Below are 144,179 nucleotides of genomic sequence, written 5' to 3'. Positions count from 1 at the left end.
ATTTATTTTAAAAATCAAGTCTTATCATGTCAATAGTATTGAAGATGTATCATCTACTCTGACTTGCAGGTAAAAATATAATCTATTTTTTTTCCTTTCCATGCAGCTCCGTTGGTATCCAAATATGAAAGACTTGTCTCCCTTTAGATGCTAAAAATATCTCAGATCATCTGTGAATAGTAATGAAATAGTTTATAAATAGTAATAAAATTGTAGTAAATAAGAAACTTATTTAATAATTGTTTGCTGAAAATAGCCAATAGATTATCCAAGAAACCAATGGGAAATAGACTGGAGACTTGTGCATAGCAAAAGTACACATACAATACAGTGAACGTTAGGGTAAGAAGTTTTTGATGGACTCCAATTTGGTCAAAAGAATCTGCTATATTCTTTGCTTAAAGAGTTGGATTCCTCTTAGATAAATCAAATAATTCAATTACCCAAATCCAAATCAATCTATCACTTTTATTAATTTGTATAAAAGTCGGCCAACCTTCTAGGTGATCCCCCCTACCAACTTTGACAGCATAGGGAGGAGCCATCTTGCTTGATAAATTATTTGAGGAAGAGTGATTTCCATTGAAGAAACCAAACTATCTTGTGAGTGTTAAATCATGCATAATACATACATATTCATCCCCTACTTGATTGAGTATAATATTTATTATTTTCTTTGGGAGTCTGTTGAGATTTCTTTTATTGTTGTTATTGTAAGAAAGAAATTTGTATAAATGATTAACCGATAAATATTATATCGTGTTAGCGCGTAAATAAATCTGCCTAAATTATTTTTTATCTATGCATCAATTCAATCCGAAATTCATCTATGTATCAATTCATCTTACTGCTTTCATTTTTTGTTTTCTTATTATTAATTGAAAAAATAAAGTTTGTCTCTCAGATTTTTGTCTGTAGAGGTTGAGTCATCTCCTTCTATGAAGGGCGATGCTAGGTTGTCTCTTAGATATTTATCTGTAAAGAGTATCAGTAATAGTGAAAATCAGACCAATCGCAAAAGGAATTAGTGTATTAGTAGAGTTTCAAATACATTATTTTGGTTTATGATGTCATATTTGATATGAGAATATCTTAGAATATATCTATTCATGGATGTAACTTTCTTGATGAATGAATGATGATAGTTTCTCTTAAAAAAAATTTTCAATCCGAAATTCGAACATCGACCATCAACATGATGAACATTCTCATTTATCAGTTGAAAATTCCAACAATATACATTAAGAATAAAGAATTATTTTAGTGATTTTAGAAATAGAGTTTAAAGAAGTAAAAAATAAAATAAAACAAATAGAAAAGATATATAAGAGCATTAACATTGGTCTGTACATATGTATATGCAAAATCACCTCTTTAAGAGCATTGACAATAGATTGTTAAGTCTAAAATTTGACTAGAATATTAACTTTTAGCTATAGTATTAAATTTTGACTAGTGAGTCCATATTGGACTAGCTATCTTAAAGTGAAAATAATAATATAATATTATATATTTTAATATTATTTTACAAATTTTTTTTTTATATTTTGCAAATACACTTTATATATTAATTAATAATTTATATTTTACTTAAAATTATTATTTCCTCAACCTATTTCTTATGCAATGTGCCTAAAATTACAAGTGTAATCAAAAGGAAATCAAAAGATAAAAGGAATCGAGACAAAACTATATTCTCATTCATGAAAAAGAATAAAAAATACAAATGCAGACCTACTAAAATTCAGACCATTGGATACCATCTCTACATCATAGTCTTGTAGTTTTGCATAATGTAGTGTATTAAGCACAATGTGCGGTTGGAAAGTTTTGCAACAAACATCATGATCGGTATATCCAAGCACAAAAACATCGTAACGGTCAGTTAGAATGAATATGCACTAAGAATGAGAAAGACTAGATAGAGGCAGAAGCTGCAAATTGGAAACAACCAAAATATCCCAACTACACGGTTATCCAAACTGGAAATGTTCTCTACAATAAAAAGACAAGTCAAGCAACTACATGCAGTAGCCATCACTTTCATCAGCATCCTAATACCTAAAGCAATATATGAGTTCCAAACAGTCACCAAGGTGCCCAAACAATAACTAAAGCTGTCATAACATAAGAAATGCACTTGAAAATCTTTCCATAGTTCCCATTACATTAGCATCCAATGAAACTTATAGTTCAATAAACCAAGTATGGCACAAACTATCTAAATCATGATTTTCAATCTAGCAAGTCTTCAGAAATGAACAGGGAAAATACCATAGCAGGCATTACACTGTAAGTAGCAGAAATTGTAGTGCTGACAAGGAAAAACAAAACAGCATTGTACAGAGAGATATATAGATGACCATATAAATTGCTTTTTGATTTGTATAGATGAACATATTAATTAAGGATCAATAAATAATATATGACTCTAACGGCTTCCTAGACAAGTCAATCTCCAGCCAATTGAACCCAGTGAGATAATTGGGTGACAATAACCAAAATACCCAAATCTCAAATCAGATTCCAGCACAAAAATACCCAAATCTTAAATCAGTTACACGGAAATACCCCAATCGCGATTTTCAAATTCAGTTTGTAGAGAAAATGTACAACATTTTGGACAAGGATTCACGGGCAAGGCAACCTTGTGACAGAGTTCGGGACGCGCAAACCCTAAACACAAATTCAATCACTTGATGAAATGAGAGAAAATAGAAAGAGAAGAGGGAGAGGAAATCTAAGCAGAGAAGTGGGAGAGAGGAGCGAGGAAGATAAATTACCTTTTGGGCTGGAAGACGACGGCTACACGACGGAGAGAAGACATCTTGCGGTTGAAGAAGACGCAGGTCTCTTTGTTGCTCGCGGTTGAAGAAGACGAAGGTTACGGAGTGGGTGTTTCGGAATGAAGAAATGAAAACGAGGGAAATAGATGAAGAAAGAGAAAATAACTTGGAAAAGTAGATGAAATAATTTTAATATTGGTTTAGACCATGAACAGTAACTCGCTATGTTTGGAGAGGAGTAGAACTTTACTATAGCTGAAGTCTTTAACTTTGAACTCTTAGCTAGTCCAATGTAGATGTTTATTTTTACATATAGCTAAATTATAGACTTGTATTGACATTTGGCTAGGCCATTGCTAATGCTCTTACATAACTACTTTGTCATTCAAGCAAAATTCTCACATTGATTTATGCATATTTGAGACAAAATAATAATAAAATATTATTATTTTATTATTATTAATTTTTTGCTAAAATCAATTTTTTATATATATTTTACAATTAGCATCCATTAATAATACAAATGTAATAATAAAAAATATAATTTTTTTTATATATTATATTAAAAATATAATAATGAAAAAAAATATAATATATTATAATAATAAAATGAATGTGTATGTGAATGTTTGTTGTGTTGTTAAAGGAGAGAGAAAAAGAAAGGATTGTGAGAGAGAGTGTGAGGAGAGAGAAATAATGATTAAAATATATTTTGAAGAGTGAATAGTAATTATCTAAATTCATATAAGCACTGTTCATAACTAGTTAAATATTTGGATATGCACAAGTCAATGTAGAGGATTTTAAGATCATATTATACAAATATGACTTTGTATATAAATATGCATAGATCAATATAAGTGCTCTAAGAGGTTTGCTAGATACAAACAATTTGACGCATTATTTCTTGCTAGGTACAAATGATTTGACGTACTATTTATATGACGTAGATTATATACTCTCCACGTCAACTTAATAATAAAAGAATAATATTTTTTTATTAATTATTATAAATATAATTGGCCCACTGACGAAGTTCCAATGAACCTTTGCTTTCGGCCGACCCTTCAAAAAAGGGTAGCTGTCAAAATCAAATACCAAGTTGCACAAAAACGTGGGCCGGCCGAAACAATGTCTCAAACGTACGAAACAGTGACTCGGGAATCCTAAACTGTCATTTACTTATTTAGAGTAATGCTGTATATAAATTTTAAATAGATAAATTTTATATAAATTTAAAAAAAAATATTTATTAATAAAAAATAATATTTTTTATACTTTTTTAAACTGGAGTCTATTTTTTTATAAATCATTTCTTTTATTTACTTTTGGGTTGTAATCTTTGATGTGATTTAACTGCAGATTTGTTTGTATTTAATATTTTTCTGAAGATTTCTGAAATATTTTTATAGATTTTTAGATATGTTTTTACTGAATTAAAAAAAAATGGTTGGGTCCATTGAAGTGAAGCCTCGAGAGATTTTTTTTTTTTAATTTTAATTTTTATGTTTTTTAAATCACATAGACTCGTGCAAATGGGTAGTTGAGAATTATTTTTTTAGAGATAGAAGATTTGTTTTATTATGTAAAACATGTTTGGATTGGAGGTAAAAATAAAAAAGCTTAAAAAAAGCTGATTTTTTTTCTTTAGCTTTTATTTTTCAAAACAAAAAATACATTACTATACCACTACTGACATAATATTATTTAATAATTATTTTGTAATTTTTCTATCTTAATAATGATTGATGGAAAGGTTATTAAATCTTACAAAGTCAATAGAGTGGGATAATTTTAAAATAGTAATATAACTTCTTCCATTTTTCATAATAATAATAATAATATTGGCAGCTCCACTGGTAACAACTCCTATTTTTCCTTTCTTGTATTTTATTTTTATACCATTTTCACCTTCAAGGATTTTTATTTTAAATTAAGAAGCTTACACATTTAATTCACTAAAATATTATTAAAGATGGTTGTATTTGTGCACCAAAAATTTTCATTATTGTATTGGAAAATCCAATTTTCAAAAATTCTATGTACAGTTACTTTTGCGTACTCTTTATGCATTATACTGATATGATTGGCTGCGTCACTTTTTTTTAATATAAAATAAATATTGAGTTCCGTATGCAAGGAGTACAAAAAAATTACTATATATAGTAGAATTGAAATCATTTTTATTATGTTTAAATCTTCAAAACCACCAATCTAGTTCTTTTTTTGTTGGAATCCCATTTCAATCCCAAATTTAACCAAATGAGCTATTTTCTAGGTAGCATTAAATGTTTCCAACTGCAGAAAGGAAAAACAACACCACAGAATTGACCATCAATTTAAAAGTTGACAAGTCATGGTATTAAAAAGGGGTTAGTTCTTAAATTAGGGTTTTGTATTTGGCCATGAGAGGGTGGAGGTGGAATCTTTCCTCTAAGATGGTGGTTGTAATCTATCTATCAAGGTGAAAAGCTCATCCACATCTTTGGTGGACCTTCACCTTTTATTTGATGGATTGAGGTGTTGCTCGATGGATCGGATCGTGGGAGAGGTCTTCCCTCTAAGGACCTCTCCCGTCTGCCATCTCGCACCTCACATGTATGGAGAGATGGATTTGTTTTTCTTTATGTCCCATGTGACCAATATCTTGCTTGTGTCAATGTTTAGAGATGTTAAATTTGGCTCATCTCAATTTCAAGAGAAATTGATAATATCTGTTTAGCATAAACTTTAGGTATTTTAATCATTTCAGAAAACTCATATGAGCAAATGGACAAAAAATGAATTTGATAAAATTAAAAAAAGTGGAGAATATTTGTGATGTATTTTAAAATCTAGAGAGTTTTTTTTCTTAGTTTTTTTTTTTTACCAATTACTATAATTTTATGGATAAATTTGGTAAATAATAGAAAATAGCAAAATTATTTTTCATTTTAGATGTTATCGTTTTTAATAAATTTTTTTTTATAATAAAGCTTATTGATATGAAACATTTTAAATAATTTTCGTATATTAAGTGTTTAAATAAGCAGCTATTTCAGATTTAAAATCTTAATTATTATTATAATTAAAGATAATAAAATTTAATTTAATAAATTAGATAAGCCGTCGGATAGAAACAAAGGGTGGCTGCAAGCCATGCAATTTGACAATATAGTAGTATTTGGGGTCCTAGCTGGAAAATTCACCTCTCCTCCATCATCACCATCATCATTTTCAATATCTCCTTTTGAGTTTCATGCATTAATGTCTGAATTTGCTTCTCTCAGTTCCACAAGAAACTCCTCTCTCTCTCTCTCTCTCTCTCTCTCTCTCTCTACCCCCCAAAAAGACATCTGGAAGGAGAAAAGGAGCCAAAATTGTGAAGAAAAATCATGTCTTCCCCAAGCAAACGCCGAGAGATGGACTTGATGAAACTGTTATTCCTCTAACTGTTTTTAGGGTCATCTTGAATCTTTTCTCGGTTCATTTTTTTATAGTCAATTTTTATATTTGTGTTTTTTTTAGGATGATGGGCGACTACAAGGTAGAGATGATCAATGATGGCATGCAAGAGTTCTATGTTGATTTCAATGGACCCAGTGAGAGTAAATCTTCAATACTCATATCTTGGTTTTAATTCTTATTTCTGGTGCTGCTGCATGAGTTTTGAGCTTTACAAGATGGTTTCAACTTTCTTATTTCATAAGTTCTAGATTGAAACTCCCGTAATGGTAGAAAGATACATGTTATGAACTTTCCCAACTTAGATTTTGAAATTGCTTTTTAGTTCTCGGACTCCCTTCCTTTATAGAAAGCTGAGTAGTGAGTAATATTTTGATTTCTATATTGTGTATACTGTGGCCTTTTGGTTGAAATATAGAACCGTTTTGGCCCTGTAAAGATTACCCACAGAATTCTTTATAACATCTGTAGATTTGTTGTTTGCTTCTTGTTCTCAACGGCTTCAGAAGTTTTATTGCTAGACTGGAAATGGAGCTTTACAGTTTTGAGCACAGGAGTTTTTCCTGCATTCATGTGATGGATTCTGACAGGTCCTTATCATGGAGGTGTGTGGAGGATAAGAGTTGAGTTACCAGATGCTTATCCATATAAATCTCCCTCCATAGGCTTCGTTAATAAGATCTTCCACCCAAACGTTGATGAGATGTGAGTATAAATGTTAAAACATGTATTTTGTTTTCTTTATTGGTAGTTTATCACATTCGTTAATTTTAAGAGGAATCTTGTACAAGTCTGACCATCTTGTCTGATATTAATTTCAGGTCAGGTTCAGTTTGTTTAGATGTTATTAATCAAAGCTGGAGCCCCATGTTTGGTAATAAAAGTTGGGCCTTTTCGTTAAAATCAAAGTATCTCTCGCTCTCACTAGTTCAGGAGGTTGTAGCTAATGGTCTTTGGCATCCACGTTTTGCAGATCTTGTAAATGTGTTTGAAGTATTCCTACCACAACTTCTGCTGTACCCCAATCCATCAGACCCTTTGAATGGAGAGGCTGCAGCTTTGATGATGCATGACCGAGCTGCTTATGAACAAAGAGTTAAAGGTATAGATCTTTTTCACTAGTATTTGATGTCATGTATATAATAATACTAGAGCTGCAGTAGTTTGAGGCACGTGTTTTTTCAATCATTATTTTATTTCAAGAGCATAGGACATATGTTGCTTGCGGATTATCACTGGTCTTACTCCTTGACATTACTGTCAAGTATTTTGGGAACTTCACATTGTCTGATACCTGAGAAGGCGGCTTACATCAGTGCTTCTTTGGTGCCTGCCTATTTTGCCATTTTTGTCACAATTGCCAATGTGTTGCCTTGCATCATAGACGTCATCTGTTGTATGCACCACTTCCACCACTGTGGTTGTGTGGAGTGCCACTGCCTTGTATTCGTTACAACCATGTTGGAACCATACTTTTCTTACCATTTTTATTGCCATTCCACTCTGTTTCCACAAGCTCTGCAACCACTACCATGAATGCCACCCCCACTTCACTGCACTATCCTTGCTTTTTCCCCTCAATAAAAGTATTATCTCCGTGTAAGTATTTATCAACATGCTTTTACTCTTGCTTGAGGTAAGCAGTACAGAGAAAATTATTTTCCTGACTGGCAAAAACAATTCTAAGAGAAAAGTAAAAGGCATGTTTGGTACCATGAAAGCAAATGCCTTTCCTAAGCTATGAAAGCAAAAATCATTTTGGGTATTACACAAATGCCTTTCCTAAACTATGAAAGCATGAATCAAAGGTGGCATTGATGTTGTGGAAAAGGTGGTGCTGGTGGTATATGTGCGGCTGCTTTCAGTGTTGATGATGGTTGAAGTAGTGATATAAGTGACTGTTGATCTGGTGGAAGTGGTGATGTCCTTGGCAATAAAAAAGTGATGAGATAGTAATGGTATTTTAGAATTACATAATTCTTGCCTTCCAAAGCAGTATACTTGTTCAAAACTTTTGTGGAAGTCCAAAATGCAGTTTGTGCTTTAATATTAATAAGTTACTTGATATATTGAGATATATTGAGAATGCATGACTAAACCTGTCTTTATTGCATTCGTCATATTATATTGCTTTCTGAAGCAAGAATAGTATTTTCAAGGTTTAATGCATGAAATGCATCAGTGGCGGAGTTGTAGATCTTAATTCAGGTGCATTGTAAATGGATTGTTCCAAGCAATCCAACTGTGAGTGAGTTGGATTTCGATTAGGCTTGTGGTACCCAATTCCAGTGCCTCTTTCTAAACATGAATTGATTGGTGAGTTTTGGATTGTGCCACCTTGTTGATTCGGTTCAGTTCTGATTTTAACTAATTAAGGGCTTTGACTCTATGTATTGCCAGATTTAATTAAGGGCTCTTTGTATACATTGTTTGTTTTCAAATTTTTGAAAGTAAGAGTTGAGATTGAGGTTTACAAAGGAATTAGGTGGCTGACTTTAGCTATGCAAACAAAAGAAACCTGTCTGTATTATCCATGATCAAATTCTTTAGTATTTTCTGGATGCAGCATCACATTTTATTGGTTGGCCATTATGTGTACTAGAGCAGGTTGGTTGGAAATTCACAACTGCAAATTTCAATATGAATGCCCCATTTCTCTGTTCAAGTCAGAGCTTTACCTCCTGATTTTTGTTTTAGATCCAAAATGTTAGGTAAAACATGCTATTAGTGTGTTTGATGAGATTTCTTCCATTAGTCTAGGGAAGAATTGTATATTTTTCATTAAGGCCGCATTGAATGGATTGCCAGTGAAACTGGAAATGATGATTTTGAAATTCTGAGTCTAAATTTTTAGATGGCTCCCAGAAGTTGAATGGATTCAAATTCTCGAGCTGGCTGGCCCTGCAGCTTCTCTTACTTTTAGCTTAGGGATCATGCCAGGTCTCTCTTGCAAGCCTATATCTGGTGACTCCTAGTGAGAGTTATTCACAGTAATTATTCATGGTAAATCCATAGCTGCTCTTCTTGAATTTTGAAATTGCCCCCCCATTGAGAGAGAGAGAGAGAGAGAGAGAGAGCATTTTTCATCTGTGCTGAAGATTTTAAGGCAGCAACTAGTTAATGGAAGCAGGTTGTCCTATAGCCTGCCGCTTAGAAAGATGTGAAGCAATACAATAGCAATCCAGACGTTGTCCTCTTTAAGTTTTGATGGGAGATGTTATCCTTTTTACTGACCAAAAGCTTTGAGAACTTTCTGGCTGTTATTTACTGCTTCAGTCACTTTTATATTTGATGGACGCTTTTTCTTTGACTAGTACAGAGGCATTTGGATACCACACAAAACAATTCCATATAGTTCGTTTATTACGTGTAAGCAGGCATCCAGCAGCTAGATATTTGATTTACTGTTATTTTTGGCAGAGTACTCCATTGTACATGGCATGGCATTGAATTTATTTTCAACCTATATTTGGTTTAAAAAACTCTCCAGATGACAAGACATGTAGCTTTCCTTTGCATTTCAATACCATATATTTATTCACAGATATGACTTCATGTTGATTGTATTCTCTCACCATTCAGAATACCGCGAGAAGTATGCGAAACCGGAAGACATTGGAGCTGCCCCGGAAGAAAAATCTAGCGATGAGGAGCTGAGTGAAGATGAATCTGATTCCAGTGATGAGCAAGTGGCAGGAAAAGCAGATCCATAGGTGTCGGTGGGCTGTCCTTTAAACTCTCTCTCTAGTTGTTGTACATGTTTTAGCTTTGTTAAATTTAACCGCAACTCCAAAGAATATAGACTTTGTTTATTGATTACAGCCTCCATTGTTTATAGCCCTTCTTTCCTTTGGCAGAACAGATTGATCATTCTATGCTTTCATTTGAATATATCATTCCTTAAACTTTTGAAAGCGGCATGATTTGTTCTTCGTTTGATGTCATTTACTTCACTTCAGCACTTTTTTACTTTTGACGCCACGCGTGTACAAATTAAAGAATAAATAACATGTTTGTCTCTTAAGAAAATAACAAAAGCTAACTTTTTACATAATAAAAAACTACAAACTTTTTCTTTTATAAGGTAAGGAGTGGAGGCCGATTTGTATAAACTCGACTCCAATAAATATTTAGGTTGGATTTGGATAGACAGTTTAGATAAGATGAAATGAGATGTTTTGAATAGTAATTGAATAGAATATTGTTAAAATATATTTTTTAGTATTATTTTTATTTTAAAATTTAAAAAAATTGAATTGTTTACTATATTTTTGTATAAAAATTTAAAAAAGTTATAATGATGAGATGAGATAAAATTCTTTTTACCCTCATTTATCAATGAAACTCCCCCACTCGGGACTGCAAATAAAATTTTTCTTTTTGCACTCATGCTGAACTCATAATTACAGAGTTTGTTGGGGTCATCCTTTTATTCTCAATTTAAGATGTCATCAGCTTTGATTTAAGTGGATCTCATTATATATACTCTTTTTGCACTTATTTAGCACGTTGGTGAGCTTCAGACACCTTGACGGCATATGCATTTGCACCTTTGTACCCTCAACAAGATAGTGCAAAAATGTGTAGTCATTTTCAACGACTATCAGGATGTCAAATCCAGTGCTTCGCTTACTTTTTCGGTCCATATCCGATACAACTAATCTCGAAAGCTGGTTTCCCACTCCCACTCCCCAAAAGCAGCTAAATCACCTCAAAAAAAAAAGTTTGCCCGTTCAACTCTCTTCCAACGGCTGTAGAGAATGGAAGCTAGGCAAGAGCTCATATGAAAGATGCATGATGAGCCTGAAAATTAGTATGAAGCAAGTCACTTTACAAGGATTTCAGCCATAATACCTGGAAGGATGGGGCAGATACAAAAACAACTATTTGATTCTGAACCATGGTAAGAGCCTGTAAAAATACAATGGAGGAACAAAGACTATACTATTATTAACAGTATGGTCAATTGCTCAAGTACAGGCAGAGAAGGGCCTCTACTAAGTCAGCACCTTAACTACCTAGGAATAAATTTCTCCATTACCTCATACACTCCGAGTCATATATGGCTTGGCCTTCTTTTCCCAGAATCTGTCCTCAACCTCTTCACAGGATTTGCCCAACCAACAGACCCACCATCACCATTTGCCGGTTGAGCAGGACCAGGTTGGTTGGCCCATCCTTGCGAATGCGTAGTTTGTTGGGTCTGTCTTGTGTCCTTGGGTACCGACCCTGGACCTGGACTTCTTATACCACGACCTATGCTAGGGGGTGAAACAGGGCCAACTGATCCAGTCCTAGGCTTCACCACTGATTTCTCCCTGTCTTTTCTCTTCTTCTTGCAGATGACCAGCTCTCCTGGATGAGTTAGAAGTGGAGGATCATCCTGCTGGCATTGCTCCCGACTACCACCAATACCACTCCCAAGCCTTGATTCCTTCTGAGGGATATGACCTCTGATTCTTGCATCTTCCCCACTGGAAGTGAGTCCACGTTGCAGTAGCTTCTGTGGAGGGCCTGGGTCAGGTTCCACCTCATTTATCAACTTGTGTCTCTTGCTTGGACCAACAGCCGCTTGTCTTGGGGAAGGAGAAGAAGTGGTAGAAAATGAGCCCGAAAAAGAGAGTGCATTTCTGGCTTCTCGAAAATCTGTGTCTGGAAATACATTCTTCAAGATATCGAAAAAGAGATCATGCACTTTCCTTGCTTCAGATCTCACCTGGGCAACATAGTTACACACTGAGATTACAAATTCTCTTTTTTCTTTTTTTTTAAGCAAAAAGATCATGAATTCATTCATCAAATTGGGTGATTAGAATTATCCCTAGTCCTAAAAAAGACGTAACAAAATTCAAAGCAATGCAAGGGGAAGGTTTTAGAATTCCAGAAGCAGTAGCATTTCTAAAACATACGCATCAGAGAATCAGGAAAAATTCCAACGGATGTTTGGCAGCAACTTCAAGAAACCTCTGCTTGGAACCTTCCTAAGTGAACTTTTTGTGTAGCTAATCCACATTAAATTATCATATTTCAGATATTCAATTTATTTGATGCACTAATTGGTTGCAAACATACAGCCCAAAATAAATATGAGAACTTGATCCAGAAATGGGTTTTCATAGTTCGTCCTTCTCTCTCTTTCATTTTTTTTTTTTTCTCTTGATAAGAAAATTTGTCCTTTTCTTGACCTGAAAGTGAAGGAATCAAGATTACAGGAGAAGGATCGTATACACAAGACTCCTAATTTATTTTTGTTTCCTCAAAAATTGTTGGCAAGAAAAAAGCACGTAATGATATTTCATCTAAGATTTTGGCGTCCACAAAATCAGTAGTCCACTCACATACCAAAATTTCCTGACACTTGCTAATAAATCCAAATCATGAGTCAGGGAAGAAAAGAAGTACCTCTGCCGTTAACATGATTTGAGGGTCACTGGATATGGCAGTAATTTATTGCTATCAAATACAGTCACTCTTAATCCAGTGAAGTACCAAGTATTGAACTCAACAATAACTACAGTATACATGTGAGCTTCTGTGAATTTTCGAAACAAACACAAATTCTGGATTTGCAGCTTAACTGACGTGAACACACCAAGGCTGGCATTCTTTCTCCCTCATCAATAGTTCTCGCTTTGTTTTTTTTAACAAAAAACTACAGGGTTCACTCTCTCTGCTCTTTCAAGAAAATGATTTGTTGAATAGCAATCAACTATGCGACCACATTGCTTAGCACCTATCTCTTTTCTTTTTCCTTGCGATAAAATGTTTTGATATGAATTGAATGAGTTTGGACTTGACTAAGACCTCACATATCATGCATGGTTCTTGCAAGTAACATAAGAATCAAAGCATTTGTTCACATATATAGCTTTTTTGTTTCCTTCAACACACATATAAATTAAGCGATATGGACTATAGTAGACGCTTAAAAGAGCTTAAAAACTACTGAACCAGGCTTCCATATAGTCACTTTCAATTACTTTAAAAAAAAAATCGTTTGACTAAGCATTTCCCATCCATACTAACAAGGAGGATGTGATGCAATGCACTAAGTAGCTATATTCTAGATGAGTAATCATACCTCATATGAGAACCCATAAAAATGCATTGCACTTTTCAACATGAACTGGACATCAAACACAAGCTCCATCACTCCATTATACTCTAATCTGTCAATACGCTGAACGATCTTTCGTAAATCCAAATTATTATTTCCTGGTCCACCTATGTACCCAGAGTTTTCAATCCTCTTCCACAAATCTGTAAGCAGAGGTATAATTTGAGGACCTTCCTTACCAATTTTCCTTTGGAGCTTGCTAATTACACTCTTGCACTGCACAGAAAAAATTTAGTTGAGTTCGTTTTGTTGCTTAGCCAGAATTATACAACGAAAAGAGAAAATAAAATAAGTAAATTCAACACAGAGCATTGTAAAAGGGAAATTAGACTAAATGGATTTCCAACTTATACGCTAACTCTCATCATATTTATATGAGAATTGATGCTTCCAAAAGTAACATATGGTAAAAGTGCTTATAAAAAATCCCGAGTAATTATCCAAAACCAAATCCTGAGAGAAGAATATGTTGACCAAGCCAGTTTTCTAAGCATGATGCCAGTCAAAACAAGCATAATATAGTCAGAAGCACAGAAGATCAAATTGTCAATGCATATCATTCTATATGCGCAAATTCTAGGTATTTTACCTTAATGGCAAGACATACTACTACCAATATTACACAACAACACAGAGAGAGATGCTGGTAGCATGAATCTAACATTAGCAAGGGTCATAACAGTTGCTCTTAGAGATTCAAATCTTCGATTTTCCTCCTCCATGGTTGGATTAAACCAACCTCTATACTTATTTCTCTATGGGCTGATGGCAAGATTCTAACGTTAACAATGATTGTGACAGTTTATTCTTGATATGTTTGCGTCTTTGATTTTATTTGTCCATGGTTGATCTAAACCAACATCTACAATTAGTTTTCAATGTGTCTGAGTTTATGTTTCGGATAGAGCGAGAGAAAGGAGCAGATACAGAAGAAAAAATAACATATAAAAGCAATCACGTAGAGCCAAAAAAACAAAAGAAAAAAAAAACTTTGACATAGAATGGCTGCTAGAAGAAACCTACTATGCAGATAAAAAGGAACAAAACTAAAGACAGCAGGAAAATTAATAGTTAAAAAAAAAAAAAAAAGGATGCCGAGTTCTAAATGATCAAATGTGATTTCCAATTCTCAGCACTTCATAAATAACATAAACAGACAACTTACCCAGAAGTAGATGTTGAGGAAAAACTAGTACTAATAGACACCATTCATCACATCAAGCTTTAAAAACACCACAGATGTAAGATCAATTCAACAGTCATACCCTTCTCTGGATGTTTTCAGGCATCTTAGAGACAAAAGTTGTCGTCCCACTTGAATTCATAGCTTTAGCATCCCAACTCTCTCTTGACAGTTCAGCATTATCTTCTCCAGAAGCAGACATGCAATTTAATCTGCTAGATTTTGGTGAAGCACGCAATTTTGACGTATTAGCTATTCTCCTTGGTGCCAAATGTCGCCTGTTTTTGGAGGACGAATCATTTTGATCATGCTTAGAAGCATTGGACTCTCCATAAGGTTTTGTTTCAGGGTCAGTTCTTAACAAAGCCTGATACTTAATGTCCACTTGGAATGGCAATAGAGATGAATCTCCACACTGGAAAGATTGTGTTTCATTTCCAGACTTCTCCTCTGGCCTTTCAACTGGATGGCGGGGACGAACTCGAAGACTGCGTTTTCGTTTTATTTTGGGTTGCAAAACCTGTTCTTCTTCGCCATCATCACGGTCATGAATCCAACTTCCAGATTGTTGGTGTTCCATGTGAGAATCTCCAGATACTGCAATTTCCCCTTCCTCTAGTTCATCTGGCTGGAAAATATTTAAGATAATAGAGATGAGCAGATAGAAAAATAATAATCATCATGAAAACAAATAATGTATCAACACACAAGAAAATACACGTACCAGCCTTCTGGAGAGAGAACCTGGCCTAGCATCTAAAGCCGACAGGGAACCGAACTTCTGAGAAGAAACAGAAGGCGATACCATTTGTGTCAATCTTTGAGTGTCAGAGGATGATCCAGACGAACCTGCTTCTTCCCGCAAATGATTATTTTTTGTGCTTTCTGAAGCCCGAGGATACTCAAACTCCCCATCACAAACTGGACCCTCCTCTTCCAATTGGTCTTTATTGACTGGCGGTGCCCCAACAGCACCACTAAATTCATCCTCTTCAAACTCTCCAATTTCTCCCTCTTCTTCATGTATAGAGGATTCATTTCTCTCTTCAGAACTTGCTTCAGAGTATTCCCCATTTTCATCATCTAATTCTTTGTAATTAGGATGCTTTCTTCCTTTGGGCCGTCCCCTTTTCCTTTCAGTTTTTGGAGATGAATCAGAACCCATTTCACTAGATTCCATGCCAATATTACCAGCCAATATAGTGTTCTTTGATGGTCTTTTTGAAAGAGTTGCAACAGTGGCATTTACTTCTCTAGTATTCACTCGAAGCCACTTGGGTACCTGGTCATACCTCGTCATCTCTTCAGCCCAATTCAGTTCCTCATCCATTTGATCAAACAACTCAACTTCCTCTTTGCTCCTAGCAATCATGCGATTGACCTCCTGCAGGGAGGGTACATCATGGACAGTTTCTTGATACCTCTCCTCATCATGCAATAATGTCTCTAAAGTCAGGCGTCTCTCTTCGTGTGTCGTTCTCTGGTCAAAACGCCCAGCATTGATAACCTCATCAGCCATATCAATTTTATATTGTTGAATGTTGTTCCTTATCAAGCCCTCAATAGAACCCATATATCGATCCTTACCAGCAAGGTCATCATCCATATCAACCGAACCTCCACTTCTTAGCTCGTCTTCTTTCTGATGGCTAGAGATTTTATCAACAACAGCTTCCATATAAATGACTTTGACTTCTCTAGTCTGTCCAATACGATGGGCCCTAGCAACTGCCTGTTCTTCATTCTTAGGGTTTGGATCAGGATCATATATTATAACTGTATCAGCAGATTGAAGATTAAGACCTCTACCAGCAGCACGAATACTAAGCAAGAAAATGAAGCAGTCTGAATCATGGCTATTAAAGTCCACAATAGCCGATTCACGATCTTCTAAACTAGTTGTTCCGTCAATTCGCCTGTATAGAAGCCGCCGCCATTGCAAGTATTCCTCCAATATATCAAGAAGTTTTGTCATGGTACTAAAGAGCAGTACTCGATGCCCAGTTCTCTGAAGTTTAATAAGAATCCTGTCCATGATCCATAATTTCCCACATGATCTTACAAGAAAATCCTTTGACAAGTCATTGAAACATGGATAATTCAACAAAGGATGATTGCAGGCTTTCCGAAGTTCCATACATCTGTTATTTAGAGTTCTATATACTTTAGCCTGGTAAATTGGATTCCTTTGAACCCTCAGCTTTTCATCTTCAGGATCAACTCGAAGAGTACCAGTGGATTTGATCCAATCATAAATGGCACTCTGAATAGCTGACATCCTACATCTTAAAACTATGGAAACCTGCAATCCGGAAGTGTTGTCAGAAATCAGGCCAAAAAAAAAAAAGATATCGCCAACAAGGACCAACACAATCATACCTTGGGTGGAAGTGAGCCTTCCACATCTTCAACACGACGCCTGAGCATAAAGGGCTCTAGAATTTGATGAAGTCGGTGGATGATGATGACCTTTTTTTCAGTCTCTAGCCAGTCATCCTCGGCATTCGGTGTAGGACCTTCCTTTTGAAAGAATTTTGAGAACCAGTCTTGAAATACTTTCCGATTATCAAAGACTTCCGGAAGAAGTAGATTTAGAAGTGACCACAGTTCCTTCAAGTCATTCTGCAAAAGAAAGACCATCCTACATGATTAAAGAAAGACTATGAGGTTTCACTTATCCACATGATGATGGGAAAGTAAGCCGGATTTAACTTTAATATCGTACATGATTAAATTCTTTTTGAAACAGAACAGTGTTAAACATATTTTTTTTTTTTTTTTTTTTAATAAGAGATAAATTTTATTAATATGAATGAAATAGGCATGGCCTATGTACACAGGAAGTATACAAAAGAGCACCTAGATACATTCTAAGAGCGATGACCTAAAGACGAGAAATCATAAATATTATCCCCGTCTAATACAATAGCAGAAAACCAAAACAATTAAGTATGTAGAAAAAAATTCTTCAGCTCCGCCATTGTGCGTTCCTTGTCTTCAAAACAGTGTGCATTCCTTTCTATCCAAATACACCACATAATACACAATGGAATAATCTTCCAAGCTACTGCCACTTGATGACAGCGGGGCAATTTCCTCCAACAACCCATCAAATCCACCACCCTCATAGGCATTACTCAAGCAACACCAACCCTTCGAAAGATCTCATCCCACAACACCCTTGTTACGTCACAATGTAGTAAGAGATGATCCACCGATTCTCCATTCTTTTTACACATGTAGCATCAATCAATCACTACATATCCTCTCTTCCTCAAGTTGTCTGTGGTCAAGATCTTCCCAAGAGTTGCATTCTAAACAATAAAAATCAACTTTAGAGAGCACACGAGACCTCCAAATGTTCTTCCAAGGAAATGGAGTATGATCTTGTGTTGTCAAAAGGTTATAATACACCTTAATTGTACATTTTTTCTTGTGATCCTTAGACCTCCATTTCAAGCTATCATGCTGTGCCATAGTAGTCCCCAAGGAATGTAATAGGCTGAAAAAGTCTGAAACCATAGATAATTCTCAGTCATGAAAATCCTAATTAAACAGAATATTCCACTAATGCGAACCATGAGAAAATAACTGCACATCTGCCACCGAAGCCTCCCTATTAGCTGCAATACGATATAAAGCCAGAAAAACCCTTTCCAATGCATGATCTCCACACCACACGTCCAGGCAAAAACTGATTCGATTGCCCTCACCAACTACAAAGCGAATATGATTTTCAAAGCATGTCCACCCCTTCCTTATAAATTTCCATAAACCCACTCCATATCCCCCTCACTTTGTTGGAACACCATCCACCCCAAGCAACACCATATCTAGCATCTATAGTTTCCTTCCACAATGATCCCCCTTCCAAGTGATATCTCCAAAGCCATTTGCCCAATAGCGCTTTATAAAAGGTTCTCAAGTTGCACGCTCCCAACCCCTCAGTCACAATAGGGGCACATACTGTCTTTCAACTAACCAGATGGAATTTCTTCTCCTCCCCTATGCCTCCCCATAAGAACGCCCTAAAAAGTTTCTCAATCCTATTCACCACCCTAGCAAGCATACGAAAAAGAGATAAGAAATAAGTGGGGAGGTTAGTGAGGGTGCTCTTGGTAAGAGTGAGATGACCCCCTTTTGATAAATACACCATTTTCCATCCAGCCAACATTTTCTCTATCTTCTCCACCACCCCATCCCATATAGCTCTACTCTTGAAAGTTGCTCCTAACGGAAGGCCTAGATATTTCATTGGGAAAGAAGACTCCCTGCAATCTAGAAGACTTGCTAAACTAAGGATATTAGGGACCTCACCCATCGGAACCATCTCAAACTTGCCAAGGTTCACCTTGACCCTTGACACTGCTTCAAAACAAAGTAACAATGCTTGTAGAGTTTGGACCTGGCTACTATCCGCTTCACAAAATACCAGAGTGTCATCTGCAAAAAGGTGTAAGATGATAATTGGGCCACCAGAGCCATTTCCCACCTAAAAACCAGATAAAAAACCCCCACCAACAGTAGCCTGCACCATCCTACTCAACGCCTCCATAACAATAATAAATAGAAGAGGAGATAACGGATCTCCCTACAGCAAGCCCCTCGAGTTATAAAAAAAACTAGCAGAAGTGCCGTTAACTAGAACTGAGAATCAGGCTGTTGAAATACAATAACACATCCATGAAATCCACCTACCCCCAAAGCCACACCTCTTAAGCAGGTAGAAGAGGAATTCCCAATTCACATGACCATAAGCCTTCTCCATGTCAAGCTTGCAAAGAATACCTGGACTTCACTCCCACAATCTAAAATCTGAGCTCTCATTTGCAATGAGCACCGAATCAAGAATATGTCTCCCACGAATAAAAGCATTCTGAGGCTTGGAAATAATATTTTCCAACACTGGACTAAGCCAGTTAGCAAGAACCTTTGAAATAATCTTGTAAACACTACTAACCAAACTTATTGGACGAAAGTCCTCAATAATCGAAGCTCCGTGTTTCTTGGGAATGAGAGCAATGAATGTCGCGTTAAGGGATTTTTCAAACTTCTGAAAAGTGTAAAATTCACTGAACACCTGCAAGACATCACCTTTCACAACATCCCAACAAGTTTGGAAGAAACCCATTGAGAAACCATCCGGACCCGGCGCTTTATCCTTAGTCATACCAGAGATGACCTTGAAAATCTCTCTTTCATCGAAAGGTCTCTCCAAGACACTCACACTTAGCAGATCAATTGCCTCAAAGGATAAGGCATCAAGCTTCAGCCTCCAAGTTGCCGATTCGGTGAGAAGAGTCTCATAATAATGTACAATATGATTTTCGAGTTCGGGAGGATAGGATAACATCTGAGTACCTGAATGAAGCGACTCAATAACATTGTTACGCCGATGTGAATTAGTCACTTTGTGAAAGAACTTCGTACACCTATCACTCTCTTTCAACCAAAGAGTCATGAATTCTTAGCATCATAATGTCTCCTCTAGCAACAAAACCCTATCCAAATCTGCCACAATTGTACCCTTCCTCAATAACATCCTCCAAGGCATCTCCCAATAGTTCCTTACCCTCTAGCTCCTACAATTCCTCCAACAATGTAGACTTCTGATTGTCAATGTGACCAAAAACTTCTAAGTTCCACTTCTTCAAATCTTGTTTTAGAGCCTTCAGCTTACCTGCAAGAATGAAACTTGGAGTGCCACTAAACTGATACGATGCCCACCAAGCACGCACCATCTCTACAAACCCATTCACTGTTAGCCACATGTTCTCAAACTTGAAGTACCGGCGACCCCTGTGAATGCCCCACAATCTAAGAGAATGGGAAAATGATTTGAACTGACTTGAGCTAACCTTTTTCTGACTTGCTTCTAGATAGTGGGCTTCCCATGAAGGAGAGACAAGGAATCTATCCAATTTAGACCAAGCCCGACCGTTTGACCATGTGTACTCGCCCCCCACCAAGTGAAGGTCCATAAGATCCAGATCAAAGATGAACTCAGAGAATTCCTCTATGGCCATAGTATTCCAATGATGCCCTGATCGTTCACTAGGAAAGCGAGTAGTGTTGAAATCACCTCCCATACACCACGACACATCCCATAAGGAGTATATACCCACCAACTCCTCCCACAACTTTCGCCTATCCATGTCTATGTTAGGACCATAGGACCCTACAAATGCCCATTCCCATCCATCACTCACATTTTGTAATAAAGTCGAAACCGAGAACTCTCCAACACACTCCTCCACTCTTTTATCCCACATTAGTAACACTCCACCTGAGACTCCCAAAGAGGCCAAATAGGACCAACCACACACGAGCATCCCCATAGACTACGCACAATTCTTCTATCAATGAAATGCAACTTTGTTTCTTGAAGACATACCACATCACCCTTTCACATCCTCAATAATGATTTGATACAGAAACGTTTATTGCTATCATTGAGTCCTCGTATGTTCCATGATAAAATCTTAGGCTTCATAAAAACTTAGATTGTCCCTCCTTTCAACTTAATCATTGAAATGATTGACTTCTCCTTCAATCATTTCAATTAACACGTGTAACATGTTAATTGTTACACATGTTAAGGAAGGGAGTAGCAGAATGGAACAAGTTAAATGATTAAGTTCCTTGTCCTGCTTTGTGGCTGATTTCGAACAGCTAGCTTCAATAACCACGAGAAAGGCCATAAATTGTTCTTCGTAACCTCCAAAAGAGACCCAAATAATAGCTTGTAGCTCCTCTACCTTCTTAAAAATCCAATTTGATGAGCAACTCCCATAATTAGAACTAGGGGGGTGCACACAGAGGAGTAAGAGCTGCCCCCTCCTCACCAACACAGTCATTGGGAAGCAGAACCAATTCCGAGCCACCCACAAAATCTGGTTCACCACTTGATGCCATATTTTCAAAAGAAATACCATCCCCAGATTTATTCCCATAAAAAACACCCATCTCCAATGGTGGAGAGCCTAACGGAGGCCCCAGAAATGATAGCCCACATTCCGGCGAGGTAGGCTGCACCAGCACAGCATCTGGCCCTTCGACCACCACGCATGACTCAGTCTGCCCACTCTCCAACACCATCCCAAGTGATGCCGATGGGAAATCAACCCTCCAGGTCTCCACCACTACCGTCTCCTCCACCATCTCTCCATCCTCCAGCTCCTCCTATAGGAGTGACTCTACCGGCTCACTAGGATGGTCGATGGAGATCGACGATTTTTTTTTGTGCCAGTGAGGATGCCGACGAAGTACTTATTGACGCCACAAGAGCCTTTCTAAGCACCTTGGCCGAAATATTGGCAGATGCCCAATAAATTGCCCTCCACGCCTTCTTTGGGCCTGCGGTCTGGCCCATCCCAGGGCACTTCACTAAATTACCCGAAGAACAAGGCCTACCCATTCTATCATTATGGCTCGTTACACGACCCAAGCCAGTCTTCATCTCTGCCTTGCCCTTAACGCAGCGTTTCAGACAACTTATTTCCTCTAACAAGGCTCCAACTTTTTCCTCCATACCAACTAGCATCCTTAAGAAAGTTTCCTCATTTGAACCCAACAGCCCACTGCCATCTCCCCCATGCCTCTGCACGACCTCTGAAATGGGCACGCTAGCACCATGGCACTCAAGGCTCGAGGCAATACCTTCTTCACTTGGAGCACCTCACTGTACGACCTTGAACCTCCTACCGTCAACGATGGAGCACCACCATCTCCTTTGACGTCTTCGAGTAACCTGCCTGGGCATCAAGAGCTACTCTGTTTCTAATGCTCGAAACAGAGGAGGAATGGAGTTCCATCAATGTATCTCCGAAGTTCCTCCACCCCTCTCCCTCTCTCCCTTCTGGCACCACTATCAAACATCTCCTCCTATCATGCCCAAACTCCGAGAGGGTGATAAAACTACCATTGTGGTTATGTCCCTTCCGCACCATTAACACAGTGTCTCCTTTTCTATGAGTTCTCAGAAACTCATAGGAGCCCAGTGACACTGCACATTCCCTCACCATAGAGCCCAGCCAACCCAGGGCTTCATGATCTAAGGAAATGTAATTCACTACACGGCGACTACTCTTTATGATTCTCCACCACCTTCCATTCTCCTTTCTGAACTCGAATAACTTATGGTCAATAAAAACCTCGCTGCACAGCCCCATCTAAGCCAACCCACACGATAACCCAAGCTGCAGTGATACACTAATCTCTACACGGAGAAAAAGCCATTAGCGAATCACCACCAACAGCAAGAAAAACCAATGAAATAGAAAATGTATGGAGAGAAAAATATTTTAGGAGAGAGAAAATGTACATCAGTTGGTCTACTAATCAATTAACTTGTTAAACATAATTTTTTTCCCAATAGTACTCTAGACTTTCTTCCTCCATGCTACAAGTTTCAAAAAGCAACAACTAAATAATAATGGCATTAATAATATAGAAATAATTTCACAACTACCCAAGAACTAAGATTCAGTTTAAATATACTCAGGAAATCTTCGTTAATGATTCAGCTTCGGTTGAGCAAGCCAAATCCATTCAGCCCATAGCGGATTGCCACCCACACAAATGAGTAGAAGTTGAGTAATGAATGTGCATGCACATTAGATAGCATGATATTTTAGGGAAAAAAGAACAACATATATTAAAACTCACAACCTGATCAAGGCTGCAAACCCCCAACACTGTTAGGGTCAGTCAACGTCATCTAAGCATGCATATAGACTACTTTTCCTTTTGCTTTGATAAACTACGGTTGCAGTTTTATTTAGAAAGTCCCATAGCTGTAAGGCTTAACACAAAGAAAATGGCAGATACTTCCACTAGTTGAGTAGAAGGTGACGACCCTAATGAATCGACTATGAAGGTAGCTGTTAGCTACATCAGTGCTCAAATTCCTTCATCATTATTGCCCTGGCTTCAGTAAGACAAGACGGCAATAGTTGTCCAAGTATGTACAAGATTCATGAGGGCAGATGCCTGGGGTGAGACGACGCTGAGTTGATCCATTTGTTTCCTGAATTCATACTTAAGATGTGCAAGGAATCGAGACAGAGCGGTGACCCCTATCATCTTGAGCCCCCTTCACAGCTACGCCTATACTCGACACTGGCTCCATACGGTATAAATAGGTTGGGAGAAATCTCGAAAATGTTTTGTGTGAGCACATTCTGCTTTTCACATTCTTTTTCGTTGATCTCCTTACCCATACCGGAGGTGAAGTAGAAAGGCAGAACAGCCCTCATAGTAGGAGTGGGGGGTTCTATAGGAACAATACACTACTATAACGAGTTCCCTCTAATACCTTCAATCAACAGCTAATATAAACAACACCAACATTGTTTGATTCCAAATTCAAAGCATGCCTATTGTACCCTCTTCAAATTCTACTAATTCACCTTTTTTGTGTAACAAATACACACCTAGATTTAAGCACATCAAACGTCCGTCATCATTAATTAAAAAGCTATCGTAAGTTCGTAGCACACCTGTAGTGGTGTCCCAGTCAGTAGCAGGCGCCTCTGGCAGCGATATCTATCAAGATCACGTGCTAAAACTGATTCCCTATCCTTCATCCGTTGTGCTTCATCAATTATAATATACTTCCAATCAATTTTTGAAAGTTTCGAACGATCATACATGATGAACTCATAAGTCGTCACCAGGACATTAAATTTCAGAGCAGCAACCTCCTATGAAAAAAGCAGCAAAACAGAAAGTTAAGCAATTTGTGAGAAATTCCAAGACAAAGTAAATAAGCAAATGCAACTTTCTTACTTGAGAAAATAATTTTGACCGTTGATCCTTCCCACCAACATAAAAAATGCACGACACAGATGGGAGCCAATTATGTAACTCGCTCTGCAAGTGAACTCAGTTAGCATAATTAGATATCAGCAGAAAGGGTGTGTCATTAACATGGAACATAACACAAACTAACCTTCCAATTTACCAGAACAGCATTTGGAACTATTATAAGATGTGGGCCATAGTTTCCTTTGAACTCCATCAAGTAAGCTATTAATGCCATTACCTAGATATAGAAGAATATGATTAAAATTGGACGATGGCATATTTAAATCATATAGGGTATAAAATACAGGCCCCTAATTCTGAACCTGAGGACTTGCTCGCAACTAGAAACTATATTAATGCTCTTTTCTATTTCAGGGAGTAAGAATCAAGCTTTAAACTTAACAAAAATATACCTGTACAGTCTTCCCAAGACCCATCTCATCTGCCAAGATTCCATTTAATTTATTGTTATACAGCGATAGCATCCATTGCAACCCAACCTGCAGAATCATACACAGAATAGCTTAAAAAACTGACTTGCTACATCACAACAGAGTACCAAAGAAAACCACAAACTCTTTTTACAAGTAAAAGCCCTAAAACATGGCAACTTACAAGTTGATAGTCTCTCAAGGTTCCTGCCCGTAACATTGAGGGTTGCCTTCCAACCCTTTCATTCACAGCATGTGCAAGATTATAATACCTGGTTACAATCATGAGGGCCGATTAAATACAGGAGCCTCGTTAATCTAAAGAACACACTAATAATATAACAAGTTTTCTATTGTCAAACTAAGAAATATGAGGAACAAAAAACTGCATAGTTACAATCTAGATGGACAGACAGCACAAAATTTCTCTCCAATGGAGTCAACCATCCCATCAGAACTTTAGAATATGAAGCATAACATTAAACAAAAAAGATATACTGACGTGCTGACAGATGAACTATCCTTCGGTGCATTCATTTCCATGAACCGATTTCTTATCATTACTTCCTCCCCTGCACAAGCTGCCGCAGCCCTAACTTCCTCTTCAGAGAGACCCTTTTGTCAGGAAAAAGATGAGTAACCAAGTCAGAAAATGGAAACCACCCAACACGCAGAGCCAATGAATCAAAAAGAAATATTTCTTGTTCACAAAAAAGTGTGAGAATTCTAAAAGATGTTAAATAGAAAAACCATAAATATACCAATAAAAAGAATGACTAGGCGAAGAGAGACAGAGGAAGAAGAATAACAACAACAACAAAACAACAAAGCATGCCTGTATTCGCGCAGCAACTGCAGCAGCATTTGCAGCCTCCTCCACTTCCTGTTGATTTTTGGCAGCAGTTATTTTACTTCCCAGTTTATGTAGATATTCTTCTGTCTGAGTCAAGAACGATGAGAGAACAACATATCTCTCTGCAGCCTCACCTGGGATGCTTGTCTGCTGCTCCAGCAACATCTCCCTATACCTTTCAACATCATTATTCTTCAGTGCCTCCATCCTCTTATTCCTATCATCGTCCTTTCTTTTTGAAAACTCCCTTAACATTCTTTCATGATATTTGCCAACCCCCCTATTCCGTGCAGTCCGTGCATCACGGATGGCCCAATGAGTCTCAAGAAGCTTCTTACGCCACTGGAATATGGATTTCAGTTGCTTCTCTCTCATAGCTTTCTGGGAGGCCTGTACTTGTCTGGTCAGCTCCATACGCTGGCGCTCACACAGTCTAACAAACTTCCTATATGGCCTGTCAGGCATTGCCATTATCTCCATTTGCTGTTGATCAATTTCATCCCTTAACCGAGCCTGTAGATCTAAAAGTCGAAGCTTTTTCTCTTCAATTTGCAACCTCAAGACAAGATCTGGCCTAATCCTTTTCCTCTCTAAGTTCACTGCCAGTAAACCACCAATCTTTCTTAAATTTTCAGACCTTTTCTTTGTAAGCACTTCCATGCCTTCATCACCAAGAAGATCTTTGACATCATATGCTAATGTTAGATGATTATTGCTGTTAACCATCATTGCCGACCCAAATGAGTCATGTTTCCTAGTGAAAAAGGGGAAATCAAATAGGGGCCCATGATACTTTCTGTTGGAGCTAATGTCTTTCTGCTGAGGGGCAGTGCTTGCTTGTGCAGGTTTGTTAGCTTGCTCTGCATCTACAGCTCCCTGGGGTGCAATAGACTTTCCCCTATCCGCTGGAAAATCACTTCTAATAGGGGGCCTATGAGTACCTCCTTCAACATCTGGGTCTGACTTTACAGAAAATACAGTGGATTGCTGCTGCTCATCTTTCCCGGCAGATGCCACTGGTGAAGTATCCTTCATTAAAACAGGCACACCTTGCATATGAGCTGTGGTGATGGTTGCTTTATCATCTGCCCCAAAGGCTTCCTCTGTTGGGAAACTTTGCCCATTAATTGATGTGACAGCATGTTTATCCTTCTCATTGGACTCTATATGCCTCGGATGGTCAGCGACAATATTCCCAGCAGATTTTTCCTGAATATTTCCTCCCGCAGGAGGAAATTGCTGTGGCAGCTGCAGCTCGAGGGGTGGTGGAGCAATAGCCCGAAGAAGTTCTTGAGGGAGACCAGGGTCTCCTTTCTGTAAAGCAACAGGAAAGAGGTAACACCATCCACTCAGCAATAGTAATGGAGATCAAAGAGCACTCGGGAAAAGAGATTCAGCGAGATAGATAAACACAAGCAAAGAGAAAGAGAGAGATGTCTGACCTTCAGACGCCTAAATGCTAGTATTTGTGCTTTAAGAACATGCAATTGATGTTTGGTGAACCCAGAACGCTGTTGAGGCATCTGACTACTTGATCCACCATGTGGAAGGATGTTGCTGCCAGAGCCCCCATCATTAGTAGGAACTGCAGCTTGTGGAGAAGATCGACTTGACTGCCTGAGATACTGCATCTGCTGAGTTTCTGGGCCACCCATTGGATTTTTTGCACTCAGAGAATGATCAACACCCTGGCTCATGTTTGGGGATGACTGTGGAGGATGCATGGAAGGCATTCCCTTACCAATCACAGCAGGCTGTCTAGAAGGCAATTGATTCTCTCTGCCATGAGTGGAGAACTGCTGCAATGAAGCATTGTTAGAATGGTTAACTATGCCAGCATTTGAAGTTGAACCAAAAGGGCTGGGAGAAACAGTCTGCCTTGCTTTTGCAGGGCCTGACTGTCCGGATATATCACTTGACGAATTAGCATGGGGAGAACTCTCGTTAGCGACTGGTGGAGAGGTAACTTGCTGCTTTGACGCTGGAACAGATGATGACTGTGCATCCATATTACTTTCATTTGCTTTTTGCTGTGGAACAATTCTAGATTGCATTATTGGAATGAGCTGCGCCATCAAGTTAGCATTTGCAGGCAGGGAGAGATCAATATTGCGCTCAAGTGCCCATGAATGCATTGCCTGCAACTGGGCAGACATTGTGAGCTGGTTGTTTGCAGAGTTTTGGACATTCTGCTGAGTCTGTGGTGCTTGTGAAGGCCTTCCCATATTTCCGGGTATTAATTGTCCAATGCCTGTCGCCTGGGTTGGAGGCTTTGGCTCGGTCCTCTGCTCAGAGGCTGATTGCTGTCCTTGATCCATCTGCTTTTCACCACGACCAAAATGGTCAGATGAGTTTTTCAATGATGATGCCTGAGCCTGAGTAGGCACCTGCATGGAAATGAGATCCTGCATTTTAAGATTTCCCATTCGCATTTCCTGATCCTTCCCAGATGGAGGGCTCAACATTCCCATTTTAGCATGCTGCTGTGATTGCATGGCCAAAGCTGACTTTTGTTGAGCAGCCTGCAAAGCATATTGAATATAAGCTTGATGGACCGGATTTAGCGCTTGTTGCTCAACAGCTTGACTCCTATGCAGGCCCTCATGGGAGGAACCATGTTGTTGAGCCAATTCAATGAATTTCCTGGACTGTTGAGGCAATTGCATAGAGCCAGGAGATGAACTGAAATTGTTCCCTCCCATAACTCCTTGGAGACTAGATTGATATGCTAGAAGGGCTTCGTTCCCTTCAGGTTTTCTATGAAACTGTTGTTGTAATAACTGCATGAACAATAAATGATGGACAGTCAATATGGTTATCATTACATATGAATCCTCCATTTATTAAGGAATGAGCTCAAACTAAATAAGCGGAAAACTATCTGTAGCTTTCATTTGCATAGTATTGATTACAAACCAATACTATGTAACAATATAGAAGATGCAAATATTGGCAACTTGAAAATTAACACATTCCAAAGCACCATAAGCTAATCATGGTTCAACATAAGCTAATTGTGTCTTTAATTTATCGCTCTTAGAATGTATTTAGGTGTTTTTCTGTATACTTCATGTGTACACGGGCTATGCCTACTTCATTCATACCAATAATATTTATCTCTTACTTATCAAAAAAAAAAAAAAAATAATCAAGAAAGAAGAACCAGAGAAAAGCACAAAATGGATACAAGATTTTATTAGCAAATGTACCGTTATGGAAGTTGTGCAACATACATATTAACATGGAAGCAAGTAATTCAAATAACTGCCACTGTCCATGAATAAAAAGAATCTCCACCCACGAATAATATTGCATAATCAACAGAACTTAAGCAGTAAATATAAGGATTCCGGTAATCCACAGGCAGTTAGCAGAAAGAAATTGAGAGACACCTTGGATGTTCGCTAATTATGTAAAGAATATAACAAGGAAAATCCTAAGAAATGTTTTCCAAAAAACTGTAACAAATGACTAGAACCATGAGATCATGTTGATCCTGATATCAGAAACAGTGCAGGTAAGCCAGCAGTACGACTAGAAATCATTGTATGGAAAGTGTAATATTGCATCCCATTACATCATATTAAATTTTCTTTCCTAACATCATTATTAGCAAGCTACGATATTTTACCGATGGCGCCATCTTTTCTGGCGTTTATCAAGTTCTAAACTTAATGGACATGATCCCCTCTAATCAAAACACTAAGGTCCAAGACCGTGAGTGACAGATGTCAAAAACAAAATTCAAAACCAGACTCCTTGACAAGGGCCTGTTCACCCCGGAATTAGTCGGGACTTTGTTCTCAAACACCCAATGACAATAAAAAAAAAACCCACATTGTTATTATTTGGCCCTCTTGGGGCGAGTTGATGAAGTACATGCCCAGTGACAGTTAAACAGCTCACAGTTCAATGCAACCATCAGTTCCCATTTTTCTTGCAAATTAAGACATGCCTACTTTGTCCCCTTGAATACCTAAGACTTGATTAATAAAAAATTCAAGTTAGCAACAAACCAATAAGCCATGTGCTCTATGGTAACTACACACATCACAAGGTGTATTAATTACAAAATCTCTTCCTATGCATTCGCCAAAACACTTTCAAAACCCACGTTATAACTTATAACGTAACAATCGAACCACTTAATGACACAATCATTCCCACCCATTTGCCAAAAAACTCCAAATTCCAAAAACCGCATCCCAATTCGACCAATGTTCCACAAATTCAGCTCCTACCCATTTGAAAGAACACACCCAAATCCAAGGCCCACATCCCAATTCCATCCGTTTGCAATTATAATCCAATTCCCAATCACGCATACAATTCAACCAAATTTTGAGAAATAAATAAATAAATTGCACCCAAAAACTCTCACCTGCCTAGACCCTATTTGCTGCTGCTGCTGCTGCTGCTGCTGCTGCTGTTGCATGGAATCGAACCCCAAGTGCGACGTGGGCGCGGCTGAAGATGAAGAGGATGGCGACGCAGCTGAAGTTGATGCCGCCCGCCCTGCCAGACCCACCCGGCTGGGGCCAGCGCCACCTCCTCCACTGGATTGCATGCAAAAATCAACCCAAATGCACCAAAAATAGAACTTTCTTTTATTAAAAATAAAAACTGAAAAAAAAATACCAGCAAAACCCCGAATCCCTCCAAATTTTTAACAAAAACCCATTTAAGCCCTCCAATCCCAACGTTCAAAAATACCACCTCCCCCCCACCTCTCTTACTTTATCTCTGTAAAATTCACTGCACCAATTCTCTCACTCACTCACTCACTGACTGTCTCTCTGTAAAAATTCCGGATTTTCGAGAGGCAGTGGAAGATGGATCTCCGTGACGGAGATGACCGCAAACTCAACGGAAACGCTAATTCCGAAGGATTTTTGCACGCGATCCTGGATTTTTTTTTTTCAGTCAAACCCTAATGGATTTTTTTTTTTTTTTTTTTTTTTTGTCTTTATTTTGTTTGTGGGGGTTAAAATTTTCCTTTTCACCTGTGCGTCGGGTTGGTAATGCATTGCATTGCATTGCAGGAGGAGACTATATTATGTCTCTACGGTTAGGAATTTACAGTAAAGCGGTAGTGCATGAAATTCACCCTTGGAATTCTGATAATTTCGGGCCTGCCACTCAACTTGAAATTTCTGCATGCACGTACAATCTCTTCCGTACCCATTTTAAGGAAGTATTTGATCGATTTAAATGTTAGGTCAGATTATAAAAAAAAATGGTTTATAAATTTGACATTCTTTAGATCAAATTGTATATTTTTTTTCAAAATATTTTATAATTTTGACATATTTAGGTCAAATTGTATATTTTTTTCTAATATAGTAAATCCAATAAATCATATCAAGCAGTGTTATTTTATATTTTTGTAACTCTCACTTAATATTTCCTTATATAAAAGGTATTGAGTCATTGTTTTTTTTTTTTTTTTCTTTTAATTTGTAGGAAAATTAGGAAAAGAAAGGGACATGCATTTTTCCATTGTTTTTCAAATTCATTAAGAACTGTTGGGGGATAAAATTTGTAACAAAATTTAGAAAAATGATATTCGCAGTCATAGAATTTGCAAGTGCATTTAAAAAAAACGTAAATAAACTGATATTTATATGAAAAAATTAATTTTTTAATACTAAACTTCTCTTTTTCAAAATGGGTATGTGACGCTTGCACAATTTATGATTATATCTAAGATTATTAAGTGAAAAAATACTCATTCTAATAATCTAAATTTGGTGGACAAAATAGCCAAATGTAGCAAACAGATGAGCAACCATCTTACGAGATCTCGCAATACCACCATGACGCACCAAATCTCAAGCAATCCAGACAATTTGCATCGTTAAAGCAGGTGCTCACCATCAACGCTGAGCACAAGTGTCTATCACATCATCTAGACAGGTGTCTGCCATGTCACCTATCCCATAGTCAATAAATTGAGATGAGATAAAATGAAATGGTTTGTAAATAATAAGATTATTAGTTAAAATTAAATGAGATCACCTTTATATCCAAACGGGCTCAAGGGTATAAATAAGTTGAATAATAATGGGTATTTAAGTTTATTCTTTATTTAAGTTTTAGTGGACATATTAGGAAATATAGGGCTCCTCGCAAGGTTCGTACACGGAAGGTGAATCTCTCTCTCTCGCATATAAGGCTCTAAAAAGTTTAATAATGGGTATTTAAGTTTTATTCATTTTATCTTTATCTATAGAATTATTATATTTTATGTTCACGAGTAACTCACTTATTGCCTTAAAAAAAAACGAGTTTAAACTTGTTCATAAACTGCTTAATTTTGACAAAATAGATTATTTATATCATATCTTAAAACTTTATCTATGCATTTTTATAAATATCTATATATAGTTTCTATATATTAATGATTATTTCCATAAGAATTCATACAGCATGTATGGTATTATGAAGTTGATTCCTTATTATTTATTTAAATGCACAAGAAATTCTCATTATACAGCTAAAAAAGAATAGTATAAAAAAATAAATACAAAGTTTTTTGAATTTATGCAAACTTATACAAATTGAACTCAAGTTTTGCCAAATTTATCGGAACAGTTTATCGAGTAATCTTATTTATTTACGATATAATTCTACTCATTATCTTGACACCACACACCATACATAAATTTTTATCTTGTTATCTTTCTTTTCTCTTAGCCAGTATAAGGTTTAATAATGATGAGAAGAATAATTCAATTAATTTAATATAAATAAATAAAAAAATATTTTCGGCCCCACTAGCTCTCTCTCTCTCTCTCTCTCTCTCTCTCTCTCTCTCTCTCTCTCTCTCTCTCTCTCTCTCTCTCTCCGCGCTAGAATATTTATGAGTTTATCCTTCTTCTAATTATTCCATTTATACACATTTTTAGCTTTAATATTAAATTAGATCATCTAGACACCATTATGATATTCAATTATTCCACGTATTGATTTCCCTCTATAATTATATATTCATTGTCGTCGTTCGTCATGTTCACCATCCAACTCTACGTACGTTACATTGAGATGTTTAGATGATCTAATTACATACATACATACATACATACATATATTTAAGATATGTTATAGAGTAATACTAGATATAGTTTTAGAGCCAACAAGTTTTACACATTTTTTTTAAATAGGATCTACTATTAAAAAATAATTTTTTCATATGAATGTCATATTTATTCACTTTTTTAGAAGGAATGCACGAGATTAATTACACGCTATAAAAGTGCAGATATCATTCTTTTTATGTTATACTCATCATAATTGTTTCCTACAACTCAGGATATATCATATCTTTCAAGCATTCAACCATTGTTTTCTTTCTCTTGGGGACGTATTCGTAATGGAGCAGAGCATTTGATTACATACGATGTAGATTTCAGGGATGCTAAGACAGACAATATTTGCATATTAATAGCCGCTGACTGCTCAAAAAACGCAAGGAAAGGATATCAAGGTCCTGATCATATATTTTTGATATTATCAACCACAAAAAAACCCAATACTAATTTCCTTTTTTTTCGTTTTCTTTTCCCTCGCTTTCTCATTGACCAAACATAGTACAAGATTTACGTAGTACAAGAGATGCAGCCAATATTGAAAAGCGCAGTTTCATCACTTGACATTAGGCTATGTCTGGAACATGGAAGCAGTTGAACTCATCTAAGTTGAGTTCAAATTTAAGCCTAGCCCAACATCTATATACATAACTCTCAAATAACTAAACATCATTCAACTCAAGACTTCTTTACATCTGTGACTCATAACGTTTTTCAATTTAACACCTCTTTACATTCGGAACCCACAACTTTTTTCAACTTTCTATAAATACATATAAACTTATCTTAACATTCAAATATATCTAAACTTATACGAAGTGAGTTCACTATCTCAATTCATTACTATTCATAAAAAAGCTCAACTTAGCTCAACATCCCAACGCAATCTAAAAGATGAAAGGTGTGGGTTTAGAATTAGAAGGAAGAAAAACTTATATCCTTACTTATTTGATTTCATCTCTTGTCACTGTTCTAAGCTTGGCTGCTTGTTTATTACTAGGATTAGAAGTTTGGTTCTTTAGTGCTTGCATACCAAACAACGGCGAAAAAATTTACAAAAAGAGGTAGTAAATTGTTTGTTCGTACTTGTGTTTTTCAGAAATTTAGAATCCTTGGAAGTATTCTAAGTTGGAGATTTAGGGTTTCTCAAATTACACAACTCCGTTATTAATTGCTTGTTAAATTTCTCAAATGTTACATAGCCAATTACACCATCTGTCTTGATACAACACAAACTACTAGCAAGTATGTTGAAGAGCTAAAGAGCTGTTCAAGGTGCTGAGAAAGCTAAACAACTCATCAAGCAAGCAAATAAAAATAAAAACAGAAAAAAAGACATTTCTGCATGTAATTCCACTGCTGTTTATTTGAGCAAAACCCTTCACGACCCTTTAGTCAACTGCAACGGGTTGCATGTTTTCAGCCTCTTTCCTCAGTTCTTGAAACAGGACAGATGACAAGTATCGCTCTCCGAAACTTGGATGAACGGTCTGAAATTCAAGCAAACAACTCTTTCTGAGCAACAATAATTGAGACAAATTCCTTAGACAAGAGCATAAGCACTGTAGATACTCTTAATTAGCAACACCGTCATTCAATTAGAAGCAACATGTTCATATTAAAAAATTGTATTGTTTAGACCAATGAATCATGGAACAAAATTACTTCTGAAACTGTCGTATGCAAAACAAATTGGAACCAATGGAAGTGGTTGAGGGTATGCATAACTTCATTCATTCCAAAGAGAATTAGAGGTAAGTTCTTATTACCACAATAAGTTTGCCTTCGTTCTCTGGCATTCTAGCAAGTCTGAGTGCTGCAACTGTATTGGCTCCTGATGATATTCCTACCTGCATTTACCAATAACCAGGATGGTCCAAATAACAAAGATAAGGATTCCTCATGTCTTCATATTGTGTCCAGCTGAGAGTGCTAATGAATTGTTGGGGTAATCTACTTAAATGATGTTAATTGGAGCATAGAACAAGTTTCAGTTGATATAATTTGAGCGACGCACAAAAGCGTCAAGATAATACATCAGATAGAGTCGAGTACGAGTAATTACCATAAGTCCCTCCTTCAGAGCTAATTCTCTGGCCATGTTAACTGCATCTTCGCTACTAACCTAGCAGATATTTCAACATGACAGTCAAGTGAATCAAAATTATATAAGCAACCGTACTACAGTCTTCTTTGATAATTTTATTTTTCTCGGGGAAATCCATAGTCATCAAACAGCCCATCAGTGACGCTTACCTCAAGAACTTTTTCCATCACATCCATGTCCAAAATATCTGGTTTGAATCCAACTCCATTGCCAGTAATATGATGAGGACCTGATTCAAATTCTCAATTGACATCCTTGGAGTGCAACTTATCGAAACAAGGTGAGCGGATCTACCAAAGGCATACATAACCTTTGAAAGTTATGAAGCCTTACTCCCCATAAAAATCAGTGGAAGGAACTAAATATAACGAATTTTCCTAACTTTATTCTCCTTAACTTTCAGTTATTGGGTGGGTGTGTGTGTGAGAGAGAGAGAGAGACAGAGATGTAATAGCAGCAACTTTACCTGGTTTACCGCCATTCAAAACGTTACTTTCAGAAGGCTCCACTCCATATATCTAACATAAAGGAAACAACCAAAACATCAAGAAATAAATGAAACAGTATCATATATGTCAATGTGAGCAAAGGATGAATTACTACCTTAACATTAGGATTTTGCGATTTAAGGTACTGTCCGACTCCAGAGACAGTGCCTCCACTACCAATTCCCATGACAAAAATGTCAACTTGTCCACTTGTATCCTCCCATATCTCAGGACCTGTAGTTTCAAAATGCACCTGTTTTCCATTTTGAGTCCATTACGAAAGGGATGATGAATAACAGATCTCATTTTGACATGATTATAAACAATACAAAATTTAAATTAAGTCGCATGAGAAAATTTTATGCTACATGCTCCACAGACTTCTTAAGTTCTACGGGAAAAAGGGAGATATGGATTTAGGTACCTGGGTGTTGGCAGGATTTGAAAATTGTTGGAGCATGAAAGCATTTGGTATAGAGTCTAAAAGTTGGTATGCCTTCTTAACCGTTCCCCCCATTCCCTTGGTGGGATCAGTGAGAATTAAATCAGCTCCAAATGCTCTCATTGTCACCCTCCTCTCCAAGCTTGTGTAAGAGGGCATGGTTAGAACCATTTTGTATCCTTTCATGGCTGCTATAAATGCCATACTGATTCCCATATTTCCTGATGTGGGCTCTATCAAAGTTGTCTGACATAACAGTATACTGAAATTAGCAACCCAAAGCTATAGTTCTACTAGGGAAAAAAATAGTTTAACAAGCCAAATATTCAGCTGACCTTCCCAGGAGTAATTAGGTTTTTCTTTTCTGCATCTGCAAACATGGCAAGTGCTGGCCTGGTGACAGAAACAAACAATTATATTACAATTTTATATTGGAACTGTGGTAAATATATGTACTACATTATGATAACAGGACAAAGCTACGTGGGGGAAATAAGATACCTGTCTTTGATGCTAGCAGTGGGTTGCATCATTTCTTGCTTGACAGCAATATAAGCTCCACATCCTTCAGTGACTTTGTTAAGATATACAAGAGGAGTTCTCCCAATGAGCTGAAGTTCATAAAAAAGATTACATAAATAAGTTTCATTCTATTAATTAAGGCATGCATAACTTACCGGTTAGGAATCAAGAATGAAACTGTAACAATTATTTTTTTTTTCTAATCAAGTTTACTCAAATCCATCCCTATACTTGCAGCTACAACACATTTTTTATAACTTTTGTTTTGAATAAACACCAATTTGCTAATTCTGTTTACAAAAGAGACAATCAATATCCAAACCATTAGGCTGAATAAAAGTTTCAGCTTTCAACCCTGTTTACATTTACTTTTATGCAGGGGATTAGAAGGTAACATGGTAGATGAAACTTGGAAATATCTATTTTGTTCATCACCCAAAAGAAAATCTATTTTGGTCATGCTAAACAAATAATTTTTTATAAAAAAAATTGAAATTCAGTGAGAGAAAATGAGTTAATCAATAGAAAAACAACATCACTCACAAGTAAAATTTGTGAGCATGCTACTTAAAAAAAAAAAAAAAAAAAATATGGGCATGTTTCTCGCATAAGTATGTTTATGATTGAGCATGTGCATCAAAACTGAATTTTCATTGTAAGGGAAAATAAAAATAAGTGAAAAATGATAGTATACTTTTCCATATTGGTTCTGAACCAAATTCAAAATACCTATATATAGAACCTGGTTCAGAACTTTAACCATAAGTTTGATATGCCATTTCTCTGAGATGTTGGTGAGTTTTGCACTGCTTTATTTTCTCTTTTTTCACTTTCAACTTTTCTTTGTTTTGTGTGTGTGTGTGTGTGTGTGGGGGGGGGGGGGGGGGGGGGGGGGGGGGGGGGGGGGGTGATTAATAAACTTGAAACCACTTAAATTAGAAAACCTCTTGAATTACAGAGATTTTCAGTTATTTTCTTCAGCTATTGATATTGGAAAAACTTAACTCAGAAAGATGATTACTAGTATTGAATAGAATGAAGTCTAAAAGCTACTAGCATTGGAAAATGATAATCAAGATTGCTAGAATGTTTAGCCTAGGCTGAGTTCTGGACATCAAAAGCTACACCTTCCATAACTAGCCTAGCCTCTTTAATGGACTTCTGACTTCTGCACTTTACGTGTTGAGATGAACCCTTCAAGGCTTCAACTCAGCCTTAAAAACAACATGTAAGTTGCAGAACTCATTGATGAAATCCTGGATAGAAATGTTATAGTGAAGTAAAATTATAAAAAAGATATAAAACTAAGAAAATAATAAAACAAATATTATTAAGATGTCTATTTCATTGGACCACTCTTATATCATCGCTATATTGTCTATATTCAAGACCTTTCTGCTTTCCTTAACCATATATTTTTTTGATGGTAAAGGAACCCACTTGACGTGAACGATCATTCCAGCATTTCAATGACTCGAGGAGCCCAAAACTTCCCCGCCACAATTTTCTTCTAATTTTCATGATGATAAAGTGCATTTAAATTATCATCAACCAATCTCTCTTTTCTTCTGGGTTTTTTTTTTTTTGGGGAAGAGAATTTTCTTGGACCTCATAGTAATTTATCAGTCATGAATAGATTCTATTGCTATTGAATCTTTCGTGCAAGTTTTTCAATCCTAGTTTCCGTGACCGTGTGGGCTGGTTTGGTGACTGGAAGTTCATATCATCGAAGTCTTTATCGCCAGCCAGAGGGTATCAACCTCTTATCACCCTCCAGATTCCAGAATACATGTTTGGTTTCACTTTTCTTTTCAAAAATTTAAAAGAATTTTCAACTCCATTCTAAACTTGTTAATCTAATAATTTTCCTATGATTTCATTAAAAAAAATGTAAAATAATAATAATAATAATAATAATAATAATAATAATAACTTTCACAAAATCCAATAAAAAGCTCTATCTCAATTTTTAATAAAATATATTCTGAAAAATCAAATCTTTCAGCAACCAAGCATGCCCGTTTCCGTGGCAGATATTCCGGCCATTTTTGTCAGAGAACGTTGTTTGTGATAACGTTATATGTCCTGTTACGAAAACATAAAAAAATACAAGACACACAAATATTTGTGCAAGCCAATTTACTCAAAAATTTAAGTCCTGTCTAAATAAAATTGCCAGAAAGTGAGTGCATAGCAGTCAACCCTCGTTTGAAACCAGAAATTCTGGTCCAGAATTACCAGAAAAGAAAAAACTCACTGGTAACAGAAGGAAAGCACATTACGGGAGACTCAAGACTGTGATTATATCAAGAAGAAGAGGGAAAAGAAAGAGAGAGAGAGAGAGAATATTCAGTTCAAGAACTTAAAACCACAACTAAACTTAAGCTCACTTCTACAACTACAGGCTACATATCATTTGAAGACAAAATCATATATATATATAGAGAGAGAGAGAGAGAGAGAGAGATTACTTGAGAAACTTCTCTTTTGATATTGGTGCCAGGAATATCTTTGGGCAGATCTCTGATTCTTTGAGCAAAGGAAGAAGAAGAAGAATCAAAGACGGTTTGGGTCGAGAACTTCCTGTTAATAACAGGGTAATTGCATTTAATAAGGGATCTTTTCTTGAAGAAGCTTCTTAAACCAGCCATTAATGGATGAAAGAGAGGTTTTTCAGAGGCACAGTTGGAAGAGAAAAGCCACCTTTAGAAGATGGGCAAAGTAGTATGAGAGTGAAGGGTATGGGAAATGGGATAGCTACTTTATAAAGATTACTGATTTGCTTTTGGAAGGACCAAATGCACGAATCTGGAGGAGCACAGAGTTGGTGAGACTATTGCATATGGTCCCTCTGCATATACATCTTTGATGCCAACTTTACTTTTCTTTTTCAAGATTTGAACTAAGAAAATTACTGAAAAATATAGTATTTTAAATTATGGAAAGCTAAAATAACTGCTCTTTTGTAGTCTAAACGACATTATATTGGGTTACATTTTTTTTCAAGATTTAATTAGTGTTCATTTTCATCTTTGATTTTTAAATTGGGCAAAAATGATCTTTTCTCTTTGTTTATAGTGTGCAATCTCATATGCCTGTCACATCAACGTTAAATGAGTAAAATAATCAACTTATAATCTTTTTAAACCAAGAATAATGATGTAAAATTAAAATCTATTTTTAATGTGTTAGCATAATTTGTTAGTAAAATGGTGACTTATCATCAATAATTACTTAGTTTTATGATTAAAAGTTACCAAAAATTAAAAAAGAAAAAAGAAAAAGACATTTACGTCCATTCAATAAAAATAAGAAAAAGACATTTACGATGTATATATATGGCAATAATTTCTTTTCTTTAGTTTTATTTTGTTTTCTTCAAAGCTGAAAAAAGATAGATTTACAGCTTTCTGACAACTTTCGAGAAACATGCGCGGCACAAGCAGATTAACAGGTCGAAATCATTTAGAAAAAAGTGGTGGTTTTGCAAAAATTACCGCGTGTGGTTCTCACGTGCTGCCCACATCTGCGCATGGTTCTCACGCGCCACCCCTTCCAGCAGCTCTTCTCGACACACGCCCAAGAGCACAGGACTCGCCACTACTAGACCTTTCAGATATGACTTTTGTGGCTAAAAAGAGACAAGTGTGTTGTCCTTAAGGGGCCATTATATGTTCTAAAGTCTACTAGAGTTGATCCAAACTATAATCTATCTTTTTCGCATCTATCTTACTGCTTTTCTTATTGCTAATTAAAATAAAATAAAAAAGAGTTCGTCTCTCGAACGTTTATATGTAGCGGTTGAGTCCTCTCTTTTTATGAATGGTGAGGTTGAGTCTCTGTTTATGCAGAAAATGTTGTCTCTTGGATGTTTGTCTATCGAGAGTATTAGTAATAGTAAAGACCAGATCAACCACAAAAAGAAATAATATATTAGTGGATCTCCAAATGTATTATTTTGATTTATGATGTCATGTTTGATATGAAAACATCTTAAAATATATCCAATCATAAATATATATTTTATGATGAATGAATCATGACTGAGAAATAAGATGAGTATGGCTATTTTATTGGTGATGAAATTTACTATATATATATATATATATATATATTTAACCCGCTTATCTTTGAAAAAAAAAAAGGGGGCCAAATCTTCTCATTTGCTAATGACCTCAACGTGAGGGGTCGTCCACGTTAATTTCATTGTTTTTAGCAAGTGGCTAGTGCATTGCATGTAGCCATTGGCGGCAAGAATGATAAGAGCCAAAAGCTACTATTATTATTATTATTTTTATTATTTGTTTAATGGTAATTTCCACTTGCATGGTGTTTTTGTCTCGAAAGGGATGCACACTCGAAAGGATATGAAAAAGGGCAAGGCAAACCAATTAAGACCATGATGACACGTGGCGTAACCTCAATAGATGTATTTTGTTTTAACTTTGACTCTTTGAAATTTTAAGTACTAATATGTTGACCACCAACCAGGAAAACATAAAAGGCAGCCTAAGGTAAATGAATGGAGTGGCAGTAAAATGCTCTTTGGTTTAATCATTGACTATGTAGTTTGTTATTCTCACTTGTATGACTGCACGTAACATTTTTCTATATTCAATTTGTATGGTATATATGATACTCACGTTAAAAATTTATATGGATAAATATAGAAAAAAAGGATAAATATAGTACTCACATAAAAAATTTATTTTTTTAAAGATAGGCCCATTTATTTTTTAATAGAATGCGTAACGCTTGTATATTATATGACTATATCTAACATTACTCATTAATATAATTAAAAACTAATAAATATACGGTTGATGCCTTTTCCGATTCGATGGCCAATAGTCAGTTGGATGACTCATAAATGGTGGCATAGATAGAGAGATATACACAACGACTTAATAAAATAAGAAAAATATTACTATATCACCCTAGTTATATTGCTAACTTTGCCTCACTCACGTGGTGCCACATGGTTTATTAAATAAAAAATTAAAAATACAAACTTAAAATGGATAGAATGAACTTAAGGCTTCAATTTTTTTTTTTTTTTTGTATTTTCAAATGTCATTTTATTTTAAATATAATTTTTTAAAAATCATGTGACACCACATGTAGTACCACCTCAATGGAGGCAAAAATTAAAATAGTAGCAATACTCATAAAATAAATAAATGGTATAAAATAGAAAAAACACCGAGATTTGGCATTGGAGTCCACATTCACAAATTGAAAGATGAAACCCATGACTAAAAAATGATTTAATACACTGTCTCAGCTGTCAATGACCTTCTGGACGATGGCACTACTCTTAAAAAGCTGGAAAAATTGGGAAAGAAAGAAGTATCAAACCAAACTCATTTTGGTCTCTAATTTATCTTTTGAGCAATGCTACACCGACGGGGTAGTCCTGGTCCCTATAAGACATTTTTTTTTTTTTTTTTGATTCATTTTTTTTTTATATTTTTAATTTTTTTTTAAAAAAATAAATTCACAATATCATTATAAATACTTCCTTAATAAATAAATAAATAATTATAAAAACCCAACTCTCAGTAAGAGATGATACAATTGTTAAGGTGGCTCTTTCATGGTGACGAGAATGACCGAAAGGAATGGCTCCAGCCACGGTCAAGGACAGTGAAGTTCTTGCCATTGGCTCCCAAACAACAGAGAAGGACAAGCTCAGTCTCTCTCCTATAAAAGTCACAGAAATTGAAACAAAATAATGTTCTCGTTCGGAAAATTTCAAAAAATAAAAATAAAAAATAAAAAAACAGCCTTAAATATTGCTTGTCCCATGGCATAAAAACAAAGGGTAATGCTAGAGATGCCGTTGGGATCCCCTTGGAGCTTCCGCTCTTTTTTTTTTTTACTTAGTGATTAAAAAGTATTATTTAATAATATTGTAAATTTTTTTAAAAAAAAATATTTAAAAGTATTAAAACATCATTTTTTGTTTTTTTTTACATCATTTTTTTAAATTTTAATTTTTTTAAAAAAATTCACAATATTGTTAAACAATACTTCTTAATCATTAAGTGAAAAAAAAAAAAAAAGGAGAGCGGAAGGACCAGCGGGACTTTTTTTTTTTTTTTTTTTTTTGTATTTTAAAAAAAAAAGTGAGATTCCTATAATTTTTTCCAAAACAGAATGTATTTACTTATTTTTACAGTTTATTAAGCAATGGGAACATGAATGGCTATTACCGCGACCGTCTATCGAGATTGACGTTTTATCCCTTTTTTCAACATGATTTTTTTTTTTTGGAGATATTTTTCAACATGAATTGGACGTATACACACACATATAGGACAAGTACTTTTCAGCTCTCTCATCCCAATCTTATTGAATTAATGTGTTAAATATGCATGCACTCCATATATATTTCTTAAAATACAAACATTATTATATAGACTCTTTTTATATATAATTACCAAATTTCAATTTATAATAGGGAATTAAGATCATGCCCTCAATTTTCCAATATCTAGATCAGTACTCGTACGTACGTAAGAGTGTTATAATATTGTATGGATTTATAGAGTTTAATTGGCTCTACAAAATCATATATTATATCTTGAACGTGCCAATCGAAATGACTCATGGAGCTAAATACCTGCTAGTTTGGGGACAAAACTATAAAAAAATATTTTTGAGGGGGTAAAACTTAATTTTTAGAGTGATGATCTACTTTGTAAAACAACCTACAAATTTTGCCTTAACTTCGTTCTGCCCTGGGGTACTGTAGTATCGGTCAGGAGAAGTGCTACAGCGCAGCCACTGTAACTGTGCACATAATGTACACACTACGTGACTGCTTCTGGTCCTTACATTTTTTTTCCAGTCTCTTTCCCGTTCCTCACTCACTCTCTCTCTCTCCTCTCGCCCGATTCGCCACCATGCCCGATTCTTCCTTCAACCCAGCCCAGGGCTGCCTAGCCTCACTGCCACCACCGCCGACTCTTCCTCAAGCTGACGACCAAGTCAGCCACCACCGATTTTCCCCACCACCGATTTTGTTAAGAGTTATTTTATTATCAAGTCGATGTGTAGATCATATGATTATTCACATCATAATTTAAATGGTAATATTTGATTTGTAATATTTTAATTTTTAAATTTATTTTTTAAATTAAGTTATACCATATATGTAAGTACTTTATTAAGTGTATTATATATATATTCACAAAGACTTATAAATAGAAATTTTCTTTTGTTAATAGATGGACCAGCTCTATTTTTTAGAATAAATATTTTCTCATATATTTAGTTGAGTTACAATCTCTAGTCCTGACAATACTTTTGGCGCACTGCGGTGATCTTCTTTTCCGTTGAACAAATTATATTTTTTTCGTTCTCCAGATGTGGTTTGGCGGGAAAAAATGACGGTGTCCCATATAATAATGTTTTCGGCCATACTTCAGCCAAGTCGACTCAATATGCAGATTGCACAAAGGACATATGGATTTTCCTTTAGTTTACCACTCATAAAGGTTTTTATACGTTGGAAAGTCATTGATTGTTCACAGCAAAGCAATATATAGATTGAATGTCTGAGAAGTCGATGCGTCATATGTAGGTACTCCACTTTCCCAAAGATCAAGCAATTCATCAAGCAATGGCTACAAGAAAATATCAATTTCATTTCCTGGTGATTTTGGACCAGGAATAATGACTGACGTCATGAAGAATTGCTCTTTCGCGCATAGCCACAAAAGCAAGTTATACGACACGAAGATCACTGGTCATATACTATAAGATTTAACCATATTATTAAAGGGGTTGAGGTCATCACTTACTAGACCTAGCCTAATATTGCAGGCATCATCAACAAACCAACTATGATATTTATTAAATATTTTCCAGACCTCACAATCAGCAAGATGCCTCATATTATTCTTATCATTCACTTGTTTTCAGAATAATTTTCTCATATATACGAAATAAGAAGTCTTTTTCACTGGTAGAGTGATACATGCATATAAGAAAATAGGGTTAAATATTTATTCAATTCCTACGTACGTACGTCCGGATAGTTTCCAAATCATTGGCTAGGTTTCTAAAACTATCATTTTACTCTCCCACAACTTCTATCTAAAATTAAAAAATTAAATTACAAAAAGAACTGTCTACATCTTATTTGTCATGTGACGTCCAAGAAATTAGAATTTCTCTCTCAGCCCATTTAAATTTAGAGAAATCCAATCAGAAATTATAAAATAATTAAGAAATACATATTCAAACCCACCAATTGAACTAGCATTCAATTTTCAATCAACCAGTACCTGAATTGTCAATTTTGGCAATCGCCCCTCAAACATCAAAATGTTATCACATGGCCCCCTCATGAATAAATTAATAATTTGACATAAATACCATGATGAAAAAAAAAATCAAAAGATTGGAAAAATTCATAAAAAAAATTAAAAAGTGATTTTGAAAATTTTCTGATAAATAAATTATTTTAAAAAATAATCTTGATAAAAATAATTTCTTATTTAAAAACCATTTATTTTGAACATGATACTCCTCTCTGCATTAGGAAGTGTATGTTTTCTTCTTCTTTTTTTAATTTTATTTTTGTTAATTATTAAGGAAATAAAATGATAATCACATTCTTTGGAAACTTAGGGAGGAATCTTCAAGTCAGCTAATATTCATAGTTAATTTTATTATTTAAATAAAAATATAGAAAATGATATTGGCATAACTATTTTACAACTTTTACACCAATGTTTTAATAAAATATTATTATTATATATATATATATTTATTTGAATTCTTTTAGAAGTTGAAGGGCGGTTGCCTTGGCAATCAGCACGAGCTGAAATTAATGGATCTATGAAAATAGTGGAGAATTGATCTCTCACTTGGAAGAGAAAAACAGATTCGAAAATTATGGTCCTCTTGACCAAAAAGATTGGAAATTACTCATGAAAGAGTACTGAAATTGGTGAATGGAAAGATGCATGCATGGGATATTGATCTCCATGCAAAAGTATCGATGGCAAAGTTAATATATACGTACGTACTCATGAATATAATGAGTACCATGAATATTCTTGTGGAGAGCATGCATGAATATCCTACCTATTAAGTTTAACCTGTGCAAAAAATGAATATTAGATGACTCCAACTGTCCTATGTGTTTAATGAAGCCAGAAAGCATTGAACATATACTCTAGGAGTGTGCTTTAGCTAATGATGTATTGAGTCAGTGCTCTAGAAAAATCCGGAAAAGCCAGTGGTCCTATATGAATATCGGGGAATTAATGCAGGACATGTTCACAAAACTTAACAAGGAGGAAATGCAAGAATTAATATCAACACTTTGGACTCTATGGTGGAGAAGGAACCAGCTAGATTTCAAAAACATTCTCATTGATCCAAACTCAGTGTTACATAGAGTGAGATAGTTGCAGATTGACATCTCTCAATCAGATTCAAGAGGTGCAAACCAAAACTCTTCAAATGACACCAGAAGTACCATGTGGGAATGTCCACATCAAGGTTTTTGCAAAATCAATTGGGATGTGCCAATTGATAAGAAACATTGTGAAATAGGTATAGGTGTGGCAGTAAGAGATGAAGAATGAAACTTTTTGGCTACCTTGAGAAAGAAACAAACTTTACTTCATGACCCACTTCTAGCAGAGGCCATAGTAGCACTTAGAGCTGCCATCTTTGGACTGGAATTGGGCATGAGCAAGGCAATTATGGAAGGAGATTATCATACAGTGGTAAAAGAGGTCCTACAGGTGAGGCAAAATAGAAGTTACTTTGGAATGATCATTTCAGACATCAAAGAAACAATGGCTAAATACAGAGATTGCAAAATTTGTTACACACGTCGTGAAGGCAATTTTGTTGCACATAACTTAGGAAAGACAACTTTACATATAACAGATAGTTTAGTTGATATGGAGGAAACTTCAAACTGTTTCAGCTATTGTACCAATACAAGTCATCAATGAATGAACTTGTTTTCTCCAAAAAAAAGAAAGAACGAATATAATGATGAGAACATAGTGGCAGCATATGTGCATGCATGTCCCTTTTACAAGTCAGCTCTTCATGAGACTGGAACACATTTTCCTGGATTGCCACTTTTCTCGATCATATCCTTTGGAGAGAAGTCATGCATATCTATCTATTAATTATATCAAAGTCAAGTTTAGAGTTGCCGACTAGGCATTTGGTCTGCATTTTTGGGCTTCACATGCTTAAAAAACAACTTGTTAAGCCTATAAAAAGACAAGCACCGATTCAAAAGTTTCAATTTTCACACTATCTTGGCTCATATAAGTTGGGAGATTAACCATGTAAATAGGAATGCAAATCAAGTGGTTCACCAATTAGCACAACAAGCACTTCACCACAGTTGTGAGATTATTGAGATTGATCTCATCAACCCATGTATAATAGCTCAAGTCCTGGCTGAATGCCATAGACAAGGTTCTTGACCTAATGCAATGGTTGTGGGCCATGTTAATGTAACGGATGTAGACCAAAGTAATGTAATGGTTGTAGACCGTAACAATGTAATGGTTGTAGGCCATAGTAATGTTTGATGTAATAAAGGTTTGAAGTTTAAAAAAAAAAAAAGTTTCAATTTTCAAAGACTGCGCTTCGAACATTGTGCTTCAAACACTGCTTTGCTAGTTTCAAAGAATGACTACATTATGAAAGATGTCGTCAAATACGTAACTGATTCGATAAGAAACTTGTTTATTTGTAACCATTTATTTCTAGAGTGATTATTTCCTATCAAAATGAGTCTATTTTTGTTACAAATAATCGTTATCGTCGCAAATAATCCATCATAAATGCTTATTTTTCTTGTAGTGATATATGCATGATGTCTATAAGGATTACACAAGTGATTTGGTAAAAATCTTCACTAATATTTTGCATTACAATACGTCTTTATATAATACAAGACCACAACTATTTTAAGGAAAACACAACCATAAACAGTACTACAGCTATTGAAGGAATATACAGCCAGAAAACAGAGTAGCTATACAAATATATTGATAGAGAGAAATACGGATGAGCGTTATTTATGTGAATTCCTTTATACGACCCCTCAAAATGGACGTTCCATCAGCAACGTTAATTTTGCCACGTAACAAGTTGAAGCGAGACCGAGCAAGAGGCTTTGTTAGTAGATCAGCAAGCTGGTCATCTTTGTGAACATGAGTAACACGCAATTTACCACAACGAACAAAGTCACGGACAAAGTGGAGATCGATGGCAATGTGTTTCATCTTGGAATGCAAAACGGGATTAAGACTGAGCTGGGTTGCACCAACATTATCATAGAGGAGGAGTGGTGGTTCACGTATCTAGAGACCAAGTTCATCAAGAAGAGACTGAATCCAAGCTATGTCTGAAGCTGCAGTGGCTAGTGCTCGATACTTAGCTTCCGTAGAGAGCGAGCCACCACCTTTTGCTTCCGAGTGCACCAGCTGATAGGATTGTTGCCCAGAAAAATTATATAAGCCGTAGTAGACTTTCGATCATCAAGATCCCCACCCAGTCAGCATCTGAGAAGCCCCTAAGCACTGGATTTGTTTGACGACGCAGTAAGAGACCAAAGTGAATGGTTTGTTTGACATAACATAAAAGCCGTTTAACATGTTGCTAGTGCGTTACGGTCGGTTTGTGCATGAACTGAGCAAGACGATTGAATGCGAAACCGAGGTCTGGGCGAGTAAGCGAGAGGTATTGAAGACAACCAGGGTTGAATTGTTTCCATCCATGTGTTTGAGGTAGTGTTCATGACCAATTAACAGATCATGCAATTCTGCAAAAGACAAGGCAGTTTCTCTCGTGCGAATAGGGGCTACCATATCTCAAAACTCAAAACCAAGTCCATTAAGCACATATAACGTCAAATCATCATCCGAAACTGGTGCATCAATCAAAGAGAGTTCATCAGCAATTACCTTAACTGCATGAAGGAACTCAGACACCATGCTGGAACCTCGTGGAATGAGGGTGAGATCTTCCTTCAACTACATGATTCATGCCCGTGATTTGCTAGCAAACAAGTGAGCGAGATGCTGCGAGGCATCACAACTTGTAGTGGTCATAGCAATAAAGGGCATAACTGCTTCAGAAATGGATGCAAAGATAGCATTCAATAGTAGTTGGTCCTGTCGGCACTAGTGTGCATAGAGTGCCATGGCAGAGACAAAAGAATCTACAGCAGGTGGAGGAGGACACCGAAGGGTACCATCCAAATATTTCATCAGATCATATCCAATGAGAATAGTGAGGAAAGTTGCACACCAGGAAGGATAATTTAAGGATGTGAGTTTGTAGGGCAATTGGCTGTAAGTGTTGATAGTAACAAGAGGTAGAGTAGACACGGAGTTGGAGCCATTGAGCACCGAAGAATTATCATTGGACAACATGGAGTTGGAGGATGTTTCTATTCTCGTGGGAGAAGAACCTTCTGATACCATATAAGGATTACACAAGTGATTTGGTAAAAATCTTTACTAATATTTTGCATTACAATACTTCTTTATATAATACAAGACCACAGCTATTTAAGGAAAATACAACCATAAACAACACTACAGCTATTGAAGGAATATACAGCAAGAAAACAGAGTAGCTATACAAAAATATTGATAGAGAGAATCACGGATGAGCGTGATTTATGTGAATTCCTTTATAATGTCGAGGTGTCGACCAAATACAACTTCTTGCTGATCTCTAGCAACCTTTCTCTGAAGAGGTGCACACACTGAAAATTATCATAACTCAGGAATGGCTCAACCGTTTTCTTCTTCATACTCTCTTACCATTTTGGACAAAGCGACTTGTCTAAGTTACACCGTTTGCTTTTCTATAGTGATTAATGGGTGTGAGAGAGCGGAAACTAAAGTGATCGGTAAGTTTTACAAATAGGACAAGTCGGACTATCATTAGTAAAAACAGGTGACTAATTTGTACGAATTCATTACCAATAAGAACTCCATATATTAGCTTCTTTTTTTATTAACACTGATTATTAAAGAACTCAGAGCTTCTGCACAGATAATGTTATGATAGGGTGATAACCGATCACCTTATCAAAGACCATGAGTAGGGACAATTGTTTCTGTTGGAGTACCATTGACCAATATTGAGTATGAGACAGAACATACATATTTCATAATAAGTTGAACCATTTTTTTGCAAAATCTATTTCCCACATAACAACTCCCAAGAAAACTCATTCCACTTGTGACTCGATCATAAGCTTTACTCATATCTAACTTTAACATCATGTATCCATCTCTACCTCTTAATACAAAGTTTATTGTGTGTAATGTTTCATACGCAACAAGTATGTTATCAGTTATTAACCCATCAGGTATAAATGCACTTTGAGTTGGAGATATGATTTTGGAAAGAAGTGCCGCTTAAGTCGATTAGCTAAAACTTTTGCCACAATTTTATATAAACATTACACAAGTTTATTAGGCGGAAATATGTTACCTTTTATGCCTCTAAGGACTTTAGGAATAAGAGTAATGAAGGTTGAATGATAGAGTTTAGACTTCGATATGTATTCAGACATTCCAAGACAGTTCCAACAAGTATGTTATCAGTTATTAACCCATCAGGTATAAATGCACTTTGAGTTGAAAATATGATTTTGGAAAGAAGTGCCGCTTAAGTCGATTAGCTAAAACTTTTGCCACAATCTTATATAAACATTACACAAGTTTATTAGGCGGAAATATGTTACCTTTTATGCCCCTAAGGACTTTAGGAATAAGAGTAATGAAGGTTGAATGATAGAGTTTAGACTTCTATATGTATTCAGACATTCCAAGACAATTGCACAAATTTCATCACCAACCAAATCCCAATTTTCTTGATAAAAATAAGCAGCTACACCATTATTTGGATCAGAGGATTTCAATGGACCAATGCCAAAGAGAGCAGACTTTATTTCTTGAGTAGAGAAAGGAGACAACAGCTAGAGACGAATTTGCACCCTCCCCCACCCCCCCCCCCCCCCCCCCTCCTCCCAAAAAAAAAATTGACATTTTTATCAATTTTATCTAAATTTATGTTCAAAAAAAAAAAAAGGAGTATAAGATGTGAAATTTTTTTAATTCTAAATATGTTTTATTCTCCATAAATCATATATATATGCTCATTGACGCATCATGTAAATCCAAATTTTTTTAATTTGATTTATTATGTTGTATGTACGTTTAAAATAGTTTTGAATATCATAATATAACTTTTCATGGGTCATTTTCTATATCTTTTATTTTGAAAACTTAAGTTGAACAATATGTATAAGCCAAAAAATTTAAATAATAAACATTGTTAAGAAAAGGTTTCGAAATAAAAATAAATTGAACGAATTTTTTCAATTTTTAATATTGTTAAGATAAGGTTTCGAGACAAAATAAATGATGAATTTCTTATCAATTATTTTCTATTCTATATTGAGAAGGAATATGATAATTAATGATATTTCTTTGTTGAAAGAACATTGAGATCAATTGGCATGTTAAATGTTTTTATTTTTTATTTTACATTCAAACTTTTAATTTTTTTATATACAAACTTTTATATATCCTACGGCTCCCCCCTCTACATAAATGATCCTGGCTTCGTCCCTAACAATAACAAAAATTGTGAATTTATAAGAATCTCTTTGTTAAATACCAAGCCATTTATCCAAAAGTTCTAGAACTATTGAATACTAATCTGGTTCAACATTTAACCCTCAGGATCATAACATTCTACCATGTTTTTGAATCCGACGTCCAAGATAGCCCATTCTATTGACACTAACTTAATGGGTAGCCCTTTCCATTTTGGCGGCTTCACTTATCTATCAGTATTTAATGACTTAACACTATGCACATACATAATACCAAGACATTTTAACTCGGCCTATAAGTCGCCATTTCCGTGACTTGAACTCGTGGCATGATTCCTGCTCTGATAGACTCAATCATTGATCCAAAAGCCATAGGATTGTTGAATACTAGTGTCGTTAAATCTTTAACCCTTAGGATCATAGCATTACTGTAATAAACCCTAACTCAACTTAGGGTTTCATGTGGGGAAGACATAAAATGAAGCATCAGGATTGAAGAGGAGACTTGAGTACTTAATATGATTTAAGTCAACTGGAACTAAAGCCAAGTATCTCTCAGATGGGCTGAGCACCTAGGCTCGTGAGTCGGCCTTCTTATCTTAGTGGTTTTTGTAATATATGGCTATGAGTATGTTCGTGGGCCTTAGTTTATTTTAGTTGGTTTGTATTTCGAATTCAGATAGACTTATGGCCTTTGTGTGGTCAACCCATGGCCTTTTTATCATTTTGTTCATTTTTGTATTTCCCTGTAGTATATGTACTGAAGGTCTTGTCCTGTAACAATATTATGGAATGTCAAAGAATTTTTTCTCTCTCATTTTCTCTATCATTTATTAGAGGAGCTCCCCTAAAAGAGAGCAACTTATTACTTTTTATTTTAATCAAGAGGTTCATTAGAAATTGATATCAGATAGACACTGGTCTCTGTGATTATCGAATACATCAATGGTTGAAGGTACAAGACTGACGCAACTACAAGATTGGCTCAATGCCCTAAAGAAATCAATAGACACACAGCACCAGGACCTACAAGCTCAATACCACAACCTGGAAACTAAAATTTTTGTCCTAAAAAGGCAAAATGACTATATTGTTCAGTAGCTTTTTGTCATCACATTAGAACTGTAGAAAAGATATTTGAACATTAGCCTTGGTGGGTCAACATTAGAGGGACACCTTTTGGAGGGTGAAACAGGCCCGAGGCAGGGAGGAGATGGCTCATTTGGCTGGAACTACAAGATACAACATTTTTTCACTTTTCATAATACCCTACAACATCACAAATTAAAGTTAGCATCCTTTCACATGGAAGGAAAGGCCTTATCCTGGTTCCAGAACCTTAAGGAGTCAGGATAAATGATTGATTGGCATGCTTTTATCAAGGCAGTTTTGGTTAGGTTTGGACCAAATGCCTATGATGACCCTATGGAATCCATTACTTGGTTAAGACAGGGAAGAACAATTGAAAAATATAAGAGTAAGTTTGAAACTTTATCTAAGAGGTTAAGGGGCTATCTGACCAATATAAATTAAGTTGTTTTCTCAGTAGGATGCGTGATGTGTTTAGACTTCTTGTTAGGATGTTTAATCTACTAAACTTAATTTCTGCCTATAGCCTAGCCAAAATACAAGAGGAGAACCTAAACCTAGCCAAAAACTACAACAAATCTAGGCAGGTCTATTCCTCAACCCTAGTATCCTGAAGAAACCGAACTACCCTTGGGAGAAACCAACAAAACACTTCCCAAACCAAACCTCCAAATCCAAAATACAAACCAATAGCAAATGAAAGATAGGAGAGATAAGTGTCTATGCTATTACGATGATGCTAAATAGAACCCAGGACATAAATGTCATAATCCTAAACTTTACCTGTTAGAAGAGGAGCTCTTTGAAAAGGAAGGTGAAGGTTGAATGGAGGAGAGTGTAAATGACCAAGTGGAAGAAGTGGTGACAGTCACTGGTAATGAAAATCCAGAGAGATCTCTCTCCATGCATTAATAAGATTTTAAAACCCCAAAACCATGAGCGTGGTGGGAAAAATTAGGGCTCAATGGGTAATTATCTTAATTGATACTAGATCCACACAATTTTTAAAATCCAAAAGTGTTAGAGAAGGTAAAACATCCCCTTAACCTTGCTGAGAAGGTTAGAATGAGAATGGCAAGTGGGGAAGTAATCCCTAGTGAAGGGAAGTGCTTGGGGGTCAAGGTTCAGATTCAGGGGACAACTTTTACTGTGGAGGTTCATGTGTTGGTCTTGGCAAGATTTGACATGGTTCTTGGAATCCAATAGCTTCAAGATTTGGGGGTCGTATTCTGGGACTTTCAAAAACTAATAATGAATTTTTCTATTGAGGGAAATACAGTGAAAATGCAAGGTTTGATAGTCTCTAAGTTGATTGAAGAGGGCTCCCTCAACAAGTTCAACAAGTTGGAAAAATAGGAGTTCTCTTACAAGTGTTGGAAGGTGAAGATGGGGAATGTGAAGAGAAAATAGTGAAATACCAGCGACCATACAAGAAGTTTTGAATTAGTTTACAGTGGTATTTGAAGAACCTAAAGGCCTCCCACTCACAAGAACCCACGACCATGCCATAAATTTAATTCAAAACACCAAACTCATTTCCACGAGACCTTATAGGTACCCGTATTTTTAAAAGGATGAGATTGAATGATAGTTCAGGAATTACTACCTTCAAGGGTTATACAACCCAGTTAAAGCCCTTACTCCTCCTCGGTATTATTGGTAAGGAAGGTGGATGGAACACGGAGGTTATATGTGGATTATAAGGGATTAAATGGGGTCATCGTCAAGAATCAATTCCTTATCTTGGTGGTTGAGGAGTTGATGGATGAGCTGCATGGAACGATGACTTTTTTCTAAACTAGACATTAGGTTTTGATGCCATCAAATTCGAATTAAGCTCGAGGATGTATACAAAACAACATTTAGAACCCATGAGGGTCATTATGAATTTTTAGTTATGCTCTCTGGGCTAACTAATGCCCTCATCGACTTTCCAAAGTTCGATGAACAAGGTGTTCCAACCCTATTTGAAGAAGTTTATTATCGTATTTTTTTACAGAATACTGATATATAGTAAAATGGAAGCTGATCAAGTTAAGCACCTACTAATGACACTAGAAACCCTGAAACATCACCAATTACATGCCAAACAGTCCAAATGTAGGTTTGTAGGGCATTTAATTTATGCCTAGAGGGTTCGAGCTGATATGAGAAAATTACAAGCTATGAGGGACTGGCCACTAGTTAGTTCTATTAAGGAGTTAAAGGGGTTCTTGGGTTTGACATAATATTATAAAAAGTTCATCAAAGGTTATGGTGAAATTGCTAGTCCCCTAACAAGGATGTTAAGGAATGACAGTTTTAGGTGGAGTGAGGAAGTTAAAGTGGTCTTTCACAAGTTAAAAGAAGTTGTCACATGTGCTCCAATTCTTGTAGTACCCAACTTCACACTGTCCTTCACTATTAAGTGTGATGCAACAGGTACATCCATAGGGGTAGTATTAATGCAGTTGGGAAGGCCCATAGTCTTTTTTAGCTAGGCTTTAAAAGGAAGATCCCTACTACTGTCTACCTCTGAAAAAGAGCTTTATGCCCTAGTTTCAACCTTGGTGAAGTGGAGACCCTATCTTTTGGGAAGAGCCTTCGTGATCAAAATGGACCAGCAAAGTCTCAAGCATCTCATTGATCAAAGAGTGGGAACTTCTATGCTGCAAAAATGAGTTTCTAAACTAATGGGGTACGATTTTGTGGTGAAGTATAAAAAGGGATAAAAAAACTGAGTTGTTGATGCATTGTCCAGAAAGGGCCAAAAAGGAGGGGTGACTTTGATGTTGATCACATTTCCTACAGTGGAGTGACTAAATGACCTCAAGGCTACATGTGCTACTAATCCTTAGGTACAATCTCTCATTTCACTTGTTTTGGATAATAAATTGGGAACTAAATATTCTATGAGGGATGGTCTATTGTTGTAGAAGAATAGATTGTATATTCCTCAAAATGGGAAATTTAAAAATAGGGTATTAGAGTCGTCCCATAGTAAACCATGGGGTAGGCATTTGGGTTATGACAAAACTATACAAAGGGTGAGGAAATATGTTTTTTTGGTCAGGCCTCAAGAAAGAAGTTAAGCAATTTATCAGAAGTTGTGACCTCTGCCAAAGAGTTAAGGTTCCTAATACCCTTCCTGGAGGGTTACTCCAACCCCTACCTATACCTACCCAGTTGTGGTCTCAAATCACCATGGACTTTGTCGATGACCTTTCCAATTCTAATGGCTTTAATAGTCTTTGGGTTGTAGTCGACAAATTTACCAAATACAGGCATATAATCCCTCTTAAACATCCCTACATAGCCAAAGATATAGTCGATATGTTCTTCAAACACATCTTCAAATTACATGGCCTCCTAAACTCCATAGTCTCATATCGAGACAAGACTTTACTAGCAACTTTTGGCGAGAAAGTTTCAAGTTACAGGGGATTCAGATGTCACTCAGTACCGCTTATCACCAATAAACAAATAGGTAGATAGAGGCAGTAAATAAAACGCTTGAGAATTATTTGAGATGCTTTTCAAGAGATCGGTCCAAGGATTGGTCACTTTGGATCCCATTGGTAGAGTGGTGGTATAATTCCACTCCACACTCATCCACAAAACTAACACCCTTTGAAGCCCTATATTGTTACCCCTCCCATATGGATGGATTATATACCTAGCACTACCCGTGTAGAGATTGTTGAAGCAAATATTTGGACATGTCATTAGATTTCAAGTTTGCTCCATCATAACCTGCACAAGGCCCAAAATCTAATAATAAGTAATCTGACCTAAGGAGAAGGGATCAAGAATTTTCGGAGGGTGGGTGGTATATTTAAGACTACAGCCCATTGACAAATCACTGTGACCTAACATAGGAACCTCAAACTTGCCCTAAAATATTTTGGGTTGTTCCAAATCATACAAAGAGTAGGAAAGGTGGCTTACCATTTAGATATGTCATCAACCTCCAAGATTCATCCTAGTTTTCATGTGTCTCAACCCAAGAAAAAACTGGGTTTTTCAACCACTACCATGCCGATTCTACCACTAATAGACCACCATGGGATCTTAAGGCCTGAACCCAAGGAGATCTTGGCCCGTCACATGACCAAAGCAGGGAACAAAGCAAGACTTGAGCTGCTCGTCCAATGGTTGGGATAACATGCAGATGATGCAACCTGGGAGGCTTACTCGAGGTTGAGAGAAATTTTTCCCCACCTTGCAGGCAAGATGTTCTAAAAGGGGGAGCTTTGACAAACCCTTGCTCAACTTAGACTTTCACATGGGAACGACATAGAAGGAAGCATTAAGACTGAAGAGTAGACTTGTGTACTTAGATATTATCTAAGTCAACTGGAACTGAAGCCAAGTATCTCTTAGATGGGTTGAGCACATGGGCTCGTGAGTTGAGCCTTCTTATCTTAGTGTTTTTTTGTAATAAATGGCTATGAGTCTGCCTGTGGACTTTAGTTTATTTTAATTGGTTTGTATTTTGAATTCAAACAAGCCTTTGGCCTTTGTGGGGTCGACCCATGGCCTTTTTATCATGTTGTTCATTTTCGTATTTCCCTGCAGTATATGTACTAAAGGACTTGTCCAATAGCAGTATTCTAGAATGTCATAGACTTTTTCTCTTTTTCTCATTTTCTCTCATTTTGCCTCTCATTTTCCTAGAGGAGCTCCACTCGAAAATAGCAACCTATTACTTTTTATTTTAATCAAGAGGTTTGTTACACGCTTTTTCTATATAAGGGTTTGAAATTTAAATTTAATCTGTATTGCACTTATTTAGAAATAGGAAGGATAGGTTTTTTTTTTCTTTGTTTCTCATTGAGAATTGTAGTATGTTTATTATAATTAGTTTAAAATTTTTAAAGGTAAGTGCACACAAGATGTTTGATAAAATGTTTGAATTAGATCTTAACAATAAAAAACGTGTGTAATTTTTTATTTGTTGGCTTTGAAGTCTCGAAGCAATAAAATCATAGTTTAGAGAAAGTTTTATATTTTAATATAAATAAATGAAGTGAAGCTTAAAATTAAAAACAAGTTAAATTGAATAGTTTAGATAAAAATTTAATTAAAGAAAACAATAGTAGCCAATGAAACAAGGGCAAGTGAAGTTCCCAAAGAAGGCGCATCTTACGCCTTGGCTCAGGGGAGATCCCCGGAAAGAAACAAAAGAATCCATTGGTAATGACAACTTTGGTTCTTGATCGGATTGGAGCATAAATGCAAACTAGGTTTGCCATTTTATGCATGATAATATATGGGTTTTTGTATTAACTTGTAATTATCATTACTTCAATTGGAGTGTAACATATGAACTACAATTGTGAGTGATAGCGGTGAACTAATCGAGTATTTGCATGTATGGCCCACCCAATTTTATAATTATACAATTTCAGTAATTAGTAAATTTGGTGTTTGGAGCACGAAAGCATATCAATATTTAGTTTTCTTTTTTACTATGAGAAAATGTAAAAATATTTCTTTGAAGTGGGAATTTAGATGTTTTCTAACAAAACCTATATACACATGGTGTTGGAGTTTTTGCACAACCTTCACTGGCACACAAGCTTGCATTCCTCCCCTCTCATGAAGAAATGTTGTTTAGTGACCATAATATGGGAGTTCAATTCTATACGTATATCAGAATATGTTTTCGGTTCTTGTTTTAATGTCTTTTTGCTAATTTTTTATTCGGACACTATTTTCATACTTCTACTTTTCAGTTAAAGTAACAAGAAAATGAGAATATGCCCTATATATATATTGATTCAACTGATAGGTAAATTTTTAAATGTCCCCCTTGTTTTCTTCAGGATATGATAGTTGAGACTGCTATAAAATGGACAAAAGTTCTGAGAACCAAAGCTATTGAGACAAAGTTTATAAGTGTTGATCTCAGCACAATCATGTTCATCATGGAAAGAGGCCAAGATACAACTGATGTATGCTTTAGTTCTAAGTACAGAGAGGTTAAGATCCATTTGTTGCTGACATTTTATTACCACCGCGTCTACCAAAAAGCTTGCTCATCAATACCAAATACGCTGCACTTTTGCATAATATTCTTCTCACCACTCAATGACACAATCTTTAATCAATTGTTTCTTCTTCAAATTATTTTTGGTGCTTGGGGTATTGTGAAAACGATGACAAAAAACTAAAAGTAAACAAGAAAATAAATACATGACAGAGAATTAATGTGGTTTGACAACGTACCTATATCCACAAAGTTGCAGAGGATTTTATTTTGCTAAGGAATCACAAATTATACTTTGGGGCAAAACTTTTTTGTTTAGTAGGCCAAACTATTCATAATAAGCATATTTATAGAGTTACACTGCAGAAACCCTAATTTTTACTTTTCTGCGATATGCACCTGAGCAAGTGTCGAGTGCGTCTCAAGCGAACTCTCTGTCTGATGTTCCTTCGAGCGATCTATCGAGCAAGACTTGAGCGAACTCTCTGCTTGACCTTCGCTGGAGCTACTTGTCGGGCGAACGTCAAGCCAACTTTCTACCTAGCACTTCTCGAGCAAAAAATAGTGCAAAAGCCTATCAGCCTAAGTCTACGCTCTATAGCACAAACCTCATTGAAAATCTACTAAAAAATCGTAACGAATCCTTGTCTTGTCGGGTCAGGTCATCAAGTCGGGTTGCCAAAACAATAAACCAGGCTTCACAAACCCAACAATTCTCCCACTTGGAGACTACTGCAACCAACACGTCACCATCTGCCCCCAAAATTGATATCCTCCACATTTGCTACTCATAGCCCCTATCTTCAAGTTAGAAGACCAATTTTAGTTTCTCAAGTGTAACACCATTTTTCAACATATCACTAGGGTTCTTGCTTCCACAGATCTTCTCAAGTATCAACTAGCCATCATCAAGTAAAGTACGAATGGAATGATACATGATCTGAATATGCTTAATCTTGAAATGAAATGCAGGATTCTTGACAAGGAATATGGCACTCTGACTATTGTAGTAGATAGTGTCCTTCTCATTCTTTTTAGCCAACTCCTATAAGAAACCCTGTAGCCAAATCATCACCTTTGAAACTTCTGACACTACAACTTGCTCAACTTCTATAGTAGACAATGCAATTATCTTCTGTAAGTTAAAACCCCAAGACACGACAGTACCACTCAGAGTGTATACAAAGCCTATGGTATTCTTTTTGCTGTCAGTGTCACCAACCAAGTCAACATCAACATAACCTTGTAGCTCCAGACCCTCTCCAATGAAACACAAACACGTTTATGAGGAGCCTATTAGGTACCCAGAATCCACTTCACAGCCTCCCAATGTTGTCTTCTTGGATTACTCATGTACCTACTCACAATTTTCATTACAAGGACAATATCTGGTCATGTGCAAACTATATCATACATAAGTGAACCAACAACTAAAGCATAGAGAACCTTACGTGCAGTTGTATTCCTCATCTGACTCGGGGTGACTGATCCCTGCTAAGTCTGAAGTGGCTGCCCAAGGGTATGCTCACTGATTTGGCCTTGTCCATGTTGAATCTATCAAGTCCCTTTTTCATAAATTCTTCCTGTGAAAGTCTCAATTTTCCCTTGACTCTATCTATGACGATCCTCATACTAATGATTTTTTTTGCAGTTCCCAAATCTTTCATTGCAAACTCTTTTGACAATTGTTTCTTCAGATTATTAATCTCCTCAATGCTGGACCTTACAATAAGCATATAATCCACATATAGCAACATATTGATATAGGAGTTGTCAAAGTACCTAACATAGCAACAATGGTCTGCCTGACATCTGATGCACCCTGAACTGCACATAAAACTGTAAAACTTCTTGTACCACTGTCTAGGAGCTTGTTTTAGGCCATACAAGATTTTCTTCAGTTTGTAGACTAAACTCTCATTTCTTTATACTGCAAACCCCTCAAGTAGATGCATATAGATGTCTTCTTCCAAATCTCCATAAAAAAAAGTTGTGTTCACATCTAACTATTCAAGATGCGAATCTATAGCAGTCACCATTGCCAGTACTAACACGATGGTCATGATCTTTACCACAGAAGAGAAGATCTCAAAATAGTCAATGCCATTTTTCTGCTGAAAACCTTTCACAACAAGTCTTGCCTTGTGCCTTTACACCCATCATGCTCAGTCTTCACCTGGTACACCCACTTGTTGTGCAATACTATCTTCACTAGTGGAAGTTTTGTCAACCCCAATGTCTGGTTTCCTAACAAGGAATACATCTCATCCTTCATGGCTGACTCCCACTTGCTCAAATTTTCATCCTACAAGATTTCCTCACAGCTCTGCAGTTCCTCACCATCCGTCAGCAAAATATAGTTCAAGGTGGAGAACCGCGACAGGGGTCGAATAGTCTTGGTAGACCTGCGAACAACAACTTCAGGTGTGGACGACTCTAGACCTGACTGCGAAATAAAAGGAATGGGCACACTGGGCCCACTCTTCTCGTCACTCAAGCCCCTGCCTTGCACTGGAACCTCTAGTAGGTCATTCATGCTTACGAACTCAAACTCTTGAGGAGTCGCATTAGCTACGTTGTACCGGATCTGTCCTTGTACATAACTTTCTCATTGAAAATCACATTCTTGCTCCTGATGATTTTCGACTTTGCCCATCCTAGAATCAATAGTCAAATGCCTCATCTCAAGCTTGCTATGACTATCAGAATCAACATGAGCGTAAGAAACACAACCAAAAGTTCTGAGATGAGAAATTTTAACATTTTTTCCACTCCAAGCCTCTTCAGGAAGTTTGCACTCTAATGGAACTAATGGCCCTCGATTGATCAAGTAAATGGCAGTGCTAATTGCATCGCCCAGAATGTAGCTGGTAGCCCAGCATACAGGCTCATGCTTTTAGCATGCTCATTGATGTTTTTGTTCATGCGCTCAACAGCATCGTTCTGTTGTGGGTTCTTGGGGATAGTCTTCTCCATTCTAATACCATGAGCTGCGCAGTACTCCTTGAACCCTCAATTAATATATTCTTCACCATTGTTGGACCTCAAGCATTTCAGCTTTAGGTCTATCTCTATCTCAACTAGAGCTTTCCACTTCTTGAGCAAATTAAACATGTCAAATTTTAATTTCAAGTAGTAAAATCATACATTCGTATTGTGGTCATAGATGAACGAGACGTAGTATAGAAAGCCTCCAAGAGACGACACCGGGGAAGGCCCCCACAAGTCTGTGTGTATGAGTTCTAGCTTTCTTGATTTCAGTGCTCTACCACTATTCAAGAAACAGACCTTTTTTTATTTTTTCAGTATACAACTTTCACACATACCTAGAAAGTCTTTTGATAGCTTACCTTTCGACAATAGTTCTTTTATGACCTTCTAATTCATATGGCTAAGTTTCCACATCTCTTTGGTGCTCTCTATTGCGGTGGTAGCAATGGTGTCACTCGAACTTACTATCATGTTTAGAGTACTAGTCTTCTTACCCCTAGTCAACACCATTGATCTTCTAGTAACCTTCCATGTGCCATTGGAGAACACTATTGAATGGCCACAATCGTCGAGTTGTCCTGCAGAGATCAGATTTTTCTTCAGCTCGGGAATGTGTTTGACTTTTTGCAAGATCCACACATTACTCTTAGAGAATACGATGTCAACGTCTCTCATTCCCACCACATTCAGTGCCTCTCCATTAGCCAAGTACACATTCTCAAAGTCACCATCAACATACATAGTTCTACATGATTTGTCGATGTGAAGAGGTGTGAAAGGAAACCCCACTTAATCCAATATCCAATCATCGACCGAAATATGAGCTGTAAGTAGTAGTGCATCATGTATTTCTTCAGTTACCAGGTTTGCACTATCGTTCTCCATCTTCTTCAAATTTTTACAGTAACTTTTTATGTGACCAATCTTGCCACAGTTCCAACAAGTCGCCTGTTGTCCAGGCCTTGGCTTGTTCTTGCCCCTATTCCTTGACTTTGATCTTCCTATGTTTGAGTTCCTATCATGTGTTCTCCTCAAAGCATCAACATCCAATGTGGAACTTGACCCTAAGGTCTTGCCGGAGTCCTTCCTACGCACCTCTAGAGAATCAAATCACGAATATTATCATATTTTAATTTTGTCTTCCCGGCAGAAATACTAACAGTCATTCTCATGGTTTCCCAGCTATTTGACGATGATGCTAGCAGTATTAGTGCTCGAATATCATCATCATACTTAATTTCAATAGAATATAATTGGTTGGTGACAGTATTAAACTCATTTAGATGTTGGGCAACATATGTATCTTCTGCCATCTTTAGATTGAATAACTTCTTCATTAGGTGCACCTTATTATTCGCAGACGGCTTTTCTTACATACCTGACAAAGCCATCATGAGATCCACTGTGGTCTTCTCCTTTATAACATTGTGTGCAATTGATCTCGATAGTGTCAACCGAAAAACCTCCAAGACCTGTCGATCTAACAGGTTTCAATCAGCATCCTCCATGTCGTTCGACTTCTTCCCCAATAGTGGAAGATGTAGTTTCTTTCCAATTCCCATAGAGGTAGTCATCTATCTACATCCTCAAATATCCGAAGTCTGTGCCGTCAAATTTTTCGATCTCAGATATATTCACTTCTTCCCCTACCATCGTTCTCCTTCAAACCTGAACCTTGGCTCTGATACTAGTTGTTATGAAAATGGTGACATAAAAATTAAAAGTAAATAAGAAAATAAACACATGACATATAATTAACGTGGTTCAACAATGTGCCTATGTCTACAAAGTTGCAGAATACTTTATTATACTAAGGAATCACAAAATACACATTGGGACGAAAAGTTTTTGTTTAGTCGGCCACACTATTCATAGCATATTTATAGGATTACACGACGAAAGTCTTAATTTTTACTTTTTTGAGATATTCGCTAGAGCGGAGGCACATCTCGAACGAACTCTCTGTCTAATGATTCGCTCGAGTGACTTGCCAAGTGAGACTCGAGTGAACTCTCTGCCATTTGCTTGAGCCACCTATCACACGAACAACGAGCAAACTTTCTGCTTGACACTTCTCGAATAAAAAAAGTATCAAAACCTATCAGCCCAAGTCTGTGCTACATGGCATAAGCCTAGTTGAAAATCTACTAAAAAATCGTAATGAATCCTTATCGGGCTGCCACAACAATAAACCAAGCTCTACAAGCCCAACATGGGGGACCCACCTAATCCATGATAAATGATGCTTGTTTCTTTCTTTCTTTCTTTCTTTTTCTAATCATCAACCAGCAAATGGTCTTTATCATTACAGGGAAAAGGAAAAAAAAAAAAAAAACTTCATTGTGACGGCCATTATAAAATCACAGATGTTTTGGGCAAGAATAACGGCTTGCTTCCTCAAAACATTTAGTGTACTCCCCTTTGGTTTGGTGAACAATTATTGTCTTACCTGAGTGTCAAATGTTTATGTTCTCAAAATGCTTACATGACTGCCCTTCTATTTTCTGGGTTGAAAGATTTTGTGTAGAACCAACCATTGGCATATGAGATCAAGATTGGGGATAAAGTTTTTTGAAGGCCTGGAGATCCTCCATTAGAGGAAGTTCTTGAAAATCTTGAGAATGAGAAGAACAATGTGCGTAGTAATGCTAGTCCTATAGAGAATGACAACCTTAAAGAAGAGTTGTAGTTAGACCAGTAATCTTCCTGGTGTGCAACTAGTAATTGATTAATGCTGTTTTCATCAACTTTGTAGTCTCTTTATTGTATCACCTTTGAACCAGTTCAAGTTTGTCATTAATTTAATGAGACCTTTTCTTCAATCTCATGCTTCTTGGCCCCACTCATGTTAAGCATCATAAGATAATTTTATTTTCTTTTTAGGATTTTGATGTATTAGGTTATTTTCCTTCATGGCCATAAATGACTAGCTCTTGCAAATATGAGCCTTACTATATATATATATATATATATATATATCAGTTAGGGAGCAGAAGCATATGGTTGGGCAGACATAGGATGATGATAGTGTGTAGTATAGTTTGTCTCCTGTTTTTTCACTTCGTTCCCAAAACTACCAAAATTATCTATAAAACCCTTAAACTACCAAATTTTAGCAATTTGCGTGCTCGATCAAGATCTTTAAATATAATGTTAAAATCGATGAAAAATACAGCATTTGCGACAATCATAACCCTTCATAGAGTCTGGGCTATCTCGCTTTACTCGAACCATGCCATTTAACAACTCAAGGAAGAAAGCGGATGATTTTCACTTTTCAGTAAGAAAAGAAGTCAAGCGGATGTGAATCTATGCGTTGGAAGTAGCAATCATAGTATCTGTGAGGGCACTTCCTTTGGATATTAAAAAAATTTCAGAATATCCACAAATAATAATGAAATAATCTATAAATAATAGTAAAATATTTTGAATTAAAATATTTTATTAGATTAAAAAGAAAACTGAATAAAAAATTAAAAAATTAATTGAATATAATTGTTTAGTATAAATTTTATTTAGAAGTTTGGAAATGTTGTATAGGGTTTTGTATTTTGTTTGGAAATTTGAAAAAAAAATTGTAATGATTATATAAAAATTTTAAAAATTTGAAATTAAAAAGCATTTTGTGTTTAAATGATGTTTAGAAATTAAATATCAGAAAATACCTCATAACAGTTGTTTAAGACATAGTTAACATTGAAATGGTACAAACTGATGAGGTAAATTTTCAAGCATCCAATCCATATATGTAGGCCAGCAACCCGACCTCGTACAATCGGGTTTAGCCCCGACCCGACCCGACCCGAACGATGTTGTTTATGGCGCCAAACCGACTCGAACAAAATGAAATCGGGTCAAACCGTACGATCCGACCAAAAAAAAAAACACTCGAGAGATTTTCAGGGAGAGTGTGGTTGTGACGCAAGGGATTTTCAGTTTTGATGCGGCGGCTTGGGTTAGGTCGTTTCCTTTTTCTAAGGTCAATAGGAGTTTCGACTCTTGAGTCGGCGAGGTAAAACTCGAACTCGTCCGAGGTGTAGGCTGGGATGAGTGGCGCAGCGGTGGCCCTGGCTCTTATCACAGCCATAAACAGTATAACAAACTGTAATTGCAAGAGCAAATAAACAAATTACTCTCAAATAATCTTCTATATACAATAAATATATAGTAAAATAAAAATGAAGAAACTCATTCAGGTACTCAGGTGGGTTGATAAGAAGAGTTATCACAAGCCTCTTCAAAATTGGTCGCTTTCAAAAAAACATCAAAATGCAATCTTTTCTTTGGTTTTAAATTGTGATGGTATTGCACAAAAGAAATTATTACCAACTCTTCAAAACCATATACAACCCACTTCTATCTTCTTCCTACTCTCCAATCCCATGCTCCTCGCTCGCCTGCAAAACCCGTACTGTTATGACCTCCATGACAGTGAAAATAAGAATAGTAGTTGTCGAGGAATGAAGAAGAAGCAAGTTGGACAGCGTCGTTCACTAGATGGAGAAGAAGCAAGCTAGGCGGCGTCGTACCAAACCCTACTCTTACAGTCCTACTTGTATCCTGCGACCCGAATAAGCTCTGCGCGTGGTCTCCTACGCAGACGCCTCGTCCAATGAAGGCAACCTCGCTTACAAATCGATCGGCCAGTTGGAGATGGGAGGCAGGGTTCTCATCCTAATTTGGGAGGCTAGGGTTTGTGAACTGAATGTAAGTATTATTTTATAGTCAGACGGGTTGACACCCAAAACGCAGACCTGCTACTTAGTCGGGTTGGAGATCCGAAAAGATGGCACCGGATAAAAGTCGGGTCGAGTCGAGTTATTTTGCTCGGGTTCAATGGGTTATCGGATTATATGCACAGCCCTACATATATGTACGTGGTCAAGAGTATCTAAATTGGTTGGAATCATCGCATTTCTTTCCATAGATGTGACATAATTTCCTTAAAGTTTGCCTCCTTCTGTATAATTGTACGTTCTCATAGACTGTCATATGCAATGGACTATCTTTTGCGCATGATAATGTTGGCTTCGTAATTACAATCCCCTCAACTAGGAGACCATGAACCAGTTGAATGACCATAATCAAAATCTAACAATTATTTGTGCATGATCATGCTAACTCCTCTGTAATTCAAAGTTCCTTTATTTCTCAAATACCTCTGATATTTTGGTTAATGGTACAACCTGAAGAAAAGCAGAACGAATTTCTGAATTTATTAATCATAACAAAATGGCACCATGAATAGAGAGAGGGAGATTTTTTAATCACCTACATGAAATGGGTATTCGAAACTTCGACAGGCAACAATTAAAAAGAAAGGATGGTTATTTCAGCTTCTTGGTAAAGTCAGAGAGCTGAAGAAGATGAACCCTGGGAATGGTAGCAGCTTCATCTCTCTCTTTTTGAGTGTTGTACCCCCAATCCCCTGCCCCAAATAACCCAGCTTAGCACTCAAATCCCCAACAATTTTACCAAAATAATGCACGCCAAAGAAACCAAAAGCAACAAGGAAGAAGTAAGAGAAGATCATGATGGATGCTGATCAGAGAGAGTTGAGAGATTACCGAGATACAAATTCCATCCATCTAGTTCGGGCTCTTTGATGACATTCTTTAGGGTTGCTAGTCGATCTTCCACAAAGCTGGTTAAAATGGAGTGAATTGATTTTGGTTCAGTTCAACTTTTTTTTTTTTCAGGCAAATACAATTACAACAGAACAACTTTATGTCAAGTGTTTATATGACAGACCACGTAAGCAACTACGTAACTTACTGTAGAGTCAATCCTTGGTGCTCTGGTTTCTTTTGAAGCTGCTTCAGCACTTCTACCTTGGGACTGGAAAGAGTATTTGGAACAAGAGCGAAGGAAAAAGAAGAAATACATGTGTTACTAACAAAAGAAGAGAAAAAGTTCCCTTAACCAAAGAAATGAGTGGGCCTTCTAACCCAGTTCCAAGGCCATATATTCTCTCGGAAGGTACTGTTACTCCTGCAAGCTCTCGCAGTAAAGCATCTGCAAATCGGCTCTGAAATGGGCAGAAGGAGAGGGATGGATGACATGTAAAAATATCTAGTATTTCTAAGGATGAAATTTTGCAAAGCATATCTCACCATCCCACTATCATCTCACTATGCTTATGTGGAATTTTTTTTTTTGATAAGTCGCTATGCTAATATGGAACTGTCAATTAACCATGCCAGGGTTATGAATAATGCCAGACCAGCAGAACAGGATAGAAGAGGGATGGGGGTATAGTATATAGCATCTTTCTTTGCAAAATAGGAAAGATCAATCTAAACAAAAATGTGAGGCATTGAAGCTGCTTTAGCGGCATACTTAGTGTCTCCTTACGGAGGGAAAAAGAGGTCATACCTGTTTCGTGGTAACTATATACAACTTCGAGCTCGCAAATTTCAGTGCATCAGGAACACCTGGATAGAATCTGGAGAGATACATCCAAGTCTCAATTATGGAGATTTTATATGACAATAGCAATAAAAAAATTATTGGATTTACAATATGCATGTATTTGGGGAACATTACTAGAACATATTCTTAATTTGGATTAGGCACAAATCTATTGAAGCAAAACCCTTCATGTCCTATACGATGTACCCCCTCCAGAAAAGGGGGGTTGTTTGAGATGAAACCTGAATAGCCAAAATGTGCATAAAGAAAGACTAGCACTGCAAAAGAGCCAAAAAATAAACAAGACAAAAGAAGACGTTCTGAAAGTCAATCAATGAACTTGTAGAAAGATGCCAATGATCCAAAGTACATGTACTTCCAACTGTAACGAGTATGCACCATTTCTTAAAAGAGATTGCAAGCATTGTAGATTATTCCCTGATGCAACTTCTGATTACCCACAAGTATGCAAATTTCACAAGCAAACAACCAAATTGGTTTAAAACTCAAACTTGGTAAGCCCTGCCAAGAGATGCCAATAATCCAAGAGATACTATGTCCAAGCATAACCAGTATGCTTCATAACTTCAAAGAGATTGATCACTTGTATAATATCCCCCAAATGCAACTTTCTTCCAAGAGTTGAAACATTTCCTACAAAGGTTTCTTCAATCTCCATGCGACTTTAACTTTTTCTTCGCATTTTTCTTCTTCTTTCATGGATTGTGTGTAAGGTTAAAAACTTAAAAGTAACTTGATAAGGAATTTCCAAAATTAAATGATCACAAGGTACCCTTTTTCATTACTTTACTCTTTCTCATTGTGTGTTTACAAGGGAAGTTACATGATCAATCCCATCTCAAAAAGCTTGATTACCTATTTGCACCAATCCAAGTTCTCAAGTCCTTCTCCAGCCATTCGTCTCTAACCTTTCCGAAAAGATCCACCAGAGCATCCTTTTTCTCATCCCATTCTTCCATTATGACAGGTTTTAACTTCGACCAATTCTCCAGTATACCGTCAACTGTGAGTCCCTCTGAAACCTTGCAGATAGAAGCACAATCATCAAAACCATGAATGCCAGGTTGAGTCTAAGAAATTGAAGATCAGTGCTGTTGTGTTCAAGAATAAATGATGATATGAGTGCCCCTATCTGATGGACAGTTCATATTAGAGTCGAGTGCATGTATACCCACCGAGGACTTTCGTATGGAAGGTATTCTCATCTCCAGTAATAACCTCACAAGTAAGAGATTTTCATATCCAGTTTCCACCACAGGTCGAACCTGCCAGAGTGTAAGACAGGAATCCATTCAAGGTCACAATAATTCTGATATCACCTTCTCCAATAGAAAAAATAAATAACAAAAAGAATAATATTAAAGCAGCCTATTGTTCTTACTTTGCAATTCCCTCTCAGTTCAGAAGGGTTTCAACGATCACCAAAACAAACTGATGTGTGTGTGTCATATTCTTCACTTTATGCTAAATGTGAAAATAAATTCGAGACAATCATTTGAAGTGAATACATTATGGCCATCATGGAGAGTAATTGATCACCATAATTTGTATATCACACCGTTCTTTATAATAGCATGAGAAACAAACTGATTGTTCAGGTGTTGAACATTCGATAGGAAAGGAAAAAGAAATCACAATCTTAAAGGAGGCTTGGCACATATAATAATGGAATAGCTTTTCCATTTGTTTAGTTGGGTTTAATGACAAGGAATAGCTGTTCAATAGGAAATAGTCATTCCTTAGCTATTCCTGGGGTATTGAATTTTTTTTTTTTAAACAACCTGTTTTTTTTCAAAACTTGATTAAATAAAAATGAAAGGGTGGCTACCACCACAAACTCATTCCCTTATGGGCCCCTGGCTTTGTGCAGTAGTCAGCCACTTTTTTCCCTTTTTATTGTTTGGTTTCCAAAAAATAGATTGGGTGATTATTTTAGGGAAAAAAAATTAGGGCCAGAGTATTCTAGAAACTTTAATCTAATTTCAATCAAGACTTCATGTATTGTCACCAAACAAAAGCATAGTAATGTCCATTTTAATTCCTTCCCATTCGAGTACCAAATGTACTCTTAGTTGTGAAATCAGGTGAGAAAGTAAATGGCACCTTCAAATAGGATGAATCAACAAATGATTATCAAGTATCAATTATACGGTATTAAGTCTAAAAACGCTAACCAATATTCTCATTATAATTTCATGGAAGGAAAGAGATAGAGAGAAGAGTTTGAATAAAAATTCAAAAAAGACAGTAAATGAAGCTGGGCTCTGTATTCCATATACAACCAGTCCTTTTGCGTAAAGAACCATTAGATTGCCTAAATCATAGAGTTTAGTTCTACCTAGTTGGAATAATATGAACTAGCTATGAGATCTGGGTTCATCTATGTGTTTTCCTTAGCGTTTGAATTTAAAATTATCACCCAAAATATGAGCACTCTAGAAATAGGACCTATCATAAGCCCTTTTCCCCCTTTTACATAAAAAGTTTCTTTTTTCCTTTCTCTCAATTCTCAAAGACTTTGCTTCCATCCTATGAACCCCAAAATAAAAACAAAGACTTTGCTTCTATATCTTGAGCCAACATTTGTTATATAGTCGTTGTCTTGTTCAATGATCCATGAATAACTATTAATCTCTACCTCTGAGTTCCATGAGATAAACCACACTATAAGTCTTTTTTTTTCTCTTCTTTTTCTGGATCAATCAAACGTTTACTGAAGTAAATCAGGAATCAAAGAAGTTCAGCTCAGTATTAATTTCCGTCGCATGAATTAGCTGTTTCAACGCAGGTCTATCTCAATTTCCTAAAATGTTTTTTCTCAACGAATAACTCTCTTGCCAGTATAATCAGCCGATTAAAATTTTCATCGTACGAATGCGTACAGTTTCATGGGCAAAAAGAGAGCGTTGGAGCTTACTATATACATCTGATCAACAATCCAATCCTCCGTGGTCGAGTCTACTCCGTCGAATAAAGTAGGCCATTTCACTTTAGCAGCCTACGAGCATTTAGCAAAAGCAAATAGCAAAAAATCACGATAACTAAAAATTCAAGATATTATCTCTTTTTTTCCTCCGATTTTCTTAGCAATCAAAGGAATAATTGAGAGAGCGAGAGAGACAGAGAGGACCTTGACAGCAGAAAGAGAGCTCTCTCCGCAACTATCACATAGAACTCCATCGAAGTCTAGGGCGTATAGATCCCCCATTTCTTCTTTCTGGCACACTCTCGCCCTTGCAAATTTTACCTCTTTTTATTTGAAGATAAATGTATGAATTTTCTTAATTTTCTCTCTTGTCTGATCCGCTGGGAAGACTCGAAGACGACGAATCAAGTCGCACCACGTATTATTCAGTATATTCCCTCTGGACCAAAAGAAATAGAGTGGCACTACACCAAAGGTCTTTTGGATTAGATGGCATAAGACCTCGTCTTCAAATGAGAAAACATTTAAACCCCCACCCTTGTACCAAAAAAAATTTAATGGTATGTTGGTTCTATCAAAATATAAGTTTGTAAATAAATTTATTTATTTTTTGATTATGTCATATTTACTCACACATATAATATAATATAATATAATAATAGATGAATGCTTGATTCACAAAATAAAACTCAAAAATTGATGTAGCTTGTTGTGATGTATTGAATTGTGAAACTATTTTCATTATAACGTAAATCTAACTTATCACATTTAAGCACATCAATTTGTAAATTTATTTTGTAAGTTATTTTTTGGAACCTATGGTAAAGCTCTAACATAATATAAAAATGTAATACTCCATATTGAGTGATGGGTGTCAATAATTAATAATGTATGAGATCTCATATTGTTTAGTATAAAGAAGTTCTAGCCCTCTATTATACTTTTTTTTATACAGGGGTGGGGGGTGAGGGGTTTCCAATCTAAGTTTTCCATTTGGAAAACCGGGCTATATGTCATCAGGTCATTAGACAATTAGCTCTATTATAGTTGTAATAAAATTTTGATTATACCATTGACTAATCCTTTAAAAATATTAACTCAAATGTAACTTGATTCTTTTCTTAGAGTGCTACAAAAACTTTTAATATGCGGCTAAGCAGGAGAGCGGGTATTCTCATTGAAAAGAGAGAGAGAGAGAGAGAGAGATTTCTTCATCATATAAGATTTCAAATTCTTGATTTTCAATTTAAGAAATTTGATCATCACCTATTTATTTGACATATATATTGTAACGTTGTAATGCCCTGTACCCGTGGGTAATCCTTCTTACATGATATATGGAAATATAGACTCCCAACAATACAAACATAACTCCAAATGACACATTGAAATGGCTCTATAACATGTAAAATTCAAATATTAAAAAATATACTATCCTCCACAAAGACATCAATGTACTCCTCCAATACAAATTAATAAAGAATTTCATAAAATCTCAATAAAAGCATTAATATCCCAAATTACCAATCCAAAAGAAAGTGACAAATTTTCTAAATAGCACCATTTAAAACTTTTGTACCTTTGCACTTATTTCAATATGTTGATATATTTGTGTTTCTAAAGTACTTATTCCCATGATTACTATTCTTGGTTCTTCAAAATTATCTAAAACATATTGAAGGTAATTGGGTAAGTCATCTACAACTCAGTAATTAGTGAATATATACTAATGTGCAGGCATGAGATAGTTACAGAGTGTAGAACAAATTAGAATATCCAAAACTATCAAAGCAACAGTTATAAATATTTATTTGCAATAATAAAATATACAAAAGTCATTTGACATAAGCATAATTGAGCAACATCATAATAGAACAAATTTCATATTAAACTCTTGTGATAGGATTGTGCTATTCCTGGTGGTCAAACCAGGTAGAAATAGAAGTTAAATCTTTCCCTTTCAAACTCAAGGTGCTGATTGTGCATACAAGAAAGAGACCATGCAGAAAATTACTTTTATTTTCAAAGTGAGTGCACTCAAAAATAGAGATGTTGGTACCAACACAATAATAGAGGCTACAAGATTACACCCATAGTAAGGTCAGGACGGAAGCAAAAATAAAATGTCACGCCAGAGGGTATTTAAATGCAACATCATATCATAACAGAGTCTGAAAAATATAAATATCATATAATCATTTACATATTTCATATTAACTTTTTATATAGTTGAGAACAGTGTACAAAAAATGTTCATGTCTATATCAGTCATAATAGAAATATACTTCCTTTTCTAATTTGGATACAAAGAGTAGTGCAGAAAATGACCGATGTTGATTTCATAATAAATATGCAAATTTTTCATAAAATTAACATCAGTCAGTTTTAGGCAAAGTCTAGCATAGAAACACTGCTTTCTTAAACTTTTTAACATTTATGAACTTATCTTACAACATAATCAAGCCAAAACCAATCGAAAGCAAGACCAAATTAGTAAAATGTATAAATTAATAAAATTTTAACTAACACGTCAAAAACAAGACAAAACGTGCTAACTCCAAAATTCCCAATTTTCTAACATATTACTACACAACTTCAAGGTCACCCAAAATAACTTTTGGGGCTACTTAGAAGTACTACAATTATGAATATGTCCATTCAAATATTTTATAAACAGTTGCTACTCAATGAGCCGACCCATTTAAATCAATTCTAGCCACGTCATCAAATTTGCTTATAGAACTTACACCAAATGATTCTTCATAAAACATCAACCCAAAACCTTCGGCTACCCAACATGTATGTCTTAACTCTCCTTTCCACTTCAGCAAACCCACGACAGTTATCCAATCGCAACTCATCCTCTATGTCTATAATACACTCAACACCATCTCCAAGATCATATACCATTCTGAACCCTAACAACAACTATTAAAATCCCTAACACTTGCTCAACCAAAACATTAACTCCACAATGGCCCAATTATACAAATCCATAACTATCACTAGGTATCCAATCATCTGAAATCCCTCTCGACAATGCCATTTCAACATGCTCAGATTTTTTCCAAATATCTATGATCCATTAAAATCACCAACATTTTATCAAACCAATTGTCAACTCAACACTAGTAAGGTCTAGGGATTTACCTATTGTTAATTGTGACCCAGCTCGAGTTTGAGGAGGGCAAGGGTATGCAGCGTGTAATCAGGCTTGACTGCATGGAACATTCATTCGATTGGGTCATAGTGGCAATGCGGTGGAGTTTCTATTATGGTTACAACATGAAATGTGTGGTTGCTGAGAAAGAGTGACAGAGAACATGAAAGGGGCAAATAGACAAAGACAGGGACAAAGTGGGCAAAGGAAGCTTACTGGCGCGATGGGTGTGTGGGGTGTAGTGAGGCTTTATAGAATCGAAGACAATGCAACTCAGCACTAGGTTTGGCAAAAAATAAGGAGATGAGAGAGAGAGAAAGAGAGGAACCGAGACGTACCTTGGTGGCATGCAGCGGCGTGTTGGCTCAAGTGGCCTTCGCTGGTCACCGAGGAGATCTTAATCAGAGACAAGGAGATATCAACAGAGAGAGAGAGAGAGAGAGAGAGAGAGAGAGGACTTACCATCGTGGCTTGGCATGGCATTGCAATCGATGACGGGAAAGATAGAGGTGGCAGCGCTGGATGTTCCATGGTGTGAAAATGTGTAGAGAGAAAGAAAAGAGAGTGTCAGGATGGGGAAATAAGGGCTTAGTGAGGCGAAGCTTGACTGTGTCAGTAGACAGAACTGTGGCAAGCGGTGCAATACAAATTGAGACAGACAATGTGGCGATGGGTGTGGCGGTGAGTGGCAATCACAAGGAAGAAAATGTGTGTGTGTGTGTGTGTGTGTGAGAGAGAGAGAGAGAGAGAGAGAGAGAGAGAGAGAGAGAGCAAAGAGAGAGGTGTTGAAGGGTGTCTGTGTAGGAGGAGACAAAATAGAGAGACAGAGAGAATGAGATGAACGGAGAGTGGAATAGGGAGAAGGAGAGTAATGTAAATGGAAAGAAGAATGAGGTTCCAGAATGGAGATGAGGCATAAAAAAAAAAAAGCGAAAAGTGAATGAAAAGGGATAGCCAAAACTCTAGGGACTAAACAGTGCATTGCACTCTTACGCTAGATTTAAAGACATTGGGCCTTGGGCTTGGGCCTATAATCGGCTGGGTCATTACAATTTCCCCACCTTAAAAAAATTTCATTCTTGAAATTTGTACCCCGTGACTATACAATTCTGCTATAGGTACCCGGCGTTGGGTATCTTTGGTGGAATCGCTGACGTGGTATTATGCCATGACAACCATTATATTAAAAAAAAAACACAAATTGAAACACAAATAAAATACAGCTGAAGAAGGGGTAAGAGCACAAAACACGAAATGAAACCCAACCCTAGAGCCTTCTAGCTTCTGTGAGAGAGAGAGAGTGTGTGTGTTGGTGGTCGTCGTCGTGAGCATTGTTGATTTTGGTTCAACTTAGTTGAGGTTTTTTCATTTTAATAGGTCCCAGATGCTTTCTAAATCTGTTACTTTAGAAGTCAGATTTATTGCCTTTAGCGACATTTTTAGTGCCTCAAGTGCAGCATTTTCATTTGGGCTTTTATTTGAGCTTTGAAGGAGAACTCACTGTCAAGTTTCAGGCTCTTGTTCGTGGAAGAAGGGTCAGACATTCTGATTTGGGGCTTCAAATAAAAAGTGCAATCTGGTGAAGCCTCTGGTAATTCTTTTTGTTGTCTCTGCGTGTAGTAAATTAGTGAATATGGGTATTGTTTATTAGTTTATATCATATGAGACATTCTTTCTGCTAAGATTTTCTTTCCATAAATATGTCTGCAACTTGACTATAAAGGCCATGTTTATGGAGGGTCAACGATTCCACCGTGTTTAAGCACTTTGGTTTGGGGGAATTTTTTATTTTAAATTGAAGTAAAAGCGTTAATTGATAGGCAGCTTGGGTGTTATTTATTTTAGACTTTTTTTCCTTATGTATGATATGTTTCCTTGGTGAACTATAACTATATTTTGTTTGCATAATATCATACTTTCAATGCTAAGAAATAGCGTTCGAATGCTCAATCACATTAGACGAATGAAGAAGCAAAACCTCATGTTTTCATGGTCTATGGGAATCAGATTCAACCTTCTACAAATCTGCGATGTTGCTCTACCTGTGGTGTTGTCCGAAGGTAAATGAGGGTTGCTCGTGCTCTATTTGCTCTGTCTGTGAAGAAGGGAAGGGAGGGAGAAAGCAAAGACTCAGTGAGATAGAGTATATGAAACGGAACGTTTCATTTATACATGTGGAAGGATGGGTACACGGGGGAACCCCCCTGCTAGGTACAAATATACTTTTTCGTGACTATAACTAATCCCCACGGACTTAAAGGGTCAATAATCTATAAATCCATCTTCCATAGGTTCTTCCATTATGACCATAACTAGTTACTCCAATAACACATCAAGCCTACAATCCTATTGTAGTCAAAACATACCCTACAACACTTACGGATCCTAATAATTATTATCTCATAATTTAGGCATCATTTGGTTACACAGATGAGATTAGTCCTGCAACCCAAACTGAAACAAGCAGGTTTATGCACGACCCGACCCAAAACACCTCCATCCAAGGGACAACTAGATCCAAACCAACCTGATCAAAATAAAACCGAGTCGAACCCGTATGACCCGACCAGGTCTTGCATTGTGAAAGAGAAGAAAAGGGGGGCTTGATGGAAGCGTTTGAAGACGAATCCAAGGGACCAGATGAACCTCTGGTTATTTTTCTTTGACGAGCAAATACTTTACTTTGAACCTGATTTCATAATGATCAACCTCCTATATGTATTGAAACATATAAACTAGTATTGGATCTTAGGAAACGCCGAGATCTTACCATCGAACTCGTTCACCAAATCACCATGCACCGCCAGAGGCCATCCCCACCTGAAGTCATTTTCGTACATGGGGAATCTCGGGTAACTCCTTATCGTCATCGATGCACCGTCGAAGTTTTCCAATGGAAACAACTTCGGCCCACTCTCCCAATTCGCTACTCCTCGGCAGACCGTGGAGTCATCATGCACAACCACATTTCAGAGCAAAAGATCGGTGCACCCGCAGATCCCGAGACAGAAGCTCGCTGGCTGCAGCACCAAACAATCTCCACCCAATTTAGTGCTTTTGAACATTTCAGTGCTTTTGAGAAACAAAACAAAGAGTAAATATAAATAACGAAACAATGGATTGAGGACGGTGGGTGTTGGTGATGAGAATCCAAACGTCGGGAAGGTTGGGATCGAGGATAGTAGGATACTGAGGAGATCTAGATGAGGAATAGCGAAGTCTCATTCCTAGTCCACGCCTGACCACACACACAAAGTTCCCAACCCATGGAAGAAAAGAACCCCCTCCAACAGTTGAGCAAAAGAGAGAAAGTAAGAGAGATTAGTAACCTGGGCCAGGAAAGTAGCAACAGAGGGTAGAACGCAACGAAGAATGCGGAGGCTATGGTTTCGCAGTGGAGAAGAGACTATCCAAAATCGGTTTCGACGGATCTGACTTTATAAACCCATTTTTAAGTTTTAACTTGATGAACCTGACTTTTGTCGGGTGGGCCCAGTCAGGTCACGCAAGTTGAGCGGCCCATCGTGCTTCTTGTATAGGTCTAGATGAGATGAGAAATATGTGAATAATAGTGATATAATTTATGAATAGTAATGAAATAGTATGAGTTAAGATATTTTATGGGGTTTTGAAAAATGAGACAGAAAAAGTTGAATAAAAATATTATAAAATTAAAATATTGTTAAAATATTATTTTTATTTTGGAATTTGAAAAAAAATTGAATTATTTTTTGTATTTTTTTTTTTTGAAAATTTGAAAAATTTATAATGATTAAATGAAAATGTTAAAAATTTGAAATTTCGAAATTGAAAAGTATTTGTATTTAAATACAGTTTCAATGTTGAGATAATATGAGATAAGATAGGATGAGATGATCTGTGAAACCAAATGGGGCTTTGGATTACCCTGTCCATTTTTTATGCCTAAGGTTCAACTTCCAAGTCTCTATCGTACTCACTTTTGTCAGTTGCTAGTCGTTTCTAATGTTAACCATTAATAACCATAAAATGTGTATTGCAACACGATCAACCCCTGCAGGGATTTATAGTCCCAAATTTTAAATTTATAAGTGATCTCAAGTCACAACGAATTCATCAAGATCCTCATTAAATTTTACTCTCACACCATCATATTACTAAATATCACACTTCTGCTGTGCACTTTGATAATTTTACTAAAATGCCTAAAGCTAAGACCTCTTTGATCATTTCAACACCTATGGGAAAGACCACGTACCACATTGTTAATATCTAAATTTGCACAACAAAGCCGGATTGGAGGAAATAGTCATTTTCAGCCCACGGAGGTGATTCGGTCTAAGCCCGTGTGATCGAAAAACCCATAGACGTGGTTTGGGTGTCGATACAGTGCTTGTACGTACATCTACGAGAATAAGAAATAAATAAATAATAAAATATAAATAAAAGGATAGGCATACGAATTTACATAAGTTAGCATAAAATTCTACGTTCATGGGTCGTTTGCATGAGAAATACACTATGATGGTGATGTTACAATCTCTCACGCCTCACATTTCTCTCACTACAATGGAGGAAATTGAAAATTTTGAAAGTTGAAATAGAAGCCATCCTTATGAGGAGACAAGATCTTTGGAGTCATTGTGTAGCTTCTGTACGTAGTAGAGTCTGTCCAAATCTAAACAGACATCTTTTTTTTTTTTTAGATATCTCTTTCATTTCTTGAAGTAATTGAGTCAAACTTATCTTATAAAATTTTTTTCTTTTACATCTGAGTCAAGTTGTTTTATCTATGGGCTTGAATATTGGCCTTAAATTCTTGGCTACTGACTTTATACCCAACGCACACTTTAATAGATGTAGACTTTGCCTCCCAAAACCATATACTCTCACACATGTTCCTAGATTGTCTCTCTCATCCCTGAGTCAAAATCAACATCCTCAAAAATACATCGTGATCAGTGACAGCATACTAGTACCAATCAACCTAAACACACTAAACACACAAAAGAGACTCTCCTCTTTTGATTTTGGGATATCAAAACTATTATGTTGGGTAGAGAATATGTTTAATCCATTCTAATGGAAGGGAAGGTAAGCAAAAACCAAAGTATCAATGGGCCAAGCACAACATCTTCGTACATACCCCTCAATACAAAAAGGACATCTTAAAAAGAGATGTTTCGTTTTTTCAAACTAACAGACGGTTCTTCACATGGCAGATACCAAGTTGGGAACTCAGCATCAAGGGGCCACCAACTAACTTTCGGCATGTCTTGTAGCTTTCCATGATTTTTTTCTAGTTTGTCTAGAAGGGACTTCATCTTTTTTCAGCAATCATTTGTACATAGACAAAATAAACAGGGGGCAGTCCACCGTTTTCTTCCTAGGTGTATTTTTCCCTATCTTCAAAGTTATGTTTCTTTTTCTCTTGACAAGTATTAGGTTTATACGCAAATTATTTTTAAAAAAAATTTATATACTGATATGACTTAATATAATATATCAGATATATTTTATAATAAAAATAATTTTATAATATGATAGATCACATTAAATTATATCATTATGTAAACTTTATTATATAAAAAAATTTGTAATATTTGTTTGAGGTATTTGTTGCAATCTTCCCCCTTTTCATATTGTACTTTGAAATTGTATTAAATTTATTTTTCTCCTAAAAAAATTATCCATTGCATTAGAGTCCTATACTTTGTAGTAGATCCTTTAGTGTAAAGACTTGAATGGATCGAAGATCAACCCGCCTATCTTATTATTGTATTGAGCATTTTCCTTTTATTGATTAGGGAAATAAAATACTAATATCGTATTGAATAGTGAGATATTTTTAATTATTTTAAGAATTTTTACATATTTTTTATTATTATTTAATATTCTATCATTATTTTTTTATTATTATTCACAGAATACCTGAGAATACCTCACTACCAATACACAACCTTAAAAATCATAACATATATAAATATTTTTAATGACATAACATTTTAGCATAAAATATGATTATAAGGGGTGGAAGTTCCCTAATAACATAATAATTATACAATGATGATTGTATGGTGCGGTTCAAGTTCATGTATTCATCAGTAAAAAAAAAAATAAAAGTACATATATTCATTATTTATGGTGTTTCCTATTACAACCCTCAATGATTTTTTTTTTTTTTAATTGCAAAAGAAAACAACAAGAGAGAACAATCATGTACTTAACATTTGAATTTTGGTCCCATCATCATCGTCGTTGCCATCCTTTATTTGATTTTCTTCTATATGCCCGTACTTGAAGAATAATGACAACGATGATCCTTATTTTTTGCGTTGTTCTCTTTGTAAGTCGGTGCGGGCAATGTCGAGGATATGCCCTTCACACCTGCTTATAAATACTACTTTTTTTTTTTTAATAATATAAGTTACAAGTCGATATGGTGGACACATCCTCCACGTTGATTTTTTTTTTTTTTTTTTTGAGTAACTCAATTCCATTCTATTAAACCAAAGAAATATAAGGAGAGAGATCCCCAACGTTACAATATATCATGGATGGAAAAGTATCTTTTGCTAACAAGTGAGCCATAGTATTATCATTTTTTCTAACATGAGAAACCTTCCACTTGGCAAAATTTTTTAGAATCTGTTTTGCCTCACATACAAACATATTTACACTATTACAACCTTCTTTTTCCCTTCTCAGAGCATTGATGACTTGTAGAGAGTCCCCTTTAATAATCACTTGAGATAAACCAAGCTCCATACCAAATTGTACTGCTTTAAGGGCTCAAAATGCCTCTGCTAGTAATGGGTCAGGGAAGAGATTTTTTTGATCCTCATGGTAGCAATGGTTTGACCAAAGTTGTCCCTAACTGCTACTCCCACTCCAATTACTCCTTTGGCCTTGTTTACTGCACTGTCCCAATTCAACTTGAGCCAGTTTGATGGAGGAGTCTGCCAATCCTCAACTGATGTATAAGCCTGCCCACGATCCTGTCTAGAGTCCTCCTCATTTAGCATATCCAAGATACCTCTTGCTTCCTTCACAACAACATTCAGGTGAGCAAAAGAACATTTTGGTCCTTATGGTACCTCTTGATCCTCCACATTGTTAACATGTAATCGTTTGATTTGTAAGAATATTTAATTTTAAACAACTTTTTTTATAAATTAAATTATGACGTGTAAACAGTATAGAGAGTAAATCATTGTAATGCTCTAATAGAAGGTCTAAATTACATGACCAATACTTTAAAAGGATTAGTCAATGATATAATTGGAGTCCTATTGAAACCTTATAAAGAGTAAGAACTTTTCATTCATAAGAACTTTTCATTCAAAAACAATGTGAGATTTTATTTATCACTTATCCTTATCCTTATCATATGAAATATCATAGTATTTACGTCAACTTTTAAATTGAGCATAGTATTACATATAATCCAAGAATTCTTAAGTTGTTTATACTTGAATAAAAGTTAAAACAATTTAAAATTAATCATAATTTAATAATCTAATGTTCACAAAAAAAAAAAAAAAAAATTAATAAACAATTTTTGCAAACACGTAGCGCGGCAAAGCTTATACGTTGAAATTACTAAGAACTCGTCCTCACGCAACATACGCGCGTCGCCAAAGAAAGTTCCTTCCTCTCCGTACACGCAAACGCAATAATTACCGGCTTAGGAGCAGTAACCAGTTACCATAGCCGGTCAAGCTGATTTCTCTGGGAGCCACGCTTACCGATACTACCGGTTTCCTTCATCTCTATCCCCGACCCCCTGAGACAGCTTATAAGAAATCCATTCTCTACGCACTTCGAGGCAGTTCCAAGTTCAACCTCATCGGAACGTCGTATTTTTCATCTCCGGTTAGCCCGATCTTGTGTGCTAGTTTGCTTGTTCGATTACGTTTCTGTGGCTATCTCTATCTGCCTAGTCTAATTCTCATCTATTCTTGCCGTGGAATTCGGTTCTTTGATTGTTGATTTTTTGTTCTTTTTATAGTTTCACGATCTGTTTGGCGATTCATATCATGATTGGACCTGTATGTCTACTTTTGTGCGACTATATTAACTATTTCCAATATACTTATTCATATACGGAGTAGAATTGATCTGGCGTGAATGGAGCGTTGATGTTGGATAACGCTGAATTTGTTTGAGGAATTGGAGTTATATTTGGTTAGAGGAATTTTCGAAAAGTAGAAGTTTTTTGTATTTTTGTTTAGATAATGATCGCTAATGAAGTTTCTAACATGGAGTTGGATTTGTTTAATCTTTTTGAGTAGGAAGTGCATCATAGCTGTTCAATATTTTTTGAACTTCTTTTGTAAGTAGTCGAATTTTTATTGAATAACGTAGTCAAGTACACAGGATGTTTACATTTTAATTTATTGAGAGAAACAAATTAGTTGTGTGATTGCTTATAAAAATAAAAACATATTAGTGTGTGATTATTGAGTCCTAGGATTGAGACGAGTTTGTGTTCTTCTGGTTGTTTTGATGGGCTATTTTTTATTAGGGAAAATTATCTTTTGCAATTACAGTTGTTATTTATTTGTTTGAGTCACTAGTGTTGTCAATGATGGCTAGAGGCGTAAATGAGGTAAGTTCAAACAAGTAGTGGGTGGCCAAATCCGGTTCATATAATTTTTATTTGAAGATGAATCGAGCTCAAGTTTATCACCCCATTACATTTTATGTAAAACATCTCATTTGTTATTCAAGAAAGTTCGAGCTTATTAACGAGCTACTTTGGCGTTGTTTGGATATTAAAACCATCTTAACTCATCTCATCGAATCATTACAACTTTCTCAAATTTCCAAACAAAATACAATAAACAATTCAACTTTTTCAAATTCCAAAACAAAATTAATATTAAAAAATAATATTCTAACAATATTTTATTCAACTTTCATCTCAACTCATCTCATCTCAATTCGCTATCCAAACCTCCCTAATCTCGATAAAATAAATTATTTATTTTGTATTTTATAACTTTATCTACAAATTTTGGCAAACAAACTTTGAGTTTTGTAAATATCTTTATATAGTATGTATATATATATATATATATGCACCTATCATTGAGTTTTGTAAATATCTTTATATAGTATGTGTGTGTTATATATATATATATATATATATGCACCTATAATTGATATTAAGCATTATGTCTATGAGGATTCAAGCAACACATATAGTATTGAGAACATAATTTCCTCGTATCGATATTCAAAATGATAAAGTTAAAGATAAGGCTATAAAAATATCAATAAATCATTTGAGTTTATAAGAGTCGAGATGAGCTTAATCCGAGTAGTATCATTTAATAATTGATTAAAAAATTTATTCGCAAAAGGTTTATTTAATAAACGAATTGAGCCAAACTCGAGTTTGACTAAGTTGATATTGAATGACTTGTCGAGTAGTCTTGTTTATTAACAGCTCTATTGATAGCTGTGTACGGTTTATTTAATCTTCTCATTTGTTTTAATGACAAGAAAGAAAGGGTAAGTACATTTGAAGTTATTTTATTTTCAAAGTACCCTCAGCTCTTAAGGGCTTCTGTATGGTCTGTTAAATGAAGTTAATTTTTTTCATCATGGTAAGACAGCACTACCATTAGGTTTTCTGTTTTAATACCATGTTCAGCACCAAATTAATATTTTATTGCTCTTTGACTATGATTTTAATTTCAAGTTTCATTCTGGCAATTGTTAATGGTTAAAAGTAAGGACAGAGGATGGCAGATAATGAGGGAGGGGAAAATGCCTCGCGTGGGACTGATTGGGAAGTAGTGTCACTTACAGCATCGGCATATGCTGCTGCCCCAGGCCCAAAAGAAGTTGAACTGAAGGATGATGATGACAATAATGCTTACCGAGAGGATGATGGTGCAGAAACATCTCGTGCTTTGTTGATGTCTGGTCACTTTGTCTTTCCACACACTAAGCATGAAAATTTGCCATTGGAACTTGATGACAGTGAGATTCATAACGAAGAAGGCAAAAAGGAAGTAGTATCCGATCTTGATGCTGTAAAAGCTGGTAGATCAAGTGGAAAGGATGAAGAAAATTGGACTTTTAAAGATATAACTGTACCAGATGAGTTCCCAGGAATGCAGTTCTTTGATGAGAAGGGTTGTAAGTTATCCATCCATGGTACAGAGTTTGAGGAAGGCACTACTCTCCAAGTTTTAAATTTGGTTGAAAAGGAGGAAAGTATATTTAGTGCTGCTACATATGGTTCTTTACACAATGACACAGCTCTTGGCAGTTCATCCACATATGGTGAGAATGTGCCCGTTCCTAGACTAAATGAGCAAGGTTTAGATTTTTCTCCAGACATTTCATTATCCCCAACGCCTGCAAAAGACAATAAACATGATGGGTCTGACCTTCCTTGTGGTGCTTGGTGGAAGAGAAGGGTTGCTTCCTTGTATGCTCATGCAAAAGAGGCAAATACATTTTGGTCTATTTTCATTGCAGCGGCTGTCATGGGTTTTGTAATACTTGGGCAGAGATGGCAGCAGGAAGGATGGCAGGCTTTGCAAAGTAAGTGGCAGATCAGCATCAATGATGAGGTATGTTAATTAATTGATTATGTATTCAATTTTTTTCTAATCATGCTTATGCTTTCAAGTGAGTGGGATGCTCTGTTATGCCATTTGGTAGAAAATGTATTGCATGTTCTATTGGTTTATTGAAATATGATAAGGAATGAGTTTTGCTCTTTTGCCTCGTAAGATTCTCAAGGAGGTCCGGCACTAGGCCTTTTTGTGTGAAAATTAATAGAATCTGAAGCTGCAAGGGTATAAACAGCCTATGATGCGTGTATGTGTGTTTATGAGCAGCATAAGTTATTCTAAACGATTCTGTTGCATGAAAAAAAGAAATGCATTCCCTAGGACTAAGTTGGGTGGAAGATATTTTGATGATCACATTTTTAAATACCTGTGCAAAAAAATAAAAAAGCATCATGACATTTGGGATAACATTAACCAATTATTAAGCTGCTGGTGCTTAATGTGTAGCTTGGTTTTGGTTGTTTTGTCACAAACGATCCTTAAATTATTTTTATGGATTGGTCTATGTTTAGAAGTTTTATATCAAAATAACTGTAGTATAGGTTTACGGCTTTGTTTGGATTTATAACTTATTCATCCTAATGTACGAGACGGATAAAGTATATTGATAGCAAAACAAGATGTAATTTTAAAAGGAAAAATGTAATTTCCACGTTGCATGATGTGAAGGCTAGGGGCACTAGTGTAGGTTTATGATTTTATTTGGATTTATAACTTAATTCATTCAATAAACCATTAATCTCTGATGGTCAATGGCACAAGTTTTTCATATTTTGATCCCATTTTCGGTTGTCCAGTAGAGGATGGAGTTAAGATTAAAGGATAGAGAAATGAGGTTTTGAATTATGAAGGTGACAGACGGTTTGGATAGTGAGATGATAATTTTTGGTTTTAGATGAAAGTTTAAAATATTATTTTTTAATATTGTTATTGTTTTGGGATTTGAAAATTTTGAATTGAGATTTGAAAAAGTTGAATTGTTTATTATATTTTCTGTGGGAATTTGAAAAAATTGTAATGATGAGATAAGAGGAGAATTTTGTCTTATCCCACTTGCCAAACCTACCGTTAATCACTCAAAGTTCTGCATCTCTCCGTATAAAATAATTTTCTACCACATTGGCAAGCCTCTCTCATTAATGCCTTGTGTTAATTTAGTACATTTGCATCCACCACTTTCTTATTAAAATCCACGTTTCAAAAATTTCTCTACTAGAACAATTTCTGATTACCCACTCTTTTGACAAGACAAGGAAAAAAAAATTTACTGACGTAAAGGTTTGAATCTGGTGAGGTCCACTTGTTTGTTATGCTCCTATTATAAAATATGATTGATATGTATGTTTGTATCTACATAGTACATGGTATCTCAATATATATATATATATATATATATATTATGTTTTTTAACATTCTTAATCCCTAAATTATTTTCCGTGTGAAGAGTCAGTTTTTGTTATGTTTTTACTGCAAGCCATATTATTATTATTATTATTATTAGTTTTATATTTATATTTATATCATTATTATATTATTATTGTTGCATGTTATGTATAGGCCTTGCGACTTTTCCTCTTTTAAGGATTTTATTGAATATTCATATCAGTTAGACATGAATTAATACTTGGCATCATGCAGTTTTGATTCTGGCTAGAACATTGGAAAAATCTAATTGTAAGCAATTCTGCGTACTAATATGCGCACCAATTTAATATGATTGGTCAAAAAATAGACTTTATTGAAAACAGTGCTAATTTGAATTTAGAATATGAAAATAACAGCATTGGTACGCAGATTGGTATGCAAACTTGTTTATATATAACAAAACCCTAGAACATTAGATGGCAACTCAATCAAACCTAGTTCTACATTGAATGGAAGTCCTGCAATTATCTTACTGGCATAGTCTAGTAACGAGAGTATTAGGAAGACAACTTTGCACTCGTATTAAGCACTACAGGTAATTGTTCTAGGCAAGCTACGAGGAAAGTCACATTCTAAGAAAGTAAAGGACACAGTACTAATACACTTGGGATTGTTGTAGATCTATCCTACACTTTAGTATATAGGCTTTCTATCAATGGTTTAATCCTGCTTGTAGAATGTAACTTATGTTTAATTGGGTCCAAATCTTGTGCATAAATCTCTGTTTATTCCTGGATGCTACTTGCCCCCCCTCCCCCCTCTTTTTCCCTTTAACCCTGTCTTATCCTGACGTTTATATTTTTCTTCTCTCTTTTTGAATTGATATTGAAAGAGGAGGGGCAGGATGCTGGGTCCTATATCTCGACTTAAAGATGTGATTGTAGGTGGCCACCGTCGTGGTTCCGTGATCAGGGGCAGCTCCTCAAGCAAGGCTTAAGATGATGATGATGATGATGAAAAAGATAGAGAAAGAGACATGTTAGGTTTATGAAGTGCTACTTTTGCTGAGTGTGTCCCATGCACCTATTTTTCTTATGACAAGCTGAATGGTATATTATGTAAATCTGATATTGTTCCGAACTTTGATGGTATTTTCTTCAGAGTTGTTTTGTATAGTTTTGGGAAATCATTCATCTTTTCAAAAAGTTGAGCTGCCTATATTTTCATTACAAGCACAAAGAAAGAAAGGAAAAACAATACCTTTTTAGTGTGTGGTTGTGCGCATGCCAGCTTCAACACATGTGGCCATGGTGGCCTGTTCATCCGAGCTGGGTTTTTTCCCGGCCTGGTCTGGAATCCAGATTTGAAATCCAGGTTCCAAGCTGGATATACCCAGGTACCTGATCTGGAATCTGGGTGAACAGTGCTACGTTCCACCATCTTTCGTTCCCTCAAATAACTGCACACCACTAGGTACTTCGCCGATCACCCTTACTATTGCATTGCTTGGGTATTTTAGGTGATTTTAATTATTTCATTTATTTCTTATTCAACTTTTTTATGTGTATTTTGTTGTCTTTTCCTGTTGTCTCATACTTACCACCCTCTTCCACTATGGCCACCTCGTATCACCACTTCCAGCAGCTTGTATACACCTCAGAATCTCCGACTCCCTCACTAACCGTCCTTTATTTACAGTGACCACCTCAGCATGAACTTTTTCAATGTTCCTTTGATTAATGTAGGATCATCCTACAGCAGACAAAAAAATCGTCTTCAAAGCAGTCGATTTCTCAATTGCGAATCGAAATATGGAATGGAACTACTAAGTTTCAATTTTCCATTTGTTTTTCTATTTCATGCAGTGTGACTTTTATTTTGAGATCTTTATTGGGTCTCCCACAGTCCTCTCCCTCTTATTACCTTGAATTTTACTTATTTTAATATTACCAAAAACAAAATTCTATCCAATGTGGCATAACAATTTAGATGAGTTAATGCCGATGAAAATGACATCACATAATGATTGAATTAGTTGTTGCTCCAAATAATTTTCTCTTTATAAAAAAATTAGTTGACTTTCGAGCCTATTAACAGAAGGTTTGGATAGTGAATTTAGATGAGATGAAAGTTGAAAATTGAATAAAATTTTATTTTAAGATTTAGAAAAGTTGAATTGCTTAATATATTTAATTTGAAAATTTAAGAAAGTTGTAATGATTAGATAAGATAAGTTGAAATGTTTTTTTAAATCCAAACAAGACCTAAATTGTCAATCGATATTAGGATAACTAAACTCCAACTAGAAATGTAGAAAAACCAATACCAATAGTAGAAGGAATTATATACATACGATAATTGTCAATAAAATGATGATGACGACGGGCAGGAGAAAGAAACTCGGGCTAGTTTGGATTTCAAACTCATCTCAATTTATCATTACAATTTTTTCAAATTCTAACACAAAATATAATAAATGATTCAAATTTTTCAAATTTCAAAATAATAATAATATTAAAAAATAATATTCTAATAATATTTTATCAACTCAACTCAATTCAACATTTAAATGCAACTTAAAATTTTTCTGTAACACCAAGGGTTGATAAAAGAGAAAACCTAGAGACTGGTCTCGCTGGTCTTCTTCAATAAACAGCCCTCCAATAGTAAGGCTCCACGTAAGCTTTTCATTTTACATGTTCTGCATTTGGCAACACCCGATCATAACATCTTATACAGCCCTCCCATGCCACTTTCTTCGTCTTCAACTCCATCTCAACCCACACTCATCCCACGACACGGATAGAGCTCAATCCCCCCAGTCTGCACGGACGGACCTCAAAAATTTTAGTCTGAAATTTAGAATAAAGATTACAAGGTTCTTCAGTTGCAGTAGCAGATTGATGAGGCAAACCAATGGCGGGAGAAATTGGAGAAGAATCTTAAGCTCAGAGGCTTGTCAACAAAAGAATCAAAAGGTTCCTCAGATAAAAATGGATTTTTGCTTGCAGATTTATCTCCTGATCTGTTTACATCTACAGTAGAAGCTACTTTCAAAGCTGTTGTTTCTACTTTTCTACTGTAGATTTTTCTAAGTCGTTTACAATTTGTTGGGTTCTTTGTGCCGGTGTAGATTATGATTTTTCTATATAAAAAACTAGCTTTTAGTGGGTTTCAACAAGCAAGCTTAAGATCTTTATGGCTTAGCAAGCTTATGCCGTTGTTGGGTTCTTTATGCCAAAGAATGTTTAGTAGGTTTTAGCAAGCAAGCTTCTCTGTCAAATCGGACAATCTCACGATCACTAAAGACAACTTATTTACCAATTTCTTTCTCTAAGGCAGATGGATCCATTAGACATGCTGGGCTAAAATCCAGATTCCATTTTTGGAAAAATTTTGCAGGAGCAAGTACCTAGTGGTAGTTCACCCAAAGAAGAAGAAACGAGAAATCCCCCCTCCCCCCCTTTTTGAAAAAAAAAAGACTCGAATAGATAAAGACTACATTTTTCAATCGAGCCTAACAAAAGTTTTCAATGCAAAAATACTAAAGTTTTAAATAATTTCTACTAGAAAACAGACAAGGATTTGAAGTTGATATCTTACCTAGTCGAATATCTCGCCAAAGTAAGAACAACAGGGTTGCAGGAGTGAAGGCTCATTCAATGTTTAACCTTTCAGTTTTAATCACCTATATCCTTGTGTATTGTGCTAATCATCACTTTTTTACATGTCTAATGCTTAGTGGAGGCCTATTTTACTCTTATAAACAGCAGGGCTGTCTAGAAGTGTTTCTATTGATAAAAAGGAAATAAAAAAAAACTTATACTCATGATAAAAAAAAAAAAAAGAAAAAAGTATTTTTGAAAAATAGGGAAAAGAAAAAGGAATTAGAAAAGTTTTCAGGGGGTTGTTTTTGGAAATGTACTCGAAGAGAACTATGTTCAAGTCGTGCAGTTATCCGCGCCAAATAAAAGCTCATTGGCGGGAAAAGTTTTCGTTTTTGTTTCCTTGCATTTTCTTTTCTTTTTAGTTTTCTCAAATTTACTAACTTGGAGTTTAATAATATTGCTAGATACAATTTTATCATGTGTGAGTTTTGCACCTTTTTTTAAACCAAAAGTAGGATTTATTATTAAAAAATAATTATTATTTAAATTTTATATTTACTCATTTTTAAAAATATATATATAAATTACTTATTTTAAAACTGTAAATATTATTTTTCTTTATTTAACGTCTACAAAAATCTGAAGCATACTAATTATATGAGCACATGTATTTTAAAAATAAGTTTATTTATAAGTGTATTTATTATCAAATTAAACACGTTATTAATGTAAAAACTCGGCACATTAATATACATAAAAAATTATTAATATTTTAATTCAAAAGTGAAAGTATTAGGAAAATGCTAAACGTCCCGTTCCCGTTGGGAGCTATCGCTTGTATTAGTGTGTGTTTTTTTATGTGTTTTTTTAAAATTTTTTTATATAGATTTTTTTTAACAATTTTAAAAAAATAAAAAAATTCATAATATCATTAAAAAATACTTCTTTAATCACTAAGTAAAATAAAAAAATAATTTATTTATTTTTATTTCGTGATTAAGAAAGTATTTTTTAATAATTTTTTTTATTTTATGATTAAAGAAATTTTTTTAATAATATTCTAAATTTATTTTTATTTTTTAAATATTTAAAAGTATTAAAAAAACTTTCTATAAAAAATAATTAAAAAAAATAAATCAAAATCTAGAACTAACGGTAACTCCCATCGGATCAGCAGTGACTCTAGCAGTACTCAAAGTATTATATGCAAAATGATTTATAAATAATTAATTATCCAAATGTAATATAACAATTAATGCCAGCACCCACGTGAAAACTTGCACCACGGAACCAGGCTCTCACCCCGTCTCATTCTCTCGCAGCAAAACCCACCCCTTCTCCCCCGTCTCGTCCTCACGCAAAGCCGCCGCCACCGCCGCCGACCCTACGTCAAAACCCACGGAACCCGCTGAAATCCTCTCCCCCATCTCCCATCCTTTCGCATGAAACCCACCCCCAATCATTTCGCAGATCTCGAATTGCCGCAGCCATTGTCTGGAATACCCATCACTGGAAGACTAAAAGGGCAATCTTTTTCTTTCTTCGCTCTCTTCCTGAGTCGGACCTTAGGGTGGCCTGTAAGGGACAGCTCGTTAAGATCACTGGGGTACCAACCATTTCTCTCTTCCTTTATCTTTATTCTTTCCTTTTGCTGGGTTCGTTACGATTTTTCGTTCGGCACTTTTCTAGTTTTGGTTTGTGTTTGGTTGCTGAGAAAATAAGGCGGAAGGAGGTTTAATATGAAATTGGCAGTGTTTAGGTAACTTTTGGTTTCTTTTCATCAAAAAGCAAAGTAATAACCGTCAGTGTGGAAACTCCCGTTCAAAATAGAGAGGAAAATTACACATTTCCTTCTAACCAGTCATGGTTATTCTTAAAAAGTTGAGTTATTCTTACTGGGCTCTCTCTCTCAATTGAAACTATTACTGGAGTTCTTCTCGGGTGCGTCTTTGCCTTCCTTCATTTGTCCAGTTAAATTCTCTGAGTTGGAGGAGTTGGCCTTATTTCGTACCATGGGGTTTCTTAAAATGTGGGTTTGATTTTTCATAGTATGAAAAATCTCATGCATCTGTTGGGTTTGCTGCGGCGGTGAGGAGAAGATGCTGTTCGAAAGCTTTCACTCGGGCTCGAAAACAATTTATAAAGGGGTGAGGAAAAGATTTAAGAGGAAATTCAGTGTAATGAACTTATTGTAGTTTATCTGGAATTGCTGATATGGCGCACATTTATTGTTGGCTGTTTATGCCTCAACAACGGATGGACCGCTTTTGACCGGAACTCATATCCAAATGCAAATGCAAAAGCGCTCTCTCTCCTCCCTCGATTTTTCCCCTGTGAAGTAGTTGCTTTCCCTCGGTTTGTTGCTCCCGCATTGGATTGTCTCAGTTTCTTTCACAATTTTCTCTCCATTTTCGGTCTCGTGCAACCCCATTGTTTCCAGCCCAAAATCTGAAATCACTTCGCCTGTTTCCTTCGCACGAAAGCCACTCAAGCCATCTGGTCCAGATCTCTGCCCTAGAGTGTCTGTTTCCTTTGCACAAAAGCCATTCCCGTCATTTCTCGTCGACGCAGCACCACTCAAGGCAAAGAGAAGCCATTGAAGCTGCTCAGAGATGGAGGCGCCTTGATGCAGCCGGGGCCCAACTCAAGGTCCCTCCTCTCCTACCCATCTAATCTGACCAAATTGTGACCCCCTTCGTGTGTTTTAGTTTTTATTTTGCTTTTTTTTTTTTTTTTTGGATTCTCTAATTGGTTTATGATTAATTTTTCATGATAATCAGATTGATTTTATGGATCAGAAAACTCATTTTTCATCTGGTTTATTAATAATTTTATTAGTTAGGCTCTGTTTCTTCCTTGGAAAAGTGGTGTCCTATTTCACTTTGCATTTGGGTTTCATCGCAGCAGCACCACTTCGTCGCATCAGCAGCAGCACATCCTGCCGTGAGTTTGGAAAAATAGGTAAGTATGTTTGAAATTTGTTTTACTGTGATGTTGGTTGAATTTGTATATTTTTCTCAATTCTGTCTACAAACACAGTGAGAGGGGAAAAGATTTTAAATGAATTCTTTGGAATCCTAGGCTCAAAACCAGACACTTTGATCTGAAAACAAGTAAACGAAAACTGAATTGAAGACTGCCATGTATGAAGCTAGAATCCACTTCCTTTTTCTTTTTTATTGTTTGTCTTCCATGTATAAAGCTGAATTGACACTTACATATACTTTTAGAACAATAAGAACAAACGAATGTGAACACTTATATATATGGCATGTCTTTTTTTTTTTTTCCCCTTTCTTGAAAATTCGCCTGTTGCACTCCAGGATTGTGTCTACAAGATTTATTTCATTTGTATTACTTCTGCTTGGTCTTTGTGAAGTTGGAGTGAGAGTGGAGTGAAGTGGTCTTTGTGAAGATGAAGTGTTTGATGAAGTGCTATTCAGGAAGCTAATTAATTGATAAATTAATGCAAAAAAATGCAAATTCAATAAGTTTTCTTGATAAATTAATTGAATTATTTACGGTGAAGTTAGGATTATGGTAGTCATCTTTGTGCACTGTTTGTAAAGTACTAAAAAGAAGATGTATTGGAGTATCATATCGGCCCATGCATAAATCAATACCTCCAACAAATGCCATGATCTTTGTTTAGACTTAATTTACGAGTTTTCTTCCTGAATTGACTGTTTGTTTAGACTTAATATACGACACAATGCTGGATTGATATGATACTGACTTTGTTTTCCTTGTTAAATTTTGCATTTAGGGAAAATTAAAAACATTTCAACATCTATTTTTAATCTTTTGCCCAAAACTACCCCTTCGTTGAGAATTTTCTGTTCGAGTTCACCTGAAGAGAAAATTTTCTATGTAGTCACTGAAGGCATTCCTTCCATTTTTTCCATTTCATTCCAATTTAATTTTGAACACTTGGATGTTTTTTTATTAACATTTTTATTTTTCATTTACTGTACCTTTCTTTTGATTGCCTGCTGATTTTTAATGTTTCTTAGTGTGCTTTCGTATGCTTGTTTTGTTGTAATTTTTTCTCCTAAATTGAGAATTTCTTAGTTTTTCACAGAAAAGAATCTTTTTTTGCCCCTGCAAGTTTTATTAGATGGGTAAGGAGGAAAGCCCACGAGTTACCAGAAGAACAACAAGGTCTTCCTGTTCTACTCCTGTTGCCAACAATGTGGTTGAAACAACGAAAACAAGTGATGAACCTCTCAAGACCAATGACCTTGTGTTTGGAGAGGACCCCATTAGCTTGGATGATCTATTATCTAGCTTTCCAAGTAGACGTGCTCAGATTCTTGAGCTTGTGCGCCTTTTGGGTCCCTCTAATTCTCCCATGCTTCCTCTGTTTATTTATGGAGGTGCTTCTACTGGGAAAACCAGTATCATTCTACAGACGTTCAGGCATCTCAACCGCTCCTTTGTTTATTCAAGTTGTCTTACTTGTTATAGTCCTCGTATCCTGTTTGAATCTATTTTGAGTCAACTGATGCTTCATAGAAAAAATGCAATGAATGGTTATTCAAGTGTAAAGCGCTGTGAAAAGCCCGCTGATTTTGTTAATTTTCTCCGTGAAGCCTTGAGTAATGTCATAAATAATCTTATGGGGAACTCAGGAAAATTGAACACCAAAAGATTGGTTGGACAAGCTCATGGAAATACAGTCTACCTAATATTTGACAATTTGGAGCTTGTTAGAGCGTGGGATAAAAGTTCCACCATATTACCTTTTCTGTTCAATCTGTACGATGTTCTGAAGATGCCTGAGTTGGGTCTAATCTTTGTGAGTAACACGTCGCCTGATACATATTACTCAAGTATGGGTTACATAGAACCTGTGCCTGTTTATTTTCCCGATTACACAGAAGATGATCTTCGTCAAATATTCATGAGAAACCAAGCAAACCGGAAGGTTTATTCATCCTTTCTTGAGTAAGAATAAATTTTTAATTTGAATTCTCTTTATATCGCATGCCTGATCTTCTGTTTGATAGATTGTGTAATGAACTTGAGTTTTGTTTCTTGTCAAACAGTGTTGTACTAAGGCCTTTCTGCAGAATTACTAGAAGGGTGGATGAATTATCTACTGCCTTTGCACCATTATTTGCAAAATATTGTGAACCTTTAAGTGACTTGGGAGTTGTTCCCAGAGAAGAACTGAAGAGAAGATTGTTTAGTCATCTTCAACCACATATTGCTCCTTCTCTGAATGAGGTATTTAAGATTTCATCTCAGCCTTCCCCTGAAGCTGAATCCAACAAGGAGATGAAGCAGAAGGGCAGCAGGAGAAGATTTGCAGGATGTGAAGAAATTGATGAGTTAGATTTTCACATGTCAACTTCTGCAAAATATCTCCTTATATCAGCATTTCTTGCATCAAGAAACCCAGCTACCCTTGACGCCTCACTTTTTGATTCAATGGGTGGTTTTGACAGCCGAAAACGAAAGAGGAAGTAAGTGCATTAAAGTTTGACATTCAATCTATGATTTATAAGTCTATTCTGTTGGATATAGTCAGAGTTTTCAGATTTTGAAAGTACTCACTCCGAAGTAGCTTAGGATGTACTTGTGTGCCTATGAACCCATTTGCTTTCCTTTGCAGGGATGTATTATTATGGTTTTTAGTTTGTGATGGCTAACTTCAACCATGCTTTTTTGGTGCTTTTTATGATATATTATTGATTTTCCTATTTGAATATTTCTCTCCTAGGATGGCTCCCATGGACCTTGCCTTGGTGAGGTTCAATGTCATTAAAAAAAAAGTTTTTCTAATATTACTTGAAAATCTAATATTCTATTAGGACCAAACAATGATTGACAACTAATCAACTGATACCGATCTTCACTTTTGTAATATTCATTTTCTGATTGCCTTTTGTTTTTATTTTTTATGTTGGATCTGGCCACTTTTAAACTAATATAATAAAATTGAGGGCCTATATAATTATTTGCTTGGTGTCACCCTTTATAATGAACATATTGAGCTCGTGTCTAATGTTCTCATACAAAGGCCAGGTAGGAAGAGAACGCCAGGCATCAGTCCACTACAAGAATGATAGAGAATTGAACTCCCTAGGAGTTTTTACAATCCCAAACCCTTTGCTTTTGTTTCACCTACTATCATGTGCATACCTTGCTTGCATAATTTCATCTTCTATGCATGTTCATGCTTAGGCCCTCTCAAAAGTCACTGGAGCAAAAGGAAACTGCAGAACAGGAATCACTGATGAAGGGACCAGGAACTTTTCCGTTGGAGAGGTTATTAGCCATATTTCAGTGTATCACATCTGTAGCAGAAGGTTCAATCGACGAAGAGGAGCAAGAAAATGAAGGGTTAGGAGTTCAACGTGGGGATGGTGGACTCATGTCTGATGTTCTGTTGCAACTATCCAGTCTCTGCAATGCTAATTTTATCATTAAAGGAGGAAGCTGCCCATTGGAGGGTTCAACTCGATATCGATCAACGGTGTCTGAAGAAATGGTTCTCAAGGTAGTTTTTGCGACTCATATTACGTAGATTTTTTTATTTGCGTCAACTCTCTTTTACTTCTAATATTGAAGTGTTTCACAGGTGGCAAGGAGTCTTAAGTTCCCTTTGTCGAAGTATTTGTATAGAAGATAATAATCTGTGATGTGCAAGCTACTTGTAACATGGTCATGAACTAAAAAATATCTTCCATAGAAAGTTTCTGAAGAAAAAGCTCAGATGCTTATAATCTCTAGCACAGCCTCTGCAATGGTGATCATCATCATGAGAGTGTTGAATGGACGACACAAAATAACTGGTTTTGAGTGGACATATATACGGACTGATTATTGTTGTCCATTGGATGGATGAAGTCAGCAGTCATTACTTTGGGACTGGAAAATAAAAGGTCAGGTAGCTAACTAATCCCTCTTGTTTCTCATACCTAATCTCCACCTTTTTGGATGTGGGGAGGGTGTAGTAATAGGTGTTGATACTTGAACTAACAAATTCGACCAAATTACTATATATATTATATTAACTTTTGTTTCAATGAAAATGATTTTTATAACTGATTGATTGTTCATTTACTAAAGTTCAAAAAGTGAAGAGAGAGAGAGAACCCATTTGGTCACTTTTTGGTCTAATTTTTTAGTCCGAGTAGCATGCAGTCATGTCTAATATGGATGGTACACTCAAATGTCAAGAATATTGAATGAGGGTGTTTGTCAAGGTTTTTTTTTTTTTTTTTGATAATAAATCTGAAATTTCATTAATAAAGAGTTTACAGATATTTATCAAGCCAAATAGCTTGAGAAATAAAGTCTGGATAACATTCATTCCACATTGAGATATTCTCAACGTTCTAAGCATATCGGGCAAGAATATGACCAATCCGATTACCTTCCCTATAGACATGTTGAAACTTGCACTCTACAAACACTTTTAACAACTTTCGAATTTCACTCAATAATGGATCCAACATTGCATCAGAAGGAATTTCATTGTTGAGCACTGGGATGGCTATCAAGCAATCTGATTCCACAAACTATGAATCCCCATATTAGCACACAGCTATAAGGCACGGAAAATAGCCAGTGATTCAATAGCTTTAGTATTATTCACTTCAAATTCAACCTTGCTTGTTGTCGTAATTATCGTGCCAGCATCATCTTTGAGCACCAGACCCACCCCTGCCTTATGAAGGTCACCAAAAACAGCACCATCCACATTTAGTTTCAGCCAACCCGATGGTGGAGGCTTCCAATCATAATACTCTCGAGCTTTCCTCATGGGCAACTGTTTCAGATCAGTATAAGATTGTATAACAGACAGAGCATGATCAATGACCTGTTGGATTGCAATAAATTTTTGCTCATGAACCATTTGATTTCTTCTCCACCAAAATCCCCAAGCAATAGCAAAGAACGAAGCTAGATCCTCCTCCTGTCCCTGATTCAAAACTGCTAACGCTACTTGCAGAACTGGTAAGTTAACTCCTAGTTGTTGAATGAGAGGAATATATGAAAACCAACTTGGAATGAATATTAGGACAGAATAATAAAGCCTGAGCTAGGTCTTTGGTTTGTTGATTGCAAAAACAGTAGGATCCTTCGATATTGACATGCTTTTTAAGAAAATTTTGTTGGGAAGGGAGAATCTCCTTGCAAGCCCTCCAAGCAAAGACTTTTATCTTATTAGGAACTTTCATTTTCCACAAGGCCTTCCACAAAGATTGTTGCTGCCCGTCATTAGAGCACTCCCCTCTCCCACCCTAAAGTTGTAACATAAAAAATCTGTAACAGCTTTTCACACTGAATTTTTCACTCCTTTCATGGGACCAAATCATCTTATTAGATTGCTCATTAGGATAGATCATTATTTTTAAAATATTTGTTACCAAACTTGGATTGAAGAGAGCTCAAAGCTTAACTAAGTTCCAACCTCTAGTAACTGGATCAATTAAACTGTCAACAGAAGCTTCTCTAAACTCATCAGAAATTAAAATGGCTTCCTTCTTCAAAGACTGATGGCCTGGAATCCAAGGATCCTGCCAGAGCTTAGCTAGTTTACCGTCTCCTATCCTCCATGAGCACCCTTGACTCATCAACTTCTTGGCCTCCCAAATGCTCTGCTAGGTAAAAGAAGGCCTCTTACCTAAACCACCTTCTAAGAACACTCCATGAGGGAAGTATTTTGACTTGAAAACTTTATGGATCAAAGAATTTGTTTCTTGCATAATCCTCTAGCCTTGTTTGGCTAGCAAAGATAAGTTGAATACATGCAGATCCTTAAAACCAAGTCCCCCTTTCCCTTTCTGCTCACACATTTTCCTTTAACTCATCCAATAAATTCTCTTTTCATCTTTCTTTTGGCCCCACCAAAACTTTCCCATCATGGATTCCAATTTTGAACATAGAGTAATTGGGAGAAGAAAACAGCTCATTGAATAAGTTCACTACAACAAATTTGAGCTTTTGAGGCGAAATTATTTTGTCCCTAAAAGTCATTTTTTGGGACGAAATTTAAATTTTGTCCCAAAAAAGTGATGACTTTACAAAATCGTTCGAATTGTCAAATAACCGTTCGAACAGTTTTTTTTGTGACGAATTAAATCGTCTCAAAAAGTTATTCGAACGGTAAAAAAAACTTTTGAACAGTAAAATCTTGGCGGTGAAGTAATTTATTATGGCGGGAAAAGTTCACAACTGTTCGAACGATAATTAGTTGTGTTCGAACAGAAAACATTTGTTGGCAAAACCTGTCGAGAAGGTTTCTAAACCATTCGAACGGAATATATTTAGTTAGAACATATTCAAGCACCACATTTATACATTCGAAGGTATAATATTAATCTCAGTACGAAATTCAAAATATAAAAAATATATATATCATATATACAAATTCATTAATTAATTTTATGTAATTAATTTAAAAATATTTTAATGATTTCTTTTATGTTAAATAAAATTTTTAGTTAAATAAATATTATCAACCATACACCACATAATATAAATCAATAATTACTCCAGAAAAGACAAAATATTTAATTTACAAATAAAGCAAGTTATCAAAACATCATATATACCAATGTTTTGAATACCGTACCGGACGCTGTACCGGTTAAGGCACTGGAATGAAATATTTCGGTATCGGTACCGTTTCGGGATAGCGTTTCGGGATAGTCGATATATAAATAAATTATATATATAAATATATATAAAAATTATATTTCAAAATAATAGTCTATATATAAATAAATTATATATAAAAACATATATATATAAATTATAAATAGTCTAGTCTGAATTGGAGGTTAAAAAATAAGTTTGTAGTTTGAAAAAAAAAAAAAAAAGAGGCCGAAATATCGGCCGGTACAGGCCGAAATATAGGCCAGTACAGGGCGAAATTGATGCCGGTACGGCCGGTATTTGGGCCGGTATGAAACGGGTATAGTACCTTTACCGGCCGGACGGTCGGTACGAAAAATATCGGCCGTACCGACCGGTACAGTATGAAATCCAAAACACTGATATATACTGTCCATAACTATAACAAAAAAAAAATATAAATAAAAAATAGAAACTACTGTGATGCGAGGTCTTTACACACATCCTCGATTGCAGCTAATTGTCTCTCTACTTGTGCCAGTCGAGTACTAAGCGTGATCTGAGTTGCATTATTGGCATTAATCTATGTACATAACTCATTAACCTTTGTACATAACCTAGAGACGGTAGCCATAATCTCTGTGCGCAACTCAGACATGGCAGTTTGTACTGCATCAATCATTGTTGATGTGTGTACGCTGATCTTAGCACGCAATATATCTGCCATCTCCTCTCAAGTAGATGTGCGTGATGCCTCGGCCTATGCAGATGTCTCACCTGCTGATACTCCAGTATCTCCCGGCTGTGCATCTCTCTAAATCTCAACCCTGTCAGGAACAGCCCCACGAAAATGAAATCTCGAGTGTTCTGTGCTCCGTGACAGGGTGGTGCTGTTGATCGGTCCCATCGGCTCTCGGGAACGCTCGGCAGGTTCGAGCACGACCCCGACATGTAGCAAAAATCAAGTGATGAGGATGGTAGTATATCTGTCGTAATGAACCGTGCCTCTGATCGGATCCTTTCAAATATATAACCCACGAGGTCGATCGGGATGCCATGAGCGACCCGTATCATAAATCTCGCTTGATCCATACTGACCTCGGTCTTGTACTGCCGAGGATCAATATTGTTGGCGATGATCAAGTTCATTATCTTGAAGAAAGAAGATAAATATGTCTGCCTAATACTCTTCGTCTCATTGTACACTGGAGCATCTGGATCAACAATTAAGTCTCTGACCTCATGATCAGCAAGTGTATTGATCTCATCTTTGTAAATTGGTCCCTCGTCTTGAGACAACTCTGCATCACCTGAAGGATCGAACTCTCTAGGCGGCAGGTTCGGATAGGCATCAAGAAGTCTAGAAATACCCAAATATGCAGCGAGTCTGTCCGCTGAAAATATAACAAGAGCTCCTCGGACACAGATCCTGTATGCCCCTCCATCGTCTGGGCTGGCACCACCGAGCTCTTTATAGAACTCAGTAACGATCTCAATGTAGGAAATGTGCTCCATTCCTTCTTCTCGCTGATCTAAGATTGATGCCCAACCACGATCATTGAATACTGATGGGAGGGAATGACCCTACCATATAAGAGCCACAAAATCAGACAGTTTTACCTGTCGCTCAAGTAAAACAATCCGCTCTCGAACTGTTTGGATGGAAGATTCCCCTGACCTACCACGTTTACGGCTCCTATAGGACATTATTATGAATCTGAAATTTTAAAAATAAAATATATATTCAACATTAGTGATAAAATCTAATTACGACAAAAAGATTTACAAAATTATATACTAATAGCAATTTAATAAATTAATTCGTAGAACAATTCAATGAAACAATGAAAACAATTTAATAAGCTAATATAAAGTAAATGTTCAAATTTAATATAAAGCGTTTGAACTATTAATTATATGGTCTAACGGACACTGAAAACCGTTCAAACGTTTTAAAACTGTTCGAACGTACGAGTTAAATCGTTCGAACGCATTCGAACGGAAACCAGATTGAGCTCGGCCATGGCTGAGTCAACTCAGTGGCCATGAAAACATCCAAAAATGCATCGATTCTGTGGTTTCTTTGACAAAACACATACTACTCTTTATTTCTAAACATCTTACGATGAATTTATGGTGTTTTACAGTGACTATTGATGAAAAAATATAATTTTTCTAAAAAAAACTAATAAAACCATAAAATCATAAAATAAACGGTAAAATAACTTTTAAAATGCATACCTTCACTTGGGAGGAAGTGTGTTTGACGTAGGTGCTGATTACGGCGGCAGACGGCAGCGATTGATGGGCGTTCAAACGTTTTCTCTCGTTTTCAAACGGTGGGGACAACGACGTGAGAGAAAGTTCTGTCCTTGATAATTTATATGTGCATAAGCGTTCGAACGTTACATTTTACCGTTCGAACGGTTTTAAACTACTGGTCGAACGTTAATATTTAACGTTCGACCGGTATTTTTTTGTGTTTAGTAAGAATTTATATCAAATGTATATTATATTTATAATCATATAAATTAATATAATATATATACTATTATAGTAGATTATATATACCGTAATATATATGTAATATTATAATATATTATAATATATATTATGATAATATAATACTTTAAATAAAAACATAATAACTTATATGTATTTTATTATAGTATAATAGTAATATATCATAATACTTTACTATCGAAGTGTTATATATGAGATTGTAATATATATGATAGAATATAGTACTATATGCTATGAGTTTATACTTAACTAATATATATCATACTATATATTCCATTATACTTTACTATATAAGGCATATATGATACTATAAAACATATATATATAGAGTATAGATTACTAATATACTATCATTTTATAAATTTCTCTATACTTTACCATGTGATCTTAGTAGATTTGAGGCTATATATATGTGAGTATATATTACTAATACATATGATCTTATATTTTCCACTATACTTTAGTACTATAAGATAATATATATGATACGATATATATGATATATAGTATAGATTACTATATATCATATAGTATATATTACTAATATATTTTCCTTTATACTAATTTAGAATAGTATAATATATATGATACTATATATATGATAGTATATATATACTAATAGCTATCATCTTATATTTTTTTAGTATATTTTAGTATACTATACTATATCTATGATATTTAGTATAGATTACTAAATATATAATAGTATATATTAGTATATATATGATAGTATATATAACTAATACATATGATCTAATTGTATGTTTCATTTAATAATGAAAAAAAATATATCATAACATTAAGATAATGTGTTCGAACGGTACACATAAACTGTTCGAACACATTATTTGCGTTTGAACTTATGAAAAAAACATTCGAACTGGTTATTGCAATGGTGAGAAAACATACCGCCAATTAATGACTCTGGATAACCGTTCGAATGTTATTTTTATAGTTCGAACGGATTACTGCATTGGTGGGAAAATACCCGCCAAATAAAGACTCCTGGATTACCGTTCGAACACAATTTTTAGCCGATCGAACGATAATCCAGAGGGCGGGAAAATTGCCGCGCTGAATTTTTCGCGTTCGACCGCACTTTATTTGCGTTCGAACGACTAGTCATAACTTATATTTTCCCACACGCCGTCATCCCTCATTTTTCTCTCCTCTCTTTCACTCTTCTCCATTTTCTCTACAAAATCTTACATTTTCTTCACAGAATCCTTCATTCTATCATCTTACAAAGATGATTGCTTAATATATTTTACTTAAAGGTATGACTTTCTTTATCATTTTACTTCTGAATCTATCATTTTCATTATTGATTTTGTATTTTATATATATATATATATATATATTGTGTAGTTTGTTAGATTAAACACAAAATATGTTTAATATAGGGTTGCTATTCGAAGTATATATGTTGTATATTTGTTAGAGGATTGCTATTTGAAGTATATATGTTGTATGTTTGTTAGAGGGTTGCTATTCGAAGTATATATGTTGTATGTTTGTAGTGTTTTCTGAATATAAGTTTATGAGATTTTGTGTGAGAGTACTCGTCTGAACTGGTTGGTGTTTGGAATCTGGGTTGAGACTGTTCGAATGGTGTTATATACCGTTCGAACGAATAAACATGTTCGAACGGTTGTAAAACTTTCTTAAACCGTAATATAAATATGTAATATTATAGTAGATTATATATAGTATATATATGTAAGAATTAATAATACTTAAATTCATATTAATATTTAAAAGATAATAGTTGTAAAAATTATCTTACAACTAATTACTTAATATGTGTTAAAATTATATTATAAAAATATAAGGATTATTAATAGTTAAACTCATATTAACATTTACAAGATAATAGTTGTAAAAACTATCTTACAACAAACTTAAAAGGGATAAAATTATATTATAAAAACATAAGGATTATTAATACTTAAATTCATATTAATATTTAAGTACTAATATTAAACTATGAGAACTAACTTAACAAATAATAAAAGATAATTATTATTAAACTATGAGGACTAACTTAACAAATAATAAAAGATAATTATTATTTAATACTTAAAATTAACTATAATGTATAATTAAGATAATAAGTAATACCCATGATATATTTAGGATACTTAAAATACCCATGATATATATAATGTATCATCTTGTATTCTCACATTTTTTTTATTATTGTTGTCTTTTAATATCGTATCTTCTACTTGGCATTGAAATAAACCTTAGACCTGTTCGAGAGTTATCAATCATATTAAACTATGATTGATAACTCTTGAATTGTCTAGAGTGGACAGTTTGGGATTGTAAGATCATTCTCGCAAACTATCAAACTATATTTGTTGCATTCGACATTATGATTTTGGTAGAGTCATCCCTTATTGTTATCTGGATATGCAGTTTTGGTGAATGTGCATCGATGTATTACTCGTCGGTGTGCACAACCAAAAGAGCATATTTGGAGAACTATGGGGAGATACTGCCAAAATTTTGTTGGATGTGACAGATAATAGTTAGTAGGCTGTCGATTATGATCTTACAATCCCCAATGGGATAGGACCAACTACCCGGTGAAATGAAGAAATTGCACTACATGTTAGATAATTGATTGTTTGTTGATGCACGTGACTATTTGCAATAGGATATTAGACATGGATAAGAGTTGGATGCGAGTTAGAGATCGGTTAGTTGAGGATTACAATGAATACGCTGAAGGAGTTAAGAAATTTCGCATCCAGTACAATTGGCAGTGACGGTCGTATTAGATCCCCATGTCGACTTTGCAAGAATTTACGTTCTCATAAGATAGAGTTGGTGAGAGAGCATCTGTTTGTCAAAGGTATTGACCAAGGTTATACCGATTGGGTCTTATATGGAGAACCGTATCTAATGTCATTTGAACTTCGAGATGAAGAAGAAGACATCGATGAAGGTGTACATCTTGAGGTTGTTGGTGATGATCCCGAAGAGGAAATGGAGCAAATGTTGGGTGACATTTGTGCGGGAATGTTTATGGATGAAAGTGGAACAGATCCATCAAATTCAAATGATTCGTGTCGTGACATTTTTACTCGCTTGTGGAATGATTCACAGCGTGAGTTATATCTAGGGTGTAAAAGGCACTGTAAGTTGTCATTTATAGTTAGACTGCTTCATATAAAATTCATGTGTCGAATATCTATTAAGGCTGTCAATATATTGCTCGAGCTGTTTAAAGAAGCACTTTCATTGGACAATATTTTACCTCGCAACTTTTACGAAGCAAAATAGTTGAAAAAATGACTCGGGTTTGATTACAATGTAATACATGCATGTACGAATGATTGTGTTATTTTGGCGAGAGAATGAGCAATTGAACGAGTACCCCATTTGCCATGAATCAAGATGGATGACTGAGAAGCAGAATGTGCCGCGGAAGGTTGTACGTCACTTTCCATTGATACCTAGATTACAATGGTTATTTATATCACGTTCAATGGCTATGGATATGACATGACACTCATCATCTAGAGTCAAGAATAATAATGTTATGTCACATCCTGCAGATTCTCAAGTTTGGAAGGAATTTGACTTGGAATACTAATGGTTTGCTGAAGAACCTCGTAATGTTTGACTTGGGTTAGTAACAGATGGATTTCATCCGTTTGGGAATATGAGTACTAGTCATAGTACTTGGCCAGTTGTACTTATGCCGTACAATCTACCACCATGGAAGTGTATGAAAAATCCATATTTCATGATGAGTTTGTTCATTCCAGGTCCGAGATTACCAGAAAATGATATAAACATACACTTGCAGCCATTGATAGCAGAATTGAAAGATTTGTAGGAGAATAGGGTCTTAACATTTGATTCATCAACAGACAAGTCATTCAAGATGCATGTTGCGGTGTTATGAACAATAAATGATTTTCCAGCTTATGGAAACTTGTCAGGTTGGAGCACTAAGGGGAAATTGGCATGTCTGACTTGTAATAAACATACCCAATCTGAATGGCTTACGTATAGGAGGAAACTATGCTTCATAGGTCATCGTCGATTTTTACCTGGTGACCATAGATGGCGTGGAAATGATAGGATATTTGATGGCACTGTTGAATAGGGGCACCCTCCACCATTATTGTCTGGCGAAGATGTTATTGTACAGTTTGTGAATGTCGGAAGTAATGATTTTGGTAAAAAAACAACGGAAGAGAAAACGAAGTGCGAGTGAGTTGAATTGGACAAAAAAAAAGTATATTTTTTGAACTTCCCTACTGGTCGACGTTAAAATTGCGGCATAGTCTTGATGTTATGCATATTGAAAAAAATATATGTGAGTCCGTGTTAGGAATATTGATGTCAATTGAAGGTAAAACGAAGGATAATATAAACTCACGGAAAGATCTAAAGCGGTTGGGAATTAGACCTGAAATGCACTTGCAACAAATGGTTCATCTGTTTACATGCCAATTAGGTGGTATACATTGTCGAGGAAGGAAATGGCTACATTTTGTGAGTGGTTGCAGAAGATTAAATTACTGGACGGGTATGCCTCGAATTTAACAAAATGTGTGCGAACAAATGATTGGAAAATTATTGGACTAAAGAGCCATGATTGTCATGTATTTTTACAACGTATCTTGCCTGTTGGTATCCGTGGGTTCTTAACCAGATATGTGCGGGTTGCGTTAATTTAGCTGGGTGCATTTTTTAAAGATTTATGTGTTAGAACATTGAATGTAGAAGTTTTGGATCATATGGAACGAAAAATTGTAGTTATATTGTGTAAGTTGGAAAGTATTTATCTATCATCATTATTCGACATCATGGTTCACTTAGCCGTTCATTTGCCACGTGAAACTCGACTTTCAGGACCAGTCCAGTATAGATGGTTGTATCCCATTGAACGATTTCTTGAAAAGTTGAAATGCACAGTGGGTAGGGGTGTAAATTTAAACCGAAAAATCGGACCGGGCTGAACCGGACCAGACCAGACCGGTTTTGAACCGGTCCAGTCCGAAACCAGTTCTTATATTATGAAAACCGCCGGTCCGGTTTCGGTTCCGTAGTTTCCGGAACCGGACCGGACAGAACCGATTGGAAAAAATATATATATAAATTAATTTTATATATTATACAAAATATTTATATATATATATATAAGTTTTATATATAATATATAATTACATATTAAATTTTTATATATAATATATAATTATATAACATATATGAAATAATTTCATATTATAATTTATAAATTATAACATAAAGTGTTAATCTTAAATATGAACATTTGTAATTTTTTTGATCATATGTTATTAATATAATTATATATAAGATAATTTTATTATAATTTATAAATAAAAGTTTAATTTTAAAGATGAAAATGTAATTGATCATATGCTTTAAACATAATATATATATTAAATTATTAATAACATTTTATTATAAGAAATAACACTTTATTATATATTTTTTACATTTTAAAAAAATCAAAAAACCGGACTGGACCGGAAACTGGTAAAACCAGATGTACCGATTTACGAGGGTAACTGGGTTGTAATTGGTTTTGAAAAATGAAAAATCGGTACATAACGGTTTGGTCCAAGATTTTGTCCAAAACCGGACCGGACCGAACCGGTTACACTCCTAACAGTGGATAATAAGGTTTATCCAGAATGATCAATTGCAGAAACATATATTGATGATGAGTGACATACATTCTGTTCCAAATACTTCCGTGGCGTTGACACAAGGTTTGATCGGCCGAAAAGAAACTTTGATGTTGACCAAGCAAGACAACGAAATGGATTTTCTATATTTTCCCAACAAGTACGTCCACTCGGTGCTCAACGTGGTTATGATTTGTGTGAAAGAGAGTTCGAGAAAGCTCAGTGGTACGTGCTAAATAATTGTCCAGAGATAGAGAACCACTTGAAGTAAGTTCAAATTAATTGTTAATTAATTATTGAATTTACTTATTAAACAATTATACGAATATACTTATTGTTGATAATTTTTAATTTCAGTGATCATATTAACGTGCTAAAAGAACTGAGAGTAAATGATATAGACCAGAGACATGAACAGGAGTTCCCGAAATAGTTCGAACAACGGGTAATGACATTAATACAGATGCGGGTTTGCACTAACATATTTTAAATAGAGAGGATTGTTAACGGTTGAATGTTTATACTTTATTTAATATGTAGGTTGTACAAATGTATGCGAGTAAACCTAACGATATATCAGACGAACTATATGCATTGGTGCGTGGCCACTCGAGACGCGCTGTTCGATATTCTGCATGTATTTCTCGAGGAAGTAGATATCACCCAATTGATCCAGAATTTTATAGGAAAACACAAAATAGTGGTATCCTTATCGAAGTGAATCATGATGGAGACAATGTTAATTTCTATAGAATTATCATAGATATAATTGGAATGAGATATGTGGGGGAGCTTGTGGTTTATGTATTTAAGTGTGATTGGTGGGATTTAAGCAATCCTCGAAGGGGAAAATGCTAGGATGAATATTTTCTTAGTATTAATACATCAAAAAAATGGTATGAAGATGATCATTTTATTTTAGCTTCCCAAACATCTCAAGTATTCTATTTAGACGATCCTCAGTTAGGAAATCAATGGCAAGTAGTACAAAAGTTTTCTCTTAGAAATATTTATGACGTTATTCCTGAGGTGGAGGGACAAGATGAAGAAGAAGATGATCCATCTACTCAAGAAGCATACCAAGAAAGTCAACCTACCTTTAATTTATTTGTGGATTTGAGCCAGTATGAGATGATCCCATTATATAGGGAAGATATTGAGGCTGAATAGTTGATGCGATAGTTGATCAAAGTGTTGACTCATCTGAAGTATCTACTGACTATGAGAGTGAATCTATAAATGAAATTGATATAGATGATTGATTGATTTTGTGTTATCATTATACAGTATCTCGCAATTATGCCACCAAAGAGGAAGGAAGTTCGCATTTCATCTCCACCTATTCCTAGCTGTCCGTCTGATTCACCATTAGAGACTGACTCTACGGAACAAGATAAATAGCTAATACTCATTTTTTTAATTAAGATATATGATAATTTATACAAGGTAAATAACTATATTATTTTATAGAGATAACAGTACAATCTCGTCACGGACGAGGCACTACTAGAGGCGTGACGTTGGAGAAATATCGTAAAGTAGGTAAGATTAAGATTAACATTCCTGATGAACATATCGGAGGCGAGAGACAACAAGCAACTTGGCTTGCTTCGCATGTGGGTGCTGTTACATGGACTTATGCACATTTGGTTACGAGTTCATGGCATAAAGTCTCACAAGATGTGAAAGAGCTTATAAAGAAGCGTTGTTTGGTACGTAATATATAAATAATAATTTTTTATTGATATTATTTAATATTCTAAATGATAATATCTTTGTGTATATACTTTTTCAAATATGACTTCGAACTAAATTTTGGTCGGAGAGAGTAGCGTAGGACTGTCGAAGAGCTGATGTGTAATGCATTCCGCAAGTATAAGGCGAGATGTCACGAGCATTACAAAAAGTATGAGAACAAGGAAGATGCATGCCAGCATCCTTTTCAGGATGTTCGACCTGAAGAATGGGGAAAACTTTGCGACATGTTTGAGGATCTATTATATAAAGTAAATTAAATGAATTCTTTATATGTCATATTTGTAATTTTTCACTTATTAACTTTTACAACTTCTATGCAGGTGCGAAGTTCTATAAACGAAACAAATAGATCAAAGTTAAAAATTCATCATCATGCAAGCTCAAGATCTTTCCATCGACTCTCTCAGAAATTGGTAATGAATTTTTTTTTTTAATTTTTTTTATTCTATGTAGTTTGTTTTTAATATAGACTTTATATCTTAACAATGTCTCTTGTAGAAAGAGTTAGACACCAATTTTGATCTGACAAAATTATATGTTGCATCACATACTAATAGTAATGGAGAGTGGACTCATCCCGATGCTCGTAAGAATTATGTAAGTATTATAATTTCTTTTAATTAACTATATTTAAATTATTGTGTCAATATTAATTTTATATGTTGTGTGTAGGATAAAATGGTTGCCCTCCTTAAGCTGCATCAGATGATAATTCATCAACAAGTAATGTTAAAATTTTTACACAAGTTTTGGGTCAACGTTCGGGCTATTTGAGGAGTTTGGGTCGCTGTGTAAAGCCTTTAGGCTCTTCATCAACGTTAAGCACTATTGTCATTGCGTTAAATAATGCAAATTCTAGGATCGAAGAATTGATGGCAAAATAGCAGGAGTTAGAGACTCAATTGACGAAACAAGCAGACATGAAGATGCGCATAAAACAACAAGAAGATCAACAAAGAGAGCTGCAACTCCAAATGCAAGAAAAACAAAGACAGATGCAGCTTCAAATGCAGATGCTTATGCAACAATTCATGCCTCCAAACAATTGAATTTCATTATAAGTGTTTTTACATATTGAACAATTATACATCACGTACTGATAATTTTATTAGTATTATTAGTATTTTATTTATTTAGTTCTGACTTATTAGATTAGTATTATTTATTTTGAACAATTTATAATGTATTTTTGAAATATAAATATCTATTTAGTTTTAAGTATTGTCCAAGAAAATAATAATCGTTCGACCTCTCATCAAACGTTCAAACATAGATAAATCGGATACAACCGTTCGAACATCGCAATTTAGAGTTTGAACGGAAAAAAATTTCGTGCCGTTCGAACAAGCAATTCACTATGGGCGTTCGATCATTAATTTTTTTGTTCGAACGTTTCTTCATGTGTATTTGGTCGAACGGACTGGTATCGATCGAACGGTCATGAAATACCCGTTCGAACCGTTCCTCATTGTTCAAACGTTAATTTCAGACGTTCGAACGTATTTCCGAGATGAATTTAATTCGTCCCAAAAAAAAATCCGTTCGAACGTGATCGAACGGTCCATCTTAATTTCATCCCAAAAGATATTTTTTGGGACGAATTTGTGATTTCCGTCCCAAAATACCTTTTGGGACGGTTTCATAGGGACGAACTGGGGACAGTTTTTTTCATCCCAAAATATGTTTTGAGACGAAATGCTAGTCTTTTGGGACGAAAAATTTCACTCCAAAGGACCTTATCTGTTGTAGTGGTTGGGAGTGAAAGGGCCACTGCCTTGATCAAAACTTCCCTCCCACCTTGGGATAACATATTCTCCTTCCAACATTAAAGCTTTTTCCACACCTTTTGTTTCATCTCAGAGAAGGCCTTTGTTTTTGATCGACCAATTGCAGGAGGAAGACTCAAATACTTACCATAATCTTGCACTTCAGAGACACCCCATAGCTGCTTTAACTCTTCATGACTGGCCCTTGAAACATTGCCACTAAAGATCATTGCAGTTTTCTCCATGTTAATTTTCTGGCCAGAAACAAATTCATACTTTTTCAACAAGGTTTGTATCTTCCTATTTTCACCCACATCAGCCTTACAGAAAATAATGCTATCATCCGCGAATAATAAGTGATTAATGCAAGGGGCATTTCTGCAAATCTTAATACCAGAAATCTCTTGGTGACTGGCTGCATCTTTCAAAAGACAAATCAACCCTTCAGTAACGAGCATAAAAAGATAAGGGGACAATGGGTCCCCTTGTCTAATCCCCCTACTCGGCACAATATGACCCTTTGGCTCCCCATTAACTAAGACTGAAAAAGAGGCAGACTGAATACAATTCATAATCAACTCTATCAAACTTCCCTCAAAACCCAATATGCCCATAACTTCCTTTAGAAAACCCCATTCTACCCGGTCATACGCTTTACTCATATCAAGTTTGAGGGACATATAACCTTTTTTCCTTGTTCTCTTCTCAACTTGAGCAACTTCTGTTTCCAGCCAAATGGGAGAATAATCTGAGTATGCCACACTTCCATTAACAACTTCAGCTTGTGGAAACAAATTCCACCATTGAGGATTACCAAAGAATCTATCCAGCCGTTCACTCACTCTTGAATCAGCCTCCCTCCCATTACACCATGTAAATTTAGGGCCCTTAAAACCATGTCTCTAAGTAAGCACTCATCAACAGTGTTCCTAAAATCTTCCATCCGACTCTCCCTTCTATCTCTCCCCCCAACTTCTCATGATTAAACAGAACTTCATTAAAATCTCCCAAAATTAGCCACCCCTCATTCTCATTTCTTCTTAGAGCTCGAATTAAATCCCAGGATCTAATTCTTTGACTAGAATCAGGGTTGCCATAAAAACCCGTTATAAAACACTGCATTGTTCTACACCCATCCTCTATCACACATGCATCAATATGAAACTTAGAATAACTCAAAATTGACAGATTAATGTCCCTCTCCCATAACATTGCAAGTCCCCCACTTCTTCCCTCATTGTCAACAGCTAAACAATTGACAAAACCAATTCATGTACCTTCGAACGTGTTTGTCAAGTTTTTGAAGTTAAAAAGGGTGCTAGATGATTTTGTGGTTTCAAGAACTGAAACGCATAAAACGCCTAACTAAATGGAAAAGTTTGGTCTACCTCCTCATGCATTCAAATTAATGTGATAACATTCATGACTACTATATCTAATATATGTGGTAGAAAAAATCATATGAGTTCTTCGATTAGCTAGGTAAAGGCATTAATGGTGTAATACGAACCAAAAGAATTAGGCAAAAGAAATAAAGGTAGTAATAGATCATCATCGAGGAATTAAACTGTTATTTTTTAAATTATTTATTTTATTTTGTGTAAAAATTTAACAAAATAAAACTTATAGACACGATTGTCTTAGCTGCTGCTAGGGAAGGTCACATGCATGCACGGAGCCTTGAAATTTGCTAGAGGAATCTTGTAGAATTTGAGAGACAGAGAGAGAGATGGGGTAGTAGCTCAATAATTTAAGTACGTACGTAGTAGCTGTAAATTACAAAGAGAGAGAGCAAGCAGCAGCAGCATTGTGAATATTTATTTCTTTAATTTATGTTTCTTCTAATTCTCAGAAAACAACGGCAAGTAGGCCGCAAGGATTTGATTGAAAACAACGGCTGAGGATTTAGCGACAATTCGAGTACTGCATTGTGCCATCCATGATGTCTGTCTAAAACCATGCATTCATTAGCAATATATATTATATCTACACCCATTTTTTTTTTTTTTATACTTTGAATGCTGAAACAGCATCATGATGACGATGCTACTTATAGCTAGCTTGGGTAAAAGAATAAGGAAATTGGATCTATGGGAGTCATGTTTTCAATAATTCCAAACCCTAGACCTCTTTATGCAATTTTGTAGACCAATTCATGTTGTTACATGTTAGGCAATCTCAATTATTAATTATTAACGTACACAAAATTAATTATAAGGTGAGAATTCTCTATCTAATAAACGCGCGCATGATATATAGCACATGATGATATTATTGTTAAAAAAGACGCACGTGCTACTGCTACATCAATAGGGATGAAAAAAAAATTAGTGAATCGTTAAATCGTATCGGATTAGACCGATAGGTTTAGTCCAGTACCGATTTTATTTTTCTTAAAACTGGTCGAAATTGATCCGGTTCTGATTTTCTTTTTTCTAACTGAACCGTACCTGTTTATATATATAAATTAATTTTTTGTATTGTACAAAATATTTTTTATATGATTATTTTTTATATCATATATGATTTTTATATATAAAATAATTTGTATTATATGATAAATTACTAATTAATATAACATTAAATTTTAAAATCTTATATAAATAACTATATATTATCATTATAGTCTATAATATAATTATAATATATATATATATCATATAATATATTAAAAAAATGGACCGGAATTGGTAAAATCAGAAATATCGGCTTAGGAGTATAACTGGTGTGATATCGATTCTTCTAATCTCAAAACCGGTATATATCGGTTCGATTATAAAATATGTCTAAAATCGGACTAAGCTGAACCAGTTACACCTCACTCTCTCTCTCATTTCATGCTAAATTTTCTGATTACTAGCTAGTAGAGAAGTTTAGAAATATGAAGAATTGGTATGAAATATATAATAGGGAAACGAAAAGTTATACGCAGTTTGTGGGGGTTGAGGATTTAGAGGAGATTATTAATTATCTGAAGTAGTACTTTTTTAGGAGGGGAAAAAGTAGTAATAAAGACGATCCAACCATAATATATATAATTATATTATCGCGATCCATGCAACAACAGTCCACCTAGATTAGTCCCACCTCTTTCTAGCTAGATGATTAATGTCTTTTCAAATATATTTCAACAATTATAATTAATTAATTAATAAAGCAGTTGCATGCTTGCGTTGAAAAGGTGCTTACCGCTCGGATGACAACATTTTGGGACAATAATATCGATCGAGTATTAATTAAAACATATATATACACAACACTAACTTTTCAAGCATAATTAATTAGTTGATCAGAAGGATTAATATATATATAATATCTATGCCGGAATGACCCCTGATCTCTCTCTCTCTCTCTATATATATATATATAGGTTGCTAATTGCTAGATTTAATTATGATATATATATTGCAATATACAGCACAGAAGTACTCTATTATTTTAATTAGGCTGTACGTACTACGTAATTAATTATAAGAATTCAATTATTTATATATAATATATATGCGCTATGCTTAATTATAGAGTCTTATGGATCGAACTACTAATGCATGGATTAGTTTGATCCCAACAGTTAACAATTATTGTCAATATTACATATATATTTAATTATATATATATATATATATCCTAGCTAGCTAGGCCTACCAGAACTATATATATAGATAAAAACTCAATATTTTTCCTGACGATCAGGAGCAATAATATTATTGGATAATGAAAAATGCTAGAACATTTGGATCTTGATAATCTTTTTTTTACTTAGTAATTTTTTAGTGATGTTGTGATTTTTTTAAAAAAAATATTTAAGAATATAAAAAATGAATGAAAAAATAAAAATAAATAAAAAACACTTTTTATTCTTTTGATCGGGATCGGTCTCGTGCTACATCCTCGCTGCTTTTGATAATTTAATTAACCTTAAACTTATTTTTCTTATATATTTAACATTTAATGGCCGTGACCCAGCTGGTTAATGATTTTGGAATTAACCCTTTAAATAAAGATAAGAGTCTGAAATGAAAGCAATATTACTCATGATCATCTTAATTATCACCAATGGATATATGATCATCTACAGATGAATGCTTTCAAGACTACAGTCTACTAGATCAGTCTGAAATTTGGTACTCATCTCTCTCTCTCTCTCTCTCTCTCTCTCGATTAATTTCTGTGTGTCTCAGTTTTGCGTTGCATGTTTGCAGATTTGGTTCCTTGATGATTTCCTGCATTCATGTCTGATTATCTCGATAATTACTAGTATGGCCATGCACATAGTATGCATGGCACCAGTAGTAGTACCGCAGGTACAAAGGATAAATTCAACTTCTCCATCAACCAGTAGTTCTACTCCCGCGTGAGATCGATTGAAATATTCTCAAACCATACGACTTGCATGCATGTGGTTTAGAAACTTGAAAAAAATCATGCAACTTTAGCTTACTACTTAAGAGTCTAATTACTTTATTTAGGATTGGATTTACTTACGTACCTTAATTTCCTATATATATATATATATATATATATATATAGAGAGAGAGAGAGAGAGAGAGAGAGAGAGAGAGAGACGTACGTACACATATTGAAGTAGTCCAAATATCTTTGAGGCCGGAAGTGATCATGATCTTGAGATAAATATAGACAATATATAAGTGGAGAAGATATCCAGATTAATGTTTAGAAGATAAGATCATCACTAGATGCCGTCTAAGGGAAGCAAATTGCGGCCAATTACAATATGATCGATCCCAATACTTCATGATCATCAATATTGAAAAAGTCAAGACAAAGAAATGGAGTCTGATTTAGCTTAAACCACTCAAGTTTTGGAACTGTACATACAGCTGATATGAGCTGCTGATCATCAATTTGCTGCATGGGAGGATCTCCAGAATTTGAGGCTTTCTTATTTTAGGTTGTTTAAAAATCCAAGCTAATTAAACAAACATTAATATTATTTCTAGAACTATACACACATATATATAGATAGATAAATACTTTAGCCACAAAATAATTACACAAAAATAAATTTACAAAATGATGTGGCTACGTCATATTGTAAATTTACTTTTAGTGTAAAATTGATCTAACGGATCACATAAAGTTATGTTAGTTTGTAGGTTTATTTTTATGTAATCTTTTTGTATGTATAACACTTATCATATAATATTATATACCGCTAGTATATATCTGTCCTCTAAATAAAGATAAAAGATCAAGAGATCAAAAGGCAGAGAAGAAAAAGATAGATAAAATAAAAGACCGAAACAAATTATTAAAAAGCGAGTACATATAAATTTTGCAATTACTTTGGCCATGATCATGTTCACGGCCTGGCCTCATGTAGCTTTGACTTTTGTGTTTCTTTGTTTTGATCATGGCAGAAGGAAGCAGCAGAGGCACTGGGCACACTTTTTCTTATCATATATAATGCATTAAAAGAGGAAGGTGGTCAACACGGTGTGAAGTCCTACTGCATGTGAAGAGTACTACTCCTCCTCCTCGATCCCGAATGATCAAATATTGTTTTAATTTACCGAATATCGAAGAAGAAGAAGAAAGCAAAAGCCAACGCTTTAAATTGGTGGTGGGTTGCTCACCCAACTCCCCCAATCCAAAGCCCAGTACATGAAGAACCACATGTTCCATTAAAGAGTACTACTCCTTAAAATCGCATATTTGTTTATATATATATATATATATATATATACACAAAATATATATTGAGAAACCGAAACTCTCTCGATCGATCCAAACCATGTATACTGCAGTAATTGTTTTTTTTTTTTTTCTTTGTTGGATTGATCATTATTTTGTGTGTGTTCGTTCTTAATTTTTGGCCGGCCTCCTTTTCCTTAGTTTCTCAACCAATTTCATTAATATCTCTCTGCATTGATTGCTGGAAGTAAAGCAGTCTTCCATTTTCTGCAAATTAGGTGTGTGTCAGAGAGGGAGAACATTTTCTTGGCGGTCTTTTTTTGCTAGCTAACTGGTGGGCTTTTTTTTTTTTTTTTTTTTTTTTTTTTTAATGCGAGAGATATGGCTGTATTTTTCCCTTAAAAAGTTTCAACGACCTCTCAGTGCATTTATGGTGGAATAAGATATGCTCTGAGAGAGAGAGAGAGAGAGAGAGCGATGGTGCAGTGTCGAGAACCAGTCTGGCCTTAGTAAGTGCTCTTCAATGCTATCTCACCTATAAATCCCTCTCTTATTACTCCCCTTTCGTACAATTCACAGTGCATTCTCTCTCCCCCCCCCCCCCCCCCTCTTCTCTCTCTCTTCTCTCTTATTTTCTGTTTGCTTGTCTCTTTTGTATGTCCTTTATATCTCATCTCTACTTTCCCATCCTGCAACTCCACTTTCCCTACAATCGTGTCAGGTTAAGATCATCAAGAAACCGAATCCGGGTTTCCTCTCAATGATCCACCATCTTTTCCATTTCAAAAGCTCAGTCTTCTGGGTTTTTCTTCTCTTGGAGTACTTCTGATTCAGACCCTGCATTTTCAGGTATGTTTTCGTAACAGAAGTTTCTTTGTTTTCTTGCTTCGTTCTCTCCAACATCTTTCACATACCATATTATTATTAGCTCTAAAGCTGGAAATTAACGTGCATTCTCTCCGAGGGCTATTTCTTTCAGGTACTACTCCTGAGAAAGTCGTTTCCCTGGAAAAAATCTTCCGAGATAACAGGTTTCCCAGGATCCCAGTGTAGGTTGGATTGTTGGGTTGACGAAAATAGTATGGAAATATCTACTGCTCTTCTGCTTTTAGCGGCTATCACGGCTTATCTACTATGGTTTACATTCATCTCACGGTCGTTAAAGGGTCCATATGTCTGGCCTCTGTTGGGCAGTCTTCCTGGCTTGATCGAGAACTGTGATCGGTTGCATGACTGGATCTGCGACAACCTCCGCGGGTGTGGCGGCACGTACCAGACCTGCATCTGCGCCGTTCCTTTCCTGGCTCGAAAGCAAGGTCTCGTGACAGTCACGTGCGACCCCAAGAATGTGGAGCACATACTCAAGACCCGCTTTGATAATTACCCTAAGGGACCTACGTGGCAAGCTGTGTTTCATGATCTTCTCGGAGATGGCATCTTCAACTCCGATGGTGACACGTGGCTATTTCAGAGGAAGACTGCCGCACTGGAATTCACCACTAGGACCTTGCGCCAAGCCATGGCTCGATGGGTTAGCCGAGCCATTAAGGAAAGGCTCTGTTCGATACTTGAGTCGGCTGAGCTCGAAGGCAAGTCGGTTGATCTCCAGGACTTGTTGCTCCGTCTCACTTTCGACAACATATGCGGTTTGGCTTTCGGAAAGGATCCGAAGACGTGTGCCCTCGGACTCCCGAGAATGGCTTCGCACTGGCATTCGATCGAGCCACCGAAGCCTCACTTCAACGGTTTATTTTGCCCGAGGTTCTGTGGAAGTTCAAGAAATGGCTTGGGCTCGGGATGGAAGTCAGCTTGAGCCGAAGCCTAGTACAGATTGAAGAGTATTTATCTAGTGTGATCGAAGCACGTAAGCTCGAGTTGCAAAGTCAGCACAAAGACGGGAACCCACACGATGATTTACTCTCGAGGTTCATGAAGAAAAAAGAATCCTACACGGACGCATTCCTCCAAAACGTGGCACTCAATTTCATCCTAGCTGGACGTGACACGTCATCAGTAGCACTGAGTTGGTTCTTTTGGCTGGTGATCCAAAACCCAAGAGTCGAAGAGAAAATCTTAGCTGAAATCATCACCGTTCTGATCGAGACACGTGGAAACGACGTGTCAAAATGGTTAGACGAGCCACTAGGGTTTGAAGAAATTGACCAATTGACATACCTAAAAGCCGCGTTATCAGAAACACTACGGCTTTACCCGTCGGTACCGCAGGACTCGAAGCACGTCGTCGCAGACGATGTGTTGCCAGACGGAACGTTTGTTCCGGCGGGTTCGTCGGTGACCTACTCGATCTACGCAACGGGGAGGATGAGGTCTACGTGGGGGGAAGACTGCATGGAGTTTCGTCCAGAAAGGTGGCTGTCCGCAGACGGAAACAAGTTCATAATGCACGACTCGTACAGATTCGTAGCATTCAACGCAGGCCCCAGAATATGTTTAGGGAAGGATTTAGCATACTTGCAGATGAAGTCAGTCGCGGCGTCGGTGTTGCTCCGGCACAAGCTGAAGGTGGTTCCCGGCCACAGGGTGGAGCAGAAGATGTCATTGACGTTGTTCATGAAGTATGGGCTTAAGGTGAACGTGCACCGTAGGGATTTGGAAGGAATTGTGGGAAGCTTGAAAATGGAGACTGTTGCCGTTAAATGCAACGGCGGTAATAGTCGTGAGGAAGATGATGATAAACACGAGGAGGCCGAGGGTGATGGATCATAGTAGCTAGAGTACTACTGAAATGAAAGAGTAGTTGGGGCTGGTTAATGAAATATTTAAGGAGGGGGTGGAACCCATGAGACTTCTGAGCTGCCAGCTATGATTTAAAGGGAAACACGTGCATTATATGTGGTTTCGATTTTACGTGGGTTTGTTTCCCACGAAATTATAAGGACACCAAAAAAAAAAAAAAAAAAAGTGTTTTTACACACACTGTAATATTGTTGAAGAGAGAGAGAGAGAACGCGAGAGGGAAAAGATGTTTACTGGTTGCAACCAGCTTTTATAGCTTCTATATGTTGTTTGGTTGTTAGATCATGTACGTGACATTAATTGGGTTCATTTATTTATTTGTTCGTTGATCTTCATCATGTATAAGCTCATGTCCTAATTACTTAAGTTTATTATAATTTAAATAACGTTTATATATAGTTTCACTTGAAGTGATATTGAACCATCATGATCAATTATTCATGGGTGGATTAATTGTCTCTGTTTGGTGATGTAGTACTTATATCGACTATCGTGCTAGCTTCATGTGATGATGATGGATATATCATCCATCCGAGTAAAAAGGTTTTGTCCAATTAAAGTACAATACACCACCACCACCATGCATGTCAGGATTGAATACCAACACTTTGGGGCAATTCTCCACTTAGCTGCTGAGTCCAGCTTCGATCCCATGTGCGCGCGCGCGCGCACACACATATATATTTATATAAACACTTTCTATATATGTCACTTCAACTCAGGCGCAATCCATGCAACAACTACCATGTGATCATGTCCTGTCCAACCTTAGTCAAAAGATCCGGCCATTATCCCACATAGTTTTGGGACAACCCAGCAGATCATGGAGGGAGGAAAGGAATCTAGTTTCAGCTTTGCAAATTACAACAAATGCATGCATGTTCTTTCACGAGCAGCGACTGATTCGCTGCTAATTAAAGAGGCTTATTTGCAAGTTATATATGGAAATTAAGCAACTGAAAAGGGAGGCAAACACCATAAATGCATATCAAACTAAAATGTCAGATCAGCTCTACCAAAGTTAGAAAGTAGATATAATGCTTGTGTAATATGGAGGCATTTGAAAAGAAAGTTGAAAGTTCGTCAACTATAGAGATTTTTGAGTTTGTTATAAGGTTGATCCCTTCAATGAAATTTACTTTGGGTTTATGGGTGCAAATTACCCATAAGTTTTCTGCTTTAACACAATCTAAATATGAGAGAAAGTGGTATTAATCTGTGAAAAAGGTGTTTAAGGTCGAACCAGAAGTTGTCAGAGCAAATAAAAGCCTCAAAACTTTGGTATAAAATCTTCTACGGCAGCATCTTAAGCCTCGATTGTCACTGCAGCAGGGTTTTGCCCTTGCAGGTGTTGCTCATGCTTGGTATTGTATCTTTCTTCCGACTCTTCAGGTGCCAATCTCCATAGTTACTTGCAACTTAATTTTCCTGCTATTCTTGAATTTTTTTATTCAAGAATTCTTTCTCCAGTTGAAAAGAGGTTCCAGACCAATGTGCCTAGTATGTACAATGCAACAGCCACCTTGAATACATCATCCCAAGAACCTGCAGAAAGAGTTTGGGAAGAATATATGAAAATGAAGCAGACATTTAAGAAGAAAAACAAATCCTACAAGCAAAAGAAACGGCAAATTGCTACCCTTGCTCCTGCACGCTGTACTTGTGCAATTTCCATCAGGATTTCAACCCTCAGAAGGACTCCTGATGGAAGTGGCACCAGTACACAGCAGGACTCCAAAGTTTTTCTCATGAAGTGGGTGTAAGTTGTACCTCGTTGGAGTATGTAGCCGGTTGCAGCTGTACCAAAGACACCAGCAAGCACTCCAGCCGTGTTCGACAGTCCCAACAATACTCCCTGACATTGAAGTTATCAAGGTATTGAAAGAAAAATTACTTTCTAAGTTTTTATTGTCATTGAAATTCTAAGCTTCAAATAAATTAGTTCCATTGTGAAGAAAAAATGAGTTCCAATTTAAATAGTTAAATTCATATCTTCCTATCAGCTTAACCTTTCGGGAGAAATGGGGATTTAACTTAGTTTTAGAGCCTTGATATTTAGTTCAAAGCCCGACAGTACTCTTTACCCTCCCTTTACTTCCAACTATTCCATATGTTGAACCAACTTGTTAAGGGAATCTTGACCCACACAAAAGGAAGAGTGTAAATTTAAGCTTTTCTGATGATTAGTGATTTAACTAAATGAAAGCAAATAAGTGCTTGATTGAAAGACAAGCAAAGAAATATAATAATGTATTGACAATAGTGTTCTGAGAACAGAAAGGAAGACAAAGGGAGGGATGCTCTTTTCCCCTAAACTATGAGATAAAACGTAAAAGTAATGGGGCTATTCAAAATTTGAAATTTGAAATGTCCCTCCTTTTGGCTCCGACCAATTCATTCTTTACCAGTAACTAAAATGTATTTTTCATCTTTTAATCATTAATAAACATGTTAGTATTTTATCATGGGAGTAATACTTCAGAAGCATAATCGGTATGCAAGTGATATAATTTTTCTGTAGGGCATGTATTGCCATTCCAAAAGATGATAGCTTACAGAATAACGAGGTCCAATGTCTTGGTGATTGGAATAGAGACCAGATTGTGAAAATGCATCAGATCCCTGTCAAGGAAAGAATGTGTCAGTCAGGTAGATTATAAAGATCTCTGACAATGGAAATTTGTATCTGATTTACTACTATGCACTGTTTCCAGACTACCATTGAACAAATTATGTGAGAGCATAATAACAAGAGGTGCATGCCAGGCCTCCTTTCCATGGTGGCATCCTCCAGAGGTCATGAAGTTGCACCTGAATGCCATGTGGGACTTGGTTGTCTAGTTCTTTGAATGGTGTGAGCTAAATTTGCATAAGCATGGACACTTGTTTTTGGATATATTTACATGGTGTCATCTTCAGAGGTCATGAAGTTGCACCCAAATGCCACGTGGGACTTGGTTGTGGTTTTAGCTCAATCCCCCCCCCCCCCCCCACCCCCCCCCCCCAAAAAAAAAGTTGCATTAGCTAAATTTGTATAAGCAAGGAGACTTGTTTTCAGATCTCTATTTGGATAGCTCCAACAATTTTATAAGAAGGGCCATGAAGACTAGCCATGGACGCCAAAGAATGACAGAAGTTCACATGTTTTCATTTAAAAACATATGCATCTTGACGGCCAAATAATCATAACGTTGCTTCATCAAAGCCTTACAATCCATCAAGGAGATATGTGATCTACTCATGCCAGTATATGTCACCACACACTACCTACAACTTATTACTTACCTAAGCCCTTCTACTATAGTGGCTAAAACTAACAAAAATACCTCAAAATGCTGCTTATTTGCCGCATCAAATGTTTGATTAGGACCAATTCACAATTGAAATGTCTGCATACATTCAGTAAACCCTGTTTCTAATATGCATGAAGTACTGACAATATTTTCTAGTTGCACCATCAAAAATAATTGAGGTCAACTTTGAAATCTTCCTTAAAAAGCATGGCTTTCACAGCTTAAAGTTTAATAGATATATTATGAAAAGAAAAAACTATATTAAAAAAAGAAGTGGAGCCCAATGCATTTTGCAAACCCTTGAACAACTGAGAGATGGAAGCAGAGAAAGAGAGAAAAGAAGAAAGGAATAAGAAGTTAAGAACAATAAGAAATAAAAAAGGAAGGGGGGAAAGGAAATGTGAACTACTTCAGAGAGATTTTTTTTTCAACAATTGTTTTGTTCAGGTAAATACCATGTATGTATGTATGTATATAACTACATTCTATGGTAATTCTAAACCACTTCCATCTTTCAAAATCCATCTTTAAACCTTCATGCGATTCAGAATAAAATTAAATCTTCATATGTTCCACTCCCCCTTGATGTACACAAGTTAAGTGAAACATGAAATTGAGTAATGATAGAGACTTTCACAACTTTTTTACAATGTTGTATTAAATGGGGGCATTTTTGTAATAAATGATAATTTTAAACTCTGTTTTACAAAAACATCTTCCATCTAAAACAAAATTGTAAAAAAGTTGTAAAAAATGGTTCTTTACCATTTCCTAGGAAATTTAGCTCTTAGTTGGCCCTTAGAAAGAGTGGAAACAAAGCTATTTGCTTTCTAAATCTACGAACACAACTGTTTTGCTGCCTCTTTCATGAAGCTTTTAAAGTCCCATTGAAGGCTAAATTGGGTGTGTCAAAAGAGATTTGAGAGAATCGATTTATTAATTACATATGAGAAAACGTTTTTTGGTCATACTTCAATTCTTTTTTAAGGTCCTTATTAGTGAATAGATGATGGCAATGATGTAAATTGTTGGCAAATGATGAATTTGAACTTGGTATACTTTATCGAGAATGAATTGCACCCACTAATTGAAAATCCTGGCTCCACCCTGAGCTAGGATAATAATGATTTTAAACTAGCTCAAACCTGACTGCACGCCATGCATAGCACAGCCATCGCAGGTGTCCTAACATGGCTCAGCTGCGTAAGAAAGAAGGCTGGGCCCAAAAACCCAATTGATTGCATGATCTGCAAAAATCAAAAGGTTTGAAGCAGGATTATATTCCAGCAAGTGAAATAAGAGAAGCATTGATTATATCTATACTGCCCAATAAACGTAATAATAATTGATCAAAAGGGTCATCCATTTCATCTTAAAAAGACTGCAACTGGTACATTTGAAACACTATTCCACAGTTACCTGTAAATGCATGCTGGCATATTTGGTATCAAGTACTATATCTAGAAGTTCACCCATCTATCAGTAAAGATCATCTTTCGGAGAACTTGCAGTTTAATTGATATTAGGACTGTGACTAGAAGGTTATGCTGGAATGGTTGCTTAGTAATACCATCTGGACACTAGCCATATGGACAAGACCGTTGAAATAATAATTGTGGTACAACGTACAGGCTACCAAGGCTCAAAAGAAATCACCATAAGTATCGACCATACGATTCTGTGTTTGTGTGTCTGTGTACTGTCAATCTATGAATATTGATATGGTTTTACACTCAATGTTACACGACTAACATTTTCAAATTCAGACAAATATTGAATCTTGCCTTACGAACTGCTGTTATGGAAAGACCTCTGCTCACAAGTGTGTCTGCAATCCATCCTCCTATATTAGCAAAAGCAGCCATAGTCAACCATGGCAAGACACACAATAGCCCAGACTCGGTAAGGTTGAAATTCAAAACCTGCAAAAACAACCAAGATTAGAAAAGACATGAATAATTTGCTTTTTGGTATGGGCATCATACTGTTAACATGGCCCATATATGATGAAATCATAATTCATGGTTATCCATCAACTCATATTTAAAAAATTAACAAGCTATTGAACATCTCTGTTTAATCAAGCCTCAAAGGATACAAGAGCCAAACAGAAGTAAGATTTATTGTAACATCAAGCAGTTTCCAAGAAGAATAAGTCGCCCCAGTCCTTTCTAACTTTGCGATGACAAGTTAGATTCTAAATTTCATTTTTCTCTTTATAAAGAACTGGGGACTATTACTTTTTGACTATGTATGGAAACTTGTGAGCTTGTAAGATTTTGGTAATGCAAATGCAACAATCCAACATCACGGTAAAGGGTAGTTTGAATATCATTTGAAAGTAGCCTTGTTAGTTTAAAATGGCTTGGTATGGCATCAAAAGCAATGCAAGGCAACCATTATTAATCAAAGACTACAGAACTGATTTCAACTTGAAGGAAGTCAGTCTTGAAACAAAACACTAATAGTAGCAGACAGCAATGCTGATGAAATTCGTCACAGGTGAAGAAATCAATTGAACATCTGTTTTCAGATTCCTGCACATCAAACTTTATATATCCATATAGAAGATAGGCTAGTTGTGATATTATAGACAGATATTTACGTAGATCACAGAATTGCAACGATGGTTAAAGTACCTGGTTGTAGTAAGTAGGCATCCATGTCAATAAAATAAATGTTCCCCAATTATGGCAGAAATGGGAGATTATAAGAGCCCACACGGGTGCTTTTGATAAAATCAGTTTCCAAGGAATGACTGAAACAGGTTCCTTCGATACGCTGCCACCCAAGATAAGCCTTTTTTCCTCTACACTAAGTTCTGGGTCGTCTTTGGGTGAGCTATATGCCTGGGAAGAAATTTCAAAAAATAAAATTATCAGAAAGAATGGTAAGAGTTTTGTTATATGGCATGAATTCTGAAATTCAAATAAAAAATACCAATTATGTCACCTGCAACCTAAAACAGGATTTTCTTTATTTTTTTGTGGGGAAGAGGAAGAAGCAAGGGGGTGATGACAATGTTTGTTTTCCATTGGAGAAAAGCTGAAGAAAACAAATCTTACTTTACTTATCCATAATGCAAACCAGATACTTCCAAGAGAGCCAAATGAGTAAAACACTGATGGCCACCCAAAGTTGTGGATAAGAACAGGAGAGACGGCTAACCCTGTGACAGAACCAAGATACATGCCGCTGTATACTAGTGCAAGTGCTCTGCTTCTCTCTGAAACCGGAATCCACTTAGAAAGCATATTATTCATTGCAGGCATAGCAACACCCTGTGAAGAGAGCAATCACTTTTAGGAACATAATTCTTTACCTATACAAATAAAAGAACTAAGGGAAAAAAAACTTTCTCTAGTAGAGAAGCTTATGTACAACATAACTATAAGGAGAACTTCAACCTGCGATGTATTACTGAAAATAGTTAGAAAAACGTACAATATCCTGAGCTGCAAAATCAGTATACCAGATCTAAAGTTGTATAAGGATGTACATGCCCCCTTGTAGATACAAGTTTTTAACTTTTCGTACTTCATCGTTATATGATTAATTTTATTTTTAAGTTTTTAATTTGTCCTTAATTTGCTCTTCTGGCAGTATAACATGCATATGTCTGTCTTTTATACAACAGATCACTTGCAAAGCTGGGATAGACATTTCATAAAGCAGAAAGAAAGTTGCATGATTGACCACAAGATTTAAAATCTAACATGTGTAGCCGAGTCAATGATATCAGAAACAGAGACATGTATGGGAATATACCAACCTCGCCAATTCCCATAAAAGCACGCATGATAAGCAAAAATGGAAGCCCCATTTTTGCTGCAATAGGTGTCAAAATTGTTGCTACAGACCACCAGACCACTCCAAAAGCCAATACTAGCTTCCCACCAATTTTATCTGCCCATATGCCTCCAACAATCTGTATGCCAGAAAAGTACAAAAAAATTATGGTTATGTTCAAAAACTGCAAATAGAATTTCTCACCGAAGTGGTAATACACACACATGTAGTTTGTAGACCAAAAGTTGTACTAGTGCCAAGTCATATAGATTAAATCTCATCCATCAAAACCATAAATTTTAATGTAGAAACTACCCGCATGGTGAAGCACTTATCAGGAGATAGATAAACAGTCGACCACATTACCATATAATGTCAAAGTACTCCAGGTAAACTATGTCAAACCTGTGTAAGTAGGTAGCCCCAGAAAAAGGAGGACTGAATTAATCCGACTGTTGCACTGTTCCAATTAAACTCCTTCGACATTGGAAGTATAGCAATGCTCATGTTAACCTACAGTGAAAACTAAAATTAGCTAGCAATAAAAAGCATTATCTATATGACAAACATGTTGCTACAGCTAGTAGGCAACTTGGAGATATTGCAGTGCTCATGTTCACCAAGACGAGAACGGTTTAGGTTTCCACAATTTATACTTAAAAGGTTTTAGAAATATGCAACATGGGAAAACTGACATGAAGTCCAATATCCATGAGAATACAGATGTGGCATATGACAAAATGTTAACAGAAAGACATAAAAATACTCACACGGTCCATGTTGCACAATAGAAATGCGGTAAAACAAAGCAGTACAATCACCCAACGCTTGGGAAACTGCTCCCACCAAGGAGATACTTTCTGCACATTTCCTTCTGCTAAAACAGCTTCACTTGCATCTGTTATTTCGTTCTCCTCGGACTTGAAATAGGCACAGGTCCCTTTTGATCTCTTAACATGCTCAGAATCTCCACTAAATGTATTCCGCTCTCTTGGTTGAGTGGGACTGCTCCAAGCTGAATCTGAAGAAAGATAGCATCGACACTGTCCACAGATTCTTTGCCTAACTTCGAGGCCACAAATTGTTGGTAAGGGAAATGAACAAGCATGCTTCCCTTCATCATGCAATGTTCCTGACTTTGGAATTTTCCTGTCTGAGGGAGCCTGAGCATGAAGAAATGATCCATACAAGCATCTAGATACAGAAATCTTTTTACGCAGACTGCCCAAGTGTTGGTAGAACATATTCACATGTCCATGTTGGGGTATAGCAAGAGCAACACCTGTACGCCCTCCTCTCTGACGTGAAATTACATGTTCACTTTGACAAAATTTTCCTGCCAACATTGGAGCCTCTAGTACATCATAAAGAAGAGAAATTACATATCATGTAGGATCTGGTAAATTTTTCAATGAACAAACATCTAAGGAAATTATTACACATGAATCTAAACAGGAAATTTCCTCAACTTATCTAATTCAATGAGTTTGCAATATCAAAATATAGAAGGTTGCTAGTTTTGTACAAAGTCAACTAAAAACAAATTTCTAACAATGTCAATGAAAACAATCAAATAAACAAGCATGCTTCAAATGTATTCTTAAGGATGCCAGAGAGTTTTGGCCCTACACTAGAGTTGGATTCCACAGAGCTTCTGGTAAGGAAAGAACCAATAATTTTTCAGAGTAGATCAACTTCAAATCCATTTAATCAATCAAACAGCTAAACATCCTCCCAGCCCCCGTCCCCAAAACAAAGACGTACAAAAAAAAATATATTATTGGGGCAGAGCTACAGTCATGTGAATGGCAGCAATTGCCCCCACTGAAATTACAAAAACATCAGGGTTGACTTGGAATGTTTGAAATAATTATGGGATAGTTCAAATTTTCAAAACTGAAGGAAGATTGATAAATTCAGGAGATTTTATTCAAAGTTGTTATGACAGCAAATAGGTAGGGGATTGATTACGTACAACTTCTAAGCAAAAGATCGCTTACATTCTAAAGTCGAAGGGGTTGGAATTCAAAGGTGGTGTTTAATGTAAACAATAAAATATAACAATTTGTTTTTCTTAAAAAAACTAGGAAGTAAATTTAAAATCAATTACTAAATTAAGTTGCATATTTTGCACATTAAACTATTCACCTCAATGTAAAAATAAAAAATAAAAAAAGATGTGAAATTCATGTTGTCTGGTAGCATCTAATGATATGATTAATTTTTAATGGTTAGTACTGTATCAAAGTTTTTAGTTTAGCATTTCTCTTTGTATGGAAGTTCTAGTAAAATATAATGAACGAAGAAAAATATTAAGGACCTCCAGAGATGAAAAAATCTAAACCATATAATTGAAAGTAATGCAATAAATTCTAAGATTATAGAGTTACAGCAGAATATTAACCGACGTCACTCGAAGAAAATTTCCACACTCTGCCGCTGTGCATATATGCAATTCATCTACTTTTATCAATTAACTTAAAAGAGATGGGATTGCACGCAGTTAGAGAAGGAGCTAAAAAAAGGCCTAACTTGGAAAGCTCTTTAAATTCACAAATAAAATTTGGCAGAGAAAAGTCAGTGGCAAATAAAATTCTACGGAAAAAAAGGCCCGTAGTAGCACGGAAGATCAGCACAAAAATCGTATGGACACTAGTTTTTAGCTCAATTCCACAACGAAGGAATATTGAAACAACCCTACTCTGCTCTCTTCCATTCAGATCAAAATCCAATTCAATGTTCCACAGGCAAAATCAATTCCAAAAAAATTATGAAGGGAAAGAAGGCAGGAAGGATGCGATGGATTCACGCCCTCTAAACACGAATTCCGATAATTTCTCACAAAATGCAGCAGCTAAAGAACCCGCTCAGACCAGTTAAAATTTATACAAGCATACATACTCCAAGCAAAAAAAAAAAAAGGAGAAGAAACGAAAATAAAAATAAATTCAATACTGTTTTATCCAAAAGAAAAAAAGAAAAAGAAAACAGCAGCAAAAGCTCAAAGTACTGGTATCTGAGCCAATAAACGTACCGAAATTCCGGTTCGAAATTAAACCGCCGATGGCCATTTCTTTTAGGAAAAAGCTCTTAATACCATTTCACAGCCAGGAAGCAAGCCTCAAATGTCGGAACACGACGTTCAGCTTCCGCCGCTCACTCTAGTCTCAGAGACAGACCAGAGTGGATAAACCAGAGAGAGAGAGAGATTCATACGAATTTTGTGGAATTTTTTAATATTTTTTTTCAAAAGCGGGAAAAAATCTCGTTTTCATTATATATACGTGGAAAGGAGGGTCGAGAGACTGACACGTGTCACATCATCCTCGCTTTGATAGCTTCCGAATTGTATGAAGATGAAACTATCCAAATTGCCCCTCCGTGTGGGACGCCTCTACCAACGCGTGACTCGTGTTATTAATTGTAAATAGAGGGTGAGGGAATGGGTACTTTCGGGAAAATAAAATGAGGGGAATCCTAGCCGTTGCAATCACGACAGCATAAAAGCTTACAGTTTGATAAATATTTTTCTAGTATTTATTTCCTAACCACGCGTTTAAAATCATTCGTGGAATAATCTCATCTTGACACGTGGCAAGCTCGCATTTGTGATTTTTATATCATAATTCTGTTTTATTCAATAAAAAAGGGTACACATTGGTGCTTGTTTGCTAATAAGCCGCTTTGAAAAGCAAAATTAACAGTGCCCCCTAAACGGATTAAGGTTCTCACAAGTTTGAACATCAACTATTCCAATTTGAGTTACTCTTTTTTTTTTTTTTTTGAGTTGAGTAACTTAAATGTGAGAGAAATATATATCTAAAGATGATTTTACAATACTTATTATTGTTCAAACATTAAAATGAATAAAAAATAATATAAAACCTACTTTATATGGTTATTTCTCTACTATTTAAAGTCTTCAAATTCGGACAATAACTCGAGAGAATATTTTTTCATATTAAACCATGTGATAAGCTTCCTAGAGTCAATTGTCATGGTGGAGATAGAGTTTCACGTCACATATTAATTGTAGTTATAAAAAAAATACATCACGATATGGAAGACTTTTAAGTTTAATGGAGAAGATCCAAATGGATGGATCTATCGTGCACAATAATTTTTTACATACCATCAAACCAATCCCCGACCATAGGATTTGGAATCATCTGGTGGAATTACTAGCTGGGAAGGGTTCACTAAAACTCTCCTCACACGGTTTGGCCCTACTATGTTCGATGATCCTATGGAGGCTATTATTCGGTTGCAGCAAACTACAATTGTGGAGGCCTATAAAACAGAATTTGAGATCCTATCTAACCAACTCAAAGGCTTAGCTGAGCCTTACAAGCTCAATTGCTTCTTGAGCGAGTTATGTGAGGATATTCGTTTTATGGTACGTATGCTTAATCCCTCGAATCTCATCATGGCTTTTGGTATGCTAAGATGCAGGAGAAAAATGTTGCTACATTTTTGCTGAACCAACTGTTTCGGTTTTGCTCATACTCGGCCTATTGTTACTTTGCCTTCAACCTCGGAGAAAAAAGCTATACTTCCAATTCAAAGATTGTCCCCAATATAGATGAATGAGAGAAGGGAACGTGGACTCTGTTATAACTGTGATGAAAAATGGGGGTCGGGTCATAAATGAAAATCTGCTCGCCTCTTTCTTATGGAATGCACTGAGCCCAGCAGAGATAAGGAGTTCTAGCCCAGCACGGAACCTTTCTATTTGGGTGATACATCTAATTCTGGTGCCACAGAAACTAAGAAGGCTAAGCAGCTACCAGGTATCTCAATCATTGCATTATCTGGGTCTCCTAACTCTAAAACCATGCGCATTTTGGGTAAGGTCTGCAGTTGTCTAATGGTGATTCTCTTAGATACCGATAGTACTCACTGCTTCATGGATCCATCTATTAAGCAATGACCTCACCTACAATCAAGACCAACAGAGTGACATCAGGTTAAGGTGGCCAACAGAGACACATTATTAAGTGATGGGAGGTGCTCTAATATTCCATTTATTATGTAGGGTAATACTTATCACATTGATTTTTACATCTTAACATTGGTTGGTTGTGATATTGTATTAGGTATCCAATGGCTTAGTACATTAGGCCTTATCTTATGGAATTTTGACAAATTACGAATGGAATTTATTATGTTTGGGCTTGAGACTGTTTTGTAGGGACAAATTATTTATTGGGCAATCAAAAGCTCTTAAAAATCAATTACTACATTTGGTTCACAACAACCCTCAAGCTGGGCACTTAGGTTTGCATAAAACTTTACATCAAGCTAGAGCAAATTTTTATTGGAAGGGTATGAAAAATGATGTAAAAAATCTTATTAAAGAGTGTAAAGTTTTTCAAAAGAATAAAGTTTATACTCTCCACCCAGCAGGTTTACTTTAGCTATTGCCTATTCCTGAAAATGTATGGTCTGATATCTCCCTAGATTTCATTGAAGGATTGCTCCTTTCCCATGGGTTCAGTGTGATTTTTGTGATTGTGGATCGTTTTAGTAAATATGCCCATTTCATTTTGGTGTTCGCCCTTATACAGCTCTTAAAATAGCTCAATTATTTATTGCCAATATTTTTAAATTGCATGGGATGCCTAATTCGATTGTAAGTGACAGGGACCCTACTTTTACAAGTCAATTTTGGAGGGAATTATTCAAGTTACAAGGAATTAAGCTTAAATTTAGCTCAGCCTACCACCCACAAACAGATGGCTAAACTGAGGTAGTAAACAAATGTGTGGAATATTACTTAAGGTATTTTTCAGGAGACAAATCAAGGGAGTGGTCTTAGTGATTGCCTATGGCAGAATGGTGGTATAATACAAATAAGCACGCCTCAACAAAACTCACACCATTTGAAGTGGTTTACAGGTACTCACCACCGCCCTTGTTGGCTCATACTTCGGGTACATCATCTGTGCAGTCCATGGAAGAAGCCCTCAGATCTCGGGATTTAATATTGCAACGGTTACGGGAAAATATGCACATCACACTGGAGAGGATGAAGAGAGTTGCGGATCTTAAGAGAACTGAAAGAAGTTTTGAAGTAGGAGATATGGTTTACCTGTGCCTTCAACTATATAAGCAACAATCGGTTGTTCAATGCCAAAATTTGAAACTTTTAGCCAAATTTTTCGAACCCTTCAAGGTTTTGGAGCGGATTGGTAGTGTGGCTTATCGATTGAATATTCCTCCTAATTCTCTAGTGCATACTGCATTCCATGTGTCGTGTTTGAAGAAGAAGTTAGGGCATAAAAATGTGCTAAGTCGTACCCTTTCTCCATGCAAGGACGATGGAGCCTTCAAAACAAAACCTGAAGAGATTTTACAACGCAAAATGCGCAAGAAAGGACGCAAGGTAGTGAGCTAGTTGCTGGTCAAATGGAAGGGGCTAGGGGTTGATGAAGTTTCGTGGGTGGAGCACTAGAAGCTGTCGAAAGACTTTCCAGACCTTGAGGGCAAGGTCTTTTAATGGGGGAGGGATTGTTATGGGCATGTGGGCCTTTTGGTTGGTTATTGGGGCTTATCTGATGTAAGTAGGGGTGTGCAAAATTTTAAAAATTTCGACTCCGTCCGACTTCCGCTCCGACTCCGACTCCGACTAAATCAGAGTCATCGAAATTCGGAGTCGAAATTCGGAGTAGCTCCGAATATCTATTCGGAGTCGGAGTCGGAGCTCCAAGAAGCTCCGATTCCGACTCCGAAATTTTTTTTACTGTACACTTGAGCTCGAGTGAGGTATCGAGCGCAAGTCGAGCACACGTTATATTGAACATTGGCTCGAGCGACATGTCGAGCGGAAGTCGAGCGAACCTCTCTGTAAGAGTTCTGCTCGAGCGACATGTCGAGCGGAAGTCGAGCAAACCTCTTCCAGAGAGGTTCGCTCGAGCGACATGTCGAGCGGAAGTCGAGCGAACCTCTCTGAAAGAGTTCTGCTCGAGCGCACGTCGAGCTCCGATCTTATGTCGGAGCTCCGACCTCCGATCGGAGTCGGACTCCGACTCCAATTCGGAGTCGGAGTCGGAGTCGGAGTCGGAGCTCCAATTTGGCTCCGACTCTTGTCGGAGTCGGAGCCCAGCCCTAGATCTAAGGCCTTGTGTGGGCTTAGTCTATTTATTTTATGTTTGAATTTGTCTAAGTAAGAGTGTTATGAGTCCGAGTCTTTAGGGATATTGTTAGTGGTTTGAGTCTGTTGGGATAAGTGGAATAAACTATGAAAAAGTGTTGTGAGTAGTGGGTTGTTAGTTGCCTAAATTCAATGAGTATTTTCAGGTGTTGTTAGTTGTAATGTTTATTTATATTCTCATGATTAATGAAAATGAATCAGATTATTTTTCAGAATTTATGTGTTGGAGGACTTAGCCCCCTCGAAGTGGTTGATTATCTAGCTCTCTTTATCAAGCACTTTACAAGAATGTTATGATCATGAGGGTTGAAGGTTTAACCAAATTAGTATCCAACTAAGACTTTTGGATTAATGGTTGGGTTTTTAACAATTCTCTTTCCATTGGTTTTTTGGGGCATTTCCTATTCAGTCAGAAACACTAGCATCAATTGGTAAAAGGGTCATTGGAATTTTCTCTCGACAAATTGAGTATAAATTGTAGGACACCAAGGTTTCATTTGTGTTTTCTCACATATTCTAAGAAGTTAATCAGATGGAGTGCAATTTGTGTATTGTTTACTTCCAGTTTATCGGTACTGCATAGATCTTGTATGTGCAGTGTGTATAAAATCATAGAATTGTGTTGAACTTTTGGCTTGGAAAAATGAATATACCTATGCCACTTTTGTCTATTTATTTTTGCTTAATTTAGCGTATAACTCATCGTGTGCTATCTGGTTCTGGAAGAAAGTGATGAAGGATAAGAATTTTCTGGTAATACATGGTTGAATTGGAGCATGAGATTGAAGTAGATGGATTCCAAGAAATTTTTTAGTCCATTTCAGAGAAAATTTCGCTATCTTGAAGGAAGATGGATACGGGGTCATTATTGTAATTAAAATAAATAGTAAAATGAAAGAAATGCCCAAGAGTACATGGTAGTCCCTGAATGGGACTGTACCTAAACATATAGTTTTTAATATAATTTTGTTTTGAGATTTGAAAAAATTAAATTATTTTTTTATTTTCGTTTAAAAGTTTAGGAATTTTAACTCAAAAAAAGCTAAAATTTGGATTTGGACTTGGCAATGGCTCGAATGCTCTAAGAGTATTGGCAATGGCCTAGCCAATGCAAGTCTAAATTTTAGCTATATGTGAGAAAAAGCCTTCACATTGGACTAGCCAAAAGTCCAAAGTTCAACACTTGAGCTACAGTAATTCTTTGGTGTTTTCTAAACTTGGCGAGTTACTGTTCACACTGGAAATGTATATTTTATTGTTTCATCTACCTCCCATTCTATCTTTCTCTCATTCTTTTCTCTTTCTTCATCCCGAAGTTGCCCATTTCCCTCTTCTTTCCTTTCTTCATCCCGAAAGCTCCCACATTGCAGGCTCTTCAACTCGAAAATCCTCTTCTCTTCATCAATCGTCCACGTTGCCGTTGTTTTCCTGCCCAAACGATAATCTCTCTTCCTCACTCCTCTCCCCCTCTTCTCTGTGTAGGCTTTCCTCTCCCTCTTCTCTTTCTATTTTCTCACATTCACATAGACCTCGTGATGATGATGAGAAGTCACGCCTCAAGCCGATGAAGCTTTGTTGAAATCTCTATGTCATTTTCGTTTTTTTTTTTCCGTAGTTTTAAGTTTTTCCTATAAAACCAAAGCAGGAGTGACGGTCCTAGTTCGGTGAGATTTTTTTCCCTTTTTGTTTTCATTTTCTCATTCCCTCTGTTTCTCCTTCAGATTCAAAGTCTTCTTTGCCTCTCTCTAGCTTGTGGTATTATCATGGTAACCCTTGCAACATTTTCAGTTCACCCAAAAGAAACCCACTACTTTTGTCCTTTCTAATCTCTATTATTGTGTAAATATCATTTCATTCCCCAAATATCATTTTAAACCTTCCTACATTTCAACTTCCGTGGAGGATTTTGTTAAACAATCTTGGAACTCACAATTTAGGTCTCTCCTTTCTTTTGCTTTTATGTTATTTCACTTGTTCTTGGTTGAGATGTACAAAGTTACAGTTTGTTGTTGCCTTATTTTAATGATGGTCTTATGGCTGAAGTTGGATCCTCATGCTTCGGAGTTGTGGAGATTTATGGATAATCTCATGAGTTCATTTTACCCTTTACGTTGATTCAGTTAGTGGCTGAAGCAGAAGTTTGGTTAGTTGTTCATCTTCTAATTGACTCTTGAAAAGCAAATCTTATGTAAGCTGTGGTTGGTTTGTTTGAAAATACAGATGAAAAACAAGTTAAAATTGATTGTCAAATATTGAATTTTCAATTTTGTCCTAAGGTTTGCTTTCACCTTCAATAGGGCTTTTATATGAAAGGCTTTTAATGTTTGAATAAAAAATATATGTATATTGAATTTTCAAGTTTTTGGACCACAGAGAAAAATCCTTTTCTTGCGAATACCAAGCTCGTTGTTTTGCTTGCCCTTTAGATTATTCATATGCAGTTTATAAGTTGTTTCAGTTTCCATGATTTAGCTGCCATTTTCATAAGCAAGGAGAAGATGGTGGACGATATGAAGAAATAGCTTGGGTTTCTGCATAACTCTATTTGGTATTTTAGGTAAAAGTAATGCTATACTCCATACTCTTATCCTATTTTCATCTCACTATGTAAGATGTGGCATATTTGTCATCATTAGATGATAAAAAATATCTAATGAAAGATCATCAAATGGTGATAAATGTGTCATATCTTACATAATAGGATGAGAGTACGATGGTAGTGTAGTGTATAGAATTTTCCTTTAGATAATAATATATCTTTTGAAGCTGCTGAAATACTATCTCAGCAAATATGTTTTGACTGCATTTTTTGTGATATGAAATAATGTCTTATATGTTAGCATTTGTTCTACTACTACTTCTTCCTATAATTTTTTTCCCTTTTGAGGTTAGTTTGCTAATTATTCTTCACAGCTCTGGTGCACGACTGTTTGAAAAATATTGAGAAAAGCAGGAGTGAAAAATGCAGCTAGAACTTTGTCCTTTTCCAATGAAATGTGTCATCATGTGGATCATTATGAAAGAGAGGCTGCAATACCTACGAATGGGGTTGTTAATCCATGTTTCAATGTTGTAACTGTTTAGATATCCTTCTTGATGCCTTGTCTGGATCAGTCTGTGATGTACTTTACAATATCTCAGTATAATGCTCCTACAATAGGTGGTTATCAATGGATATAAAGTGTAATTGCAAAACATTAAAAAAAAAGTTTGACAAATATTATTAAAATATATAATATTATATTATTATTTTGACTTTAAAATAGCTAGTCCAATATGGACTCATCTAGTTAAAAGTTGATATTCTAACCAAACTTTAGACTTGACAATGGCTAATTGCCAATGCTCTAATTATATGATACATGGCAAAGCATGCATAAAATAAAATAAAAACGTGAGTAGAAGTAAATATAACCGGCAACACAAATTTTTATTACAGAAAGAGAGTATTCGTTTTGTTGTTGATACGTTAACATGGGAGGGAACATTTGTGAATGATTTTTCTATTACACATTTTTCATTTAATAATTCTAATATTTTGTTTATAACTTTTCTTTAGCATATTTTCTTTATTTTTTAATTTTTTTAATTTCTTTATATATTTCTTTTAATGAGTTGGCCGATCGATAAGGTATTTAATTTATGTCATATTATATCATATTCTAAATGGTTAACAACACCTGATATTTGACGCCATTTTGTAACATTCAGTACAATATTGTTGGCAGACTTAACAAAAGTTAGATGGAAGGATTTCATTATTAAAATTTGAAAACTAAGTATATTTGCACAACATTAAGGCTTGTTTCCACGCACTCAAAATTCTCAAAAATTCTCAAAACTTCTCATAATTTCATTTTCAAATACCACTCAAACACAAGACAATTTTTAATTTCAAATTTTTAATTTTTTCATCTAATCATTATCCGTACATTAAAAAAGAAGAAGAAGAAGAAGAAGAAGAAGAAGAAGAAGAAGAAGAAGAATTTTTACAAATCTCAAAATAAAATACAAACAAATTTTATTCAACTTTCTAACTTTAAAAAATTTAAAATAAAAATTATATTCAACTAAATTTTTAATTTTAGAATATTTTTATTCAACTTTTTCTATCTCATTTTAAAAAATTTAATAAAATATCTTCTTTCAAATTATTTAACTATTATTCATAAAATTACGAGATTCTCCAAATCACGCCTAAGAGAACTTAGAGAAGGTTATGAGCCAGGATTGAACCGGAGGACTTGTGAGAAATTACAAAGGCATTGCAGTTCCATTGTACATTTGCTCAATATGGGCTTTTAAAAGATGAGCTCATTTTTCTTTTTATGGGAAATATACTTCATTCATTCATGAAAGTGAAATTATAGCTGAGACTGATACTTATTGGGAAAAACCCAGATTACAAGCCAACTACTCACAGTTGGGACTCCACCAGTACACAAATTCTTTTGTGACTAGTATAATCTTAACTTCTAGAACTCTCTATAGATAAACTGTCTGAGAGACCGCACTCTGCCTAAAGCAGATATTTCAAACCCTACCCTCCAGATGAGGAGAGGACTTTAACTCTATGGACAAAATGTCCAATTGACAGGAAATCAAAAAAGCTAACATAGTGACTGTGGTGGCACGTGAGGGACATGCACCACCTTGGAAGTACAACAAACAGTCGAGTCTGAAGAAACCGATGGCCCTGGTTCTAGAAATGGCGCACATGGTGGCAGTAGAGCTCCCCTTGCAATGGAGCGTGGATGTCATGCGCGCACTTTGGACCGCGCGTGTGGCTCACACGCCACTCCGTTTGATGAGATTCTTCGTTTGTTTGAAAGATCGGCGCCTTGAAAAACTTGCGGTGGGGTGCATGGTAGTTGCCGGGCTCCGAAAGACTACATATTGGTATTTCGCCCTACTTTAATAGAAAAACACACAAAACCAAAAAAAAATAAAAGAAAAAACTAAAGAGAAGAAGGACGAGGGCGAGGGAGAGAGGAGCCGAAGCTCCAACCCCCTCCTTTGGTCTGAGTTTTTTGAGGGCAGGGGCTGCTCTAGAAAAAAAAAAAGAAGAGAGCTAGAGGTGTGCTAAGGTTTTTTTTAAGAGATGAGCTCATGATTGTTGTTTAGATGGCTGTATATTCAAAAAACTGATGTTGCTCTTGATTTCCATGAGCCAATGGTCATAATTCATAAACATAGTGATCACCTCGCTTTCATGGTTTATGCCGCGTGCAAATCTCGTCTAAATTTCTTTAAAAAAAATAAGATTTATCTCAAAAATCTAGCCTTTTACGTTAGATTCTATTTATTTATTTATTGAGTCTTGAATGGGGCTTGCAACTTGTTGTCAGCATTACTGTAACATAAATGTATAAGACAACTACATTTCTTTTCATTAGCAATGAGGGCATAACTTAATGTCTTGATCCAATGATCAATCAAATTGTGCAAGTTCATCAGTTTGGGAAAATAAAAGGGAAAAGAGGGGAAAAAAAGACAAAGAAAAGAAAAAGAAAAAAAAATGGAACATTTCTACGAACACGAGCCAATATTGAATAGACCCGGCCACATGGTACTGCAGTACAGCTATGAAAGCCTTCTCAACAACTTTGACCATAAATACCCAACAAAACAGACCGCTCTGAATTCTGTCGAACACCTATGGGCAATCAGTATCATGCATCACTAAAATCAGTACCAACATCTTTAACTCACTTCTTGCCATTGTACATGGATTCCACCTTCCCATCGTTCCCTCCCAGCAACAGATACTTATCCTTCCTGGTCAACCCAGTGCGCTCGAACCCAAGGACATCCCCCAGCACCTTCTGCACGTAGTTCGCCACCTCGATCGATGACTTCCCGCCGGCCTTGCATGTCATCTCCTCCGGCAACCGATCCAGGAACGTCACCTCGTAGGTGGGTCTCGGGTTCATGAAGAAGAAATAGGGGTCCCAGAATTTCACCCCGCGCACCGTCGTGCCGTAGAACATGCTCTGCTTACAGTCAACCGCCACGGGAACGATCCTGTCGCTCATTTCCGCGAACAGAGCACTGAACCGAAGCAAGTAAGGCTCCCGACATGTCGTCCCTCGGGGCAGACCACGAGATCACCCTTCTGGAGAAGGGACGAGATGCGGGCAGCGTCGGCCGCACGATCGCGGGTCAAAGCGACGGCAGGGATCGGAGACAGGAACCTCGAGAGACGGCTTACGCTGTATGTGACGCAAGAGACTTTGCGGCCTAGGGCGATGGCAATTACGATGGGGTCGAGTGCGGAGCGGTGGTTGCAGACGTAGAGGTTACCGGGGGACCCAGGGGAGGGGGCCGGAGGCGGGTTTCCGCGGATAACGAGCTTGATGCCTAGCATGGCGTAGGTGTAGGGCACGATGCGCTCAGGGAGTGGGAGATTGAAGTAGACGCGGATGATGGAGAGGACGAAGCCGAAAGGGAGCCAGAGGTAGGTGAGGAGGGCGTTGAGGGGTGTGGGGCGCTGGACTAGACGGCCGTCGTGGAAGATGATTCGGCTCTTGAGGCGATCGAGTGGGACCGGAGTTGCTGACTTGCTACGGTGAACCATGTAGCCCTCCTGTTTAGACAAGTAGTAAAGACTAACGTAATTAGCGGCATGCAGCGACCACACAATAATAACTTCGGATCTGAAAAGTGGACCACAGAGTGACACTAGTACATGATGTGTGTACATCATGTACATGCATGGAGTTTGCATTAAATCACGAGCATGCATGAAATCAATTCGTGATCAATAATCGAAGCCGCACAGTGATTTACGCTGTGGGTCCTAACCGGCCAATTACCCATGCATCTCATCCAAACCCTAATCAAGACTCATGAAATGGGTAGACAAATTAGAGGTTAATATTTTCCCATCCACGAATACTATTCTTTTTACTACATTTATGATCTCTAATTACACTAGATGCGATACATTTTTTAGAGTAATTTCTTCTATTAACAACTTAAATAATTAATTATTTAAGATATATTATATAAAAGAATTCTATACATCAGTCACTATTTACTTACACACCTCACATTTTTTTTCTTTTTTTCATAAGATATGAGGTGTATTTCATATGACATAGAGTGTAGAGTAGTAAATAATAACTGATGAGAAGAATTTTTCATACTATATATATCGAGTTTACTTAGAATAATAGTACAGAAGATAAAGAACATCTTTACTATTCTCCATTGGATGGTGATTAAGTATAATATTATTACATATATAAGAATACATATAAATGCTCCCTCGTGACGTAAAAAATTAGGATAAGCATCTCATTTAATTATTTATTTAAATAGATATAACATATGAATCCTATAATATTTAATGCTTGATGGTTTGTTTTTCTCCCAGTTTTTCAAAGCTTGACGGTTTGTTTTCAAGCGTTTTAATGTTGGTGACTGATGGGGGGGTAAATTAAGTCACTATGTGGACCACCTAAAGTCTATATATGCAGGAAGGCAGTTGAGGATGGTAAAGACTGTGGGTCCCATCCCATGGAGGGGGTTTAACCATCAAAACGAAATACAAACATTAATGGACTTATTTATAAGAAAAATAGATTTTTGTGATGAATTTATTGTGATTAAAAGATTATTCATAATCAATTTTAGTTATAAATAGTCATTTTGTTAGAATTAACTAGTCGCAAATAAGCAGTTTTTTTATAATGAATTTGTTTTTTCTTAATTACAAGTTAACGATCAAATATCGCAACAAAATCCCATTATTTATACCAGCAAAAACACGCAAGAACTAAACAAAAATATATGACCATAAAAATCACATGAATCCGATTACTCAGTTTATATACATCAACATCAGTCAGGAATCAAATTGGACACGAAACTTGTTTTTATTTTTTTTAATCTTGAACTTGATCAGCAATTTATCATGAAATCATCAATCATACAAGATTTTCAAGAAGACTCTTAATATTTATGTAATGTACACGTGTAAAATCTCTAACCAAGTATATAAGTTAGATCTTTTATGTATATAGTAAACAACTTTTACTTTTTTTGTAACTCAAGAACTTCAATATACAAAATATTTTCTCTCTGTTTTTTTTCTCTTTCGTAAACCTAAAATTTCAAATTCAATATTCTGTTATGGTATCAGTAGAGCAAATTTTGTACCATCTTAATTATATATCGATAACCAGGTTTTAGATTTCGAACGCTTTCGATAATCAATATATATTTTCATATATCGTGAATGATATATATATATATATATATGTATATATGCATGATTTTGATCAACGCAAATGATGATAGACAAACCTTGCAAATGGACATGAAATCATGGTCGGATTGGCGGTCTCCGATCCCAAGATCAGGAGCTTCCTCGCCGAACTCTTTCAAGATGGCTAACCTCTTCCATTTTCCGACCAACACTCCGGGCTTCTTCACGAACCCAGTCGCCTTCTTCGTCTTAGGGTTCACCTCGATTTCTGTTCCAAGAACCTTGTCCCCACCAAGAAAGTCCTTTACAAACGGCTCAACCATCACCGTCGGATTTGCCGTCACCACCACCTTCCTCTTGCACTTGTCAAACACCTCGAAGCTCTCCGATCTCACATCTGCCGCATAAAATCTGAACCAGAAAAAAAATACACATACAGATAGCTTAGATTTGCATATTCAAAATCAAATCATATCACTGAAATGTACTGTTATTTCCAGCTAAATCAGGTTGTTTGTCGTTACATGTACGTAGTACGTACCTGGGAAGAACGGCACGCGAGACGAGCTCGATGTCACGGATCTTGAGGCCGGAGAAGGAGATGAAGATGAGGATTTGGATGCCAATGGCTTCGGAGATGAAGAGGTAGGCAACGATAACAAGAGGGAGAGAGAGGAGGAGAATGAAGCCGCGGAGGAGGCTTCCGGCTTCGATTGCGACGAGCATGAAGTAAGGAAGGGAACTGCTGGACATAAGCAGAGTGCCATCCAGATCAGCGGCGATTGAACCGTAGGAAGAACCGCTGCATGTGGTTATGGAGGGGAATTTCAGGCTAGGTTTCGTCGGAGACATGGTTTCAGAGGATCTCTCTACTTTCTTTTAGAGTGAGGCAGGGACTCAACGCACTGGGAATACACGGACGGGGGAGGGAACGCGTTGGGTTTTAAATGAGGAGGTTGGAGGGTGGAGTTACGGAATTGGGTCTGGTTTTTTATTTTGCCGTATTGCTCATTATAAATGCAATAACCTGGCTAGTCCAGTTCCGGTTGACAATCTCTTTGAGAAGAATTGTGTCTCACGACAAAGATGTACAAGATGATAAATGCTTTTCTTTCGAGTTAGAATTTTACATTTTTAGCCTCAATTTGGATTTAAAAATACTCTTAATCTATATCGTCTCATTATTATAATTTTTACAAATTTTTATATAAAATATAATAAATAATTCAACTTTTTCAAATTCTAAAAAAATAATAATATTCTAAAAAAATTTTATTCAATTTTTAACTTGGCACCGTTTGGATTTACAACCCACCTTAACTCATCTCATCTTATCATTACAACTTTTTCAAATTTCCACACAAAATATAATAAATAATTCAACTTTTATTCTACTATTCACAAACCCTCTCAATTCATCTTTAAATCCAAACCACTCTTAGTCTTAACTCATTTCATTTCATCTCAACTCACTATTCAAACATAACCTTAATCAGAAGTGTTATGTCAACACAAAAAATGTAATAAAAATTAAATTTATAAATTGACCTCATGTTGAGTTTTGCTACTCATCATCCCACATATCACATTTATTCTTATTTTTTATTTTTAATTTTATTATTCATAAACTAATTGATTTCTTTTACTTTTCATTCATACATCATACATTTGATAAGAGAAAAAAAAATTATATATGTGTGCGGTGCGAAGATAATGAATATAATTTTTCTTTTTCTTATAGTTATGTTATAATACATTATAATTAACTTTTACTTAAATAATTAATTTATAAAGTTAATAGTTAAAATATATCGCAAGTACCATTAGTAATAATTAAAGATTAGCACTGATATAATAATATGCCCTTTATTACTTAAAATTAGCCTTGCACCTATGATAATTGAGTAGTGATTCGACTTGGACTTCATTGAATTTCACCTAATTCTTTTATTGGATAAGTAAATATTTATTTAAATTTGGCAATATAAAATCTTAGGGCATTGTAGAGTTTTAAAATCTAGAGGAAGAGAGACAAACAATTTATAACGTGATCATACAATATTTTTTTACTATTCATAATTATCTATTTAAAATATTTTCTACAATTAAAAGAGAGATAAGTGCAACATGTAGATGTCGCGTTACATAAATCTTAATAATAAATCATATTCTTTACACACACAGATATATATATATATATATATATGGAAAATGAATATCAACAAAGAATTTGTATTGTAGATGACAATTAATCTGAGAAAATTATAATTCGAAAAATTTAGGGGAGGTTAATCCAAAGAGAAAACAGCAGCTAAGAGTACATGCCAAAAATAAGAACATCATTAAGAGTAATTAATTACACCTAACTTTCTATTGTGCAAGATGGATTAGACATATATATATATATAATCATTTTTTATATTAATTACCATGTCTCAGCAACACAAAACGAGGGTTTCGCTCGTTATAGGACTTGACCAAACATCTCACGACACGAGCTGACGACAGCCATGCAGCACCTGTATGAAAGTCAGTACCATCCCGTTAAGGACAGGTCTTGTTGTTCATATGTCAAGGGCTGGTAAGGTTTTGCGCGTTGTATCGAATTAAACCACATGCTCCACCGCTTGTGCAGGCCCCCGTCAATTCCTTTGAGTTTCGGTCTTGCGACCATACTCCCCAGGCGGAGTGTTTCACGCGTTAGCTGGGCCCCTAATCCGCGTAGACCAAGGGCGAACACTCATCGTTTACGGCATGGACTACCAAGGTATCTAATCCCGTTCGCTCCCCATGCTTTCGCACTCCAGCGTCGGTAGGGACCCAAAGAGCTGCCTTCGCTTTTGGCGTTCCTTCGTAGATCTCCGGATTTCACCCCTACACACAAAATTCCACTCTCCTCTGTCTCACTCAAGTGAATTGGTTTCGAGAGCATTCCACCAGTTTTTGGCGACTTTCACTTTCAACCCGATTCACCGCCTACGTGCCCTT

At 36.0% G+C, this 144,179-nt stretch overlaps 9 protein-coding genes and 1 long non-coding RNA gene across 17 annotated transcripts; 4 read left to right on the top strand and 6 right to left on the bottom strand.

Annotated features, from left to right (window-relative positions):
• The first annotated feature begins 5,947 nt into the window (after positions 1-5,947).
• On the top strand, positions 5,948-10,137 carry LOC121265121 (ubiquitin-conjugating enzyme E2 4-like). 2 transcript variants are annotated; one of them, XM_041168626.1, is made up of 6 exons: positions 5,948-6,204; positions 6,294-6,373; positions 6,821-6,935; positions 7,052-7,104; positions 7,204-7,332; positions 9,813-10,137. In XM_041168626.1, the coding sequence occupies exons 1-6, from the start codon at positions 6,161-6,163 to the stop codon at positions 9,941-9,943; spliced, it is 552 nt and encodes a 183-aa protein (XP_041024560.1). In that variant the 5' UTR covers positions 5,948-6,160; the 3' UTR covers positions 9,944-10,137. The 2 variants fall into 2 exon arrangements, with proteins under 2 accessions (XP_041024560.1, XP_041024553.1); XM_041168619.1 differs by having other exon boundaries at positions 6,081-6,204; positions 7,052-7,113.
• Positions 10,138-11,009: 872 nt separating this feature from the next.
• Positions 11,010-30,612, bottom strand: LOC121265111 (ATP-dependent helicase BRM-like). Of its 2 annotated transcripts, XM_041168607.1 has the most exons (15): positions 30,003-30,612; positions 27,064-28,401; positions 25,604-26,935; positions 25,271-25,383; positions 24,953-25,040; positions 24,751-24,837; positions 24,483-24,575; positions 24,320-24,403; positions 24,031-24,234; positions 16,910-17,152; positions 15,255-16,832; positions 14,613-15,158; positions 13,312-13,563; positions 11,272-11,946; positions 11,010-11,141 (listed from the first exon to the last, which is right to left on the bottom strand). In XM_041168607.1, exons 1-14 carry the CDS (start codon positions 30,186-30,188, stop codon positions 11,287-11,289), a joined length of 6,804 nt encoding a protein of 2,267 aa, XP_041024541.1. In that variant the 5' UTR covers positions 30,189-30,612; the 3' UTR covers positions 11,010-11,141; positions 11,272-11,286. The 2 variants fall into 2 exon arrangements, with proteins under 2 accessions (XP_041024541.1, XP_041024534.1); XM_041168600.1 differs by having other exon boundaries at positions 11,010-11,946; positions 30,003-30,611.
• A 3,239-nt stretch (positions 30,613-33,851) lies between these two features.
• On the bottom strand, positions 33,852-39,116 carry LOC121238989 (bifunctional L-3-cyanoalanine synthase/cysteine synthase 1, mitochondrial). Its single transcript, XM_041136106.1, has 10 exons — positions 38,740-39,116; positions 36,248-36,357; positions 36,082-36,139; positions 35,729-35,992; positions 35,420-35,557; positions 35,283-35,334; positions 34,966-35,045; positions 34,775-34,834; positions 34,479-34,559; positions 33,852-34,199 (listed from the first exon to the last, which is right to left on the bottom strand). Exons 1-10 carry the CDS (start codon positions 38,917-38,919, stop codon positions 34,101-34,103), a joined length of 1,122 nt encoding a protein of 373 aa, XP_040992040.1. The 5' UTR covers positions 38,920-39,116; the 3' UTR covers positions 33,852-34,100.
• A 26,734-nt stretch (positions 39,117-65,850) lies between these two features.
• Positions 65,851-70,785, bottom strand: LOC121238655. 2 transcript variants are annotated; one of them, XR_005935149.1, is made up of 10 exons: positions 70,517-70,779; positions 70,304-70,384; positions 68,562-68,651; positions 68,242-68,408; positions 67,330-67,399; positions 66,903-66,982; positions 66,730-66,792; positions 66,522-66,598; positions 66,226-66,382; positions 65,851-66,140 (listed from the first exon to the last, which is right to left on the bottom strand). XR_005935149.1 is itself a non-coding variant. In XM_041135627.1 (9 exons), the coding sequence occupies exons 1-9, from the start codon at positions 70,592-70,594 to the stop codon at positions 66,282-66,284; spliced, it is 807 nt and encodes a 268-aa protein (XP_040991561.1). In that variant the 5' UTR covers positions 70,595-70,785; the 3' UTR covers positions 65,851-66,281. The 2 variants fall into 2 exon arrangements, 1 of the variants encoding a protein (XP_040991561.1); XM_041135627.1 differs by having other exon boundaries at positions 65,851-66,382; positions 70,517-70,785.
• Positions 70,786-81,174: 10,389 nt separating this feature from the next.
• LOC121255109 (ATG8-interacting protein 2-like) lies at positions 81,175-99,587 on the top strand. 3 transcript variants are annotated; one of them, XM_041155399.1, is made up of 5 exons: positions 81,181-81,326; positions 83,189-84,043; positions 86,304-86,428; positions 94,347-94,352; positions 99,577-99,587. In XM_041155399.1, the coding sequence occupies exons 2-3, from the start codon at positions 83,204-83,206 to the stop codon at positions 86,406-86,408; spliced, it is 945 nt and encodes a 314-aa protein (XP_041011333.1). In that variant the 5' UTR covers positions 81,181-81,326; positions 83,189-83,203; the 3' UTR covers positions 86,409-86,428; positions 94,347-94,352; positions 99,577-99,587. The 3 variants fall into 3 exon arrangements, with proteins under 3 accessions (XP_041011330.1, XP_041011333.1, XP_041011328.1); XM_041155396.1 differs by lacking the exons at positions 94,347-94,352; positions 99,577-99,587 and having other exon boundaries at positions 81,175-81,326; positions 83,192-84,043; positions 86,304-86,616; XM_041155394.1 differs by lacking the exons at positions 94,347-94,352; positions 99,577-99,587 and having other exon boundaries at positions 86,304-86,616.
• On the top strand, positions 91,305-95,926 carry LOC121255095 (origin of replication complex subunit 5). Of its 2 annotated transcripts, none has more exons than XM_041155385.1 (6): positions 91,305-91,673; positions 91,918-91,980; positions 93,101-93,966; positions 94,068-94,487; positions 95,209-95,524; positions 95,606-95,926. In XM_041155385.1, exons 3-6 carry the CDS (start codon positions 93,137-93,139, stop codon positions 95,654-95,656), a joined length of 1,617 nt encoding a protein of 538 aa, XP_041011319.1. In that variant the 5' UTR covers positions 91,305-91,673; positions 91,918-91,980; positions 93,101-93,136; the 3' UTR covers positions 95,657-95,926. The 2 variants fall into 2 exon arrangements, with proteins under 2 accessions (XP_041011319.1, XP_041011323.1); XM_041155389.1 differs by having other exon boundaries at positions 93,091-93,966.
• A 16,557-nt stretch (positions 99,588-116,144) lies between the features above and the next one.
• On the top strand, positions 116,145-119,079 carry LOC121251643 (cytochrome P450 86A8). Its single transcript, XM_041150943.1, is given in 3 exon segments — positions 116,145-116,836; positions 116,967-117,660; positions 117,663-119,079. Coding segments are annotated over 2 exon segments (1,644 nt in total). The 5' UTR covers positions 116,145-116,836; positions 116,967-117,068; the 3' UTR covers positions 118,715-119,079.
• Positions 119,080-119,848: 769 nt separating this feature from the next.
• Positions 119,849-129,084, bottom strand: LOC121251631 (ascorbate transporter, chloroplastic-like). Of its 2 annotated transcripts, none has more exons than XM_041150922.1 (11): positions 128,861-129,084; positions 126,597-127,180; positions 126,232-126,339; positions 125,810-125,965; positions 125,103-125,318; positions 124,677-124,886; positions 123,822-123,959; positions 123,183-123,284; positions 121,301-121,366; positions 120,515-120,599; positions 119,849-120,289 (listed from the first exon to the last, which is right to left on the bottom strand). In XM_041150922.1, exons 1-11 carry the CDS (start codon positions 128,895-128,897, stop codon positions 120,192-120,194), a joined length of 1,800 nt encoding a protein of 599 aa, XP_041006856.1. In that variant the 5' UTR covers positions 128,898-129,084; the 3' UTR covers positions 119,849-120,191. The 2 variants fall into 2 exon arrangements, with proteins under 2 accessions (XP_041006856.1, XP_041006864.1); XM_041150930.1 differs by having other exon boundaries at positions 126,597-127,162.
• Positions 129,085-129,344: 260 nt separating this feature from the next.
• On the bottom strand, positions 129,345-136,331 carry LOC121268630. Its single transcript, XR_005941193.1, has 3 exons — positions 136,195-136,331; positions 134,791-134,797; positions 129,345-129,356 (listed from the first exon to the last, which is right to left on the bottom strand). It is a non-coding gene; the product is annotated as an uncharacterized LOC121268630 (long non-coding RNA).
• A 2,017-nt stretch (positions 136,332-138,348) lies between these two features.
• Positions 138,349-142,170, bottom strand: LOC121267633 (probable glycerol-3-phosphate acyltransferase 8). Its single transcript, XM_041171591.1, is given in 4 exon segments — positions 138,349-139,070; positions 139,073-139,565; positions 141,290-141,602; positions 141,733-142,170. Coding segments are annotated over 4 exon segments (1,500 nt in total). The 5' UTR covers positions 142,044-142,170; the 3' UTR covers positions 138,349-138,687.
• Between the last annotated feature and the right edge of the window lie 2,009 nt (positions 142,171-144,179).

The sequence above is a fragment of the Juglans microcarpa x Juglans regia genome, chromosome 1D, assembly GCF_004785595.1.
Source record: "Juglans microcarpa x Juglans regia isolate MS1-56 chromosome 1D, Jm3101_v1.0, whole genome shotgun sequence".
Lineage (NCBI taxonomy): Eukaryota > Viridiplantae > Streptophyta > Magnoliopsida > Fagales > Juglandaceae > Juglans > Juglans microcarpa x Juglans regia.
This window is presented reverse-complemented; position numbering and strand designations above follow the sequence as displayed.

Bases quoted from the DNA above. Each gene is read 5' to 3' on its own strand.
- LOC121265121 (XM_041168619.1), top strand. From the start codon at position 6,161: ATGTCTTCCCCAAGCAAACGCCGAGAGATGGACTTGATGAAACT. The intron at 6,374-6,820 runs GTAAATCTTCAA...GGATTCTGACAG, and splicing joins TTTCAATGGACCCAGTGAGA to GTCCTTATCATGGAGGTGTG. The intron at 7,333-9,812 runs GTATAGATCTTT...CTCACCATTCAG, and splicing joins TTATGAACAAAGAGTTAAAG to AATACCGCGAGAAGTATGCG.
- LOC121265111 (XM_041168607.1), bottom strand. From the start codon at position 30,188: ATGCAATCCAGTGGAGGAGGTGGCGCTGGCCCCAGCCGGGTGGGTCTG. The intron at 28,402-30,002 runs GTGAGAGTTTTT...TTGTTCATGCAG, and splicing joins AGCAAATAGGGTCTAGGCAG to TTATTACAACAACAGTTTCA. The intron at 24,404-24,482 runs GTTAGTTTGTGT...GTTCACTTGCAG, and splicing joins CTGTTCTGGTAAATTGGAAG to AGCGAGTTACATAATTGGCT.
- LOC121238989 (XM_041136106.1), bottom strand. From the start codon at position 38,919: ATGGCTGGTTTAAGAAGCTTCTTCAAGAAAAGATCCCTTATTAAATGC. The intron at 36,358-38,739 runs GTAATCTCTCTC...TATGAACTTCAG, and splicing joins TCAAAAGAGAAGTTTCTCAA to CTCATTGGGAGAACTCCTCT. The intron at 34,835-34,965 runs GTAAGCGTCACT...AATATCTGCTAG, and splicing joins TGATGGAAAAAGTTCTTGAG to GTTAGTAGCGAAGATGCAGT.
- LOC121238655 (XM_041135627.1), bottom strand. From the start codon at position 70,594: ATGGGGGATCTATACGCCCTAGACTTCGATGGAGTTCTATGTGATAGT. The intron at 70,385-70,516 runs GTCCTCTCTGTC...AAATGCTCGTAG, and splicing joins GCTCTCTTTCTGCTGTCAAG to GCTGCTAAAGTGAAATGGCC. The intron at 67,400-68,241 runs GTAATCAAGCTT...GTATCTCTCCAG, and splicing joins ACTTGGATTGGTGCAAATAG to ATTCTATCCAGGTGTTCCTG.
- LOC121255109 (XM_041155399.1), top strand. From the start codon at position 83,204: ATGGCAGATAATGAGGGAGGGGAAAATGCCTCGCGTGGGACTGATTGG. The intron at 84,044-86,303 runs GTATGTTAATTA...TGATATTGAAAG, and splicing joins AGATCAGCATCAATGATGAG to AGGAGGGGCAGGATGCTGGG.
- LOC121255095 (XM_041155385.1), top strand. From the start codon at position 93,137: ATGGGTAAGGAGGAAAGCCCACGAGTTACCAGAAGAACAACAAGGTCT. The intron at 94,488-95,208 runs GTAAGTGCATTA...GTTCATGCTTAG, and splicing joins AGCCGAAAACGAAAGAGGAA to GCCCTCTCAAAAGTCACTGG. The intron at 95,525-95,605 runs GTAGTTTTTGCG...AGTGTTTCACAG, and splicing joins CTGAAGAAATGGTTCTCAAG to GTGGCAAGGAGTCTTAAGTT.
- LOC121251631 (XM_041150922.1), bottom strand. From the start codon at position 128,897: ATGGCCATCGGCGGTTTAATTTCGAACCGGAATTTCG. The intron at 123,960-124,676 runs GTACTTTAACCA...TTGTTTTTGCAG, and splicing joins TGCCTACTTACTACAACCAG to GTTTTGAATTTCAACCTTAC. The intron at 120,600-121,300 runs GTAAGCTATCAT...CTTCAATGTCAG, and splicing joins ACATTGGACCTCGTTATTCT to GGAGTATTGTTGGGACTGTC.